The sequence below is a fragment of the Sceloporus occidentalis genome, unplaced genomic scaffold (assembly GCF_023333645.1).
Source record: "Sceloporus occidentalis isolate IW3139 unplaced genomic scaffold, rSceOcc1.0.p SCAF_9, whole genome shotgun sequence".
Classification (NCBI taxonomy): Eukaryota; Metazoa; Chordata; class Lepidosauria; order Squamata; family Phrynosomatidae; genus Sceloporus; species Sceloporus occidentalis.
Genome location: NW_028316989.1, coordinates 28082161 through 28195756, shown reverse-complemented (window position 1 = coordinate 28195756; position 113596 = coordinate 28082161). Strand labels below are relative to the sequence as shown.

Genomic DNA, 113596 nt, shown 5'->3' with positions numbered 1-113596 from the left:
GCAGGCGTGGTGTGTATTCACTTGCTCATACAATTGGCAAGACCACATACACTTGTCCCTCCGTATTCGCTAGGGTTACGGGCACAAGACTAGGAATATGGAAAAACCACACAAAAAAACCACCACGTTTTTACCTGAGCGGACATCTCTCTAGGAATCTCTAGGTCTTCCAGTGCTACTCTATGGTCAATATCAGTCAGAAACTGACCATAAAACTGCACTGGAGGAGCTAAAAAGACCTAGTAGAGTGTTCTGTCTAGGAATCTCTAGGTCTTTCAGTGCAACGTTTAGTTAGTTGACCATAGAGTTGCACTGAAGGACCTAGATATTCCTGTAGAAAACATATTAATGAAATCCGTGAATAATCAAATCCACAAATATCAAAGCTGCAAATATGGAGGGATGAGTGTAGTTTCTTCCTGAAGCGGCATTCGCTCCACAACCCAAAGCACGGAGGTTTAACGCAAGTTGCACTCCACACACAGCATTGCGTTGGGGGTTTCCTTTATAGGGTTGCCATTTGTCTCAGAAAACCTGGAAATTCCCAGATTGAAGGGAGCAAAAAAATGTCTAGGTTGGCAACAATTAATGTGCTGGTATTGTATAATCAGAATGCAAATTAATAACATGCTTAATTATATATATACAAATGATATGCCCGGATGTCAGGGACTGGAATATGGCAACCCTATTTGCTCAGTACAAATTTAATTCCTCTGTAGGCTGTGTCTAGACTGCAAAAATAATCCAGGTTGACACTGCATTAACTGCCATGGCTCAATGCTATGGAATCATGGGATTTGTAGCTTAGAATCATAGAATCATAGAGTTGGAAGAGACCACAAGGGCCATCCAGTCCAACCCCCTGCCATGCAGAAAATCAAGATCAAAGCATCCCCAACAGATGGCCATCTAGCCTCCGTTTGAAGACCTCCAAGGAGGGAGACTCCACTACACTCCGAGGAAGGAGTGTGTTCCACTGTTGAACAGCCCTTACTGTCAGGAAGTTCTTCCTAATGTTGAGGTGGAATCCCTTTTCCTGCAGCTTGCATCCATTGTTCCGGGTCCTAGTCTCTGGAGCAGCAGAAAACAAGCTTGCTCCCTCCTCAATATGACATCCCTTCAAATATTTAAACAGGGCTATCATATCACCACTTAACCTTCTCTTCTCCAGGCTAAACATCCCCAGCTCCCTAAGTCGTTCCTCTTAGGGCATGGTTTCCAGACCCTTCACCATTTTAGTTGCCCTCCTTTGGACACAAGGCTCCAGTTTCTCCATGTCCTTTTTTAATTGTGGTGCCCAGAACTGGACACAATATTCCAGGTGGGGCCTGACCAGAGCAGAATATAGTGGCACTATGACTTCCCTTGATCTAGACACTATACTTCTATTGATGCAGCCTAAAATCACATTGGCCTTGTTAGCTGCCGCATCACACTGTTGACTCATGTTCAACTTGTGGTCTACTTGGACTCCCAGATCCCTTTCACACATAGTTTCATTCAGCCAGGTGTCCCCCATAATCCTATATCTGTGCATTTCATTTTTTCGCCCTCAGTGCAGTACCTTACATTTCTCCGTGTTGAAGTTCATTTTGTTAGCTGTGGCCCAGCTTCCTAGTCTATTCAGGTCAGAATATGAGCTATTTCATATTCACTGTCTGACAAGTCTGGTGCCACAACTACAAATCCCTGGATTTCATGGCATTGAACCATGGCAGTTAAAGCTGTGTCAAACTGTATTAATTCTGCAATGCAGATGTGGCCATAGCTCAATGCTTGGGAATTCTGGGATTCATAGTTTAGTGGACATTTAACCTTCTTTGTCATAGAGCAAACTACAAATCCCAGGCGTGAAACTGGATTATTTTTGAAGTGCAGATGCAGCCCAAGCCGTTGAATCAGGCTGGAGTTGGTTGTTTTTCTCCATATGGCATCTACTTGGGGTGTGCACCATCAGTCTCCTCCATCCCAAGAAAATATAATTAAATTAAATTATATTTTAATTACAATATAATTAAAACCCCAATATTGTGCAACAGTCCAAATCACATCAGATGGTGCACTGGAAACAGCAGCACTTTAGTACCTGAAACATAGAGGCTGAATCTGCATTGCAGAAATAATCCAGTTTCACATCTGGGATTTGTAGTTTGTGGAGCTCTCTCGACAGAGAAGGCTAAATGCCTCACAAAACTATAAATCTCAGAATTGCATTGTATCAAACCATGGCAGTCAAAACGGTGTCAAACTGGATTATTTCCGTAGTGCAGATGCAGCCAGAAGAGGAGAGCAATTTGGCACGCAAAATGGAGTTTGTTTTTATTTTTCCTTCTGGATCATCCGATTGCAAAAGCGCTGCATTCAAGGATCGCAAATCTTTCACGGTGCAAGAAATGGAGGATGGGAGATGCATGAGAAAACAGCGAAGAATACCAAAAATTTGGATATCAAATATCAGAACCCAGGAGTTAAACATTGTCTCTGGGTTAAATACGCCAGAGACGGCTTTCTATAAGGATGATGCTTATATATATTCCAAGAGAAAAACGGTACCTAACCCCAACCTAGTACTCTGATACAGGTACTCTGTCGGGGCGTCTGTGTAAATGTGTATAAAGCCTATACACACCGACACACACACACGTATATAAAATATTCAGTGTGAAATCGCACAAGACCCAAAACGTGGAATTGTCGAGGAGCAAAACGAGGGAAAGGGAGGTTTCTCCGTAAAATTAACTTACCTAGCACCAAAAACACATCCGAAAAAACACAAAAATAGCACACTCTAGTTCTAAAACGACTATCTCCTAAAATAGAGTATATAGTAAAACAGATTATCTTACAGCATAACGTGGTATTTGATAAAACAGATAAATATATTTGCACCGCATAGGCTTTTTTCTTTTTGTTCTTTTTAAATAGTGTATCTTTTATCTATCGAGAAGGAAAAGCAAAAAGTACAGAAGTTGAGCAGAACGACACTGAAGAGCATGAAGACTCAGGAGCCCAGAAGACAGAATAAAGGTAATATAGATGACATTAAGAATCAGAACAAGAGAAAAATGTGTAACAGGCCATTACAAGTCCTTTAAATTAGTAATAAAATAAGGAGTCGCTTGATCAAGTTTAAGAAAGCGGTAAACAAAGAGATTTTTTTTTGCATTTACATGCAGATGTCTAAAATTTTTTTGTATTTCTTTTTAAATCTATGCACAAAAAGTCATCGTATTTTTTATTATTTATTTATTGCTTGACATTCAGTTATGGCTAGAATATATATATATAGATATATACGTATATATTTTTAACCTTTATTTTTTTTGTACTTTGGAAACAAGGATATCGTTTAAAAAGTGCCATAAAATTGGACAGCACTGACAACAGTTTTGCAAATAAACCACCTAACACTGCAAGTTCTTCTTACATTATTATTATTATTATTATATATGTATTTTCTTCTTCAAAAGCCTTGTCTGGGGTTTGTCGTATATCGTTTAAATATATTTAAAGTTGGGAAAAAATACACTGTTGACGCGAAAGCCTCCTGTCGGCTCAAACATCCATACAAAAACACGTCTCCGAAAAAAGGAGCAGGCGGACAATACAGTTACATAGAAAGAAGCAGCCAGTTAATGTCCTAAGAAGTCAAAAGGGTTTCCACTGCGGTGTCTGCGCCTTCTCTTTTGTACAAGTTTTATTTTACTTTTTTTCTTCTTCGAGTCAAAATAGAAAACATTTTGGAGTTAGGAAAAATATATATACAGTACCTCTGCGTTTTGTGAAAGAAACTTCACTGTATTGCTTATGAATTTTCTGCATTTCGATACGAGGCTAAGAAACGGTTTGCAAGGTCCTGTACATTTATGCATCTTTAGAAAAAGGCCTGGAGGGATGATGAGAAAAGCATCTTTGCAAAGTAAAACATATTGCCCAAACAACAATATAAGGACGTTGCAAAAAGCATGCAATGGGCTGCACAGAAAGTTGTGTGTGTGTTGCATATTCCTAAAAGGCAATGAGATGAGTGGCAAAGAGACGTAAGCGGTGGAGAAAAATATTAATATTGCAAGCAATGACTGTTAATTTGAAGGTTCAAAAAATGCCTTAATGCACAGGAACGAAGCATTTCATATTTGGATTCGGTTGATTTATTGCTCTGAAGGTATTATGCCCTGCTAATAAAAGAATGTGAAAGTGTGTATCTATACATGACAGAACGGTCAGTGATATCTTCATTTATTCCTAGAGCTCCCTGACTCTTTAAAATGAATGAATGAAAGGAGAGAGAAAGCTAATTCCAACTGAGCAAATTTGCACGTTTGAAACATGACATCCGCACATTATTGCGTTATGTAAAAATAGCGAGATGTCATCTGACAAATGTTGATCATAGAATAATAGTGGGGAAAGGGTGGGGTTTTTTGCCCCCTAAAAAAACCCCTTCTGGGTACGTTCAATTTCAAAAGAGAACCAATCTGTAAACAGATCGCAATATAGTAATGAATGCTTTATGCATGTTTCTGGTTATTATTTCTATCAATAAATATCTTGCAATGCTGTGCTATTAGGAGGAGGAAAAAACAGAACTGGTAGATTTAAATAAAGTGTGTGTGTTGTGTATGGAGGAGGATTCAGTGGTAGAGCGGAGATGGTGAAATAATATATATATTTCTTCTCTTTGGCTAACATTTAAACATCCTTGCCTAATTTGTTTCTATTACTTTTAGCTCACTCCCTGGTTTTGCTTTGTTTTAAATAATGTAGAAGAGGGCACAAACATCCCCTCTCCAAGACAGCGCTACTTACACACTTTGCAAATATCTTACATTTCCCTTCAATGCACAATTTGGCACAGAGTTGGCACACAGCTAGTTGCAACCCATGTCTGTCCAGATAGGAACTGCACCAGGGATTGTTACTATATGTTTGCTTTAAAAATGTTATTTTTGGTTCAAATTTTCAGTATTAAAGTGAAGCATATGCCTAAATAGGAGGTGATGGAAATTGTACAGTGGACCCTCAGTATCCACTCAGGTTTAACCCCAATGGATCCCAATGTATACCAATGGTATCCAGTGGATACCCTATGGATACCAATGGTTACCCAATGGATACCACATAGTTACCCAATGGATACCCAATGGAGACTCCTATGGATACCCAATGGATATCAATAGATACTAATAGATATGACTAGATACCAAATGGATACCCAATGGATGTCAATAGATACCCAATGGATACCAATGACTACCCAAGGGATACCCAATGGACACCCAAATCCATAGATGCTCAAGTCCCATTATATACAACGGTTGAATAAAATGGCATCCCTTATATAAAACATATAACAAAGGTTTGGCATTTTGGCATCTTTTACAAAATATTTTCAAGCCCTAGTGGGTTGAATCCATGGACGCAGAAACTGCGGATACAGAGAGTCGACTGTATAATCTCTTCTGGGAAATATATTCTTCTAACTGCATTCCAAATTATTTGGCGCTCACTGTCATATGAGGTTCTATTTAACATGTTTTGAAGCAATGCTTCCCAACCTTTGGTCCTCTAGACTTCAACTCCCAGAAGCCCCAGCCAACTCAGCCAACTGTCAGGAATTCTGGGAACTGAAGTCCAAAACATCTGGAAGACCAAAGGCTGGGAATCGCTGCAAAGTGAATTTCCTCAACAAAACATTCAGTGCTGATTTGTTACGCTACCAAATTCTGAATTACATACAAAAATACAACATGAAACTGAATTTAGGTTGCCACCCGATAAAGATTTCCAGAACTGTTGTTTGCTGTTGTTTTTGTAAATTATAGATATTTAGAAAATATATAGAGTGAGCTGGCTTTGGAAAAATCTAATTCCAGCTTCCCAAAAACTGTGAAAGATTCTGCCTTGGATGTTTCCATTAGGCAAAACTAAGATGGTTTTGCTATATAGACCCCCCACCCCACAATACATATATATGCATGCTCTATATAGCAAAACCACCTTAGTTTTGCCTAACGGAAACATATATATATTTGCTCTATATAGCAAAAACTGAGGGTTCTGTGAATTAAAACGTGATCAAGGATATTTATCGTTTTAAAATATGAACTTAAAGCGATTTGCTTCGTGGGGGAAAATTAACCGTCCTCTAACACATTAACCAAAATTTACCCAGCAGCTTTGGCAAAGTTTTATTATTATTACTGTTGTTATTATTATTATTATTACGGGTTTGTGCCCATCCTTAACAGGGTCGAGCCGTATTAGGATCGGGAAACCCAGACAACTGAGCATTGATTTAAGACAAAGCTGTCTCTGCCCAATTCAGTTGTGCAACGGAGGGATAGGACAACACTGTATTTTAAGAGACTGCAATTCTCCTCCCAGAAGAGTACTGGCCACCCTGTCAAAGAGTTTTAGAAGATCCCTGAGCGCATCAATTCCAGACTTTTGGTCGACCCCAACTTCGAAAGCGATTGGGCGTCTACATTATTGATAACAAGATGGATTGTCGTTCACAGTTAAGTCAATCATAAGGTGCTTATATACCCTTTGCTTTTGCTTTGTGTTTTGTTCTTCCCCGAATTCGCACAAAGAACTGTCAGAAAGTAAAATTAAATTAAAAATAGAAATACGTGTTGCGAATGGCAGGGCATTGGATGACAAAATGGTTAATGGGGTTTGCTTTTAGTTTTGGCAGTGGCGTTAGGATTATTATCTGGCTGCCCCTTGACAACAACAAGTGATTCAGTCGACATTCCCATAGCGAAAGAAAGAAAGAAAGAAGGCCAAAAGGAAGAAAGAAAAAAAGAAAACCTGTACAACAAATACATATATATAGATATATTTTTTTCCCTGAGGGATCAAGGTTAAAACCCGCAAGTGCTCTATGTACATATTGCACTATAGAGGAATGAAGTTATGTGTGCAAAAAGCAACAATAATGACCAAAGCTCACTAATAAATCTTCTTTTTTCTTTTAACACAAAGGAAAAATAAACCACTAAGCTATGTTTCCTCAACGCTTTATGGAATGTCGGTAACACAAATAGCTTTCTTGTCGTCGAAAACTTGAATAAACACAAAGGGAAAAACCCGCCACCAAAACCCACATCTCTAGTATTATGGCACATTCAATGAAATCAAAAGTTTTCCAAAAGACAAGTAGACAAATCCCGTCGACAAAAAACATTAACAATAATAATAATACTACAAAGTTGCTTCGTCTGTTTTTTTGTCTCGTTTTCTTTTTTAGAAAAAAAAGAGAATTACATTGCTTTCTTTTGTCGTTTCACATTACAAAAAAACCTCTCTCTTTTTTCGTTTGTTCGTTGGTTGGTTGGTTTCGTCTTTTGCACAAATCACATTTTATTGCAGGAATTATTTCAAGTGTCGTCAAATATTTATAGAAGGGTTAAAAAAATAGACGTCTCTCTTAAGTGGTCCAGACAAGGCTTTATATAGATGATTAGTATTATTTTTCCTTCCACCTTCTATGTTTTTCTTTTGACTTAAATATCTTCCAATGCATTTCCTTTATTCCATGGACACTTTGTGGCCTATCGACAACAACCGCATGTGCGCAAGCATCCCACACATACAACACACAAACGTTTCGACCTCAACATCCACATCATGACTGTGCTATAAAAGCTCTGTAAAAGAACAACCAAACTGAGAACGGTATCTAACATCATGTTGTTATCTATCTATCTATCTATCTATCTATCTATCTATCTATCTAAAGAAAGATCATGCTAGAGAAGTACATCCCATAGATCATCCTCTGAGAAGCCTGAAGGAATCCATCTGTGAAACATGTCCAGCAAAACGGGGTGACAGATGATACCCAAAACCATTTCAACCAAACCATTCTTTTGGGTTAGTCTAACAGTCTTGGAATTTCCCCGAAATCCTGGGAAATGGGGAAATTGGACCACCGAATGGACCGCCAACACAATACATTGCATTAAAACAAAACCCTCTGCAGGAATCATCCATCAGGAGGACACTAAATGATCTTTCTTTTGCTATTGCTGTTGTGATACTCAGATTGTTAGTACCTTCAACTGGATGATGAGGATGATCATGATCATGATGGGCACATCTATATGGGTCAAATGAACCAGTTCCCCACCGTTCTCTCTGCCACCAAAGCCCCAATTTGACTATGGATTGTCTTGGCCAGTTCTGCATCATGTTGTTCCTGTTGTTGTTGTGTGCCTTTAAGTCATTTCCAACTTTTGGCGACCCTAAGGCAACCCTATCATGGGGTCTTCTTGGAAAGGTTTGCTCAGAGGAGGTTTGCCATGGCCAATCCTCTGAGGCCAAGAGCGTGTCATTTGTCCAATATCGCCCAGTGGGTTTCATGGCCAAACTGGGAATCAAACCTTGGTCTCTAGATTTCTAGCCCAACAAGCCACTATGAGATGTATGGCGACTGCAAGGCAAACCTATCATGGGGCTTTTTTTGGCAAGGTTTGCTCAGAGGAGGTTTGCCATTGACATCCTCTGAAGCTGAGAGCATATGATTTCCCCATGGTCACCCAGTGGGTTTCATAGCTGAGCTGGAAATCGAACCCTGGTCTCCAGAGTTGTTGTCCAAGACTTAAACCACTATGCCATGCCATCCTTTGCCTTAAATTGCATTAAAAAGGCTTACCTTTTGCTCTGGATTTTCCAGGAAAACCCAGAATACCCCGCAGCAATGCCAGCCAACTGTCTACACATGCGACCCACTGTACTACCCAGAGTTGAGTTGCTCCTTCTGAAGTAACAACGAGGTGCCCGGCCATACGATGGACTTTGGATGCCACGTTTTCTAGCTTAGATGGAGCAACTCGTGCCAGTGGGATGTATGTATAGACAACTACCTGGCATCACTGCGGAGTCCGGAGGAAAAGGGGAATTTCGGATACCCCAAGGAGCAACCTGGAGCACTCTGGCCGATGCAGACTTGCCCAAGGATGAAGGTAGTTTTAATGCAATGTATTATGATTTATTGCATTTCATACAAACATAGCTGCAAGTAGTCAGTTAGTAGCAGCCTGCCTGCTGAACCACCTCAAAACCTTAAAAATATTTCTGGGGCCTCTGCTAACAGTTACAAATATTCCATGTCACTTCAACTGATTATACAAATAGAAATTAGAAAGACATTGGGAATCACCCACTTTAAATACCTGCATTCATTCTAAATAGCCTGCAAGTTTTTCAGATTTTGGAACTGATTCCTAGCTTTTGGGTCAGATGGGTTTCTTCCTTCCTTTGACAAGTTTAACATATTGGCAAGTTCACATTCAAGTCTTCCTGCCTATCCTCTCTTAAAGACAATTCCAACTGTTTTATCTAATAGCAGTAATTTGCTAATACAGATAGAGTCTCCCTTATCTGGAATTCCGAAATATTCCAAAAAACCAAAACGATTTTTCCTGGGTGACAGAGCTGCACCTTTGCTTTCCGAAGGTTCAATGTATGCAAACTTTGTTTCGTGCACAAAAATGATTAAACACATTGCATACAATTACCTTCAGGCTATGCATATTAGGTGCATATGAAACATAACTGAATTCTGTACATATAGGGCTACATAATGGTTTATTGCTTAGTCCAAAGACCACTAGACAAAACATCCACACTTTTGTGCAATTGCAAGATTAGAATTAAAATTAACTGAATAAAACATATGCCTAAGCTTAAGATGTATATATATTGCAAATAAAGGCATTCCAGCCTCCAAAAATACCCAAAATCTGAAACGCCTCGATCCCCAAGCATTTCAGAAAAGGGAGACTCAAACTAACTGAGATGAAGAACACGTTTGTATATTAGTTTAGGTGCAAATGACTGGGTTTCAAGGAAGTTGTAAGTAACTAGCAGCCTCTGTTACTTTTGCTCAAAAATATAAAATGCGCCTAACTTTTAGACATAAAGTGCTTGACTTTCAAGACAGGAGAATTTTAAAAGTAGGAGCCAGGTTGAAGATGCGACCGGAGATGACGCAGCTAGCGTTCTTCCCAACAAGGGATAATATATTCAATAAATAAGTATATTTTGCATGAAAAAAATGATCCCAAACTCTTTAAGTAACAAGGCTGAGAGTTGATACCAAAACATAACAATCCTATGGACCCGCCGCAAGCAAGTCATGTTTGTTCTTCTCTTAAATCAGCTTCATACCTTTTGTCTCCATGCAATGGCAGGCTTTAAATAGGTTTTGGCAAGGTAGATACTGGCATTTTAGTTCAGTTGAACTTTAACTAGTTCTGCAGCTTTAGAAAACTCTTGGTTTGTTCAACAGCCCAGTTTTAAGCACAGAGGAGACCCATAGAGAAAGGACATTTGCTACCAGTGACTCCATTAAAACCAACACAACACCTGGGGAGGGAGAGTCCACACATTTAAGCATGACCTTCTTGCTTTGAAACAGATTATAATCTGTGAATTACAGATATTGGGGTGAAAGAATCTAAATGGGGACCCTTTCATAATTCCATTCATGAGAAGTAATCCAAACTTGGTGTGCCACTATGCGTTTTCTTGAGTCCTTGTTCTGGGAGTAAGGTGCGATGATGATGATGATGATGATGATGATGATGATGATGATGATACGGGGACGGTGCCAATATGATATTTCCAGAATTGCCCATTCCATATGTCCTTTAATATTCTGTTGGGTCATTGTTGTTGTTGCGTGCCTTCAAGTCGTTTCCGATTTATGGAAACCTTAAATCATGGGTTTTCCTGGGCAACATTTGTTCAGAGGTGGTTTGCCATTGCTTTCCTCTGAGGCTGAGAGTGTGTAACTGAAATCCAAAACACACAAAACATTTTGGATAAAGGATATTCAACCTGGAGTATCATTCCAAAAGAAGGATAACTAGGCACTTTCTTTTCCATTGTTGGCACTGGACACATGGGTCCTCTTTATAGAAAGCTACTGTAGACTATGTTGCTTGCATTAGATGCCAAGGAACCGTCGTCCTCTCCAGCTTCTTTAATAGCAACTAAACATGCGGATTACTAGGATATGCTACAATGCAGTCAAACCTCCAACAAGCTGCAGATACTCTAGAAATTTTAGTCCAAAAAGGCACCAAAAAACCCTGGGTCGACTTATCTATGAGTCAGTGTAAGTAATGTACCTTAACTCCTATTGACCATCCCTTTCTCTGAGTGAAATGGCAAAAGGTGAGAACTTAATCCATCCTAAAAGAACCTAGAAGAAGCACCGACCCTTTCTAGTCTCTCCTTCCTGGTGCGGCTTCTGACCTTTTTGAATGGCATTATTTGGCATTGTTTTCCTTTGCTTTGTCCTTTACATCCCTTGTTAACATGTCTTTACTATCAACTTATCCATGGGCATATTTCCTGAACATGTTCTATTATTATAATTATTACTATTACTATTATCATTATTATTTTATTTTCTTATATCCTGCCTTTCTCCCAATATGGCAAGAGGGACATTTCAACCTTCTGTCTAGGAGCAATTCCAAAATGCCCTCCATTTCAAACAGGACTAAGAACCATGGATTTATAGCCATAGGAGTGTTTTCAGCTTTTCTTTGGTCATGCTGTACACTTTTCTTGAATGTCCTACATTTTACAGCTCCTTGTCCTCCTTTGCGCTTGCTGTATCTGGTCACCCTATCCATGGGTCATATCAAAATCCTTAACTATGTGCCCCAAAACCTGCCCTTGACCTATACGTGAAATTGACTTATGCATGAGTATATTGTTGTTGTTGGGTACCTTCAAGTCACGTTCGACTTATGGCAAAGCTAAGGCAGACCTATTGTTGAGTTTTTCTGAGGCTGAGAGTCTATGACTTGCTCAAGGCGATCCATTGAGTTTCTATGGCTGAGTGGGGGATCGAACACGGATCTCCAGAGCTGTAGTCAAATGCTCAAACCATGTTGACACTCGCAAGTATATGTATAGTATTGCTTTCTCAGATATTATATGTACAGTCGCCCCTTGGAAGTCATGGGGGATCCGTTACAAAAAACCTTGCCAGTTCCAAACTTGCATATATTTAAGCCCCATAGGCTTGAATGGGGCATGTGCATGCAAGGCGCACGCCACAGGCACGCGTCCCATTGGCGTTAATGGCGGTTGCCCCTCTGCGGATTTTAAAGTCTGTGGATTTCAAGTCCGCAGACTTGAAGGGGCGACTGTAGTAAACAGATAATATTTTTGGAACATTATAAGCCCGATAAAGCTATGTTTATAAGCTTGATAAAGTTAAGTCTCGACAGCTTGATAGTTTGCCTTTTGATGCAAACTCCCGGCATTGAGACAAGAAGCAGCATCCATCCATATGTATGTTTTCAATTTTAATCATCAGGGAAGCTGAAGGTTGTTGTCTTTTAATATACGCTTTTTAAAAAAAGAGTCGTTTGAATAACTGAGGTGTGACTTGTCGCACCAACTTACATTACTAGTTATCCTGAAATGAACCTTTTTAATCACTTCAGTCTTTGAAGCGTTTCCATCAAAGGAATATTTGGAGCCGGGGTTGAAAGTGATCTTCAGAATAATTAAGGGTTCTCGGCTGTCAACAAATTAAACACGTAGCATCTCTTAACTTTCAGCGGTGGGATTTGCGGCAAACACAAAATGATCCAAGAGCAAGGGAATCAATAATAAATAGGGATAAAACTAGGGTGGAATAGACTTGGAACGATTTTTCTGACATGTTTAGATTTGTACAGAATTGCTATATTTTAAAGGGAAAATCCAAGAGATGGTTGGAATCTTACCATGGAAAAAGTCCATACTAAACTTATATAAAACACCATAAAGATTTTATTGGGGGAGGGGGGGGGAGACAATAAGGATAGCATTCCAGAACTCCAATATTATGAATTATACTGTAATCTGCCTCAATCCAACCAGAGAGAACGGGTATTAATAATAATAATAATAATTATTATTATGAATGTCTGTCCTTGGGTTATTTTTTTCCTCCTCCAGAACAAACCTTGCCAAGAAAACCCCATGATAAGTTTGCCTTAGGATCACCATAATTTGGAAATGACTTGAAGGAACACAACACAACACAACAATAATGTTAGGAAGTATATTTTTAAAAAAGAAACAGGACTTACTAGAAACATCATACATCAGATGACACTATAATTTGCCAATAATGGCAATGGCTTGGAAATGTCAATGCTAGGATGTCATACATGGCCTAATTCAAAGCAATGTTGTCGGGTCTCACTGCCACTTAAGATGGTAAAGTACATGGCAATAAATACGAGGCTATTTATGGGAAACGACACTCACATTATACAGTAAAATGTTTTGTTCTTGTTTTTTTGCAACGGCTAAAATGGCCCAAACCCAAATAGCATGCTTTCAGGCGACAATTATATTTCCAGTTAAGGTGAGCCTGTCCTATTCCTTGGAAAAGGGGAAAGAATGGAACCTTGAAAGGGAAAACCAAACACAATTTGGGACCGTTGTGAAATTCATTTTTTAAAGGGTCAGATTTCTCATTGGAAGAGTTTTGTATCCAAGATGGCCACAATCGACCTCTTGGATAGCTTCTAGGGTATGGTTTTAGCAATATACGCTTACAGCATTCAACTGAAGATGAGGGTTTTAAAGCATCCTTTGTAGCACAGTCTCAATTCAAGTTGCTTTAATTTGAAGCAGAGAAGGAACATGCTTAAAGTGATATATTTGGTTTTTATGGAGTAGGAAGCCACCGGTAAAACAATAAAACATACAGGAGTACCCACACTCCAGAAAAGAGTTATTCCAGATTAGGTATGAAAAAGATTTAGGCACTCCTAACTGTGCAATGAATTTAAGCCAATGGGCCCATCACCACCAGAAAACGCACATGGTTTGCACACATCCAGTTCATTTCAATGGAGACCGCAGAAGATAACTCCCCCATGTATATTATATCTGTTTCGTTCAATACATGATTTATGACATACACACAGACACACAAACGCACACACACTCACTCACTCAATGTAAACAAATATTAGGGCCAATATTTTCCAAAATACCGGAAATGTCCGAATTTGGTTGTCTGAATCCATGTTTACTCACCTAAGTAAGTGGGCTGACTTTAAACGGGGCAACCGAAAATCAACTCATTTCCATTAAGTGACTAAACATTAAGCGTCCTTTCTCCCTATGTCGGCAATCAGTGTTAATTCGACACAGGGATTTTGTTCTCCTTCTTCTTTCTACAATAAAACTTGTCCATATATATATACATATACATATACATATATATATATAAACACAGCACTAAACATTTAGGATTGCATCTCCTCACTCCTTCCCTTTACCCTCCGTTATGTAAAACCACCGAAGGTATTTCAGGATCCGACCAGCCTCTCTCTTTCAAAAATAAATGTGGAAAAACAGCAGCATAAACACTTTTGCAGTGTCCCTAAATACCTTTCCAAACCACCCTCCGTTAAAAACTTGAATTTCTGGTGCACATGCAGCACGACAATGAACACGCGAGCATATAATTTAAAAGGAAAACGGAAAAACGAAAAACAAAACTAAAAAAAGGTGCAAAATGAAAGTGCCTTATCAATTCAACAATAAAAGCTATACCAGTAACTACATTTTTATATTAATTAAAACAAATATATAAACAAATATCTCTTTTGCTATATATAGACTTCATGCCCATTTTTTTTTACCCTGTAATAGATTATAATGCTATTGTTGCTATTGCTATGGACCCTTTCCGTGCCGCTCCGCCAACCGGCAATCCAACGGCAGGGTGAAAAAGAAATTGTCCTTCATGAAACAATGAACAACTTGTGCAAAACTGATGCTGAAGCCTCCGCAATGCACACCAGTCGCTGGTTTCTATAGCTGGAGAGTCCGTCCTTTTCTTACCAAGAAAAACATTGTCCTGTGAAAAGTCTTGTGGGCAGTGAGTTACGAGGAAAAGGAAAACCTCCTGATTCTTAGGACCCTCATTTTCTGTGTAAACAGAGGTCAAAAGATTGAGAAGTCAAGACAAGGGTTGGGGGGAAAGGGGTCCGTATCGGTAGGCATCGTGGGAACCGCCACGCACGAGAAAACAAGTCCGACTCTTGTTTCAAATTTCCCCGTTTTTCTGTTTTGCCTGACCCCGATCACCAGAAGATGTGCAGTGTGTCGGCCCGCCGCTAGGTCTACGCAGGGCTGTGATAAAGTGTCTCGGTTACTCGTAATTTTATTTATTTATTTTCCTTTCCCCATTTTTAATGTTCGTACCTTCAGACATTCCAGAAGTGCTTAGAGGGGATACGTTTACCCATCCATTTGGATCGCTGGCTCAAATTCTGAAGTAAATAACTCCTTGTACAACGGAGGAAAATGGAGTCGCACAATGTCTGGGTATATTGCTCTAAACGCCATGAGTTTTTCTGTATGTCGTCCACACAGTGCTCTTAATGTAGACACTTTGCATATTAGCTGTAGGAGAGAGAGAAAAAACAAACAAGAATGAATGAGATTTAAGAGTATGCTTTTATTTTGTCTTTAATCCTCTATGGCCAGCCCTCTGTATCCAGGGATCCTTTATCCATGGATTCAAGCATCCATGGCTTGAAAAAGTCTTCTACAGTCAGCCCTCTGTATCAATGGATTCTGTATTTATGCATTCAAGCATCCATGGCTTGAAAATATTCAAAAAATACATAAATTCCAAAAAGCAAATAATCATGTACAGGCAGCCCTCTGCATTCATGGTTTCTTTATCCATGGATTCAAGCATTCATAGCTTGAAAAAAACCCTCGTACAGTCAGCCCTCTGTATCGATGGATTCTTTATTCATGGATTCAAGCATCCACGGCTTGAAAATATTCAAAAAATATATACATTTCAAAAAGTAAAAATGAATCATATTTATTTTATCTTTAATCACGTGCAGCCAGCCCTCTGTATCCACATATTCTTTATCCATCGATTCAAGCATTCACGGCTTTATTTTGCCATTTTATATAAGGAACACCATTTTGCTATGCCATTGTGTTTAATGGGACTCGAGCCTCCAAGCATTTACACCAGAACTTAAGTAAGCAAGTGAAACACGATTTAAGCGAAGTTTCCAACTCCAAACCTACTTTAGCATTTAGCAATGAATGGCAGATTCTACTGCTTTTACCTTTGTTAAGATTCCATCTTCTCGGTGGTTCTTCTGCAACACATGCTGAAGGGCTAACTGAATCTTCTGTTGCAGCTTTTCTATTTTTACCTTTTCCTGAAGCCATGATCGGTCTACAAGGAGAAGAGTACAACATTAATGTTCTTCTTTTATCATATTGCCATCACTTTTCCTTTTAAAAAATTTTGTCTGCATGGCACATGCCAATTTAGTTATACAATCAATTGTAACATTAATTCATAAAGTGCAACTACTGCATCCAGAAAAGTATAACATCAAATTCAGCTACTTCATGAGGAATGAAAACAAACTTTTTAAAACTTTTTATACCTTACCTGCAGAAAGTAAAACAAAAGCTGAAAATAATGCAATCTCATCTTCGGTAAGGTGCATAGAACATAAACTCTTTCCAAATTCAAAAACAAAACTAATGAAATCTTCACAACCTGCCAAAAGACAAAAACCAAGCATCATCCAGGGTGTTGTGTTTTAAAAGCATGCAACGATATCTTATTTTCAGAGAAATCAGGTGGGAAAATGCCTTGCCAGGAGTTGTCTCTTTATGCTAAGGGTTTTAAGCATAATGACAATGATATTGCCCAGCTTCTAAACAAGGCTATTGTGGTGGTTTATATAACCAAAATGCAGTAATAGTTGCACACACCTTGATAACATAGGTACTCATGTATAAGTCAACTTCGTGTGAGTCAAGAGCAGGTTTGCGGGTCAAAATTATGGATTTTGATATGGCCCATGGATAAGTCGAGAGTAAACCTTAGGGGCATGTAACCAAGGATGTAAAGGATGAAATAAAGGAAAATGATGCCAAAGAATTTACAAAATGTGCACAACCTAAAGGTTAGATGTGGAAAAAGGTGTAAAGGCTTTGACCTTCTACAAGGACTGAATTTATGGTACATTACTGACATATATGTCAGACGTATTTAAACCCATTTAAGTCGCAGAGTTAGCGCAGTGCATTTAGTGGAAAAAAAATAAATCCATTGGGTCATTTGCCTACAAATCCATTTACAGTAAGCAATCAATTTTGAGTAAATAGTGGCTGCTTTCTTAAATACGTTTTCTAATTAAGTACTTCATTTCCTTACCTAATGACTTGAATACATCAGGGCCAGCATATTTGCCATCGAAGTATACTGTGTTGTTTTGAGAGTCAAAGGCACGGCACATTCGGATAAATACAACCTCTAAAGACCCTAAAGACAAAGAAGAAAAGGTTTAGCAGTTGAGAATAGGGAACTGTATAGTTGGTTTGTGGGTCATAAGGCAATTTTTCTACATCTCTTTGGAAAATACACAAGTATATATTTTACATCTACAGGTCGAGTCTCCTTTATCTGGAATTCTGAAATCAGAAATATTCCAAAAACTCAAACTTATTTTCATGGGGGAATTGGACACTTTTGCTTTCTGGGGGTTCAACGTACACAATCTTTGTTTCATGCACAAAACTATTTATAAACATTGGATGATTCATGAAGAATCGTGCAAAAATAAAGCTGTCCTTGTTTGGTTTTGCACCATTCTTTTGGAATCACTCTGTATTGTATAAGTTTGTGTTTGCCATTTTATATAAGAGGCACCATTTTACTGTGCCATGGTATATAATGGGACTTCAGCATCCATGGGTTTTGGTACCCATGGAGGATCCTGGAACTAAATCATGGCAGATACCAAATGGAGCATCCATGGTTTTGGTATCCTTGCAGGGTCCTGAACCAAACCTTGGCAGATACTAAATGGAGCATCGATAGGTTTTGGTATCCATGGAGGGTCCTGAACCAAACCATGGCAGATACCAAATGGAGCATCCATAGGTTTTGGTATCCTTGGAGGATCCTGGAACCAAACCATGGCAGAAACCAATGGCCCACTGTATATAGTCAAAGAGCAACAGATTAGATTTTCCTGGTATGAAATTCAAGGAAATGGCTACCGCTGAAGCTGGAGCGAAGCTTCGCATTCATAACACATAACCTTTGCACCAAAAAAAATTCACTTCAAAATAATTTTAATTTTATCAAGATTGGGTTATCATCTGACCATGTTTTTGGCATTATTTCGATGTCACTAATTTGGGAACAAATATGTATCGAGATCAAAAACATGTCCAGTCTGGACCGTGACTTGTGTCTATTCGAATAAAAGGTGTAATCCTTTGCCTCTCCATATTTAAAATGTCAGGCATCTTGAATCTGCATTACGTCCATCAAATCGAAAGAATTCTTTTGGTAGTTCCCCCTGTTTACCTTTTATTTTCTTGTCAGGTTTTCTGTCTTTCGATGGGTCTATCACCCCATCCCAATCTCCCATAAATACCATGAAGTGATAGCTGGCATCTTTTATGTCATTCACTAATGTTTTGAAAATAATATTAGTTATTAAAAGGTGAAAGGCTTTTGGGTGGACTTAAACACTTAGAGAATTGTGAAATGTATTTGAACAGAATAGACTGTACAAGAATATTTAAAGTCGTGAAGAAAAATGAAAGAAAGGGAGGTACAATATATGTTAAGACACAAGTAAATAATGAGAACAGTTTGTCTTGTTTCTTATAAATACGCGATGTACCATTTTTTATTATTATTTTCCAAAAAATCAATAAAAAATATTTAAAAACACATAACCTTTGCAAAAAGTCTCTCTGGACACTTACGCACCTGCTTTTAAAAGCACAATTTGATCGTTTTGACACAGTTCCATGAAGCCATCAATGCGTTTGGCAAACTCCACCACGTACTGTATCGCTTCGGTTATTTTCACCGCACATAACTGCCACATAACTTCCCTCTGCTGTTGAAAGAGAAAGAAAATTAACATTAGGTTGCTATTCCAGCTTTGCAAAAATAAATAAATAAATAAATAATAAAATTAACTTCCTGAAAGAAGAATTTAAACAAGCAAAACAAGACCCTTTCCCCATTTGTGTGTGTGTAATGAATGGACAACACAGGAACAAGGATAAACCTGTTGTATATTTAGCCAGATTATTTCAGCTCTGATAGAGTTATGTTGCATTGCAATCTGTCTTCCACTGATATACTGATTTTTGCAAAAACTGCAAGAATGCAAGAAACGAATCACAGGATATCATTTTCTTTGTTGTCGCCTTTTAACAATACTGAACAGTATAGGCATTAAAGATGATTAAAAGACTATGTTTTCCTCCAAAACAATGCTTTTGGCTCCAATTGTGGGCAAACTCCAAAAAGGGGTTTCTTTAGGACTCAAACTTTGAACTTGTATGCCTAAGTGAAATTTGCAATTCATTTGAACAGAAAGTAGAACAGAAAAGTAAAACAGACTCTCAAGTTACTCATCCGTATCAAATCCTAGCAGCTCTTCCAGGTAAAAAAATACAGCACACTTTATATTTATTGCAACTCTCTGACAGCCAGAGGGAGCCAAAGGCATTGCTGTGATTAGCTGCCTGTCACTCTGAGCATTTGAACACTGCTAAAAACAATGCAACGCTTAGGAGTATTTCATGCAAATGCGCACTTAACTTGTGGCTTTGCATGTTGAATCAAATTTTAAAAAAAACCTTGGCAAGCAGTGAAGACATTCCTGTTTTCGCCAGGTATTTGGCTTACATCAGTTGCCTTCCCACCGTTCTGCTTTGGTTTGTTCTTGCTGCTGTTTCCTTACGGTCTCTGTTTTATTGTTTTTATTATTGCAATTGCACCGGGAGCAATCTTTTTAAAATGGCATAAGCTGCAGGATGGAACTGAAGTTCTTGAGGAATAGTAATAGTTTATATCCCGCTCCTCCAGAAGATCAAAGCGGCTAACAGTAAAACATGCATAAAATACAACAATCGCTTCCATAATTGTATCCCAACCTTCCCAACCTAAGGGTTGTCATTACTTTTCCTTTTAAAAATCATGTAGGCATGGCGCATGCCAACTTAGTTATATGACCAAATGTAACGTTGATTTATAAAGTGCATTCAAATCAAAACGTTTGCTCACATACCTTTAAAATCAAGTAGACCGTGGATGCATCTACAATGCAGAATTAATGCAGTTTGACACTCATTTAACTGCCAAGACCCAATGCTAAGGAAATCCTGGGCTTTGTGGTTTTGTGAAATATTTTGCCCTCTTTCTCAGAGTGATCTGAGGCCACAGCAAACTACAAATCCCAGGATTTGTAGTTAAAGTTAAAGCGGTATCAAACTGCATTAATTCTGCAGTGTGGCGGCAGCCAAAGAGACAATGAACAAAACTATTATGTTCAGTTAAAGAAATTAGCTACCCTTGTTAGATAACCAAAATCATATGACATTAAATGAAAGCAGAACTTTGGAAAGGTAATGGTTGTGGCAGCAAAACTCTGTGAAAGGAGAGAGCTAAATATCTTGCAAAACTACAAATCCCAGAATCCCGCAGCATTGAAGCATGGTAGTTAAAGCAGTGCATTAATTCTGCAGTACAGATGCAACTAATGGCTTAATTCCAGTTCTTCATCCCAATTTAAGCAGACCTACCGAATCAATGGAAACTTGGCAATTCAACACTGACGCCATTTCCAGTGAATCAATAGGTCCGCGTTAGTCGAGACTAACAACCGGACTATATGCCACGATTGCACATCCTATATGCACATCCGCGCAAATACCTTGCTCTGGTAGTTCTCAATTTCTTCTTGCAGGAACGTTTGCCATGTTATCTGTTGGAGCTCCTCGCTCAAGTACTGGCAGGTTTCCATGTGCGATTTAGAAATGTTCTGTGCAAGATGTTCTAAAGCCGAGAGTGAACAAGAAACGGCATGCATTAAAAAAAGGTTACCTGCAGCTACTTTCGTACGTGTTCAGTCTAGCCAGCCATTAAACTACACATGTTTCCTTCTGTCCATCTGTGCAATATTAAAAACGGGGCTCCAACATCCATTTCTGCTTCTTTTTATTTCCAAAATGCGTTATACTTCTCATTGCATGTCACTGTGAGTGAGCGGTTACTGGATAAGTGGCCTTGGATAAATATCTCTCTCTCAAATTCAACAAATCAACGTACAAATCAGCTTATTCTAAGTGAGAAGACCGATCCATCTTGATCAAAACTATGGATGCTGTCTTGGCCTTGTTTTCCAGGGTCACAGGGAGAGAGGTCTTTTTCTTTTTAAAGCAAATGCAACCAGAATCTGTCCCTCCAGATTTGAAAATTTGACTTTTGCAGATTTGATTATTTGCCATTTGGAATCGTATTTTCTCCTTAGGAATCTCTCGGCCCTCCAGCGCAACTCTGCCAGAAATTGACCAGAAGTTGAGTTGGAGAACCGAGAGGTTCCTAGAGAAAACACATGATTCTACAATCAATTTCTGGTAGACGTTGACCACAGAGTTGCACTGGAGGACCTAGATATTCCTAGAGAGGTGTTCCCTTAACTAAAAAGAATATTTTTTTAATTTTCACTTTTTTCCACATTCATGGGGGGTCCTTCACCCCGAACCCCAGAAAATGTGGAGGAATCACTGCACCAAGACTTAGGAATTTGCTATAACTATCCCAGGATTTATACATAAGTATATCCAGCATGTCTGATGTTCCACCCTTTGGTGAAAAGGGCATAATAAATCAATGTTGTTGATATTATCATTATTATTACTGTCAATAATAATAATAATAATAATACTATTATCAGACAATGGATCATTAATTAAATAGGCACCCTGAGACCTTACCGTTCAACAACAGAACAATACATATTAACATGGAAATGACTCCTCCCAAACTAGAGTCACACAGTATATATCCCATTCACTTCCACTGCCAGCATTCTCTGAAGATGCCAGCCACAGATGCTGGTGAAACATCAGAAAGAAACTCTGCTAGAACATGGCCACATAGCCCTCAAAAACCCACAAAAAAAAAAATAAATCATGGATGCCAGCCATGAAAGCCTTTGACTTCACAATAATAATACAGTATTAATATTAATTCTATGGGATGAAGTCAGTAAGAGCAGCCTACGCAGTTACAGCCATACCCAAAACCCAAAGTCTGTGTGTCGTTTCAGGGACCCAAAGCCAAAAGATGTTGCATTTAAGACGTAGAAAAGCTATTACAGAAACAACACAGATTTTCCCGTCGACTTTCACCATTACCTAATTCTGCCATGGAGACTGTCGGAGATGTCTCTCCATTGGTAAAAGAGCAATATGGGAAGAAGCCCGAAGCCGGCGTGTAGTCGCAGATCGGTTCTGGTTTGATGCCGTTGATATCGAGCCCCGACTGGTCCGGAGACGGCTGGATGTCCAAGTAGAAGCTGCTGACGGCGGAGTCCGCTTTGCTACCGTCGGGGGTATGTCCGTCAATGTAATTGCTGAGGTCGTCGTGAAGCTCCGTCAGCCCGTTGGTGGTGATGCTGTATGTCGGCGTCAACGGCTCCGCCTCGCCAGGCTGTTGTTGGTGATCCCGCTGCTGTTGCTGCAGTCGGTGCTTCTGCACTTCTGCGTACAAGCTGTCCCTCTGCTTTTTGGACATTCGGCCAAACTTTACAGCTGAAATATAGTCACATGAGATAAGATTTTTTTATTCTCATAGGTTGAGAATAAAACCTATTCTCATTGCATAGGCTGCACCAGTTTGGGGTGCATCTACACTGTAGAAATAACACAGTTTGAGACCACTTTAAGTGGAATCCTGAGATTTGTAGCTTGGTGAGGGACCAGCACTCTTTGGCAGAGAATGGTAAAGACCTTGCAAAACTACAAATCTCAGGATTCCACTTAATGTGGTGTCAAACTGCATTATTTCTACAGTGTAGATGCATGGTAAGATGGATCAGGCATGAAAATCTTCACAACTTCCATCAACTGTAGTACTAAAGTGCTATGTTAGGAGGACGGACATAACACAAGCCTCTCTGGGTAGAGGAGCTTTCAAGGCAAATTGCAACAACATCGCAATACACTTTTGCTTGACCCTTCAAGTCAGAGGACTGGGGTTCTTCCCTTTGGTTAGCATTAGTAAAATCAGATATTTTGCACCGGGGAAAAGAAGCATTTAAGAAGGTGGCTTATCCAGGAACAGTCATCAAAAGGCCAAATTTTAAGATGATTCTTTTTCAGAAATAGAATTAGATTTCCGTTAAATGAAATGCAACAGAAGGCATATTTAATTTACACAATTGAGGTCCTGTCTGCACTGGCCAAATAAAACATCCTCTCGCCACGGAGTCTGGATGAAGCAGGACCCAATCTTTACTAAAATACAACAGGGTGTATGTTTATGGTGGCATTTTGTCACACTGTGTGGGAAATGTGGTGCATGACCATGTACGCACGCCGGCGGTAAGCAACCCTGAAAGCCACTAGGTGGGTCAATGACTTATGAGGTGCAGGATATTTAAAGAGTAAGATTTTAAGGATGGGATGAACCAGCCCAAAGCTAAGGAGTATCGCACATCCAAGACAGCGGAGCCGAACCAGTAAAGCTCACCATCTCGCGACATCCCCACAGCAAGGCATTTCTGCAACCGACAATGTTGGCACCGATTTCGACTCGTTCGATCGATGAGACAGTTCTTCTGACGGGGACAAGAGTACGTGGCGTTGCTTTGCTGACTCCTCCTGAAAAAACCCTGCAAAGTAATGACAAAATGTAATATTACTACAGAGAAAAAAAATGTCACTGCACCCCTACTGCAAGCGTTTTGCACTGCAAGTGTTTGCAAGTTTTCTTGTTTATATGGTTTATATGGTTCATGTGGGTTCAAACAATATGCAACTTATTTTGTTCTCCAATAGAGAGCCTTGTGCATGGCTTATCTAGCACCATACATTTAATAACCTATATTACAGTATACCTTTTTGTTTGGTTGGTTGGTTTTGACATTACAATATTATTCATCACTGCCAGCTTCCAAAGGGACCACATGCTTAAATGTAAAAGGAATCCTCCGAAGGAGATGTACCATTGAGGATTTATTATTTTTCTAAAATAAATTTTATTATGGAATATGCAGACATTGGCTAAAGATACAGGTTGTTGTTGTTGTTGTTGTTAGTAATACTATCCCATTCTTTCCCCAGAACTATATTCAAAGAACAGTACATTTAAAAACATAGAAAAGCGGTACATTAAAATGGGATTAAATGATTACAATATTAAAATAGATGGCTTATTAAATGAATAAAATACAGTACAACATGATAAAACTGTTTAAAACTGTTTAAAATGACACAACAGGTCATGCCTCCTTTGTCCAAAACACTTGGAACTGGAACTATTTTGGATTTCAAATTTATTAATTTTTTTGGCTGCATCTGCACTGCAGAAGTAATCCACTTTGACACCACTTTAACTGCTATGACTCAAAGCTAGGGAATCATGGAAAATGTAGTTTTGTGAGACATTTAGTCCTCTCTGTCAGAAAACACTGGTGCCACAACTATAATTCCCAGAATTCCCTAGCATTGATCCATGGCAGTTAAAGTGGTATCAAACGGCACTAATTCTGCAGTGCAGATGCAGCCATAGAGTAATACAGAGTCAGAATGCTTCAGAAACCTTTGCTCTGTCATCCCACAAGTGTCTTAACATCTCCAATCAAAACAACCTTTTTTGTGTGTATTGTGTTTTGCTTTTTTTGTTTGTTTTAAAAGCTAAATTCAGAGAGTTTTGCAAAATGCAGAATAAGCGCAGGGGAGCGCAACCCTCCGATCCCTAATTGGCAATTACTAGAATATTGCAAAATGTAATGATACATGGAAACGTGCAAGTGTTCGCCATAAATCATAGGATTATGAATAAGTCTTTGTTGTCGCAGGCTGGTGTGCATCCTTTTTTTTTTCCCGGAGTCTCTGCCATTAGGATGCAACAAGGCAGCTGTCAGCTGTTTTCTTGTAATTAAACAGCCAATGAGCAGTTAATTAAGACATATGTGTATACAGAAGTGGAAGTGGGCATGTTAATGAACTGTAGGAATCAATTCATTAAACGAAAATTGTCAAAAGACCCAATGCTTGCGGAGCAGCTCACGTCTCTGCCGGGCTTGAAAAGCAACGGAGAGCGGAAAGAGAAAACAAATCCAACCACAAAACGCGGATGGACGTTTTCCCCGCTTCCCTTGAGGAGGTAAATTAAACAGGTTCCTTTATTCTGATAAGTGCATTCACATTATTATTATTATTATTATTTAATATTTTATTGAGTTTATAAACAAAAAATATATACAATAAAACAATCATAACAAATCATACAGATGTTTTCATTCACACATCTACTAGGGTTGTTGTGTTGGAGGGAGGGATGAGGGGTTTTATTCTGTATTTTAATGCATTTTGTATTTGTACAGTGCACCCTTTTTATACGCGGGGGATCCGTTCCGGACCCCCCCATGTAAAAAAAAACCTGTGTATGTTCGAGCCCCATTGAAAGTAATGGGGCTCGTGCATGGTGCAGCGGCATAGCGGCACACGCCATGGGCGCACGCCCCATTAAGCTTAATGGGACGCACCGCCGCTTGCGCCCCACACGCTCCCGCAGGCTCCCTCACAGCTTTCAGAGTATGCTGAAAGCCACGTATAGTGTGCCCATGTATGGCACGGGCGCACTGTATTTCACTTTTATTGTAAGCTGCCTTGATCCAACTGGAGAGGTAGGATATAAATAAAATTTATTATTATTATTATTATTATTATTATTATTATTATTACCAGTCTATTACAAACATATAACATACATATAACTTTCTCACCAACATAAATTCCCTTCAGCATTCACTACTTCCATCCCTTCAGTCTCTTGGCGCTTTCTCTCTATTTAAGTTTATGACAATTTCGTTATTTTCTCAATATTTCTGTTCTTCTATGCTGGTCTCCATAAAGAATTTTTTCCTGTTTGTATTGATCTTTCTTCTTACAACATTATAAAGCTTAAGTGCCAAATTTTATCAGTTTTACTGTTAATACACAAGATCACAACATGATAATATGACTCCATTTCTGACTCAACTATAGCAATCCCGACAGACAATAAGTATTTCCCGCTGATTTCCATTCCTTTGCATATATCATTCTTGCAACAGTTATTAAATAAAATAATAGTCTATCATTCTACCAAGAAAATAGGATTAAATGGTCCCAAAACAGAGGCCATCCAATGGAATTACAACAATGGGAGATAAGATGGAACAAAAGATTAAGATACACAGCATGTCAAGATCTAAGGGAAAACGCCCATAAAGTATATTTCAAGATGGTACCTAACCCCCGAAAAGCTAACCAAGATCACATCCAAAAGCTAACCAAGATGCACTTGGGCTGCATCTACACTGCAGAAATAAAGCAGTTTGACACTGTTTAAACTTCCATGGCATAATGCTGTGGAATTCTGGGATATCTGGGAGTCTAAGCAGACCACAAATTGAACATGAGTCAACAGTGCGATGCAGCAGCTAACAAGGCCAATGCGATTTTAGGCTGCATCAATAGAAGTATAGTGTCTAGATCAAGGGAAGTAATAGTGCCACTGTATTCTGCTTTGGTCAGGCCCCACCTGGAATACTGTGTCCAGTTCTGGGCAAAACAATTCAAACAGGACATTGAGAAACTGGAGTGTGTCCAAAGGAGGGTGACTAAAATGGCGAAGGGTCTGGAAACCATGAAGCCCTATGAGGAAAGACTCAGGGAGCTGGGGATGTTTAGCCTGGAGAAGAGAAGGCTAAGAGGTGATATGATAGCCCTCTTTAAATACTTGAAGGGATGTCATATTGAGGAGGGAGCAAGCTTGTTTTCTGCTGCTCCAGAGACTAGGACCTGGAGGAATGGATGCAAGCTGCAGGAAAAGAGATTCCAGCTCAACATTAGGAGGAACTCCCTGACAGCAAGGGCTGTTCAACAGTGGAACACACTCCTTCCTCGGAGAGTAGTGGAGTCTCCTTCCTTGGAGGTCTTTAAACAGAGACTGGATGGCCATCTGTCAGGTATGCTTTAATTGAGAGTTCCTGCATGGCAGAATGGGGTTGGACTGGGTGGCCCTTGGGATCTCTTCCAACTCTACGATTCTATGATCTCACAAAAATACAAATTTCAGAATGCCGTATCATTGAGTTATGGCAGTCACACTGCACTGAAAGTGCGAGAACGGCATTTTCTGCTTGAGATCTCTATTAAAAACTGCCACTCCTCCAGGTCTAAAAGTAGCCCAAGGACTGTGTGCAGCACTGTGCTAGAAATAAGTTGTAAAGGTGTGTTGGAGAGATTCATTTGAAACCAAGGCCAGAGCACCGGGAGCCGAAATACATCAAGGACGCAATATTTCAATTCAAGCAGAGGGTGAAAAGTAAATATATCCCATAAATAAGTACTGCTAGGGGTAGAAAGGTTTCCATAATTCCAGACTCAAAGAAGACACAGTTATTTTCTCTATATAATAGATCCATTTACAAGGGGACAACACCCCAATATTGCAGAGTGCGAAAAACTCCTTCAAAGGTTACTGAAATCTTTGTGGCTTCTTGGCCCACATGAAATAAATGCCAAACCTAATTTGTCATGGATGGAATAAGCGTGCTAAAATATTCGTGATTTCTGTTTGCTTGGATCACATCTGGGACTAGAATGGATTTAATAAAACCTGGATGTACCAAGGAATTTGAGGTGTGTCACAGAGAGTAGCAACATCCCAGGTGGGAAGAGGATGGGCTGGTCTCCCTTAGCTTTCGTTTTTGGGATGAACAGAACTCTTGGCTTTCATTGCTGAAAGTTTTCTCCGCATCCCTCTGCAACTCTTCATCAATGATTTAGATCACTGGTTCCCAGTCTTCTGTCCTCCATTTGTTTTGGACTTCAGATTGCAGAAGCCCCAGCCAACATGTCCAATAGTCAAGTTGGGGACTGAACTGCGAAACATTCAGAGGACCAAAGGTTGGGGGCCACTCCTTTAGATGATGATGGGGAGGGGGTAATCCTTATCAAGTTTGCTAATGGCCCAAATCTGGGAGGCATGGGTAACACAGCAGCCTGATCTACTCCTGTGGGACCATTGGCCTGACTGGGGGTGTTTCAGGTAGCCTGGGGTGACAACCCAAGTTACCTCACTGGAGTGATACCAACGCAATTGATGCCACCACCTCAGCCCCAATTCAATATGGCAACCCTAGTGTCCATTCAATCAATATTTGGGGGAATAGGGTCATAGAATCATAGTGTTGGAAGAGAGTGCTACTCCTGGAAACTGAAGATCCTGGAAAGGACCTGGTCTACCCACCCATGGGTCTGGAGGATACTACCTAGAGGCCACAACCTTCTCCAGGTGATGCCTGGACCTTGTTTAGAGTTGCAAACAAGGCAGGTAGGTTGAAACGGCCTGGGGCCTCTGGGTGCCTTGGTCCACTAGCCATTAGTGACAAGTAGACCAAAACCTTTCCCTTCCACAGCAGCCCCATCTATTCCTGAGGGACCATTGGCCTGACTGGGGATGTTCCAGGTAGCCTGGGGATGACAACATGAGTTATTGCATTGGAGTGACACCAACCCTATTGACATCATGGCCCCTGCTCCAATTCAATATGGCAACCCCAGTGTCCATTCAACCAATATTTGGGGGAACAGGGTCACAGAATCACAGAATTGAAAGAGACCCCAAAGGCCATCCAACCCCATTCTGCCATGCATCAGACACCATCACAGCACCTCTGAAAGATGCATCCAGCCTTTGTTTTAAAACTCCCAATAAGGAGATTCCACCACGCTCCGAGGCAGCGCCTTCCACTATTGAACAGCTTTTACAATAAAGAAGTTCTTCCTAACGTTAGGTGGAATCTCTTTTCCTGCAGTTTGAATCCATTGCTCCATATCCTGGTCTTTGGGGCAGCAGAGAAGAAGCATCCTCTGTCCTCAGTAGGACATCCCTTCAAATATTTAAACATGGCTTTCATGTCACCTCTTAACCTTCTCTTCCCCAGGAAAAACATACTCAGCTCCTTGGACACTTGTGCTTCCAGAAGGGAATTGAGGTGTAAAATGCCAACATATTTCTCTTTTCTTCATCCCTGGGTTTCACAGAATCATAGAATTGGAAGGGACCCCAAGCGTCATGCAGTCCAACCCCTTCTGCCATGCAAAAAACACACCATCCAAGCCCTTCCTGGGATAGATGGCCATCCAGCCTCAGTTTAAAAACCTCCAAAGGAGGAGACGCCACCATTCTCCAAGGTAGTGTATGTATGTATGTATGTATGTATGAAGTTTTAAGAATGAATACAAAATAGACAAACACCATTTAAGGAACAAAATGCAGCTAAATAGTTTAAAACCTATTGATGGTACCAATTGCATTTGTCCATAACTGTACAAGCAGGGTGCAAAATCAATTTTTTCCATCTAGAACAGACAGTGTTTTCCCTAACCATATGCATGCATATGCGTCTGGAGGAAGAATACAGTGTACATATGTATGTTTAAAAAGCTTACCTTGCAGCCCTCGCAGGTAATGACACCATAATGGATTCCTGATGATTTGTCTCCACAGATCTTGCATGGAATAATTTCAATTTGAGCTGCAACAGAAGCACACCACCCGGTTAATTATATTTTCTTTTAAACACCTTATATAAAAAGCATTCCCCGATCAGCATTTGTACAGTGAAAACTAATAACCTGCTCAACACTTTGCTGCATTAACTATTCATTGCTGAACGGTGAGGGTTTTCTCCCCCGGGGCCTTGTACTAATTTATGGCTGCTTGTTATATAATAGCTTTCAGGTTATTAAAATGGGTCATTTGAGAAGGTGCTAAAAAAACTCACAACGTTGCCAGGTATAGCCTTTCAAAACCAAGAGGCGTTGGATGCAAGAGCGCCTACTAGGGCCAAACAAGAAGGGAACCATAGTTCAAGATGAAGCATATAGAAGAAACCCAAAGATATCTAAGGCAGCTTATAAGAAATCCATATAGCAAGCACCTCAACATATCTATGGCGGCTTATAAGAAATCAAAGAAAAAATACTGCCCCATGCCACCCCAATAAAATAATGTCATAAAACCATCACCAGAATACAATGAAAAAGAAGTCCAGATAAAATATCAGCAAAGCTAAATTCTACAGCAGATCATGGAGCACAGCAATGTCTTCTTCACCATGGCTTTGGTATACAAGTCATTATGAGTTTGCACCATGTTTTGCAAAAAAACCCAATGTCACCTTATTCTCAGCTGAGATCAAATCAACCCCACTCTTGATAGAATAAAATAAAAAACATTGTAAATTTCGTGCCGGCATGGTGCATTGCTTTGAGCATTGGACAAGGGCAATGGTTCCCAAACTTTGGTCCTCTGGGTATTTTGGACTTCAATTCCCAGAAGCCCCAGACAGCTTGGCCAACAGTCTGGCATTTTCGGAGCTGAAGTCCAAACCATCTGGAGGACCAAAGTTTGGGAACCACTGGCCTAGGGGATCTACACTGCAGAAATAATGCACTTTGACACCACTTTAACTACCACAGCTCCATCCTACACAATCCTGGGATGTGTAGTTTGGTGAGGCAACCCTATCATGGAGTTTTCTTGACAAGATTTGTTCAGAGGGGTTTGCCTTTGGAATCCTCTGAGGCTGAGAGAGTGTGACTTGCCCAAGGTCTCCCAAAGGGTTCCCATGGCCAAGCAGGGATTCAAACCCTGATCTCCAGCATGTTCTCAATGCTCAGGCCACTATTCCATGCTGGCTTTTCTGCTTGTAGGTACAAGTCCTCTTTTTAAAACAACCTCCTCCTTCCATCAAAAGTCTCTGCATCTCCCCTTTGCAGGTCTGATGACTGCAAAAGTGTTTGCAAGGTATGTTCTTTTAACCATTGATGGGGGAAATCAAAAGTGATTGCTTTCATCTTTGCCATGCAAATAAGCCCTTGTTCATATGCAAACAAGATGCCGTGAGAAACTCATTGTCTGCTGGGAGGGAAAATAAAGATTTCCAGCTTTTGTTTGGCTATTATTGAGTAGAGTTATGCACCCGGTCTACCCAACTGAGCTTTTCCAGAAATGAACACAGGGAGCAGAATTGCTTAATCATTTCGTTTGCTGTCATTCTAACAACAACATTTTCCAAATTATGCAAAAGAGGACCATTTGCTTCCAGGGAAAATAATGAGGCCTTGACTTTAAATTAGTCAAGATTATCGTTTCAGTTTGCAAGGTGGGGCGAGGTTTGTTTCTGATTCACACAGCTAAAGACGCTTTCTTAAAATTGTGTTCACGGAGGCACACTCATGATGACATTTCAGGGAATCCTTAGATATTGAGGACTCTCTGTTGAAGTTTCTTGTGGGTAAGGAAAAAACTGGCACCGTCAGCCACTCACTTTCCTATTTTTCCTTTACTAGAACGAAAGGTGAAAATGAGACTGTGTGGTTATGCCTCTATAGTGTGATGCAGCAGCTAAAAAAGCCAATGCGATCCTAGGCTGCATCAATAGAAGTATAGTGTCTAGATCAAGGGAAGCAATAGTGCCACTCTATTCTGCTCTGGTCAGGCCCCACCTGGAATACTGTGTTCAGTTCTGGGCATCACAATTTAAAAAGGATACTGAGAAACTGGAGCATGTCCAAAGGAGGGTGACCAAAATGGTGAAGGGTCTGGAAATCATGAAGCCCTATGAGGAAAGGAAGCAGGGTATGTTTAGCCTGGAGAAGAGAAAGTTAAGAGATGATATGAGAGCCCTGTTTAAATATTTGAAGGAGTGTCATATTGAGGAGGGAGCAAGCTTGTTTTCTGCTGCTCCAGAGAATAGGACCCAGAGCAATGGATACAAAGTACAAGAGAAGAGATTCCTCCTAAAGATTAGGAGGAATGTCCTGTTTGTAAGAGTTGTCTGATGGTGGAAGATGCTGCCTCAGAGAATGGTGGAGTCTCCTTCTTTGAAGGCTTTTCAACAGAGGCTGGATGGCCATCTTTTGGGAGTGCTTGGATTGTGTCTTCTTGCATGGCAGAATGGGGTTGTACTGGATGCCCTTTGTGGTCCCTTCCACCCTATGATTCTATCCCTCTGTAGCTAGTAAAGTAATACTAAATTGCTCCTGGTAGGGACAATGCAATGTGGAGGGAGCCGTTTCATCCTTATCATTAATGCAGGGCAAGGAGATGGGATTATTCAGCAATGGCAGCTTGTTGCAGCTTTTTTCAAGAATGGATGCAATAGGCAGGTGGAGGCTTTGGTAAAAATGGTGCTTGACCTATGTACAACTCTATGAACCAGACCTTTTGTAAAAGTGCTTCACTATCAGACCCATTTAGGGTTAGTGGTTAAACTGTGGCAGGTTCAGAGGAATCCAACAAGGTACAGCCTGTGGTCCTGGGCACACAGTCTTAGTATACAAATGTGAGAAAGTCCGTGGCAACTTCTGGTGGGATCTGAAAAGCCGGAATTGCCATTGAAATCAGAGCTGCACGATCTTTTGACGCTTTCTCTCCAGCCAAAAGAGGGAAAGAACCGATAAATCCAACCGAAAGTTGCAGAGCTCAGTCTCCTTAGTGCAAAACCAGGGCTCTGCCTTGATAGGATTGTGACGTTTTCTTTTGCTTTCGTTCCAGGGCACAACAACAGCACTGAGCACGTGCTTGGCAACTCCGGTCAGCCAGCCAGTAAGGAACAAGCCACCGTCTCATGAAATGCTGCAAGACTTGGCTCCAATCCTGGAAAGCACTTAATCATGCACTTCAACTATGCACCTAATTTTATTTACGCTTTCAGCTAATCATATGCTTAAACGGAGGCACTAGGCAGATTGTTATGTAACATGCGCTGGCCGTGCAAGAAAGCAGTGGTGGAATGAGGAACCAAATACCAAAGCACAACATGATTTGCATCAGGGCCTTCCAGATGCTTCTGGAATTGTTTTGCAATTTCCAGGATCCTTTACCATTGGCTTTGTTGGCTAGGGATGATGGGAGTTGTAGGACCATCTCGAAGGCCATACTTGCTCATTCCTGAACTGCATTAAAAAGCCACCATAATTATTTATATGTACTGTATGTGATATATATATATATATATCTCATAGGGTCACCATGATCTGGCATTGACTAGAAGAAACAGTCAGTCCTCTATATCCAGATTGTTTTATCCATGGATTCAAGCATTCACAACTTGAAAACATTTTTAAAATAGATAAACTCCATATAGCAAACTTTGACTGCTGTTAATTCTATGGACAATTTTAAATCAATGGATTGTTTAATAGGTTGTTTTAACTTGTTATATGTTTAATTGTGTTTTTAATGGGGGGAGGGAAGATTGGGTTATCTATATGGTGCATTGTTGGGATTTTACATTGTAAGCCACTCTGGTTGTCTTTGTAACAAATAAAAGTTGTTACTGTTGTTATTATTATTATGATTATTATTATTGATTTTGCCATTTTATATAAGGGAGACCATTTTGCTATGCCATTGTATTTGATGGGACTTGAGCATCTGTGGATTTTGCTATCCATCGGAGGTCCTGGGACCAAACCTCACTGGATAACAAGGGCCCACTGCATATTACAACAACAACACATTTGAGTCCTACCCAAATCCTTGAAACAGCATATAACAGATACATATGTTGTTTCAAGGATGTGGGTAGGACTCAAATGTTGTTGTTGTAATATATCTCCAAGTCAATGTCACCTCATGGCAACCCTATGATCGCATTTTCTGTAACAAGATTGTCATTGCCTTCCTCTAGGGCAGTGGTTCCCAATCTCTGGCCTTCCTGGACTTCAGCTCCCAGTATCCAAGACTACTGGCCAAGATTGCTGAGGTTCCAGGGAGCTATAACCATAGAATTATACAATCAGAGAGTTTGAAGAGACCCCAAGGGCCATCCGGTCCAACCCTCTTCTGTCATACAGGAAATCTCAATCAAAACATCCCCTCTGCTTAAAGACCTCCAAGGAAGGAGCCTCCAAAACACTCCGAGGGAGTTTGTTCCACTGTTGAACAGCCCTTATTGTCAGGAAGTTCCTCCTAATGTTGGGCTGGAATCTCTTTTCTTGGAGCTTGCATCCATTGCTCCATTGTGTCCTAGTCTCTGGAGCAGCAGAAAACAAGCTTGCTCCCTCCTCAATATGACATCCCTTCAAGTATTTAAACAGGGCTATCATATCACCTCTTAACCATCTCTTCTCCAGGCTGAACATCCCCAGCTCCCTAAATCGTTCCTCATAGGGTTTCATGGTTTCCAGGCCCTTCTCCTTTTGGAGCTGAAGTCCAAAACACCTGGAGAACCAGAGTTTGGGAATCACTGCTCTAGGGCAATGGTTCCCAACCTGTGCTCCTCCATTTGTTTTGGATTTCATATCCCAGAAGCCCCAGGCTACTTGGCTCACAATCAGGAATTATGGAAGCTGAGGTCCAAAGCATCTAGAAGCCCCAAACTTTGGAACCACTGCTCTAGGGCCAAGAAAGTATAAATTGCTAAACATCAAGGAATCCAAACCCTGGTTATGCCAGGCTGGATCTCCTCAGCCGGACTCCTGACTTACATCCTAACCTAAAGCCTCCTTTGAATAGCAGGATACAAATCCCAGGATTCCATAGTATGCAGCTACAGCACTTAATATGGTGTCTATGCATCACTTTTACAGTGCAGATGCATCCTAAGCCTATTGATTAAAGATGCAGCCCTCCATAGTCAGTGACCCTCATACATATGTAGCAGCAGAAACGACAATGGCCCATGTAATGTTCCCTTGGAAGCAATGCAACCAGCTGAATGAAGCAAGGAATTATTTGACTGTACAACAGCCTAATCCCAGTGCATTTTCAGCTCCATTACCTAAATAATTTGCTTTCCAGGCCACCCTAAAGTGATTCATGATGATTCAAGTATGATTCCCTTAAATCATCTGATGCTCACGACAACGTTTTGGTCTTGGGAAGCTCTTAGACACTAGATTCTCCATGTGGAAAGGGGCATCTCTGCAAAGACGCAAACAATTTCTGGTGCAACTGTCTTCTATCCATGCATAAATATTGTGGGTGTTTATGAGGCAGCATGATTCAGTTCCTGTGTTAGGGCTGAGAAAGGTAGATAATGCATAAAGTTGACCAGAAGAGAATGATTTCTCGCTAATATGGAGAAAGAGGAGTCCTGGCATTTAAGAAACCTTTTCCCTCGCGGCAAGGTTGTCCATGCGGCTGGTGGCGCATTAACTTCTGGGCTTACGAGGTATTTTCACAGACCGATTGTTCTCCAGCAGCAGAGGCAAACATCTGTTCAAACAGCTTTGGAAAGAATAAGTCCCCAGTCAGAAACACATGTATTAATAATAGCATTTTCTGGCCATTTGCCATTCAGGCAAGGCGAAAAAAATGCATCTCTAAGAATGAAGTATAATGCAGAGCTAGGGGTAGCCATGTTTGCCATAAATAACGTCAAAAATCCACAAAACTTTATTGGCCAACCAAAAATGCACAAAATACAAGTTGCAAGCTTTCGAAGCATCACTGCCTTCTCCATCAGTATTTCAAAGTATGAAATATAAAACTTATCTGGTGTATGTTTGCCGTGTAGCAAAGTCCAGTCACATCCAAAATCTACAAAACAGGGATACTTTTTAAGGTCAACCAAAAATGCACAAAATATACGTTGCAAGCTTTCGAAGCTCCACTGGCTTCTTCATCCGTCATGAGCCTTATCTGGAATTCCTAAATCCAAAATATTCCAAAGACCAAAGCCTTTTTCCTGGGTGGCTAAGAGACTGACACCTTTGCTTTCTGATGTTTCGCACACCCAGATTTTGTTTTGGGCACAAAAATATTTCAAATATTACATAGAAAATGACCTTCAAGCTATGTTTATAAGGTCTATATGAAACACAAAATGAATTCTGTGTTCCTTTTCCAAGATATCTCATGATGGATATGCAAATACTATTCCAAAATCTGTAAAAAGAAAATAAAATCCAAAACCCAAGACCCTTCTAGTCCCCAGCATTTTAGAGAAGGGAGATTCAACCCTGTGCCATCAATTTTTGCATCATGATAAGTGTCAATAGAGAGGTTAAAGTGGCAGATGTTGATTCCAGAAGGGATATAACACCAGCAGTAATTAGTTGCTTTTTTCTCTGTTGCTTTATTTAGACCAGCGGTTCAAAACCTTTGGCCCTCCAGATGTTTTAGACTTTAACTCTTGTCATCTCTGACCGTTTGCCATGCCGGCTGGGGCTTTGGGGAACCGAAAATGACATTTCTGTTTTTTCAAGGACAAAAGGACTCGGCTCAGGGTTGACAGTGCCATAACCGGACGCTTTTGCAGTCTTCCTTTTAAAAGCAATGACATTCTTTGCTTGAAAGACCTTCTGTATCAAGAAGGTTTCAGCTCCATCGGAAGAGAAAAGTGGTCAGAGCACCAATGATCGAAGAATGGGTGTATCCAGGGGAAGCCATGTTGGCCATATAGCAAAGTACAGCATCATCTACAATCCATAAAACAGGGATACCTTTACTGGGCCAGCCAAAATGCACATTATATATGTTGCAAGATTTCTAGGCTCCACTGGCTTCTTCCTTTGATAATCTATGGTTTTGATGTTGAAAATGATACAAGAGAAAGAAAGAATAAAATATTTTGATGGTATTAATCACAGCCCTGCATTTGGCCCAGATGTAGTAGTTGTAGACCTCTGTTCTGATGGAATGGAAGGGTCTTCATGCAAGTGGGGTCTTCCTCCTTCTGGCCATGTGGATACTGGGCAATTCAGTCCAGGAAACAAGGTGTAAATTCCATTAGCAAGACAAAAAGCCACTGCCTTTGAAACCCAGTTTGTCTCCAATCTTTGTTTGAAAGACCTGATATATCAAGAGGGTTTCATTGGAGATCAGCTCCATCGGAAGACAGAAGTGGTCAGAGCACCAATGACAGAAGAATGGATGTATGCAGGGGTAGACAGAGAGGCAGGGTATAAATAAAGTTCATTATTATTATTATTATTATTATTTGTTTTATTCCCCACTCAGCCATGAAACCCACTGGTTGACATTGGGCAAGTCACACTCTCTCAGCCTCAAGGGAAGGCAATGGCAAACCTCCTCTGAACAAATATTGTCAAGAAAACCCCATAATTGTGTCGCCTTAGGGTTGCTGTAAGTTGGAAAGGTCTTGAAGGCACACAACAACAACAACAACAGCAACAACAACAACAGCCAGTGTGGTGCAGAGGTTTGACCACTGGACCATGACTCTGGAGATCTGGGTATGATTCCCGGCATTTGGCCATGGAAACCCACTGGGTGACCTTGGGCGAGTCACACATTCTCAGAAATACCCCATGATAGGGTCACCTTAAGTTGGAAATGACTTGAAGGCACATGACAACAACCCACATCCCCTTGACATCCATAGGAAGGGCTGTTGTACCATCTATAGAAACCTCCTGGGTGTGCGGTTTGCCATTTCGGAGCCTGGTTTTATGCCAGAGAAGGCTCTCCATCCCCAATTCTTCTTTGCAGATTCTCAAAAGCACCAATCCATTCATAGCTGCTAGCAAGATGCATTTCAGATACTTTTCACCTGATACTATAAGCGCTCCATTCCATCTCCATCTTTGATATTACCACTTGCCGGATCTAATCTTTCCAGAACTAATACAAGTGTCAGGCAGCTTATCCAGAGGATGAGACAGGTATGCACTAGCTGAGTGATAACAATCTTCACACTGTCAAGAGCATTGCACGAAAACGGTACAGAGATTCCCACTGAATCAAAACGGCAGGAAGGCGGAAAGGGGGAATTCTGCCCAAGACCATTAGATGTCACTGCAGCCAACAGAGTCCAGGCAGGAAAGGAGAAACTTGATTTTGGGGCAAGCAGATTTATTGCTTTCGCACATCAACACAAACTTGACCCTTGTAAAGAGTTGAAAGACCTGTATCGACTCCTCGAGTCCTTTCAAAAGTTAGAGAAAACAATTGGCATTTTTTCCCAGATGCTATTACAATCTGCCCCACTCCCCCAATTGGAGAACTGGTCCTTGGTATCTGCTGGGGTTTAAATCCAGGACCATATGTGGATGCTCTAGTCCTATTAAATGCAATGATAAAGTAAAATGGTGCTCCTGTTATAAAACGGCAAAGGTTTGCTTTTTGGAATTTGTGTATGTGTTGTGCACATTCAAGTTGTTTCTGATGTATGGCGACCCTATCATTGGCAAGATTACTTATCAAATACATCAGATGAATCTTTTGGGTGCTGCCAAAAACTGATACTGTAATTGTATTTTCATCAACTAGACTGTGCTAAACTTTCTGTTTCTTACGTATCTGAAATCTCTCTTTTCGATCATATAACTTCTTATATGATACTCTTTGTGGGTCTTAGCTTGTTATTTGTTTGTATATAGTTGGACCTCCACATTTTGCAGCTTTGACCTTTGTCGATTTGATAATCTACAGTTTTGATGAATGGGCTCTCTTTAGGAATCTCTCGGTCCTCCAACGTAACTTTGCTGGAAGTTGACCACAGAATTGTGCTAGAGTTCCTAGAGAAAACACTAAGATGCCAACCACAGATGCTGGCAAAATGTCAGGAATAAATGCTTCTAGAACATGGCCACATAGCCCGAAAAACCCACAAAAAACTATGGATGCTGGCCGTGAAAGCCTTTGACTTCACTTCTCTAGGCATCTGTAGGTCCTCCAGCGTGATTCTATGGTCAACTCCTGGCAGATGTTGACTACAGAGTTGCACTGGAGGACCTGGAGGTCCCTAGAGAGGTATTCTTAGGTAAAAAGAATAGTGCTTTTTTATTTGCAGTTTTCCTGCGTTCACAAGGGTCCTTCACTTCTAACCAAGGCAAATGTGGAGGGACCACTGTAATTTTTGATCTTATCCTCTTATTTTTGTTACATCATTGGTGTGTCACCCAGTGAAGTCCGCACCCACCACACCTCCATTGTGATGCCCCTGCTTTTTCTTTTGCTCTGCTCCCCATTTGCTTCATTTCCCCACTTTCTGCCCTACAAGAATCCAGCTGGATTCCAGTCTGGGAAAAGAATGGGATAGAAATTCATAGAATCATAGAGTTGGAAGAGACCACAAAGGCCATCCAGTCCAACCCCATTCTCCCTTGCAGGAACACACAGTTGGATTCCAGTCTGGGTCCCAGTTCTGGGAAAAGAGTGGGATATGAATAAATATGGAGATGATGATGATGATGATGATGATGATGATGATGATGATTAATTTATTATTATTAATTTTATTTTTATACCACTATTCCTTGGAGATCATAGCGGTGTACAGAAAATATAAAAACAAGTGTAAAACAACAAAGCCCCTCCAACCCCCCAATTATACAGTATAAAACAGTTAAAACATCATAAAACCCCCAGTACAAATAGCTGGCAGTACAATAAGAATACGAGTGACAAGATAAAATGCCTAAAACATCAGTAAAAAGGGGGAAATAAAAAAAAAGTCATGGGGGAAAAGCCTGGCGGAAGAGGAAGGTCTTCAAGGTCCTCTTAAAAGCTTCAAGGGAGGTGGCTGTGCAGAGCTTGTCAGGCAAGGTGTTCCAGAGTTGTGGGGCTAAGATGGAAAATGCCCTCTGAGTTGCATTATAGCGTGCATCTGGAATTCTTAGGAGATGTTTCCCGCCCGACCTGAGGGTGCGGGGCAGATTGTATAAGGAGAGGCGGTCCTCCAAATACCCTGGGCCCAAGCCATTTAGGGCTTTATAGGTTATAACCAACACCTTGTATTGCGCTCGGAAGCAAATGGGCAGCCAATGGAGATCTTTCAAAACAGGTGTTATATGACTGGCCCTGGGACATCCAGTGACCAGTCTGGCTGCCATATTCTGCACTAATTGAAGCTTCCGGGTTTGGTACAAGGGTTGCCCCATGTAGAGCGCATTACAGAAATCCAACCGAGAGGTTACCAGAGCGTGTACCATGGTTTCAAGGTCCCCCCGGCCCAGGAAGGGTCGCAGCTGGCGTATCAGCCGAAGCTGATAGCAGGTGCTCCTGACCGTCGCATCCACCTGACATGTAAAGTGAAGCAACGAGTCCAGAAGCACCCCCAGACTGCGAATTGAGTCCTTCACGGGGAGCGTGACCCCATTCAGGACAGGTGGAAAAATTTCCTTCCCCGGGCCAGGAGAGCCTATCACCAGTACTTCCGTTTTCTCTGGATTCAAATTGAGTCTGTTTTCTCTCATCCAGCCCATTACCGACTCCAAGCAGGCATTAAGAGGAGAGATGCCATCCCTAGTCACTGCATCAGTCGGAGACACAGAGAAGACTATTTGGGTGTCATCAGCGTACTGATAACACCGCGCCCCGTGTCTCCGGATGATCTCTCCCAGGGGCTTCATGTAAATGTTGAATAGCATGGGGGACAAAATCGCTCCTTGAGGGACCCCAGATGTAAGGGCCCTCTTATCGGAGCGACAGTCCCCCAGCTCCACCATCTGGAATCTACCCGAGAGGTAGGAACGGAACCACTGCAAAGCAGTGCCCCCAATACCCAACTCCCTCAGGCGATCCAGAAGGATACCATGGTCAATGGTATCGAAGGCTGCTGAGATGTCCAAAAGCACTAACAGGGACACGCTACCCCTGTCCATGCCCAGACGGAGATCATCGACTAAGGCGACCATGGCAGTCTCAACTCCATAGCCCACCCGGAAGCCAGTTTGAAATGGGTCCAGAAAAAAGAGTTGGATATGAATAAATATGGTGATGATCATGATGATGATGATGGTCACCAGGTGCTCCATCCAACAGCTTCAGCACGACTCAGTGAATCATCCCATCCATCCCTTAAAGCCAAAAGCTCTTCAAGTAAGGATTTCATCTTACACTTAAGACGGATGCCTTAAGGCTTTGGGAATTCCTGAAAATACGAACGCTCTGACAGGGTTGCCCAGAAGCAAAACCAGAGATAATATTTTTTAAATTTGATCGTCCATAACGTTTTATGGAGCTGGTCACATCATATGTTCCAGACAAAGTTAATGTGCTCATAATCATTTTTTAAAAACCTCTGCTGATTTCCAGTGTCAAAGTGCTTTTTTCTCTCCCATCATTCTCTTGCAGCGCACTTAAACTACTGAAGGGGATTTTTTCCTTTCTTTTTCTCCATTTTTCTCAGCTAACTGCAGGTTGCAGCCAGTAAAGTTAAGCTCCAGCCATTAAAACTGAAGGGAATGTTCAAATCGGAGGAAGCTGAGATGACATCTTGAATCGGATCAGCTCTTAAGTGGAAATGCAGAAGTCTGAGAGAGAGTCAAGTTGTGAAACTGAACCTCTAATGAACCATGAGCTTCTGCCAATGAAACAAAGCGGGGGCCACTCCTGAAAGTGAACATGATGCAGAGAAGATGTAAGAGAGAGAAATGAGATGCTCCAATCCCAGGATCATAGAGTTGGAAGAGACCCCAAGGGTCATCCAATCCAACCCCATGTCTTGCAGGAATATACAACCAGTAGCAAACCATAGCTGGGAAATACTCCATCCAAAACACAACTTTGCCATCCTACTACACATTTAGTTTCCTGCAATGGAAAGAAGGACTGATACAAGTGCAAATCCAAGGAAAGCAGGTCCATTAAAACCTGTTAGGCATGACTGATAAATCCATCTGCCATATTGTGACTAGCCGCTACCACTACAATATACTAATAATATAATATTATAATATAATACAATATAATAATAGCCGCTACCACTACAATATTGGGAGGAAGGCTCCCGGTTTTACTTGTATGTTCAAGTTGCAAGTAAACAACAACAACAAAAAGAAAGAGAACGCAGAAACGAAACAGAAGAGCAAAGCATTAACTTCGACAAATTAAAAAAGAATAAGTTAACAACTTAAAAGGTGCAGGACAAGTTAATACTACCAAATGAATTTTGGTCTATGTGTTTGGCTTGTTGATCTAGTTTTATAATTTTTTCATAAACCTTTGCTTTTGTCCTAATGTGGCTCACAATACTAGAGAAAGAAAATGGACACACACTCATCCTCCACATGTGTGGCTTTGATTTTTGCAGATTTGAGTATTCACAGATTTTATTAGTATGATCTCTCTAGGAATATCTAGGTCCTCCAGTGCAGCTCTATGGTCAACTTTAACCAAAAGTCGCACTGAAGGACCCTAGAGATTCCTAGAGAGAACACCCCGCTAGGTGTTTGTAGTTCCTCCAGCACAACTCTATGGTCAATGTCTGGCGGATGTTAACCACAGAGTTGCACTGGAGGACCTAGAGATTCCTAGAGAGGTGTTCTCTCAGGTAAAAAAATAGTGTTTTTGTTATCTGTGGTTTTTCCACCTTCGCAGGGGTCCTGTGCCCCTATCCCCAGTGAATATGGAGGGACAAGTGTAATAATATCCAGTCTAGAGAGCAGTAAAAGTGAATACAGAATAAATTCAATTAAATTCAACTCACACCTCAGCATCATAGAAAGATACCTATATTGATGCCTTCTTAGGATGCAAATATATTTCAACCATTTGTTAAATTTATAAATCAGTTGACATCTACTACTGCTAATAATAATAATAATAATAATAATAATAATAATTTATTTTCTTATATCCCACCTTTCTCCCAATATAGGGACTCAGTAACAACAACAACACTTCATTATTATTATTATTATTATTATTATTAAGCTTTATTTACACAGCGCTGTACATTTACACAGCACTGTACATACAATTAAAATAGATAAAATAAATCTACCTACAGCGCACATTCTACACAAAAATAAATAAATAATACATATTAATTCATGTTAAGATTGAATAAAATAGGGCAGACGACCGTTGAAAATAACATCAGATAACAATCATGCAATGCCTGGGAACGCTCCCCTGAACAGTATAGTCTTCAACTCAGTTTTGAAGCTGGTTAAACACAATGCAATATTGTATTGAACAACAACAGCAATACAATATTGTGCAGGCATAGCCTTAGAAACGTTTAACAACTGGTCATTGCAAACAGGGTTTGAGATGTTAGGTAAACTCGCACTGCATCCCTTTCCAAGTGAGCTAAAGTTAACTTATTTAATACTAACTAAATCTGTTTTAATGCCCGTCTCCAAAATGACAGTGGTCTTGTAATCTGCTTTAGATAAAGAAGTGCCAAGATTAGCGATTACATAAACCCATCGCCAAGCACCGAAACAATAATCAGCTCAACCTTTTTTTCTTTATTTGTGCGCAAAGGCTATTAAAATCAGCTGACTCTTCAAAATCCAATTTAACGTCGCTAAAAAAACCTTTGCGCAGAAGACGCCCGTTTCAAGATTGGGCAAAGGAGAGGTTTGCAAAGAGAACCGCTTTTGTTTCTTCACCCGTTTAGCCTTCAGCCAAGAATTTAATAAAAAACATGGAGAGGAGGGGAAAGAAATACTTAAAAAGAGTAAGCAGGATATTTATCGCTGACGAAATAATACAAGCAAAATCCTCCCCTGTAAAAGCAGGAACAATCATAATAAAAAAGAGCGTAAGTAACTTTTCCATTAAGGGTAAATATTCACTGAGAAGAGGCTTAGGGGAAAAAGCAAACTAGTTTTCATGTTGCCTGGAGGAAGGAAGGGGCTCTTGCAACAAAACAAGGTCTACCTCAAACTAGTTTTGTTTACTCTGTAATATTTCGTATATAGAGAGGAAGTTTGGGAGTTTGGAGATAGTTTGGAGCCTGAGCCCTGGTTGGAATTTGAAATCTAGTCATTTATAGTTTTATGTTGCAATGATTTGAGTAATGGGAGATCAAGGTTTGAATCCCTGATCAGCCATGGAAACCCACTGGGTGAGTATTTACTGGTCTATGACTGTAATAAACAATATCTATCTATCTATCTATCTATCTATCTATCTATCTATCTATCTATCTATCTATCTATCTATCACCGGGTGATCTTGGGCAAGTTCCACTCTCTCAGCCTCAGAGGGAGGCAATGAAAAGCCTCCTCTGAATATCTTGCCAATAAATCCATATGACGGCGTCTCTGCAAGTTTGAGTTTGCACGCTTGACTAGGACTCTGGGAGACCAAGGTTCGAATCCTTGCACAGATACGGAAACATAGTGGGAGACCCTGGACACATCGCACTCTCTCGGGCTGAAAAGAAGCAATGACAAACGTCCTCTGAATAACTCTTGCCAAGAAAACTCTAGGATATCTTTCCCATATAAGACCAAGTTGACTTCCAAGGCACATACATATTGAGTCTCTCTTATCTAAAATGCTTCGGACCATAATAATAATAATAATAATAATAATAATAATTATTATTATTATTATTATTATTATTATTCATATTTCCCGCCTCTCCCTGCGGATCGAGGTGGGATTACAACAGGAATAAAGCAAAGGGTCACTATCTCAGCCACCCATGGAGACACTTTTGGATTTTGGAGTATTCTGGATTTCAGAATTCTGGAATGTGTATATGATGGACATTAAACATAAATTAATATTGTGTTTAGATTTGGGTCCCATCTCCAGGATCACTCGTTTTGTATATGCAAAGGTTGCAAAACCTGGAAAAAAATGCAAAATCCAAAACACTTCTGGTCCCAAGCATTTCAGATCATGGATACGCAACCTGTATAACGGATATGCAACCTCCCATGGGTATATGTCGGAGGGAAATAGGGACAGAGGAATCATCTTGAGGTTGCCGAGTGAAAAACTGTACATCGGGACATGCCCAGTTCCAAGGGGATTTCTAATGTAGCTGAAAAACAACTTTTCTCAGGTAAGAGAAGATAGTTGCTCTTTATCTTTCGGTGAGCTCTGTCCAAAAACTGGCTCCCTGAGATTTTTTGGACACCGCATGGCAATACCTTCAATGGAAAAATATGCTACCGATACCTAAACATCTGCCATAATTCCATTTCAGAAGCAACCTTAATACCTGGAAGAGTTGAAATTGAGCCCAGGCTGTTTTAGGCAAAGCAACTAATTGAGTTGCAAGCTACACACTTAAAATGTCACAGCAGGGAAGCCCATTCTTCTGGGCCTTTTTGCGTCATTGCGGCTGCTTGCTAAATATTAATGCACGCTTCCCCTTCATTAAATGCTAGGCTGAACCAATAAGCGTTCCGTAGTTGCTTTCTTCTTGCAGTTGATAACTTCCCGACCATCAAAATGTTAATCTATCCCCCTCAACTAAAGTAGGATTTATGGAGTTCAATTTCCAGCCTGCTCTTCCCAAGAGAACAAGGAGGCTAATAAAATAAAATGAAACCACACGCAGCAAGATCACGATCGGCTGCTGCAAATTTCCCCCTGTATCTGTTCAACTCGGCTTGCGTTGAACATCAGTCCAAAGAGGAAAGCCTTAGAACTCTTCGAGGAAGAATTCAGAGCTTGACTTCCACAGATCTCTAAAGGAAACAGTTCTACTAATGTGGGGCAACCAGCAAAAATATATATATCTTTTGCTGTATCCGATCTCCACAGGAGCTTGGTGCACGGATGAAACAGCCAGAGAGGCAGGTAGGTTTGATCTTACCCTCCATGATCGCGCATAGCAGTCAAGGAGAGACGACTTTAATTATCTGGAACAAAAGGCTCACAGTTCTAGATTCGATTCCAGCTATCACAGAACTTCATAGGTGAGAGTCGATCTAGACTGTTGTTGTTGTTATCCACCCTCGAGTCGATCTCGACCTATGGCAACCCTGTGGATAAGACATCTCCAAGACTCCCTATGCTCCACTGCTTTGCTTAAGTCTTGTAGATTCATGTTTGTGATCTCCTTAATAGAGTCCATCCATCTAGCATGCGGCCTTCCTCTCTTTTTGTTTCCCTCCACCTTTCCTAGCATTATTGTTTTTTCCAGTGAGTCTTCCCTTCTCATGATGTGGCCAAAGTATGACAGCTTCAGTTTGGACATCTTGGCTTCCAGAGAGATTTCTGGCTTGATCTGCTCTAGGATCTATTTGTTTGACTTCTCAGCTGTCCATGGGATCCCCAATACTTTTCTCCAGCCCAACATAATCTCAAATGAATTGATTTTCCTCCTGTCTCCTTTCTTAACTGTCTAGCTCTCACATCCATACATAGTAATAGGGAATACCATACCTTGTATGATTCCAACTTTTGTGCTGAGTTTTAGGTTTGTCTCTAGTTCTTTCATAGCTGCCCTCTCCATTCTTAATCTTCTTCTGATTTCCCAGCTGCAGCCCCCATTTCTATCAATGTTTGATCCAAGGTATGAAAACTCTTTTACTGTTTCTATTTTCTCATTGTATAGGTTGAACTTGTGAAGGTCCTAGGTGGAAAACCATTATTTTGGTTTCCTTTATGTTCAACAGTAAGCCTGCCTTTGCAATTTCCTCCTTGATCTTCCTTAGAAGATAATAATAATAATAATAATAATAAGAAGTTTTATTTGTTTTCCCGCCTCTCTTGATGGATCGAAGCGGGATTACAGACAAATTATGCAGTTCAGTAACAATAATTCTAGTAACAGTATTTAAAATCACAATATAAAAACCATGTACTATCTAAAAACAGTTAATATAATATAAAATCTCATTAACATCCTGAGGTATACTCCTATTTGAGAGATAGAATTTTTCACTGGATCTATAAAAGATCAGGAGGGTATGCTTGCCAGAAGAGGTATGTTTTCAGCGCCTTCTTAAAGTTGTTCCAAGTCTGTGATGTTTTCAGTTAGCATTATGGTGTCCCCTGACTATCTTAGACTGTTGATATTCCTTCCTCCTATTTTCACTCCTCCTTCTTCTGTGTCCAATCCTGCTTTTCGTATCATATGTTCTGCATACAAGTCTCACTATCTGAATCTGTGTCCTGGGGGTATGACGCAACAAATGGTGTAATAAAATGGTGCCCCTTATATAAAATTGCCAGGTTCCATCACAATCAGGAAGCACAGGGGCACAGCTCCTCTGATGCCAGCGCATGGCTCTTGGTGTGCCTGAAACCTTCTGTATCCCCTCCTCACTGGATAGCACTAATTCACATGGCACAAATTCTGATGGCTCCGGGAAGACGTGACCCCTTGTCACGGCAACAACTTTTTAGGGATTATATCTGGCATGAGATAAGAATGCAATAGAGAAGCGGGCACTCCTTAGCCTCAGCTACAGAGTTGGCAAGAGCAGCAACAGCTGTCGAAAACCAGGTGTGAGCTTGGCAAGCAGGCAAGGCAGCTATGATAATCCACTGCCTGCTTTGGGGCACCCCTCAGCCATCTTCTGCCCTCCTGCCCAGCTGGCCAACCTTTCTAAGGAAGCAGAGACTCTTCTTTGCTACCTTGTCTGCCTGCCACATTTGCAGATGGTATTCAACAGCTGGCGTGGCTGGCACCAACTCTGTTGCTCTCAGCCCCAACCTGTCAGCCACATGTTTACTCAAAGCCATGCTCTTTTATCAATGCTGGGATTAATGCAAACCAGGGGTGGAAATCATGCAGTTCTCCAGATGTGGTGGAAATGCAACACCGAGCATTCCTCAACATGCATTTAATGATCATTCTGTGTCTGTCATTATTACTGAATATAATTTCTGTAGCACAGAGAGTGTTGAAAAACGATCCACTTCAGGTGGCAAATATGCTAGGCAGCTACATGATGGGAGGCAAAATGAGTGCAAATGAAAGAATTCTTCCTACCCAGCAATGAAACTTTCATTTAGGGATGGATGAAAACCATTAAAAAAACCAACCAAAACAAAATGAGGGTGAGATTATTGATTTAAACCCTTCGTTTGTTTAAACCACTTTTTTGTATTAATGTGTAGGACTAAACCAAGCTAGGACTCAATCAGAAAACTAAGTAGCAACATGCAGTCTGGGTATTATGGTCATCAGCTTAAATAATAATTGTTACTTTTAAAAATCGCTCTTTTAAAACAAATTGTTTGGGTTGAACTTATGCTAATGGAATGCTTTGCTTCCAAATGGCATTTCTTGCCCTATGAAATAAAGTGATACTAGTGTAACAATGAACAACTGCCGACAGAGACGCAACCACTAAGCTAAGTTGCAAACTGATCTTTATGAAATTACTAATACCTCCTCCACCCGCTAATATGTTAGTATTCCACCAACCTTCACTAGCCTAGATTAGTCATTCCAGGCATGACAATGACCTGAAAAGCAACACACAGAGGCATGGCTTCTGTTCCAATGTGCAAAACCTTTCCCAAGTAGTTGGCCTAACTCACCCCCAAAAAACTAGATGAGGGATTATTTACAGGCTTGCATCACTCTTGATAAACCCAGAGGAGGGTCCATTAGACTTTCCAATGCAGGGGTATAAAAAAGTAGCTCACATTATCCCGCCTATGCAAGGGTTTCATGTTCCTTCTCTCCAATCTGAGTAAGGCCATTATAGAATCATAGAATCCTACCGTTGGAAGAGACCCAAGGACTATCCAGTCCAACCCCATTTTTCCATGCAGGAATACATAATCAAAGCACTCCCAATGGATGCCCATCCAGCCTCTGTTTAAAGACCTCCAAAGATGGAGACCCTACCAACCTCCAAAGCAGCATCTTCCACTGATGAACAGCTCTTGCCATCACCAAGTTCCTCTTAATGTTAAGGTGGAATCTCTTTTCTTGGAGCTTGCATCCATTGCTCTGTGTCGTAGCCTTTGGAACAGCAGAAAACAAGCTTGCTCCCTCCTCAATATGAGATCCCTTCAAATATTTAAACAGGGCTATCATATCACCTCTTAACCTTCTCTTCTCCAGACTAAACATACCCAGCTCCCTAATCTGCTTCTCATAAGGTTTCGTGGTTTCTGGACCTTCCACCATTTTGGTCACCTTCCTCTGGACCCACTCCAGTTTTTCAATATCCTTTTTGAATTGTGGTGCCCAAAAATGGACACAATATTCCAGGTGAGGTCTAACCAAAGCAGAATAGAGAGGTATTGTTACTTCCCTTGATTGAGACGCTACACTCCAAAATTGATGCTGCCTAGGATTATCAATGTTAGATTTTAAGCATGCCTGGATTTAGAATTGAATCAGTTGGGCTCCAATTGGTGAATGTAATGTTTATACCCAGCCCCTGGAGCAAGAGTTTAGTGGATCCTGGGCATAAGAAGCCACACTTCCCCTTGCACCTTCCATCCATCTCCAAAAATCCTAAGTATTTGCGCTACTTGTAAATAGATTTGTACTTTACAAAACTTTAAAAAGACCGAGAATAAAAATTTCGGTATAAATTGCAGCTCACAAGGAACACTTAAAAACCTGTAATTATTTATACTGTGTAGATTTGGGAAACCTATAATTACTCCTTAAGCTCTTGCCAATGTCTAGCCTATTTCATAATTGCCAAATACTAATTCAACTGAAAAGGAATGAGCCACCGTGTTAAAATCTGAATCCCGATCTGGCAAAAAGTGGGGGTCCCCAATATGTGTGAAAAGAGGCCTCCCTCATATGAAATCCCCCCAAAGGTCACACTGAAGGCAATGGCCAGTTTCACTGTACAGAGTCCAGTTGTTGTTCCTGTGTGCCTTCAAGTCATTTTTGACTTATGGTGACCTTAAAGTGAACCTATCATGGGGTTTTCTTGGCAAGATTTGTTCAGAAGAGGTTTGCCCTTGCAATGCCAGGTCCATGGGGACAGAGCAGGGTTTAGGAAAAGAAAAATAAGGGGCTATACAGACCACCCCAAATGCAGCCACCCTATTACTGGCTGGATTGGTACCACAGCAAATGCATGCCGTGGCACTGATCCAGCCTCCGTACAGCACAAAAAGGAGCCAGAAAAATGGCTTCTTTTTGTACCCTAGAAGGGGTGCCACAGCCACTGCTGTGTGGCATGATGACACCCTTGGTGCTGCGCCGTTTGGACGCAGTGCCAGAGGTGTGGCATCATGGCATGCACCGTGTGGACCGGCACGCACCAAAATGGCACCTTGGCAGCAGGGTCATGGCGTCCAGCATGCGGATGCTGTGCCGTGGCTCCGCCCACAGGCTGGCGCTTTTCGCCAGTCTGTACAGGGCCTAAGTTCCTTATTAAGTTTAATAAGTTTCCTTTCCTATTGCGTGATATTTAAAGTGGCTTACAGAAAGGCAAGACAAACACCAAATGCACCAAATGCAGCAAAACAAATGGGAATTAAGCAATGCGTTCTACCAGTAAAAACAAAAACAAAAGAGCAATAAAACTGAAGCAGTTGAAACATCAGAAATGACACGGCCAAAACTTTTCAACAAAATCAGTCCTGAAACCTGTTGCCTTTGTGTGTCTGACTACTAAGTCTGTGTGGAACAGGTAGTTGAACCTCTGCAACTAGTTTGGAAGGCAAGTCAAGTTTCTGTGCTCCCATGCCAAGAAGGGTTTGGCTTTGCAAATACTTCATGCTTTCCCCTCAAAAAAAAAAGAAAAAGAAAAAGAAAAAAAAGACCAAAAAAGTTAACAAGGCAGGAAATACATCTTCATGTTTTTTAGCTCAGCAGCTGCAGAATTCCCAAGTGGTCAGCACAACAGGCATCAATCCACAAGCCTCATTTGAGCCGCTGACTCCTCTACGAAAGAACTCTGATTTTGCATTCCTGCTATTTTTGCAAACAGACTTAATCCTTATTGCATGTATGATGTGCACCAGACAGAAAGAAATTCTCTCTTTAAAAAAATCTCTAAGTTTTGGGCTTCACTGAAAAGACATGAGCAGAAGATGCAATTGGGACTGTATATACTCATGTATAAGTCTAGAAATTTTAGTCAAAAAATTGACCCCCCCCCCCAAAACCTAGGTCAACTTATCCATGGGCCAATGTCAATACTATACTTTAACTCTTATTAAAAATGAGTGAAAGGCAAAAGTACAATCTGTCCTGGAAGCACTGACCTCCCTATACTCTCTCTTGCATCCAGCCTTTTGGAGGTTCTTTGACATTGTTTTCCTTTCCTTCAACCTTTCCATCCTTTGTTACACGCCCCTAGGTTTTACCCTGGACTTATCCAAGGGTCCTACCAATATCCCTAATTTTGCCCTTAAAACCTGCCCTTGACTTACACACGAGGCTGACTTATAGTCGAGTATATACGGTATTCAGGTTTCCAAATAAAGGGAAGGCAATAGGAAGGATTACTTGTTGGCTGTTGTTGTTGTTGTTTGTAAGTGGTGGGAGTGTTATGTAAGAAAGGTAATAAAACAAGAGATCACAACATGATTCCAGCAGTATATAGTGCCTGTCATCTACTATAAAAATGAATCAGGCTGGGTGGATTCTGGGCAGATCTGAGAAGAGTCAATTGTTTCTTTGGGTTTGTTCGGGATTGGTTATATAAGAGGGCACCAGAAGTTACCCGGCTGCAAGCAATTATAGGATGCCAGCCTTGTAATTGGTGGGTGGACATCCATCGACATTGGTACAACTCTTTCCCAACTGCAGTCCAGCTCATGAGATATGACAGTCTCGTCCGTCAAATTATGTAAAAAGGCCATTGCGCCACAGATACCAGCCTCCCGGGACGCTTGGCAAATGGGACAAGAAGGCATTTGGCACAAGGTTGCTTTCAAGTGTTATATACAAGGGAGGCAACCATTCCATGCAAGTCTACTGACCGTATGCAATTAAGCCAGGATTAGCATGGGCCTAATGAGCCCCTGCCCTGATGGGATGATGCAAAATTAATATAGGACACGGTTTTTCAGAGCCCAATGTGGACCTTCCCAGAAACGTACAAGGAATTGTTAAGAGAGACCTAAATAAACATGGTCCTACCCATCCGAAAAAAGTATTTTGATCACCTGTAGTGAACATTGTGGGTGGAACAACTGACCGTCTCTGATGACCAAAGATGCTTTGCTTTGCCACCGTAAACAAACCTATCAGTAAAGTACAATAGCATCCAAAATCCACAAAACAGTGATACCTTGACTGGACCAACCCAAATACACCAAAGGCATAATGCAAGCTTTGGAAGCTCTAATGGCTTCTTCATCTGACCAAGATGTTAAAAATCATACCAGAGAATGAAAAATATGACAAGATTAGAGTCACAGGAAATACATTTGGGCAAGATGTTGTTGTTCTCAGTTATGATGGTCTGGAGGGAAATCCATGAAGGCCATTCCTTCTGGGTTCGAGGAGACAAAAAATCTTAAAGTCCAAGAAATTAAAAAAAAATGAACCTCATCAGAAACCCAAAAAGATGCTTCCTTTGAGACCCAGGCTGCCTCAGACTCTAACATTGTCATATTTTATATTTCCCCTGTATGATTTTTAACACCTCTTGCCTGATGAAGAAGCCACTGGAGCTTCAAAAGTAAGAGTCCATATATATTGTAGAAATAATGTAGTTTGACACTTGGAATTTATAGTTTGGTGATGCACCAGCACTCTTTGGCAGAGAAGGCTAAAAACCTTGCAAATGCCAGGATCCCATAGGATGGGGCTACAGCAGTTCAAGTGCATGATTTCTACAGTGTAGATGCACCACTCCTGTTCATTGCCAAGCCTAGAGAGCTAAAGAAGGAAGCTGCACAGAATCCTCTATTCTGAGACTAATTTATTCCTAGGCAAGGCGTAGTGGTTTGAGTGTCGGACTAGGACTCTGGGAGAGCGGGGCTCGAATCCCGGCTCAGCCATGGAAACCCAAACTTAGGCAAGTCACACTCTCTCAGCCTCAGGGGAAGGCTATCGGCAAACCTCCTCTGAACAAGTCTTGCCAAGAAAGCCCTATGATACATTCATGTTAGGGTCACCATAAGTCAGAAATGACTTGAGGGCACACAATAACAACAACAACAACAAGGCAAACCTACCTAAGTGTTATTTATAAAACACAAGAGAGGAGATTTGTTTCTCTCGAAAACGTATTTCAATGTTCTATTTAAAAATAAAAATAAAGGCAACTTCAAGTTGATGCGACAGCATTTTCAAAAGCAACACTGATCGCGCAAACACAACATCAGTCGGAATTGGTAATTCCACGCATTAATGATGCCACGCCAAAGTTGCACAAGGCAAAATGGAAGTGGGGGGGAGAGAAAGACAAACACACAAGAAAAGTGGAAGAACTTGACACGTTATTTTGAAGGCCTTGGCTCAGCTCTGGCTTCCTGCGACATCCTCAGCGAACCGCATTTCCATCTGAACGCCGCTTTCTCCCTGCAAACATAGTAGCCGAATGCGGGCAGACAATGCCCTTCTTGGCACGGAGCCACGGGGAGAGAATGAACCTGGCTGCCCTGTTCCTAGTAGGAACATAATCCTTCCTCTGTTCTGCAAATATCTGAGCATGGAGGGCAAACGAGGACATGTCTTACAAGAGGCCAGCAGCCATTTGCGGGGCTGGAAAGCAGATACGGCAGCGGCAGCGGCTGAGCTCTCCTCAAGCCTGCAAGGGAAAAATAATGTGCCTCATTTTTGCACATTCAGAAAAAGGTGCTGCCTTGTGTTCAATTGCAAATGGAGAAGGCCAGGGTCTTTTCCATTTCCCAAAGAATCCCATGACTCTTCTGCAAAAGTACCAAACACACTGGGGAGGAAGGAATTGCCAATCCTTCACATCCTCATATGCTTCATCTGCACTGCAGAGATAATCCAGTTTGACATCACTTTGAATTGCCATGGCTCAGTGCTGTATGGAACAGTGCTGCAATCGTGCTATAATTCTGAATGGGTGACTCATTTGTTCATTCATTTACTCATTGAAATTTTAATGGTTTGTATTTTAATATATTACATTTTAATTTATAACTGTTTTAATGCTTAAAGCTGGGCTTGCGTGTAGGGTTGCCATAAGTCAGGAGCTCCAAACCGGGACAAATGTAGGACAAATGTAGGACAACATTTTCAAATGTAGGACACATTTTAAAAAATGGAGGACGTGCGAAAAAATTGAGGGTTTTTTTAAAATGTTAATATAAATGCATGTTTTTTAGGCATGATCAAAATGGAGGACATTTTGGCATTATTCTTAGACAGATGGCAGAAATGTATTTGCCCTCGGGTTCAACTGTACTTCTCAGAAGTGTGTACTTGGGCAAGGGACCGGTTTTTCTTCACTGCGCATGAGTTTGTAAAAATCACAGCAAGTTACATTGGCCGTGCCTCAGAGGCTTGTTGATATCAATATCACCACCATCATCATCATCATCATCACTATAATTGTCCAAGAAAGGCAGACTTGTTAGCATTCAAAGCGCCATAAATACACAGAAAATGCACTTGCATATATTTAATAATAAAAAATAATGGGGAAAAAATAAAAAACAAGGCAGGGGTGTATATATTTCATAATAAAAAATAATAAAATAAAATAAAACAAGCAATAATAAAAATTAATGAAATAAAATAAAACAAGCAATAATAAAAATTAATGAAATGAAATAAAAAGCAATAATAAAAATTAATGAAATGAAATAAAAAGCAATAATAAAAATTAATGAAATAAAATGAAACAAGCAATAATAAAAACTAATGAAATAAAATAAAAAGCAATAATAAAAATTAATGAAATAAAATGAAACAAGCAATAATAAAAATTAATGAAATAAAATAAAACAAGCAATAAAAATTAATGAAATAAAATGAAACAAGCAATAATAAAAATTAATGAAATAAAATAAAAACAAGCAATAATAAAAATTAATGAAATAAAATAAAACAAGCAATAAAAATTAATGAAATAAAATGAAACAAGCAATAATAAAAATTAATGAAATAAAATAAAACAAGCAATAATAAAAATTAATGAAATGAAATAAAAAGCAATAATAAAAATTAATGAAATGAAATAAAAAGCAATAATAAAAATTAATGAAATAAAATGAAACAAGCAATAATAAAAACTAATGAAATAAAATAAAAAGCAATAATAAAAATTAATGAAATAAAATGAAACAAGCAATAATAAAAATTAATGAAATAAAATAAAACAAGCAATAAAAATTAATGAAATAAAATGAAACAAGCAATAATAAAAATTAATGAAATAAAATAAAACAAGCAATAAAAATTAATGAAATAAAATGAAACAAGCAATAATAAAAATTAATGAAATAAAATAAAAACAAGCAATAATATAAATTAAAAAAACAAAAAAAAAAGCAATAATAAAAATTAATAAAATAAAATAAGTATTTTATATTTTTAAAAATAATTTAAAAAACCCAAAAAACCAAGGCAGACCTAATGGCCACTGACTCAGCTTTCCTCCTCCTCCTCCTCCTCTGGCCCAATTCTGCCCTGGCCTTCAGGCACCCTTCCTCCGGCTCATTCCTCCTCCTCCTCCTCTCCCCCCTCCTCTTCCTTAGGATGGCTGGCGTGCGCACGCGCGTGGAGGAAAGCAGTGCAGGTGCGCGCGCAGAGGGAAGCAGGGCAGGCGCGCACGCTGCTGCTGGCCCCTGCTGAGGCCTGGGTGGCGTGCGCCGAGGAGCCCATCCTCGGCCAGCCGGCCAATGGCCGGCTGGCCAAAGCAAGGGACGAGCTCCTGTTTTGGAGCCCCGTGCGTGCGCGTGGGTGGGCAAGCCCTGACGCGGTGGCAGCGGCGCTTCTGCCGCCGAGGAGGAGGAGGAGGAGAAGGCGGAGCCGGAGGAGGAGGTGGGTTGCGCAGTGGTTCAATGCCTGTACTGCAGCCATTCACTCAAAACCACAAGGTTGCGAGTTCAAGACCAGCAAAAGGGCCCAAGCTCGACTCAGGCTTGCATCCTTCCGAGGTCGCTAAAATGAGTACCCAGACTGTTGGGGGCAAATTAGCTTACTTGCTAATTAGCTTACTTGCTGTTCACCGCTATGATCTTTGGAATAGCGGTATATAAATAAAACAAATTATTAATTATTATTATTGGCGCTGCCCAGCCCACCACGAAGAGGAGGAGGAGGTGGGTTGGCGCCGCAGCCAGCCTCATTAGCGGCAGCGGCTATGGCCGCAGGAGGAGCAGACCCCGAACCGGGAACAAGGCATGGGGGGCCCCCAAACCGGACCGTGACCGGGAGGGGCCCCCCAAAAGCGTGATTGTCACGGGGGCCGCCGGGTTATGGCATCCCTACTTGCGTGGTGGAGCACGGATTTGAACCCTGGTCTCCAGAGTCACAGAAGATTATCTCACTATCGGTTATAGCACAAACCAATCGGTATAGGTCTGATTTGGCAACAGTCCTGACCACAGGACACAGTGCGCAAACCGCTCTTATCCTGCGTTAAAACCACCACTTTTCATTCACAGATAGAACCCACAAATGTCCACAATTACACAATAATACCACATCCAGCGACCAACGCTATCACTGGACGTGCCATCACTGCACGATCTCACAAACTTGTCGGCATGAGACTTCACCGCTCCCTCCATTCTAGCGACATCAAAGTCACTAGATTCCAAATTCCAAAGTCAAATTCCAGGGCAGAATTACCAATTGAACCAGGAGATTGTTATCAATCTTCAGCAAAGCCAATAGTTATCTAGAACACCAGAGACTCATCATATTCCTGATCTCTGTAGCTAGAACTGAAATTGCGAGACGCTGGAAGACAGGGAATTTGTTACTTGAAAACTGGTGGGAAAAGGTCTGGGACACATAGGGGGAATACAGACTGGCATATGGGCGGAGTCACAGTGGAGCGTCCACATGCTGGACGCCATGACCCCCAACCTCATGGCACCATTTTGGCACCAATCTACACGATGCAGCACCTAAAGGGCATCATCACGCCACGCCATGGCAGATATGGCACCCTCTGGAGGGTGCAAGAAGGAGCTGCATTTTGCTGCTCCTTTGTGCATCCTTCGAAGGCTAGATTAGGACTGTGGCGTGCGGTTGCCGCGGCCCCGATCTGGGGTGAAAAGGGGCACCGTCTCGCTGCCCCTTTGGGCTAATCTGCATAGCCCCATTGTTATCAGAAAAGCTTTCCAAATCCTTCAAGAACAGATCTGGACCAAAAAAGGCACACAAAACATTTACTGAGAATAGGCCTGTTTTTATTGATTATGTGAATAACAATATGTATCTCATTTTGTTCCACCTTCACACCAAGCTGGTCTTTGGAAGGACATCTTGGACACTGACCACCTGACTATAGCAAAATGATCTATGATTTCCCTTTCCGGATCTTTTCACAACTTCGAAAGAATGTATTATTGGGTGGAAATTCGTTCGGCTCATTCCTATAGTTTATAAGTTTGTTATTTGATAAAACTTAATTTTTTTTTTTTAAAAAGGAAGAACTTGAACCAGGAGATGCTTTTGCTTGTGAGGAAAAGCATTCTCCGCTAATTTCTGTGCATTGCGCTGGTGGAAGAGGACGGCTGCACCTAAAACAAATGTCTTTAATGTGCAGTGAACACTTCGGCCTCATGCCTGCCAACCGCGATCATTATCAAATTATGTGGTGGCCTGTGAACAAAGCAGAATTGCGACTGACCTTCTGCCAGAAACTATTTCTGTTCTGATTCCTAAAGAAAAGCTCCTTTTCCCTCTTCTTTTTTTGGCTTCAAACAACGAATTCAGCATTTGGACCGGCATATTTCCTCCCCCCCCCCCCAACACAAAAAATATAATTTTTTAAGGAGCTTATCTGACACACACAAAAAGAAAATCACTCTTTTAAAGATGTGGTTTTGCTACTCTGCTGGGTAGATTCGTATTCACACTTCTTTCTGATTTTTCTGTGGCGCATATTTCTACTTACAATTTTAAGAAACAAGGCCAAGTTAGGTCAAATGGCGGATGCACCATTTGTGTGCGCCTGCGGAAATGCTGAGAAGACCTGGAAATGGGGTACCTTTTTGTATAGGTTTCCCCCTTAAAACTGTATGGCTGCCCTTCAGAGAAAAGAATTTGGGGTCTACCCACTTTATTTATTTATGTATCCATGGTTTCCTTATCTACGCATTCAAGCATCCACAGGCTGAAAATATTAAAAATATATACTGTATATATTCATGTATAAGTCTAGAAATTTTAGTCAAAAATGGACAGGAGTCATTTATCCAAGGATCAATGTAAGTGATGTACTTTAAATCTTATATACATATATAAGGAACCATTCCCTAGTCAAAGACAAGAGCATAATCTGTCCTGGAAGCACCAGCCTTTAGAGTGAGCAAAAACAATTATTCCTACTGGAATTTTGCAAGCTCTTTGGCATTGTTGTCTTTTGCTTCATCCTTTAGACTCTTTGTTACATGCTCCTATGTTTTATACTTGACTTATCCATGGTTTTTGCACCCAGAAATCTGGCCATGAGAAGTCGAGGATATACGGTATAAATTCCAAAGAGAAAATATTGATTTTGCTATTTTATATATGGAGCACCATTTTACTAGGCCATTGTATTTAATGGGATTTGAGCATCCGTGGATTCTGGAATCAAATCCCGGTGGACACCAAGATGGTATCATAGTACATATTCACTTTATTTATAGGCTGCCTTTCTCACAGGTTGGCTTCCATAACAGAGAAGGGGCTTCTTCGCTTTGCTCTTGAGTCCTATTGAGACCCATAGAACTTTATGGACCCATTTCATGGATTAGATGAAGAGTTCTCTTGTCAAGGCCCTAAATCCAATGGCGAACCCCAATCCAAGGAGGTCCACGGAATCAACGGCTGAATGGAAAACCTATCTGGAGAAAGGAACTACTAACCAGAAGGCAGCCCTTGCCTCTTTTGTGGGATCCATATCTCCCGCACTCCCCTATTGATGCCCCTGCTTGCAAGAACAGTCGATTAAGAAGCACAGCAGTCATACTAAATTCCCAAATTGTTCTGTGATGAATGGAGGATGCAAAGCCACAGCAGCAGCTACTATACTTGGCAAAACCTCTCCCTCCCAAAAAAGGATTGGTTACATCCATCTTAACATTAAAACAAAACCGTTCTGCTTTGGGATGACATCTCTGAGAAGAACAGGTTCCCCCAGAAAAAAAAAAACGCCTGAGGTCTTGGCCCGCTTTTGCTGGGAGGGAATGTGGTTAAAATGGGAAGCTTTAAATTTTTATCTTTTTGTTTTTCTGGAGAAGGCTAATCGAGTGGATTCAATTTGCATGCTAAACAGAAAGGGACTCTGGAAAGAGGATTTGAAGAAGGCAGCGCTATTCTTTCCAAGAGCGGGCCTTTCCAAGATTGAAATAACAGGAGGTCGGCCAGATTCTTGCTCCAGAGGAAAAAAGGGATGGGAGTTTGCTGAAACTTTTCATTTCTCCCACCAAGATCTCTTTATAAAGAAGGAAGGCTTGACCCACATTTGGAAGCGCTCCGGCTCATCCGACACAAACTAGGTCTTCAAAATTGCAGCCCGCTTCTTCCTTGCCTACAATTAGGGTGGCGCGAACTATGTGCTGATTTCAAATCCTTCTGGAATGATCATGTTGGATGGAGTGAATCACTTTGGAAGGGGAAAATACACCTCCCTGAAGACGCATTTCATTGCCTTTTGGCATCCTGCCATTGCCTTTCCTGAGCATCCTTGTTTTCTTCTTCACTGCCTGCACTTTTCTGGACCACCTTTGTTTTCACTGATCTCTGTGGTTTTTGGGGCCCCTGTGGTTCTGCTTACAGGCACCTCATGACAGCATCACATTAAACATAATATGCTGCTACCTATAAAATCATGTCAGTTGCTGTCACAGCCAAAATAAAGAAAGCAGTGAAGGCAAATGAAGGAAAAGATTGATAAGGGCAACCGAGAAGAAAATTAAGGCCTCCTAGAGTGCATCTACACTGTAGAAATAATGCACTTTGATCCCACTCATCTCAGCCAGCCATGAAAAAAGTTTTGTTTTTTAGAGTATTTCAGATTTTGGAGTTCCAGAGAAGGGAGACTTGACCTGCACTTCTCTGAGAGCACACAGAAGCCATGTGGGTTGTTATTGTTGTCTTCCTCCAAGACAACCTCTCAAGGAGTTTTCTTGGCAGGTTTCTTCAGAGGAGGGCTGCCATTGCCATCCTCTGAGGCTGCCTTGCTGAGCAATGCTTTCAAAAGCAACAAGAAGAGGTTGAAGGGACCAAGAGGTTGGGTCAAGCCAATTTCTCAAGCTGGAAAACTGCAGGAACTCTTCCAGCTGTGCCTTCAGATGATGCATCTCCATGCAAATCATGTTGCATAAGGGCTTTGGCATGCCACCCCACTTTCGCCATGTGCTACGGAAAGTGCTGATGAAACCAACCTCGCCGCATGCCGATGTACAAGGACCGGCTTTGGGAAGGCATAAACACCAGGTGCCCACGCACCAGCCCAAGCTCAGAAAACGTGATTCTCCATGGCCTGGCTTGGGAGGCGGTGGCATCGCAGCTCCACCCGGGGATCAGGCGTTCCTTTTCCTTGGCTTCAAATGACAACAGATAAAAAGTCTCTGTTGCATAATTCCTGAAAGTTGTTGTGGCACATTGGCTGCAAGGCAAGGCGGGGATGATCCAGAAGTTCCCGGTTCTGAGGTTACACCTTCGCCCAGGTGAACTTCCAAGATGCTCTTCTTAATTTGTAGAATCATAAAATCGTAGGGTTGGAAGAGACCACAAGGGCCATCCAGTCCAACCCCATTCTGCCATGCAGGTACTCACAATCAAAGCATCCCCTGGGACAGATGGCCATCCAGACTCTGTTTAAAGACCTCCAAGAAAGGAGACTCCACCACCCTACAAGGCAACAGTGTCTTCCACTTCATTGGGAAGTTCTTCCTAACATTCAGTTGGAATCTCTTTTCCTGTAGTTTGCATCTATTGCTTTGTGTACTATTCTCTGGAGCAGCAGAAAGCAAGCTCCCTTCATCCTCAGTGTGACATACCTCCAAATTCTTAGAATCACAGAATCATAGAGTTGGAAAGGTCACAAGGGCCAGCCAGTCCAACCTCCTTCTGCCATGCAGGAAGTCTCAATCAAAGCACTCCCGACAGATGGCCACCCAGGCTCTGATAAAGACCTCCAAAGAAGGAGACTCCACCATAATCTCTGAGGAAGGAGTGTGTTTGACTGTTGCACAGGACGTTCCTCCTAATGTTGAAGTGGAATCTCTTTTCCTGCAGTTTGCATCCATTTCTCCATTGTGTCCTATTCTCTGGAGCAACAGAAAACAAGCTTGCTCCATCTTGAATGTGACACCCTTCAAATACTTAAACAGGGTTCTCATACCACCTCTTAACCATCTCTTTTCCAGGCTAAACAAATCTTTTCTCATAAGGATTCATGGTTTCCAGGCCTTTCACCATTTTGCTCAGGCTGCATCTACACTGCAGTTTGGCACTGCTTTGACTGCCATGTCTCAATTCTATGGAATTTTGGAATTGGGTTTTTTAAAATGGTTTATGGGCAAGTTACACTTTCTCATCCTCAGACAGAGTGACCAGATGTGACCAGACTCAAATGTCTGGGACTATTTCGTTTTTTAAAGCACCAGTTTGCACAACTTGCAACGCATCTAACTCAACTTGTCTTGCAAAGGTTGCAGAGGTTGTCCAATTTTTGTTCTTTCTTTTCACAGTCCCAGGCAGGCAGGGTGACCAGACGCCTTCCTTTTCCACCTTCTGTCCAGGAGGAATTGCAACATGTCCTCCATTTGGAGCAGTGATTCCCAAACTTGGGACCGCCAGATATTTAGGACTTTAGCTCCCAGAATTCCTAGCTACTGGCCAGGCTGGCTGAGGTTTCTGGGAAATGAAGTCTAAAACACCCGGAGGACCAAAGTTTGGGAACCACTGATTTGGAGCATGGCTAAGAAGCATGGATTTACGTGTTTTGAGCTTTGATTTGGTCATGTCCTCCATTTTTCCTGGAATGTCCTAGAAAAGGAGGACATCTGGTCACCCTGCCTGCCTGGGAATGTGAAAAGAAAGAGGAAAAAATTGGGCAACCTCTGCATCCTTTGCAAAACGCATTCATCTCGGTGCATCGCAGGTTGTGCAGAATGGCGCTTTTTTTAAAAAAAAGATAATGGTCCCAGACATTTGCTTATTGGTTTCACAACCAACACAGGAAATCTGTATTTCTGGTTAAAATATATATATACTATGCTTGAGAAGAACTGAGTCAGCAAAAATATAAAGAGCATGTCTGACTTTGCATAGAGCAAAACAGAAAAAGAAAGAAGAAGCCAGGCTGTGTGGGCTTTTGTGGCATAGGAGCCAGACATATTTGGGGCTGCGTCTTGCTTAATATATAAGGTGGAAGGCTAAGGAAGAATGCATTCAGTGCAAAGGAGCTACTTCAGTCACTTTAAAAAAAGAATACCACATGGACATCCAGCAGCCACCTGAAATCTCCAGAGGCTTTTAAAGCTGCGTATTTATTCATCTCTGCCCCGGAGGATGACGTAGCTGACAAACCTATAGATTTATTCTGGGCTGGTCTATTCATTGGGAGCAATGAAGGAACTGTGGTCTTGGCAGCAGAGACTGGCCCCGGGTGTGACAACATGGCCAAAGCTTTCTTTTCATATCCCAATCCAAGCTGAAGCCCTACAGGTCAGAGCTACATGGATCAATGGACCCTAGGTTCCTCTTAGGGACTGGGTTGCCAGAGTCAAAGCTGGAGAGGTCTCCTCCAGTCCTCCTTTTATTGATTATATTGACTGATTTCAGAAGGGATTGCTTGTCACAAGACCAGAAATACCAAGCTCTGTGCATTTGTGCATGTCTTCACGTCACCTGTTGGCTTACGGTGGCCCCATGAATTTCATAGGGTTTTCTTAGGCAAGGGATACTCAGGTGGTTTTGCCAGTTCCTTCCTCTGAAATAGAGCCTAGTGCTTATTGGTGGTCTTCCATCCAAGGACTAAGCAGGGCTGATCCTGCTTAGTTTCCAAGATCAGACATGATCTGGTGCCATGTGTATATGTATGCCTTTGAGTCACCTGCCAACTTATGGTGACCCCAAATCCTTGGGTTTTTATAAGCAAGGTATCATCACAGATCATTTTACCAGTTCCTTCCTCTGAAATACAGACTATAGTACCTGGTATTCATCGGTGGCCTCCCATCCATGGACTAACCAGGCCTGACCCTGCTTAGTTTCCAAGATCGGACAGGATTTGATGCCATGTATGTGTGCTCCTTTAAGTTGCCTGTTGACTTATATGGCAACCCCATGAATTTTGTAGGGTTTTCTTAGGCAAGGAATCCTCAGAGATGGTTTTGCCAGTTCCTTTCTCCAAAACAGAGCCTACAGCACCTGGTATTCTTTGCTGGTCTCCCATCCAAGGACTAACCACGGCTGAGCATGCTTAACTTCCAAGATCAGACAGAATCTGCTGCTTTGTGTGTGTGCCTTCAAGTTGCAATACTTTAACCAATTATTTGCAATACTTTCACCAACTCTTTGCAGGGATCCGTTGGATACGTGAGGCAGCGAAAGCAAAAAGTGAGCTTATCTCCAAACTGTGTCAAGGAAGGAACATTCAGAAGCCAAGACTTTCTAACACTACAAAGATACTATTCTATTTATATCGTCCTCAGAAAATACCCAGTAGGAGGACTGCGGAGGCGGTGGAAGAGAAAAGAATTGTGGCAGATGAGACGTAGCCAAAAAAGCAAGATGGATCTTTTGTGATCCAAACTCCTGCAGATCTCAGGACCAGGAGGAGCCACAAGGCTGCTTTTGACTTCCCATGATCTACATAAACTACTTTTCTTTAGACTACAACTCCCAAGATCCCCAAAAGCCATGCTGGCTGGAGGATCGTGGGGAAAAATAACTTTTTCCAAACTCTGCTGCTCCTCTGCTCCTTATTCAACACACAGCCAGTGTCTGAATAAAAAATGGGAGTTGATATGCAACTGCATCCCAAAATAAACTTTGTTTGTTTTGAGTGCTTTCAAGTCTAATTTGACTTATTTCAACTCTATCCAAGGGGTGGGAGGTTGGCCAGATTTATTCTGTAAAGGTTTGCCATCATTACCTTCCTCTGAGGCTGAGAGACTGCGACTTGCCCAAGGTCACCCAATGGGTTTACATGGCCAAGCGGGGAATCGAATCCTGATCTCCAGAATCGGAGTCGAACACTGAAACTACTATGCCACTGGCTCTCATAAATAAAAGCTAAAGGAACACTAATATAAATATAAATTCATGCTTCTTAGTCATGCTCAAAATGGAGGACGTTTTGGAATTCCTCCTAGACAAGAAGGCTGAAATGTAGGACATGTCCAGGGAAAGGAGGACACCTGGTCACCCGGCAGGCAACTCCCAAAAGGGCTGCATTTTGGAGAAGCAGAACAGAATGTGCCAGGAAAAGAAAAATCCAGCCACCTTCCCTAGATAATCCCATCTGCTTCCCCAAACCTTCCTCTGTCATTATCAAACCTACGTCGGAACGGCAGGTATTTCCAGACAGGTGTGCTCATTAATGTGCTGAAATAAAAAACAGCAACAAAACGTCACACACCCCTCCGCCGAGGGCCTGATCCCGTGGTGTTGCGCGCATACAAAACTCTCATTGACGTAAGCCCAGCCTCCGTGGGTGGAGTGCCCTCCCATCGACATATTTTTGCAGGATATTTTCTTCCCTCTCCCTCGACATTGAAGCCATGCAAGTTAAAACAGGCAGGACAAGGTGGCAGGTAACCATGTTTTGCCCCAAGGATGGCAAAGCCTCCAAAAACACCTGCGATTTCACCTGGACCTTCGCCCTTTCTGCTCCTCAGAGTTCTTCAAAAGCAGAGGGAATCAGAGGAGACCCACTGAATCAATGGGTTTTACCTACGGTTCGATTTCATTGAACATCTGTGCTGTATAAATACAGTCAGCCCTCTGTATCCTTTTTTATCCATCACTGTTGGCTTGAAAATATTTTTTAAAAATATAAATTCCAAAAAGCAAAACTTGATTATATAAGAGATGCATCATTGCATTTTAATGGGATTTGAGCATCCACGGATTTTGGTATCCACGACGGTCCTGGAACCAAATCCCGACGGATACCAAGGGTCCAATATATGATCTTAAAGCCCTGCAAATTGGCTCATTCCTCAGATTTTAAAATCATTTTGTGCATGAAACAGAGTTTGCATACATTGACCCATCAGAAAGCAAATGTTTCAGAGCTCTCTCGGAGATGGGATCCAGATCTAAACACAAAATAAATTTTATTTTTCATATACACTTCACTCTCTCAGCTGCCCATGTGCACCATCATTTTGCATTTTGGAGTATTTGGGCACTTTACATTGACCCATGGATAAGTCAACGCAGGTTTTTGGGTGGATGTTTCTACTAAATGTCTAGGCCAATCCATGAGTCTATACAGTAACTGGGCTTTACTGGTTTCAAGCCATTAATCAAAATGTTTCCTGCACTGCAGAGAGTGAGACATTGAAAATCACTCCAACCTAAAACTCTTCTGGGTTCACATTCTCTGAGTCACTTTGCCTGCCCTTTTTCTTTGGATGCCTAAACTCCATCTCTGAATGCACAACTTCACGTTTTAGGTGAGGGGCATTTTGTTTTTGTTGTTCCCAAGTCCGGATATTATATACAGATTCGCTCATATGATTGTTGTTAAGTATGCCTTCATGTCATTTCCAGCTTATGACGACACTAACATGGGGTTTTCTTGGCAAGATTTGTCCAGAGGAGGTTTGCCATTGTCTTCCCCTGAGGCTGAGAGAGGGTCACCCAATGCGTTTCCATGGCTGAGTCGGGATTCGAACCCTAGTATCCAGAGTCATAGTTCAACACTCAATTGCAGTCCAACATTCAATCATAAAACTACAAAACTGTAGTTCTGTGAGACAGTTAGCCTTCTCTGTCAGAGCGCTCTGGTGTCACAACAAACTACAGTTCCCAGAATCCCATAGCACTAAGCCCTGGCAATTAAAGTGATGTCAAACTGGATTATTTCTGCAGTGCAGATGCCAGCCCATAAATTGGAAATGAAGGCACACAACAACAACATTGATCAGTTACACAGAATACCTGTATTTGGGCTCTGACTGATAAACAATAAATATATATTAGGACTCCAAATGATTTAGGAGTCCTGAAAGGGAAAAGATTCTAGATTCTCAAGAATTTAAGCCTTTAAAAAACTGATATAATTTTCTTCAGAAGTTTTCTTTCTCCAAAGCATAGCATGTGAGCAAGGTCTCCCTCATCAATAGGCAAGTGGCATTTTCTTCTTTGTCTTATACGTACTGTACATGATGGCACAGTTTATCCTTTTGGAAACCAGAAAGCGCCATTTGATATAAGACTTGTGGCTTGCAGGCAATCCTTAAGTTATGTAGCTAATTTCAAAGTTTAATGTATTTCTGATGCTTTATTCCCTCCCCCCCAAAAAAAACCAGGCGTATGAAAATGTGCATCTATACCTCCGTTCTTTGCCTTCATCTTCAGAGCAGCTATAAATAATTACAATCCCCTCCAAAAAACACGATGACAGCGCCAACGATAAATAAAATATTCTAGACACACTTCTGCATCCCTTGTGCATTTTCGGCTTGGAATTCAAAAACCGCTTTCCCCCGCTCTTGCTTCTAGTCTTATTCTTTCTGAACATCTCAATAGAAAGACCTATTATTTTCCGGCAGCCAGAGGTCAGTGCAAGACAAGAGGTTTGGGATTTGAACAGTGAATGGCGGGGGTGGCGAGGGCAAGAACCATGATTTCCATACATCTGTTTGTTAGGGAGACCCAAGAAGGCCAAAAGCAAATGAAGCTGAGCATCACAGGGTTCAAAGACAAAACTGGGAGAGACTGATCACTGCTGCTAACAAACCTTCCTCCAAAAGCTCTAGAAATGAACTGAAAACACCAAAGAGCCCTGACTCAGAATGAAGATAACCTAACCCCTGACAATAATACCTTTGCAGTCCATACCAGGGAACAGTTTTTCCCGTTGCATATCACTGCAGCGAGGAAGATCTAGACCTAAAGAGCAGGGTTAACAAGCCCAGCCTAAAAGCCAAAGAACCACATCCATTGTGCATTGTGGACCTTAACAACCACAACAATGGCACCAAGTGCCTTCCTCCTCATCTTCATTTCAGAATTATTCTGTTTAATCCCAGTTTTCCTCCTCTGCCAGTATCATTCTCCTTTATTACAATCAGTTCTCCATATCCACTGATTTTTCATCTGTGGATCTAAGCATCCACTGTTTGAAAATACAGCCAGTCCTCCTTATCCACGGATTTTTCATCCACGGATTCAAGCACCCCACAGCATGAAAATATTCCAAAAATGTATAACTTCCAAACAGCAAACCTTGATTTTCCATTTTATATAAGGGACACCATTTTGCTATGCCATTGTATTGAATGGGACTTGAACATCTACAGATTTTGTTCTCCACGAAGGATCCTGGAACCAAATGCCAGTGGATAACAAAGGCTCACTGTATTTTAAAAATATGTATAAATCCCTAAAAGCAAACCTTGATTTTGCCATTTTATACAAGAGATGCAAGGGTTAGGCATCCATAATAGGTTGAATGAATGGCTCATACTTTTTTTTGTGTGTGTTAAATATTAGTTTGTGGGAAAGTACATTTATTTGCATCTACTTTTGCTGCACTCCTGTGTCCCTAACCCTATTGAATGGGGAGGGCTAACTGTACAATTGAAGCATAAAATATATTAAGTACAAAAATTGTGTGTGTGTGTGTGTGTATCAATATCAGTGGAGGAAAGCATGGTAGCAAGCTGCTAGTATCCATTTGAATAAAAGGGCATTTAACTGAGTTGGATCTGTTCTATTGGTAGCTGTTGCGGAGCTCCATGGCCAACAACAGGCCAAAGTGGCAGAAGAGCTGGGCATGCAAGAGTTTGCTATCACTAATGAAATTCCATAAATCCCTTTCCATTGATGATCTGGAGCACAAACTACCAAGACAGAACCCCCATTGAAAGGAAATACCCAACAGTCCTACCAGGCATTGCAATGGAGCCTGTGCATCCTAGTGGATTATGTATCCGCACTGCAAAAAATAAAGCAGGTTGACACCACTTTAACTGCCATGACTCTATCCTACAGAATCCTGAGATTTGTAGTTTGGCGAGCATCAGAGCTCTTTGACAGACTAGGCTGAAAACCTTACCAAACTGAAAATACCATGTTTCCAGAGCATGGGGCCTTGACAGTTAAAATGGTGTCAAACTACTCTATTTCTGCAGTGTGGAAAAGCAGTTAGAGGTATTCTGTTTTGACTCCCAGAATAACATCCCCAAATAAGCCACCTCACCATGGTGCATGGTAGGGTGAACCATGTATTCCATTTCACAGAGTCGGTGCAAGTTCACAAGCCCCGGATCGCATCACCATATGTTCTATCTTGCACAGGTCAGTACAATGACCGCAGTCCTCCCAGATATAACTTCTTTGGAAAGCAATTCCCAGGTGAAAAAGCTTTAACCCTATCTGGGGAAAGGACTTGTACCAGGATGCTCCAAAGCCTCTTCATTGATGCCTTTACAAATGAGAGTTGCATAAGAGCCATGACAAAACCATGCCTTCTCTTTAAGCTAATTACATCTTTCCTATGCAGCAAAACAATGCGCAGGGACAAAGTAAGTCTAACAGAATGCAAGCTGCGCTTTGCATTATATGAAACAAGCAATGTCCACACATCATCTGTGTCCCATTCTTTAAAAACATTTCCACCCGATTGCTTATCTTTAAGGCTCCCAGTAACGAAGCAAAACGCAAACTACGTATTTTAGCACAGACACAACATCACAAAACACAGTGCGACATCAAGGTAAGGAAAACACATTCCTGCACAATTCACTATCAAGACTTTGGGTTCAGTCCCTCCAATGTTTTGGTTGTTTTTAAACTGCACGCATGAATTTGCAAAATGACTTCATTGTGTGGCAAAAGGGGCTAATTGAAAACATTCCACAGAAAGTTTTAGATTTCTTGCTCAGGCACAAAAACTAAAATAAAATCTGCAAACTTTCCCCGGCGTTCCTTCAAAACCAAGTCTATTAAGGACAGGCACCAAGGAGGATGTGAAAATGTCTGATTTTTCCAAGGTCAGCTCAGTTCTCTCTTTTTAAATACGGATGTATTTCGGACACTGCGCCATTTCGGACTCTCCCAGCTTTCTGTAGCAGCGGAACCAAGACTTTGTGCATGCCTTCTGCCAGAGGGAAGTGATTCCGTTTCGAAAGTTTGGACAATATCTATCCGATCTATGGTCTCTGTGCAACTTCAGTCAGTGTTTCCCTGCAAGAGTAAAAGCAAACCTCTTTCCACCTGACTTTGGCCAGAAAAGCACAGATTGTTTTCGGATCCTACAAACCTTGGACAGGTGCCTTGAGTGCGCTAGACCCTGAACTATAACATCTTGTAAGAACTGCAAGACAGTATCTTGCATCCAGGAAAGCAAAAGCAAAACAAAAATTGTAGCAACCCTTCAAGATGAGGAGGGATTGGGTAGAAAAGAGAGAGTCAGGGATACATTACTGTTGCTACACTGTAGTAAAATACTGAATTTGGGGGAATACCATTCTGACTTTTTCAACAGGATTCAGGCCTGAGTTGTCTATCCAAGACTTTTACTTTCAGTCGACACACCAAGACATCTCTGACTTTCGCTTCACAAAGATTTCAGTGTCATCTCCAAAGATTTCTGCTCCATTGCTTTGCTCTCAAAGAGATCTCCCAAACCAGATTTTATTTTTTTGCATCCTAGATCCAAAATACTTTGCAATTTTATTTTATTTTGGGTTTTTGGACCCTGGATCCCAAATGCTTTGCAATTATCATTATTATTATTTTTGATTTTTGGACCCTGGATTCAAAATGCTTTGCAATTATTATTAGTAGTATTTTGAATTTTTGGATCCTGGATCCCAAATGCTTTGCAGCTTCTTTTTGGATTCTTGGATCCAATATGCTTCGCAAAATCTGACGAACACTGAGATCCATATTCCACTGAAGGTCAAAAAAATGTAGCATGCCATATTATAACAGTGACATGCCTTCCTATCTCTCTCTCTTTCTCCTCTCAGAAACAATGTATGTTCCAAGAGCTTATTTTCAAAAAGAACAGGCTCAAAGGGGTGTTTTGTTGCTGCTGTTTAAAGAAGGGTTATGTTTCCAAACCTACCCAGCTGCCTCATTAAACATTTCCTTGAATCCTTCTTACACTGGATCCGGAGACATAAACGCAACCTCCAGGCAAAGGAGAAAAACTTCTGCCGTAAAATAAAATGATAAAGTGTCCTGTCCAAGAAAGAGGAGCAAGGAAGGGAGATTGGAAGTTAAAGTTTGCAAAGGTCTGCTGTGCAAAGTCCAGAGCTCTGTGGCCTCCGGTCTACAACTGGGTTAGCGGGACATAAGCAAACAGTCCCCATAAGGTGCCAGGGAGATGTGCCAAGGTCTGGTGCCAAGGGGGAAATGTAGGCTCACTAAGGACAGGTCACTTGCAGAAAGTCAATTCAAGACTATGGGGTTTTGCATCCCCTAAATCCAGCCCCAAACCCAGGCTGCTGAAAAGGAAGGGGTCTCCTCCATTTTGGAGGTCAATTGGGGACTTTAAGTGCCTGCCTTCACCATCATATAGGACCATAGAGTTGGAAGAGACCCCAAGAGCCATCCAGCCTGACCCCATTCTGCCATGCAGGAATTCACCATCAAAGCACCTCCTGTGACAGATGAGCATCCAGACTCTGTTTACAAAGATCCCATTAGAAATGAGAGTTGCATAAGAACAATAAGGAAACTATTCCTTCTCTTTAAGTGCAATTAAACAAGGAGCAGAGAGACAAAATAAAAGTGTATATAAGTACCTCCAGCAGAATAGGGAAAAGTGACTTTTTGCTGGTGCTGGTGGGGACTGCAACTCCCAGTGGCCTTTAGGGGATACTGGGCATTGCAGTCCGCAAAGGCAATGGTTGCAATGGGATGCATTCACAAACATTAATTAATGCATGGTTGCAACCTCTCCAAAAGACTTTCTTCAAGCATGCAGCAAGAGACAGAGGCAAGGGTTCAAAGGCAAAACCTTGGGATCCGAACCAAGCCCCAAGGAAGAAGGGGTTTCCTCGCGAGTAAAGCACCCCCCCCCCCAGGTTTACACTGCAAAGTTAAGAGAAGGACTGGGGAAAGGAAGCATGGGCTTTGTTGTCCTTGCTGTCACAGAAAACCAAAGGCTAAGAGGGCATGCATCTACACTGTAAACATCATCATCAGAATGCCAGTGTGGCACCCCCTTTGGCTCCATCCTGAGCAGCCCAAGGGCAAGAGCCCAGCCCTGGCCTGGAGAAGAAGGAGGGAGGAAAAGCCAAAAAGAAAGTGAGAAAGAGAAGGGGGGACCCCAAACTCACCTTTCATCGCTGCGACCACCAAACACATCATTCGTCGGGGAGGATGGCAGCGGAGAGGAAGGAAGGAAGGAAGGAAAGAAAGGAGGAAATGAAAGAAGAAGGAAGGAGGGAAAGGAAAGGAAAAGGAGAAGGAAGGAAGGAAGAATGGAAGCAGAAGGGGAAGGAAGGAAGGAAGGAAAAGGATGGATGGAAGGAAGGACAAGGGAAAAGAAAGAAGGAAGAAATTGGGACCTGGAGAGCTGGCAAGTGAGTGCGCAATGCGCCCAGTGCGCTTTGCCTTCCTCCCTGGCCTTCCTCCCTTTCCTCCTGGGGCTTCCCACCAGCTTTTCTCCTCCGTTCCCTTTGCTTTCTCCTTCTTCTCTTCTCTTCCTTTGGGCTGAGCAGCCTTTCCAGCCGGCCCTGCTGCCGATTCCTCCCAGCGGCGGCTGCTGCTCCTGCAGCAACAACAACAGACAGACCCAGCAGCAGCAGCAGCAGCCTCTTTCTCTTTCTCCTCCTCCTGCTCTTCTTCTTCTTCTTCTCCTTCTTCTTCCTCCTCCTCCTGCTCTTCCTCTTGGCAGCCCAGCTGAGCCTCCATGTGACCCAGGGAGCCCCGCCGCTTTTGCATGCGCCGCCCAGGAGGAAGGATGGCAAAGAAGGAGGGAAGGAGGCAGAGGAGGAGGAGAAGGAAAGGAAAGGAAAAGGAGGAGGGAGAGGCAAGCCAGGCTGCTGCATCCCCCTCCATCCAGGGGCAAAGGATCACTGGTCCAGGGGGGCCCTGACTTCTGCAAAGAGTAATGCAAGGGCTGGATGCACCACTTGAGCTGCCCTGCCTCCATCCTATAGAACCCTGGGATGTCTAGTTTGGCTAAGCATCAGAGAGGAATGATGCACTTTGGACACCACTTTAGGAATGAGGCACTTATGACACCTTGGATCCTTGCTATAGATCCCTGAGAGATGTAGTTTGGCCAGGCACCAGAGAGGAATGATGCAGTTTGGCCACCACTCTAGCTGCCTTGGATCCATGGTGCAGGATGTGTAGTTTGGCCGAGCACCAGAGATGTGCGCAAGGAAGCAGCCATTGCTTCCTCTTGGGTAGAAAGAAGCAGGCAGGGCGCATCTAGAAATGATGCACTTTGACAACATATTAACTGCCCTGGCTCCATCCTATAGACCCCTGGGATGTGTAGTTTGGCCAGGCACCAGAGAGGCATGCAAAGAAGCCACCACCGCTTCCTTGCTGGAGGAAGGGACCAGTCCAGGAGTGCATCCGCACTGCAGAAATAATCCAGTTTGACACCACTTGGAATGCGGCTCAATGCAATGAGCATTGTAATGTTGTGGCACCAGGCCTCTCTGCAAACTAAATATCCCAGAAAACTACAATTCCCAGAATTCAGCAGCATTGAGGGAAAACATTTAGGCAATTATTCTTTTGAACGACTTTCACAGGCATTTTTCCTGCCTCGGCCTTCGGGTTCATTTGAGGACAGCCCAGGGCAGACCTGCCTTTGAATTGAAGTTATTTATTTTAAAAGTGCTTTTTATCAACACAAAACAACAACTGCACCTTAAGACACCAAGAAAGGCATCCACAAACACAAAAGATAAAATAAGCCGTTACATTTTGCATCTTTCATTGTGGCTTATGATAACTTCCCATCCAGTTTGGTCGGCGTTTCCTATTAACATTTTGCTGCTCCTTAATTTTCCTTCATCGGTCTATCTCTATAAATTGTTACCCATGCTGCTTCATATAAATTTTGGTATAAATGATAACCCTTAATGACCCCTAGATGAACTCTGTCCACCATTGCCAGCAAGGCACAAGGACATGTACCACACCCCTGAGGGGTACCCACATCATCATATCTAGAGAGTCGCATAAGAGGATTATCATAGGACCAGGAAGAGCAAATATTTGCCTTGCCTGAGGCTCTTGCCTCCCCAGGGTCTGTTGTCCGAGCAGCTTAAGACCACTAAGACAATCAGACAGGGACATCCAGGTGAAAAGCAAGTAATTAAACACCTTTGTTCTCACCATCAAGCACCTTTGCCAGAAGCAAGATTTTGCCTATAAATACTCCCAGATTTGCTTGTTCACTGGGCCAGTCTGGATTTCAGGGGGAAGCTCTGTCCCCTTGAATCCTGGCTCCTGGCTCCTGATTCTTGGCCAGTCATTCCATGGCTGAGCCTCATGCCATCCTCATCATATTCCATTTGGATTCCTGGAGGGAGTCTACATTCTGGTACGTATCACCTCAGTGATGCCTACAATCCTATTCCATGCTAACCTATGCTTTTCCTGAGCCTTGTATGTGTGTGTGTATGCTAGTGAATCGTATGTGCTTTCCCCTTATAAATAAATTGGTTATTAATTCTAGAAGTCTGTCTCAGCTCTATTTGTTGGGAGGCCCTGGTCTACTCCGTATACATATCGGGAGACGATCTCGGTGGGCTCTTGTAGCCAGCCCCCCTCTTGCAATATTTGGACTAATAACAACATAATAAAATTCCCCTACGGACCCTTGGCTACAATTTGGTGGAGAATGCGGGCATAGAACTCTCCCCCGAAATCTGGACTTTCCAAACTGATCACTTGGGCTGTCTAGATCTCGGAACGTAGGGAGAACAGGGATCCCAAAAGGAGCCGCTGACAGGAATAAATAGGAAGGTGTGTGAGTGTGTTCTTGTGCGCTTGGCCATAAGGGCAAAAGGGCTATCTTGGGTTGGCTGTTCCCATTTCATTTCTTTGGCTGGATGTTCTGCTCATTGGCTCTGGTACGCCATCCAGTGGTGGGCCCCAGTCACCCCTGGGCGTGTTTGTCGGAGTAGGCTCCCGACGCCCTATTTTTGTTTTCTCTATCCGTGGGTTGGAAAAAGTTACTAGGCATCCTGAAAACTTTCCCACTACAGAACCCAAGCTTACAGTTAAAAGTTGGTGCAAGGAACCACTACAGCCAAATCCAGGCATTTTGGCTGCAGTGCAAAAAGGAGTCCCAAGGCAAACCTCCAGGTTGAGGCATCCCTCACATGGAAGAGCCTGTTTTAAAATGGTGAGCCAAGGAACCTTTAAGGTCTTGGCATGTTTGTTTTGAAGCCAGTGGGTCTTAACTCCTAGCTTCCCCCAGGTGTGTACCTCTTAAAGGTCACAGCCCATCCAGCTAAGTGGTTTTAAAACCCAGAGCTTTCTTTTTAGTGTGCCTTTTAAGGGACACCCCATCTGGCTGCATTGGTTTTAACCCCAGCCTGTCACCACTAAAGCTACAGTATTGTGGGTTGGGAACAAACAGATCCCTTTCCATTGTGTTATCCCAAAACAGCCAGAGGAAAAAAAGGTCCCATAAAACATAACCCAAAAAATCACAGTCACAAATCCCCCTTGAACGGGTGAGGTAGGCAAAGGAGGGAGACGTCCTGGTCCGAAAGCCTAAAACCCGGGGTCAAGGGAGGAACAGGCAGCTCCAAGGAGTGCCATTTGTGGGAGCCTCATGGAGGTTCCAGGGAAGGAAAACTCAGGCAGGAGTCTAGCTGGGGGCCAAAGTTTGGGTTGTTAGCCAGGCCACGCCGGAGTGGAGCTACAGCATCCGAACTCCCCAGTGAAAGTAGCAAAAAGGCAAGAGAAGGCCCTAGCTCAAAAGAGAGAGAACAAAAAGAAAAGTAGGGTGAATGCCCCAAGAGAATGCTTTTCAGGTCCACCTAGAAACCCCACTCAGCCTGCTCCCACTCCCCAAAGGGAGATGGCAACATCAGATGGTGCAAATCTTCCCAGCGTACAGCCCCCAGAAACCCCCCAAAGACCCCATTCCCCTCATTCCCAAGAGACAGACACCAGCAGTTGTCCTGCAAACCTCTGGCAGACAACCCCTCATTGCCCACATAAAAAGGACAATGTCCCTCTTCCTTCTAGAAACACTTCTGCTGCAGTTCGGACTACAGTCCACAAGCAAAAAGATCACAGCCAGGCCCCACATGGGCACCCAGGGGCCAGAAGAGTCAAAACCCCAGAAAGTAGGACATGGACTCCCTCCCAAAATCCCAAGACTTGGAAACCTTTCCAGACAGGCATGCCAGGGAAAGGGAACCCTAGAGGTCATCCATCTCATCCCCGTGGTTCAAGTTGGAATGGCACTGGGAGATGTATTCCCCCAAAGAGACACAAGCCCAGCTCCTTGGAAGAAACAGCAGGAATGGGTGACACTGTTTCAGCCCAGTTCCTTGACCAAGAGGTGAGCCACACTGTCTCAGCCTCTGCTACCCCATCCCCAACCACATGGCAAGGAAGAAAGGCCCCAGAAAATAGCTTTCAAAAAGGTATCTTAGAGACTGCCCTTTGAGGAACATAGCACTCTGCAGGCACTCCAGGCATGCGCAGAGAACTTTTGTCAATGTTGAGATTTTAGAAAACAGGGAGTTTTCTTTTTCTCTGCTATAAAGTCTAGTTTGCCTAATGCCACAGCCTCATGGAAAAATTGACTGCTAGAAGCCAAGAAAACCAAATCATGGGCAAAGGAAGCTGCAAAGCCCATCACCCTGGTTAGCTTAGGACTCAAATTCAGTTAATGGCAAATTGCCTTTGTTTCCCCTTTTGTGACTTCTACCACTCTGGTGTGAGTGGAGGGTTTGTCAACAAGGAAAAGGTGGTTTATCTGTGTAAAATTTGCAACACCATGTATGAGAAGGCTTGGAGGGAAAAGACTTCCCTCCCCCTCTTCTTTTCCTGCTTTGCAAATTAGAGATTGAGAAATGCCTCATTGTTTTCTGTTTGCTTACACTCTGCATGTGCTCAGATGCAATGCAGAACAAAAAGGTCAGAGCTGCAGGCTCAGGTTGTTTGCAGCACCCCCTGTTCCACGGAACTAGTTTGGATTTTGAAATCCATTGAGGGTATGGTTTCAAGCCCATTCCCCCTTGTGTTTGTTCATTATAGGTCACTTTTTGAGTTTCTTGGTATAGTTTGGTATAGTTATTCTGTGTATTTGAAGGTTTTAGATAATACTGGGTTTGTAGCAGATCTATATTCTTGTTGTGTTGGTGTTCTTTTGGCAAGAACACACAATCTGTCTTTTCTTTAGTATAGGTTTATGCTGTTAGGATTTTGTCTTTTGGATAAAGGCATGTAGTCTATCATATTGTGCCCCTCCAGTTCTTAGGAACACATGGTTTGGACCCAGAGTGTATCTCTGCTGCCATGTGCTCGGGGCTGCATAGGTTTTAAGCTGTAGTTTCCTGTTTCAGTTTTTTGCTCTCTTTACATGCTCAGAGGCCTCCTGCCGCCCAACACCCCCATCTTCTCTTTTGTTATTCTTGCATTGTTCGAGAGATCTACTCTTTTGTCTTGTCTTCAGTAATCAGTACTGTGTATAAAGTTTTTGTAGACCTTCTGCTCAGCCAAAAGTTTTTCTTTTGCTCTTGTAAGTCTGATCTGGTCATCTTCCATGAGTCTTGTCCTACATCCTCCTTCCCGAGAGTAGGACTCAACAGAGTTACACTGTCTCAGCCCCAAACCAAAGTTTTGGTCTTTTCCTCAGGTGTTTTTAGCTGATTTGGTGTGCCTTTCTTCCGCTCCCCCTCTTCTAGTGAGTACAACATGCTCTTAGACTTTAATTTGGATGTTACTTGGGTAGACTATAGATCTCTTCTGTAATTATGTAAAGGGACAGGGCTTTCTAGTTTTTTTCTCTTGACCCAAATTTGGGCTACTTTTGTTGTTTTGGTTGTGATAAGAGAACATAGCATTTTGTGAAAAAAATCTGGTACTTAGGTTCTGGGAAAACTAGACTTTCCATAGTCAGGCTGCTTGATCAGGAAAAGGGAGCCCCATTTGTCTCCCTTGCCTTAATTTACATAGATTTGGCTGGCACAACAGGGTCAAACATTGTAAAGTTGTTCTTGTTTGTTTGTTTGTTTGCCGACTGCCTGGGATTCAGGAGTCTGAAGGCAACTTCCTCTTTGTCTAAAGTCTGTATTATGGGTAGGGATTTTTCTGTTAAGTAGTTATAAAGAGCCTCAGGTCAGCATAGTCTATCTGTGAAAAATATCTTAACTGCTGACTCTCAACCAAGGTATTTCCATACATGAATTGGTATTTGTGCTTGTTTAATTGTTTGTTTGAGATTTAGGAGTGTGAAGAAACTCCCTCCACTCTGTCTATTTTCAGAGCCTTGGAATTCATAGATGAGCCTCACTGGCAGAGCAGTCTACCTTTCATGTCCTCCACAATTTATGTAGGACCGCACATCCACTGTTTAAATTGAAGTGTGTTCATACCATTTTGTCTCACAAGCGCCCCCTGTTGCTTCTGTTTTTCTCTTTACATGCTCAGAGACTGCACTCTAAGCATGCTCAGGAATCCTCTTCTTTCCTCCTAGGAATTGAGAAGGATAGATTTCTTCATAGTCGCTCTGTTCTTTGCTGTGAGTGTTGCCAATGATGCCACACAGCACCTCCTAAAGGTTTTACTTTGCTCTCTGCACATGATCAGAGGCTAGGATCATGCTGCAAATATACCCAGTTTTGTTCTGCTTATGCTCAGAGAACTGAGTGATTTCTTCCACAAGGCGGTGGCGTATTTTTATGTGTGTCGTTTTGTTTTCATTTTGTTTTGCAACTTTGAGACTGAGTGAAAGGCACACTCTCTCAGCCCAGAATTAGCTGTGCCTTCTCATTTTTGTTATTGTATTGTTTTATTTTTGCTGTTAGCCCTATGCATTTACGGCAACACCTTTGTTTTGGATTCCACATTTTGACTATCAGAATTTTGGTCTTTGGATTGGTCTTTTAAGGCTGCTTCCTATACAGTATTTTGTTACCAGCAGGCCTAGTGGTCAAATCGCCTGACTGTGTGATCGTGTTTTCATTTTGAGTTATTTTCCAGTCAAAGTACTTTCCAATGATACAGTTGTTGTTTTTGCTTTTCTTTTGCCTTTTCATTTTTGCTGGTCAGCAAGCCCAATGGTTAGAGGTTTTTGCCAAAGTTAAAACTTTCTCCACAGCTGCTCCAGTTTATTTTCACTGTTTTAAAAGTAATGTTTCTAAAATGCACCCATGGCTAGACTCCTCTGTTCAAATGGTGCAAGTATACCCAAGCACTGGGATCCAGAAAGGAATAATTTGGCTATTTTGGATGTAGTTTTGCTAGAAGTTGGACTAAATTTCCACATCCTCACAGCAGCCTTGGTCAAGTCTGGAAATTGACCACAACCAAACAATGCAGTGCCCTCAGTCCATTGCCTTACAAATCCCTTGGTTTTCTGTTATTAATGTTGTGTGTTTCTATACTCTGCATGTGTATGCCAGTCCTATCCCTGGACTCTACGTACTATCTGTCTGCCTATTTAAGTGCCGGACAGTGGCCTCACTGAACTTCTCTGCCACTGCTTTAAATGTTGACCTCTTCCGCAGCCTTTACCTATCAGGATTGGCTCCAGCGGGGAGCCAGGTAAAAATTCCTATCTTTTTCAGTAATTCCCATGGCACATAGACATAATTTGGAGGTCCTATCCTTTTCTTACAAAACTGTCTTATAACAAAGCCAGCCTGGTCTCTGCGGGAGACCAGGGGGGGGAGGAGAGAAGAAACTGTCCTCTTCATCCTCCAAGGCAAGTAAAAACCATATCTCTTTTCCACTTCTATTTTAAAGCTGACCTGCTCTGTCGGGAGCAAGGGGGGGGAGTCTGTCTTCCTTCACCCCCACTGCATGTAAAATTCTATCCTGTCCTTGCTCTGTTCTCCTATATCCTCATGGGGAAGGTAAGCCTCCTACATTCATTCCCAAAAGCCGGACCAGACCCCACAGATGTCATCCCATCGATGCCATGATACAGGACTCTCCAAGCTGTTTTCCAGCCTTCCTGATGTCCCCCGCTCCAGGGTTGAGACTCTTTTCCCTGCATCCTTCCTGTGATGTCCTCCATCCCCTGCTGCCATGGACATCCTCCAAAGGCTCATTCAAGACACAACCGGTGTCCTCACACCTCTGCTCCTGTTCCAGATGGTCCTCCATGGCCCTACCTACATCCAGATGCCTTTCTTATTGCTGTCTGTCCCGATGACAAGCTCCACAGACCTATCGCTGTTAGCTTTCATCACTGTTTTCCAAAAGCTCATTGCCTGCATTCAAGTGTTCCACATGTGGAACTACTCGCCACTGGACTTAAACTGCCATCTCATGGACATTAGCCCACTTCACTATGGCAAATGCACGCATACAAGAACTATGGCTCATCCTCTCGCCAGATAGACATTGGCTGCAAAGAAACTGTTTACAAGACAGCTATACCTTATGCCTGCATTCTCATATCCATACTGAGCCATCTGGCTCCCGCTGGACAAAACCTAACATGGACTCTGTCTTCCCATATACAAACCACCAACTGTTTGGACTCATGTCACATTCATTTGCTCTTTTCAGTCATTAGACTCATTTCTATTGGTTGTTGCTTTTTCATACTGCATATTGACTGCTCATTGCTTTTCTCTTGGCCTATTGAAGGCTTTTTCTGTTGCTTATGTTTCATGTGCCCCTTTTTCACCCCCACTTTTGACTTTGTATAATCTTTGGTATGTATGGTGTATGATTGGGTTCCAGACAATCAAAGGCTTCCCATGTGCATCACCAGTGTGATACTTCCCTTAATAGGATGCCCTCTCCAATATTCTCACACCAAAATTTCTATGGCAAAGATTAATTCGGAAAATACTCATGCTCACCCACCTGTGAGTCCTCGTAATTTCCGAGGGGGGGGAATGTTACCCATGCTGCTTCATATAAATTTTGGTATAAATGATAACCCTTAATGACCCCTAGATGAACTCTGTCCACCATTGCCAGCAAGGCACAAGGACATGTACCACACCCCTGAGGGGTACCCACATCATCATATCTAGAGAGTCGCATAAGAGGATTATCATAGGACCAGGAAGAGCAAATATTTGCCTTGCCTGAGGCTCTTGCCTCCCCAGGGTCTGTTGTCCGAGCAGCTTAAGACCACTAAGACAATCAGACAGGGACATCCAGGTGAAAAGCAAGTAATTAAACACCTTTGTTCTCACCATCAAGCACCTTTGCCAGAAGCAAGATTTTGCCTATAAATACTCCCAGATTTGCTTGTTCACTGGGCCAGTCTGGATTTCAGGGGGAAGCTCTGTCCCCTTGAATCCTGGCTCCTGGCTCCTGATTCTTGGCCAGTCATTCCATGGCTGAGCCTCATGCCATCCTCATCATATTCCATTTGGATTCCTGGAGGGAGTCTACATTCTGGTACGTATCACCTCAGTGATGCCTACAATCCTATTCCATGCTAACCTATGCTTTTCCTGAGCCTTGTATGTGTGTGTGTATGCTAGTGAATCGTATGTGCTTTCCCCTTATAAATAAATTGGTTATTAATTCTAGAAGTCTGTCTCAGCTCTATTTGTTGGGAGGCCCTGGTCTACTCCGTATACATATCGGGAGACGATCTCGGTGGGCTCTTGTAGCCAGCCCCCCTCTTGCAATATTTGGACTAATAACAACATAATAAAATTCCCCTACGGACCCTTGGCTACAAAATAACGTCATTTTATTTTAAAGCTTTTATTTGTTTACTTATTGTTTGCTGTTTCCGTTTTAGTTTTTCCTTTCTCAACTTCTCCCAGCCTTTTCTTTCATTGCTACTATGGGTCTCTTAATCTATTGCTCTTTCTTCACATTGTTCCTTTTAAACTTGTCTGCTTTTCTCTCCATAGTGTGAACTGAATTGAATTGGTTCAGGGAGAGGCTGCCCCTGAGCATGTGCAGAGTGTCTATCCATCCCAGTTATGCAAGTCCAGCTTCTGCCATTGGAAAGACAGGGAGCCAAGCATCCAAATCAGGGGCTGTTTCTTACTCCAGAGGGACTTCTCTGAGCCTTTTGCAAAAGGCATTCCCATCGTATTTCACTATTGTGTTTTGTTGCGTTTTTGCAAGCAGCGTGAGAGACAAAAGCAATAATTATTACATTTAGGCTGAATGAACAGCAGATGTTCTGGACCCAGAGACTGTGTTTTAGTGTTTTGGCAAGGGTTTCCATAATGGCGCAGAAATGAAAAGCAGAGACCAAAGAGAAGCTAAGCTGAGAAAAAAAATGGCATTTTTCTACTTTTGCATTAGGAAGGTGGTAACAAATCAAAGATTTTTTGCAATGTTTCCAGGAGAAGGAAAGGATTTGGACAAATAGGTGGGCAAATGGTGCTTCTTTACAAAGTGGGAATCCTATGGACCTCTGGATGTTGTTGGAGCAACTTCTATTATTATTATTAAGCTTTATTTATAAGAAGAACTTATCACTGGGTTTGTTTTAGCAAGGTTTCTTCAGAGGAGGTTTGCCATTGCCTTCCCTTGAGGCTGAGAGAGTGTGACTCACCCAAGGTCACCCAGTGGGTTTCAGGCTTGAGCTGGGATTCGAACTCGGGTCTCCAGAGTTGCAGTCCAACACTAAAACTATGATGGCTCTCCTAATGACAAATCCCAGGATCTTACATGATGGATCCTTGACAGTTAAGTGGCGTCAAACTGCTTTATTTCTGCAGTGTGGATGAGCAATTAAATTAAACTAAACTGGTTAATAACTCTGGAGAAGAAGCAGAGAAGGGCAGTTTTTGGCTCAACTGGCAATGGCGAGAAAGAGGCCCTTGCAAGATGGAACAATGTGGCACCAAAACGCCATCGTGCGAAATCATTTTTACGTGATCTGCACTCAGAGCACACAAAGAACCTATAATTAGAATCATAGACCCGCATTAATGAGAGATTGAGACAGCAGCGGGTTAGAAGGCATAAGATTGGAGGAGATGCTGTGGATAGATACTGCTGTTACTGCAATGCTATGAGAGGATTATTGCGTCTTCCCATAAGCAGCGCTTCAGAGATGCAACACAACTGCTTCCCCTCCCTCTTCCCTGATCTTCCATCCCATATAATTTCAAAGATGTGTGTGTAAGAGAGAATTTAATCTCATATACTTGTGTACACATGTTGAGTCTCCCTTCTCTGAATTGCTTGGGACCAGAGTTGTTTTGGATTTTGGAATATTTGCATGCACATCCTGAGATATACTGGAGATGGGGCCCAAGTCTAAACACAACATTCACTTATGTTTCATGCACATCTTGCAAAGAGCCAGCATGGCACAGTGGTTTGAGCGTTGAATGATGACTCTGAATAGCAAGTGTTCAAATCCTCACTCAGCCATGCAAACCCACTGGGAAAGTCACATTCTCTCAGCCTCAGAGGGAGGCAAAGGCTTTGCCCCATCTTGCTATCCAGACATAAGGGTTTGTTGGGTCGCTCAACTCCATCATGGAAACCGAATCAAATGATCATCTCTGAAAGACTGAGGCAATAGGGACGGGTGCGATACAAGTTTGCACAGCTAGAGTTTGGAACCAGCTTCTGTTAACAGTCTTCCCCATTATAATAGGACCATGGTTATTTTAACATATGCAAAAGCCTGACGTGGCTGCTTTCCAAAATGCAGAAACTCAGATGCACCAAGAGGACTAACTTCCAGCAAAGCAAGCAAGTGGGCTTAATGCATTGCTAATGCGGGGGTTCGATCGCCGTCCGCTTCTCCGTACGACGCGGCAAGTCATGTCAGGCCGACAGCGGGAACCATGTCACAGTCCATTAAGTTGCCTTTGATTGTCAGACGTTTAACCTTAAGGTACGGAACTGTAAATTATTACTGATCTGTATTTGCTTCCTAGCGCGGAGGAAAGGAAAGTGGTAATCGGGGGTGACATCTGATGCGGCAGAGGCTGGTTGTGGTGGGAAGTCATTGACACACACACAAAGGTCCGTGAACCAACCTTGTTTGCAAGAGAGGAGGTCCACCAGTATTTTAAGTCAACAACATGGTCACTGGTCTAGAGCTGCAATAATGCATAGCCCCCATTTTAAATACCAACCTTGGGTTTAAAATGTGGCCTCAAGGCTGAATGAACAGCAGGATTCTACACAAAACTTTAGCAATAGCAATAGCATGAACATTTCTATACCGCTTTGCTCCTTCAGTCCTGTCCATCCTCTGCAGAAGCAGAGCCAACTACAGTTGGACCTCCACATTGGTGGCTTTGACTTTTAGAAATAGCATTTGATAGACTATTGCAAAGCCTTTGACTGCATAGATCATGGAAGGCTATGGAATGCCTTTAAAGACATGATGGGAATGCCAACACATCTGACAGTCCTGATGAGGAATTTGCAGTCAGGACAAGAGGCTACTGTCAGGACAGAATATGGAGAAACAGCATGGTTTGTAAGAAAAGTAAGGCTTGGACAAAGAAGGAGGAGGAATGAAAATAGGAGGAAGGAATATTTACAATCTAAGATATGCAGATGACACTATACGACTAGCAGAAAACATCCCAGACCTGGAACACCTAGTAAAAAAGATCAAGGAAGAAAGTGTTGAACAGGCTTCGTGTTGAACATAAAGAAAACAAAAATAATGACCACCAAGGACCTTCACAAGATCAACCTAGACAATGAAGAAACAGAAATAGTAAAAGAGTTCTCATACCTGGGATCAAACATTGATAGAAATGGGGACTACTGTCAGACAATCAGAATGGGAGGGTGGCTATGAAAGAACAAGAAAAGATCCTAAAATGCAAACTGAGCACAACAGTTAGAATCATACTAGCCACTATATTCCCTATGACCATGTGAGAGCTGGACAGAAGAATGACGATAAGAAGAAAATCCATTCATTTGAGATTATGTGGGGCTGGAGAAGAGTGCTGAAGATCCCATGGACAGCAGCCAAAAGGACAAACAAATGGGTCCTAGAGCAGATCAAGCTGGAAACCTCCCTATAAGCCAAGATGACCAAACTGAGGCTGTTGTACTTTGGTCACATCATGAAAAGGAAGGGCTCATTGGAAAAGACAATAATGCTGGGAAAGGTGGAGGGAAGGAGGAAGAGAGGAAGGCTACAGGCCAGATGGATGGACTCTGTTAAGGAGGTCATGGGTTTTATGGGGTTGCAGGAATTTAGCAGAGCAGTGGAGGACAGAGGGGGGGCGGGTCTTGGAGATGTCTCATCCAGAGGGTCGCCATGAGTCAAGAGTGACTCAAAGGCAGTTAACAACAAGAAAAACAGTTTATCAGTGAACTCAGTACTCTTTAAGTGGTTTACAATTTGCAATCCAGTTGCCCCCAACAAGCTGGGGACTCATTTCAGTGACCTGCGAAAAGATGGAAGGCTGAGTCAACCTTGGAGCCCTGCCTGGGATCGAACTCACAACCTTGTGGTGGCAGGACCTGCATTTAACCTCTGTGCCACCATGGCTCCTGTAGGCTCAGGCAAAAGCAAACTGCTGCAGCCTCTGCTAGCTTGTCTCTTCTCCCTTGAGAATAGCATTTGCCCAATTGATAACCGATGTGGCTTGGCCCCATGTGTCCCAGTTCTCATCTGCAAACTGTTGGAGGGTACAAAGTATAGGTTTCCAGTACATGAACATGATGGGCTATACAGTGCACCCTCCACATTTGCTTGGGTTGGGGGCTCAGAACCCCCATGAAAGTGCCCTGGCTCAGTGCTAGGGAATCCTGGGAACTGTAGTTTGTTGTGGCAGCAGAGAGAAGGCTAAATGATACTCCTGTGTAGTTTCTACAACAGCCTTTCTCAACTGTGAGTAGCTGTCTTAGACTACAATTCCCATTGGCCACTCTGACTGAGGATTGGGAGGGAGATGTAGTCCAAAAAAGATCCCAGACTGCACATGCTCTTAAAGGATGTGATTGTGGAGGAATCTTAAGTTAATGGTTTGTTTTTGCCGGAGTGAGGTATACACATACACACACACTCAACTCTGCTGAGAACTTGTTAGCATCGCCTTCCCATCCCTGGTGAGAATCTTCCCAAGTTATGTGTCACGCAGAGACTTCGTTCTGGATTATTTCAGTTCCGTTGGCAATCATTCCTGACAGGGCTACTCAATGGCTTGTCAGAGAAGAGAGAAACATTATGACATCCTTGCTCCACATCACTTTCCATGCCAGGAAAGATAAGGGTCAGATTGAAAAGAAGGGAGTCATGGAAGAGGCTCCGATATAATGAAGATTCTCCGTTCTCTCAAGTGGTTCGGGTCCCAGAAAAGAAGAGGTCAATGCCTAACAAAAGCATGGATTCACATACCAGCCGTGACACCATGTTCATCATGATAACAGTCAACTTCTGAGGATACCTTGTTGTTGTTGTTGTTGTTGTGTGCCTTCAAGTCCTTTATGGCAACCCTAAGGTGAACCTATCATAGGGTTTTCTTGGCAAGGTTCTTCAGAGGGGGTTTGCCATGGCCATCCTCTGAGGCTGAGAGACTGGTTTGCCCAAGGTTGCCCAGGGGGTTTCCATGGCCAAGCTGGAATTCAAACCCTGGTCTCCCAGTGTCCTAGTGTCAATGCTCAAACCACTACACCAGGCTGGCCCTCAAGACATACACATGGATCCCTGTGGGAAAAGCTGACAAATTGGAGAGCTGGGCCAAACTTAACAAAAATTGAATCTCAACAGGGATAACTGTAAAGTACTGTACCTATGCAGGAAAAATGAAATGCACATATATAGGATGGGTGACACCTGGCTTGACAACGGCACATGTGAAAGGAGGATGAAGAGGAGGAGGAGAGGGCTGAAGAAAAAGAAGAGGAGGAGGAGGCGAGGAGGAACAAGGGGGATAAGAAGGAGAGATGAAGGAGGAGAGAAGGAGGAAGAGGAGGAAGAGGAGGGAAGAAGAAGGAGGAGAAGAGAAAGAGGTGAGGAGAAGGAGGAGAGGAAGAGGGGGGAGGAGGAGGGAAAGAAGAAAGAGAGTAATAGGAAATGACTGAAGAAGAGGAGGAGGAGAAGGGGGAGGAGGAGGAAAAGAGAAGAAGGAGTAGAGTAGGAGGGGAGAGAAAAAAGAGAAGAGAAAGAAGAGGAAGAGAAGGAGGGGTGAAAGAGGAGAAGAGAATGGGAGGAGAAGAGGAGGAGGAGGAGGAGGAGAGGAAGTGAAGATAAGGAGAAGAAGGAGAAGGGAGAAGAAGAAGAGTAGGAGGGGGAAAGGAAGCAGCTAGAGGAGGACAATGAGCAAAAGGACAGTGAGGAAGCAAGGCCTTTGCGGGTGGAGTTCATCTGGCTGAATAATGCCCAGCATTTGGATTTGTTACATAATGCAATGAGAGGGTTGAGGAAGCCTCCCAGGAGGAGGGTGTGTGTCCGTCCTCCAAAGTCTTTCTCCAATTATGAGGGTGGAGCTGCATTATGAAGATTGATGCATAGCCAGAACAAGAAGTAGGCCTGTTCTCTGCTGGGCAAGACAGGTGTTTAGTGCCTCCAAAGGCTAAATGCCATTTTCACACCAAATGACGCAGACGAAATGATGACTTTAAAGAATAAAAATGCTAGGAGAGGTAGGAATGTGAAGCGCATGGACTCCTCTTCCCAATCTGCATCTCTTCAAGCCCAAATCCATGGAACCTGGATTTTCATCAGAGCAAGATTTCATCCTGGGTTCCCAGTAAAATTAGCCAGAGGACCATTCATGTTCCATTCATTCCCAGCATTGATGCATATTAAGTATGTTCTAAGGAGTTTATCACACAAAGGAGACTGAGACTTTATCCCATGAATATCCCAGAAAAATCATGTAATTACGCAAAACGATTTCACACGGCGTCGGGGGGAAACTGCCATTAAAGTGGTCACAAAGAAGAATTAACACACATCTTTTTACTTTCAGGATTTTGGTGACAATGCATTTCCGATATCACTTTATTTGTGCAATTGCATGTGAAAATCATTCACACCATTTTCGTTTCCTTTGTGGGATGCTTTAAATCTCTCTTTAATGCCAAAATCAGCCCCAGTGTGATAAACTCCTAAATCTTAGATTTTGGCCCCAAAATTTTGGCCAGATAGTGTGCCATGCTGATGTAGCCAATGCAGTTTTAAGAAGTCCTTGGTGGTGAAAGCTGCTGAAATGCATTTAAAAATCAGTAATACAAACACACACAAATACACATGCTGCCAAAAAAAAAAAAAAAAAATCTCTCTAGTTAGCTCATAGTAGTGCGAGAGGTAATAAAAGGAAGCAGGAAACAAGACGGCAACCACACATTTGAAACGGCGCATACAATGACACAAATAAGCCCTTCTCGACACCATGGTTTCCTTTCAGCATTAGAAAGACGTAGTTCTTGCCGACAGCAAATTGGAGAGGTAGGGTTGAGAAAGATTCCTTCCAAAAACTTTGGCGGCCAGAGTTTTGGATATATGTCATGACATTTACTTGGTTTCAAGCCCTGCTTTTCAGTTCAGAAAATGGTACTGCAAAAAGAAAAAATGTGTGGTTTTCTGCACAAGAGTAGATTTTTTTAGTTTTGGTACAATATATTCCAAACTCCAAATCATGAGCCAGCATGGTATAGTGGTTTGAGTGTAGGATTATGACTCTGGAGACCAGGGTTTGAATCCTCGCTGGGCCATGGAAACCCACTGGGTGACCTTGGGCAAGTCACACTCTCTCAGCCTCAGAGGATGGCAGGTTTCTGAAGACAGTCACCAAGAAAACCCTGGGATAAGGTTGCTGTTAAGTCAGAAATGATTCAAAGGTGAACAAGACAGAGACTAAATCCCAAATTCTAAAACATTTGGAAAAACCCTTGGAAGGTTTATGAGAATCCATAAGTGCTGGGAGAAAGTGAGACCCTTTTTGCAGCAAGAAATGGGGTCGATGCAATTGTTGTTGTCTGTGAGAATAAAATTCACACAAGCCGCATCTACACTGTAGCAATAATGCAGTTTGACACCACTTTAACTGCTGTGGCTCCATCCTAGATAAACTATGGGACTTTTAGTTTTGTGCGACACTAGCATTCTTTGGAGGCCAAAGATGTTGCAAAACTACAGATCCCAGGATTTCCATTTCAGCGATTACAGCAGCAGTCCCCAAACTCTGGTCCTCCAGGTTTTTGGGACTCCAGTTCCCAGAAGCCACAACCATCTTGACCAATAGTCTGGGAGCCGAAGTCCAAAACACCTGGAAGGGCTGAGTTTGGGAATCACTGAATTACAGTGATGCCCAACTGCATTATTTCTACAGCGCAAATGCACCCCAAGATTTGCATTGATCCTGTCAATAGAAAACTTTGGACTAGTCAGATCCAAAGAATATGGCTTTGCTTAATCGGCAACCTAGGCCTTTCCATCTCTTTCTTGAGCTGAAGGAAGAGACTCCAGAAATACTTTGTGGATGAAGAGACACTCCAGACTTTGTTCCATGTATCCAGACTGGAGTCCCAGACGTTTGGTCTTTCTCCTTTGGTACACAGCTTGCTGAAATTATCCCTATGTGCACCAGTACTTTACAGCTGCGGTGTAGCATGATGAAACAGATAAATATGCAATATATATTTAATCACGGGTTCTTCTTCTCCCCCCCCCCCCCCCAAATATATTGCAAACCAAGGGTTCCAGTTTTGTATGCGGTTACACGTCATGCCGTCGGCTCTGGTGGTGTTTACTGAACACGTCTTCCTGAGTTTACATAAGCACAGGCATCTATTTTGGGGCGGGCAAAACAGAACCAAACCCCGACATATTAAGTTGCCTTCTGGAGTAACTATTCCAAGGTGTCCCCTTTCATTTGCAAGAACTGTTTGTCTGGGCCTTCTCGGCATGCAACCGACGGAAAATCTTATGCCGGCGTTTTATGGCCAGTTCTTGAAAGGTATCCACTTTGCTTCCCTGCTACTTTTCATTTTATGGGTTAGCCGCTTAGTGCCAACAGACGTGGATGGTGAAGACCACAAATGCTAGAAAGGTTGTGAGACTTTTTTTCCAGAGTAGTGTTCTCTGCCCGAGATTTGGAGTCACAAAAACTGAGAAATACACAGCGGCGACAAGTCCTCGCTCAGTGCTTCTTGGAGAGGTTTCTGAAAAGAGATGCTTGAGAACTAAGAAAGAACCTTTGAGAGAACTGGGGAGAAAGAAACATCCTACAGTTTGCCTGACCAAGTCGTCTCCAGCCTCATACAGTCAACCCTCCATATCCACGGATCCAACCATCCATGGCTTGGAAATATTCCAAAAAAGTATAAATTCCAAAAAGCAAACTTTGGTTTTGCCATTTTATATAAGGGACACCATTTTACAATGCCTTAGGATTTAATGGGATGTAAGCATCCAGGAAATTTGGTATCCGCAGAGGTCCTGGAACCAAATCTCAGCTTCTCCTGCACTTTGGAAACAATCCAGTTTGGCACCACTTTAACTGCCTTGGCTCAGGGCTATGGAATTCTGGGATTTGTAGTTTTGTTGTAGTGCCAGAGCTCTCTGAAAGAGAAGTCCAAATGTCTCACAAAACTAGCAAGAGCCAACTCTTATTTAGCTGCAATGGAGTAACACATCCTCCAACTGTTTTCAGGGACAGTTGTTTGTTGTTGCATGCCTTCAAGTTGATTCTGATTTAGGGCAAACCTTAAGGTGAACCTATCATAGGATTTTCTTGGCAAGTTTCTTCAAAGGGAGTTTGCCATTACCTTCCTCTGAGGCTGAGAGAGTGTGACTAGCCCAAGGCCACCCAGTAAATTTCTATGGCCAAGTCTGGATTCAAACCCTGTTCTCTCAAAAGTCACAATCCAATGCTCAAACCACTACACCATGCTGGCTGTGCTTATGATATTGTAATATTTATTCTCCCAGTTGTTTATGTCACAACTATTGCCATTGCATTCAGTGATATATGGGAATTAAAATTTATGAGTAACATTAGTACAAAAAAACATTACTAGGGATTCTGTATGGTGTGGTATGGAAGGAGGTCAATGAATTACCACAATGGCCGATGCCAACCCTTGCGTTGCCACTTGTTGCATTTCTTCTGTCCTGTAAGTGTAGTCACTGAACTAACTTCAGATATGATTATCTGAGAACAAGACCTGGTATTGCCAATGGCAAACCCACAATGCTTTGAGCTTGTCTCTGTTCAGCAATGTCTTACAGAAGGGCCTCATTAAATTGCATATAGCATTGAATGAAACAAAGAATTAGACAATTCAACCAATGCATTTTTAAGAGTGCCAGTAGGAAGTGGGGGAGAAAGAGCAAAGATTCAAGGGATGCTTGTGAAAAATTCTGCTTTTGCAAAGATCTCCAGATTGCAAATCTGTTTGTGTGCGTATGCATGCATTCTGAGGCATGCATATGCAAATTCTGAGGCTTTGTATTTTTCATGCAAGGTGGGGGGAAATGGCATAATGTCTATTGTTTTGCATAATTTGTTCTGGTTTTGCTGGTTAAGGGGAGGAAGGTACTGCAGAAAACCAATGGAAACCTTGTTCAGCAACTTTTCTAGATTCTACCTGCCCACGTCAACTTTGAAGTGTAATGTCAGAGTCATAAGGACTAATGCCTTTATTAAAATGAAAAGAGAGATACACAGGAAGGTGGTTTTGCATGCAAAAAACCGACAACATGCCTTGCACTTTTGCTGTCTGTCTGCAGATTGGGGCATGCATGCATGCATGCAACCCTGCGGACATTGTTCTCTGGTGGGCCAAGATTAAATGATAGTTCCAAGCTTTTACATGGGAACGCCAAACTGACAAAGCTCCACAGCAAGGTCACTTGTGGAAACAAACATCAATTAAATTACAAAACTGGGAGATAAAACTCCTGAGAGTCCTTTGGGAAGCCATTCTTCTAGATATAGATCAAACAGTCTGGAAGAGGAGGGGGGAAACTCAACTGGCAACTGAAATTCAAGGTTTCTTGCTACCTCTCCAGATCTGTTTTATAAACCGAATTAACCCCATAAGAGCTGACCATATATTGTAGAGCAAAAGAGAAGTGGCTAATACCTGGAGAAGAGCCCTATGTTTAAAATCTGGCGTTTGATCAAGGATGTTCTCATTCTGCTCACCATTTCTCTTAATCTGTTAAAACCAATTAAATTTGGTCATTTCCACAGGGCAGACTTCACGTTAAAGTAAAGTGAAAGATGGAAAAGTATTGCAAAAAGACGGGAAAATATAGCACAAAACCAATTAAATTTGGTTATTTCCACAGTGCGTACTTCACGTAAAGTGAAAGATAGAAATGTATTGCAGAAAGGTTTTCTGAAACACATGCAATGGCTAAGATCCAACATGGGAGTGTTGTGTTGTGTAAATCACCACTACAGGAGTTGGGCATGGATTGTGCTACAAACACTTGTGTTGAATGACGCGCCACTTTGCCCTTCTCTTTGGCCGACTTTAAGACAGAAGCACAAGAACAATGAAAGCAGCAGGAGCAACAACAACAACAACAACAACAACAACACTGCCTAGGGATGCACTAAACTGGTGCAAGTGTACAGCCAAGACCTATGCTGTGGTTTGTTGTTGTTGTGTGCATTAAAGTCATTCTGACTTATGGTAATCCTAAAGCAATCCTATCATGGGGTCTTCTTGGGAAGATGTCTTCAAAGATTTGCCATTGCCTTCCTCTAAGGCTGAGAGCATGCAACTTGCCTAAGTGGCCTTCCTTGTTGAGCTGGGAATTGAACACTGGTCTCCAGAGTTGTAATCCACTTATGCGGTGTAAATTTTGCTCGGTGTGGCGTAGTGGTTTGAATGTTGGACTATGACACTGGAGACCAGGGTTCAATTCCCACTCAGCCATGAAACCCACTGAGTGACCTTGACCAAGTCATACTCTCTCAGCCTCAGAGGAAGCCAATGGCAAAGCTCCTCTGGACAAATCTTGCCCCATGATAGGGTTGATTTAGAGTGGCCATGTTGGGAATGATTTAAAGGCACACAACAACAACAACCAAGATTTGGAGTAAATCCGGGCAAACTCCCTTGTCTCCGTAGGGTGGAGAGCAAACATTACAGGCTGAGACCCACATACCAGTATCCCAACCAGGAACACACCATGGTTCTTTGGCCTGGAAGCAAATTATGGAGGATAAGCAGGTATTGCACACACACCCAGACTTTCTGCAAAACAATAAAACACATCGCTCCTCCATGCACCTGGAAAGGTCACCCACCAAAAAGGCAGGGCAGGGATGAAGCCACAAGTGCAGATAGGGAACACAAGCACATTCCCTACAGTCCCATAGATGGTTTCAGAGCATCACAATTCCACAGGCGGGTGGTTTCAGAGCATCGCAAATGTGGGTTCCCAGACAATGATGACGTACTTTGTGAGGGTGTCGCTGGCTAGGACAGAACCACAAGATCTTTTACCAGGACAAAAGGAGGAGGGATTGAGGACACCTTGTCCTCCGAGTCCCGATACCTTTCAAGTCCTGGAGGAGGAACGTTGACATCTGCATACAAATTGGCCCCAGCCCTCCACGAAACAGATCTGTCTTAATGACAGGTTGTATGAAAAAGGGTGCTACCGACTGACGTTCAGAAAATGTTTGCAGCATTTCAAGCACCCCGCAGAGCATCCAAGCCTCTCACTGCTCGGTTTCTGCCCCAAGGACATTATACGAAGTCAGACTTTACTCTGGGGACCAGATAACTATCTCTCATCATTACCTTTTTCAAAATGACTAGCACTTTGGGTTTTAGCAAGTCCAGAGACAGCTTGACGCTTGGGCAATGCTTTCTGGCTACAATCTTAGATGGGCAGAGAAGCTGCCGACCGGGGTATTTTTGCAGCCCTTGACTATTGCAAAATATTATTTTGTTGCTCTTGTTAACTGCTTTCAAGTCAACTTCAATCTATGGCAACCTCATGAATGAAAGACCTCCTGTCTTCAACTGTGCTGCTCATCTCTTGCAGCTTCTCTGATTAAATCTACAGATGCCTAGAGAAGTGACTGAATCTATCCATTTGGGATACACTCTTCCTCTTTTCTTATTGCCCTCCACTTTACCAAGCATCCTTATCTCTTCTTGTTGAGTCCTTTCTTCTCATAATGTGGCCAAAATAAGACAACCTCAATTCAGCCATCTTGGCTTCTAGGGAGAGTTTGGGTTCATTTTGCTCCAAGACTCCTTTATTTCTTTTTTTAGCAGTCTACAGATTTGCAGAATGACTCGTATACTTTTGCATAATTTCAGATTATGAATCTGCCCTTTTTCTGTCTGAAAAAAGCCAGAGGAAGAGAGGGAAAGAGGCTGAATTGCCCACTCATGCTGAGTAAAAAACCTTCTTTGGAGGTTTTTAAACAGAGACTGGATGGCCATCTCTTGGGGGTTGCTTTGATTGTGTCTTCCTGCATGGTAGAATAGGGTTGGACTGGATGGCCCTTGAAGTCTCTTCCAAGTCTATGATTACTATGATTCTGTAAGAAAGGACAGAACTGCTCTTGGTTGAAGAGTAGTGTTCTTTCTAGGAATCTCTAGAGCAGTGGTTCTCAAACTTCCTGATGCCGCAACCCTTTAATACAGTTCCTCATGTTGTGGTGACCCCCAACCATAAAATTATTTTCGTTGCTACTTCATAACTGTAATTTTGCTACTGTTATGAATCTGTTTTCCGATGGTCTTAGGTGACCCCTGTGAAAGGGTTGTTTGACCCCCAAAGGGTTCACATCCCACAGGTTGAGAATCGCTGCTCTAGATCCTTCAACACAACTGTATGGCCAACATCCGTTGGAATTTGACCACAGAATTGTGCCAGAGGACTTACAAATGCCTAGAGAAGTGTTCTCTGTAAGAATCTCTAGGTCCTTCAGTGCAACTCTATGGTCAACATCTGCTGGAAGTTGAGCACAGAACTGTGCTGGAGATCCTACAAATGCCTAGAGAACAGTTCTCTCTAGGAAACTCTAAGTCCTCTAGTGTGACCTCTGGCAGAAGTCGGTCATGGAGTCACCCTGGAGGACCTAGAGATTCCTAAAGAATATGTATTAAACAAATCCGTGAAGAACCAAATCCGCAAAAGCCACAGCTGCAAATGTTGGAGGCCAACTGACACATACACTTCAGTGTGGCTTATGTGGATGGCTGTCTTTGTTTTGGACAGGGCTCAGGTAGAAGCTCTGTAGCCCTCTGCTCCCCAGCTGAAACCTCCACCCTCCAGGGCCATATCATAAACTTTATTGGAATATATATATATATATATATATATATATATAGCCAATGGCCTTTATAATACATAGAAAATATATAGCAACACCCTCCAGGGCCTGCTAGGCTGAGCAGTGGGGAAAAGGGGGAAGTGGGTGGCCATTCAGAGGATGGATATGAGGCTGGTCTGGGCTCCAAGGGGAAAGGAAGGGAAGGGAACGGAGGATGCACTCCATTTGTGTGAGCTGTGTTTGCTGCCCATTAGAAGACCGGCCATGTCATGAGATTACAAGCCGCTGTACTTCAGACAGACTGGGGGTGGGCAGTGGGGATATGATTAAGAGTTGAGTTTTTGGAAGAGAGGGCTGGAGGGAAATTCAGAAGGCAGAGGGATTCAGCTGCCCCAAAGGGAGGAATCCTACCGAACCTGCCGGCTGAATCTGCAAGTTGAACTGCTAGGTAGGTTGCGGGTGGAAAGTGACTTGAGAGAAAGTGGAGAAAGAGGAAGAGAGAGCGTGAGAAAGAGCATGAAACGACTCGCATGCAGATGACAAAGCGGGGCTTTCCCTGCAGAAGCCTGACATTTTCTTATCAATGAGAGTCAAAGCTGGAGGCGTCTCTGTCTACTCTTCTAAAAGATCTTTTCACATAAGGCACAGATCATGGGTCTACTGCTGTATTAGATTTATTTTTTATTAAAGCCTTTTGGGGCCAAATGTCATTGTCATCATCATCATCATCTTCATCTTCATCTTAATATTTTCATTTTAAATGCCCATGAGCACCATTTTAACAGTCTCAGCCTTGCCTGTTGCTTTAATCTGGTGATTTGTTTAACAGGCTTTCGTCCTATTTAAAATGGCTGGCATCATTTCGGTATTTAGGCCGTCATAAACTGACTTTGTTATTCCCCATCACCATGTACAGATGTGAAAGCCGAACAGTGAAGAAAGTGGCTAAGAAGAAAATAAATTAAATGGAGATGTGGGGCTGGAGAAGAGTGCTTGAGGAAACCATGGATGGCCAAAAAGACAACAAATGGATCCTTGAACAGATCAAGCCTGACATCTCCCTGGAAGCCAAGATGACCAAACTGAGGCTGTCGTACTTTGGACACATCATGAGAAGGAAGGACTATTGGAAAAGACAATAATGCCTGGAAAGGTAAAAGACAGAAAGAAGAGAAGAAGATTATATTCTAGATGGATAGACTTAACCAAGGAAGACACAGCCCTGAGTCTGCAAGACCTGAGCAGAGCTGTTGAAGATAGGCGGCTTTAAAGGGTTTCATTCACAGGGTTGCCATGAGTTGAGTTCACAACCGCAAGGCAGTTAACAACAACAAACTGACTTCCAATCACATAAAGGTGAATTGCAATGTTGCATAAGGCTCTAAGTCCTTCCTGTGACAGCTTCTGTTGGAAAACCTCCAAAAGAAGGAGGCTCTGAAACACTCTGAGGAAGCATCTTCCACTGTCCAACAGCTCATACCATCAGGAAATTCTTCCTCATGTTTAGACAGAATTTCTTCTCCTGTAGTTTGAACCCACTGCTCCATATCCTGTTCTCTGGAGCAGCAGAAAACAAGCTTGCTCCATCTTCAGTGTGACTTCCCTTCAAATATTGACACATGGCTTTTATGTCACCTCTTAACCTTCTCTTCCTCAGGCTAAATGCACCCAGCTCCTTGGTCATTTATGAGCCCAAAGAGACAGGCCAAAATAAAACTGCTTTGGGTCACTTTGGAGGTATGCTATTTAAATGACACATGCATCTTAAGAGGCTGAAGCTGCGCCAAAGCTGTGCACCAGTCCTTAGGACTGGAACGTGGCTTTGGCGTGGCTTCTGGCCTCTTGGATGCATGCAACATTTAAATAGCATACCTCCAAAGCAGCTTTATTTTGGCCTGTCTGTTCGGGCCCTATGTTTCCAGGCTGTAAACATACCCAGCTACGTAAGCAGAATGGGGTTGGATTGGATGGCCCTTAGGGTCTCTTCCAGCTCTAGGATTCTATGATTCTATTTTTGTAAGCTTGAACCAGCCCCAGAAGAACTGGACTTGATGGAAGAAACATGGGCCATGTTAACAGTGGCGAGACCAGGGGGAAAACCCATAAACAAACCACCAAAGAATTTGCACTCACATCTGGGCCCACCATGCAATGAAAGTGATTGAGGACCAGCCGCGTCTCCCTCCTTTCAAACACCCCGCCTGAGCCACCTAAATCTGAAAGTGACAAATTCCCTCCTTTGCTTTGTGGAACAATAAATATCCCCCTGACACCCCGAGGGCTGAGATTTTTATGGACCATTAAACTTGTCAGCTGGTGGACGGCTGTCATTAACTAGGGTTTGCACAGCTGGGAGAGAAATATTAAGGCAGGTGGTTGGCTCACAATAACCTCCCTGCTGCATCTCATTGATGGTGTCAACATGCATCTTGTGGTGGCATCAAGGAGGGCAGCCAATCCACTTCTGGATTTTAGTTCAAACTTTAAAGGCACTACTGTTCCAAAACAGGCTCCTTTCAATCAGTACGCCAAGGGATCTTGTTAGCACCTATCTGAAAGAAGTTGGGTCACATGAGCTTCTATAGACTTGAGCCTACTTCCTCTGATGCATGTTTGTATATGGCTATGTCTTTGAATTTAGATACTTTTGAAGTTTGAATCTTGAGTAGCTCAGTGACCTGGTTCATGGAAGCCAACAGTCACCATTGGTAGATGATCAGATGGAAGGACAAGATCCTCCACCAGAGATGCATAGGACAGATCTCTGCAAGAGGAGTTATGCTATAGTGCAGAGGTCCCCAAACTGTGCTCTTTAAGGCATTTTGGACTTCAGCCCCCAGAATCCCAGACCACTGGTCAACATGGCTGAGGTTTCTGGGAGATGAAGTCCAAAATCTCTTAAAGGGCACAGTTTGAGGGCCACTGCTATAATGGCATGTGTAGATGACACCACACCGCTAGCAGAAAGCAACAAAGACTTGGAACAATTGCTAAAGAAAATCAAATAAAAAAAGTGTGAAGGCAGGCTTAATGGTGAACATCAAGAAAACAAAAAATAATGACCATGGGGGATAAATTCCTAATGACCATGGACTATAAACTCAATCTAGAAAACGACTAAATTGAAATAGTCAAAGATTTCCTGCAGCTGGCCATAATCATGCTTAACCATGGTTTACTGTTATGTGTGAAATGGGCTTAAGAGAGAGAGACTACTGCTCTTTGGAATTTAATGTGGTTTCATCATTTTGCTTGCTTCTCTTTTTATTTGGACTTTTTTCCCAATTGTGAGTTTAATTTTTATTGTGTTTCTTTTTTTTAAATGCACATTACTGGTTGTGTCTTCCTTAACTGGAATTCTGAACTCCAAAATACTCCAAAAATCCAAAACTGTCTACAAGGGTGGCTGGGATAGTGACCCCTTTGCTTTCTGATGGTTTAGTGTACACTAATTTTATTTCATGCACAAAATCAATAAAAATATTGTGCATAAAATTATCCTCAGGCTATGTTTGTATGGAGTATATAAAACATAAATGAATTTTGTGTTTAGACTTAGGTCCCATCCTCAAGGTACAGTATCTCATAGTGTATATGCAAATATTCCAAAATCCAAAACGCTTTCTGTTCCAAAGCATTTTGGATAAGGGCGACTGAACCTGTACTTTGGATTAGAAAAGCAACTAATAAATATCATTTCAAACAACAACAACACTGGAACAGAACATGATGTTATATTTGCATGTGCACACAACACCATGTGCAATTGCAAGCACTCCCATGCCTTGGGGCTTTATCTGGCTCCCTTGCACTTCAACGTATCTTGTTACAACAATCTTAAAACATGTTGTTTCGGCTTTAAGCTAAAAAGAACAAAGAGCAAACAGACTAAGCTTCTTCTTTTTTTAATGTCGCGAAGGAAAGAGAGAAAGATGGAGGTGGAGATGCCCAGAGAATGAAAGATGTTACTAGCCGGGACAGGAAATCCATTTCCTCTGCAAAAAATTCCTCCAGCAACTCTTCCACAGAGATATCTGGTTTAATAACAGCAACAAGGGGAGATAAGGAATCTCTTTCTCTAGAGATGCTGCAGAAAAGAAAGAAAGATGGAAAGCAGGAGGATTCTATCTTGAAGACCATCTGAGCACTTCTCTGCATCCCAGCCAGCCACAGACTTTGTCAGCGTGGAGATTGCCTCGCCGATTAAGGACAAAGAAATAAACTGATGGCAAGTTGCAGATTAGGCTGCTACAAGTTTAATTCACTGATAGTTTAGATGTCTAGGAATCTCACTGCAGACCATCAGAGTCCCACTGGAGGACTCTTCCAGTGCAAAGGGCCTTGAGTCCTCCAAATCAGAAACTGGCAAGAAGCTGACCACCTTTGCAGAGACAGGGCTAGGGATGCCAGACTGACCACTGGAAAAGCCTCCTGTATGTTGCTTACTTGGCCATGAAAATCCAATGGGTGACCTTGGTAAAGTTACACTCTCTCAGCCTCAGAAGATGGCAATGGCAAACCCCCTCTGAAGAACTGTGCCAAGATAACCCTATGATAAACCCCAGAAACGACTTGAAAGCACACAACACACCTTGCTTTGCAACAAGCAACCCCTGCTGAAATTCCCTCTGAAATCATACAATCATAGGACTTTATCACATACCGGAAAACTGGAAGTTTAAACAGGGTTTATCCCGTGAAAATCAGGCAATTACTATTAAATCACAATTAAGATTTTCAAACACAGCATGATAAAAGAGGCATTATCCTGGGAATAACTAGGGTATAAACAGACAGTAAACAGCAAGAAAGCATTTTCGAGACTTTCCCATGAATGATTTGTTGCTGTTGCCTAGTTATTCACAGGTTAATGGCACTTTAGTCACTTTTCACTGCTGCGTGAAAAGCTTTATCACAATTGTGCAATATTCTTGGGATATTCCGAGATATAATTGCAACGTCGTTTGAAGAGCTTAATTGCAAATGCGCAATTTTCATGGGATAATTCTCATTTATACTTCCTATTGTCTCGTATGATAAAGCCCATAGAGTTGGAAAAAGGCACAAGAGCCATCTAACTGCAGCCCTTTGCCATGGAGAAAGACACAGCTATAGCACTCCTGAAAGATGCCCATTCAACCTCCATTGCATGGCCTCCAAAAAAGGAGAGTCCACCACCTCTGCAACAACCCCACTGTCAACCAGTTCTTACTATCAAGAATCATAGAGCGGGGAGAGACCCCAAGGGTCACCCAGTCTAACCCCATTCTGACATGCAGGAATACACAATCAAAACCCTCCCAACTCTGCTTAAAAACTTCCAAAGAAGGAGACTCCACCACTCTCCAAGGCAGCATCTTCCACTATTGAACAGCTCTTTCCATCAAGAAGTTCTTCCTGATGTTTGGGTGAAATCTCTTTAGGTGGAATTTCACCCTTAGTTTCTAGCAGCACATAGAGTCATAGAATCATAGAAACAAAGAGCCGAAAGGGACCCCAAGGTTCATGCAGTCCAACCCCATTCTGCCATGCAGGAAGACACAAAGCCCTCCCTATGACAGATTGCTGCCTAGCCTTTATTTTAAAACCTCCAAACAAGGAGACTCCACCATCCTCCAAGGGAGCATCTTCCACTGTTCAACAGCTCTTACCATCAGAAGTTCTTCCTAATGTTTAGGTGGAATCTCTTTTTCTGGAGTTTGCACCCATTGCCCTTTGGTCGTTGCAGCAAAACGGAGCCATGGCAGTTAAAGTGGTGTTCAACTGAGTTATTTCTACAGTGTAGATGCACCCTGAGTGTTGAAGGAGGCAAGGGGAGAGAGCAAACTAAACAGGGCATGGGAATTGAGTGCCTTGCAGAAGAGCTGGCAAACATGAGTAGTGTCGCTTTCATCATCGGAAAAAATTGTTACAATTTCTGCTTGTTTGGGGTGCTGTTGTGATCCAGCTCTGGTAATAGAAGGTGGCATATAGCTTGTGTGTGTGTGTGTGTGTGTGTGTGTGTGTGTGTGTGTTTGGAGAGATTTACATTCTAAATTTGTCACAGGCTGCAAAGAATCAAACAAAGCAATAAATATCGTGTAGCAAGATAGGAACTGAATACATGTGTGCGCGCACACACACACATAATAATTAACAGAAGACAAAAATAACAAGGTCTTTGATTCATGATTCAAAAGCACAAGGAGCGAGAAAGAGGGGGGAAATCCCACTTGTTTCTTGGAGAATTAAGCTGAGAAGTGTCTCTGCATCTCTGCTTTGCCACTTCCTTTGCTGATTAAAAATCAAACACGAAAAGCTCAAATGTGTGGCCGAGACACAACAAATCAAGAAGCACTTCAGGGGTTGTGAAATGGTCATGTAGGTCTGGAGTTTTACGGCTGCGACCGAATTAACTCCCTGCATTCATTTGCATGTGGAAAAGGCATTATTTTTAGCCGGCATGGAGAACATTCATATACTACTAGAATTCACATTATGAACAACATTGTGTACAAACGCGTACGTCGGACGCATCATTTGCTGTTGCATCCTGTCCTTCAAAAACCATCTTAGGCAGCGGTGGCGGCTGCAATTTATCTTATTACGCATGATGTGTCTTCTTTACGCTGATGTAATTTTAAGGTCTGAGCGGCGGAAGCCTTAAAAACAACTAAAAAGTTAAAATAAAACAGTTTAAAAAGTTATGAAATCCAAGTTTACGTTGTGTGTCATCTCACCCAGGGCACTGCCAAGACAACTTGTGTTTGAGAGGCGAAATCGAAATTATTCGCTTTTCAATTACATGCAAATTAATTCAGAGCACAAACTACAGAAAAGGGTTTTTTGGGGTTTTGGTTCGGTTTAGCTTTTTTTTTTTAGTTGCTGCATCACACTGTCGGCTCATGTTTAGCTTTTAGTCTATAAAGACTCCTTTATTCCCTTTACATGTACAGTCGGACCTCCACATTTGCAGCTCTAACTTTTGCGGTTTTGATTAATACGTTCTCTCTAGGAATCTGTCGCACAACTCTGCCAGAAGTTGACCATAGAGTTGCGTTGGAGACCCTAGAAGTTCCTAGAGAAAACACTACTCTAAGCATTTGTAGGTCCTCCAGCATGATTCAATAGCCAACCTCTGGCAGACGTTGACCATAGAGTTGCACTGGAGGACCTGGAGATTCCTAGAGAGGTGGTCTCTTGGGGGCTGTACATACCGCCTTGAAGGAACAGCATGCAGCTGCACCTTCTTCAGCCAGATTCTGGCCATGGCAACCAAATGCCGCAGCCCCAATGTTGCCTCTGGAGGGCGCAAAAAAGGCTCCTTTTTGTGCCCTCCAAAGGGTGGCATAGCGGCTGTATGGCACCCCTTCAGCGCTGCATCATTTGGATGCAGTGCCAGAGGTGCATCATGATGCTGTGCACCATCTGGAGCGGCGCACGGCGTCAGGGCACCCTTGGGGGGTGGAGTCAGGCATGTGTCATCAAGACCTTGCGCCCCGACTCTGTCCCCAGGCTGGATTTTTAGGCCAGTCTGGATAGCCTCTTAGGTAAAAAGAATAGTGCTTTTTAAATTTACATTTTTCCCACATTCATCCCGAATCCCAGCGAATGTAGAGGGGCAAATGCATTATCTTTTGGCAATCAGTTTAAATAATTGGGTTTTTCCCCCACTCATCTTGGCTTTAAAATGGGCCACCATTAAAAACCAGAGACTTTAGCCTTGTGTGTTAAAGACTGAAGGAGGCAAGGCAAGTGTGAGCGATGGCCGGATAATCTAAGGAAAACAAATAGCCATGTGTCGCCGTAACGGCTGCTTGAGAAATTTGGACTTTTAGAAACAGCTGGCAAGGAACAGGTGTTCCTTCCCTCTCAACCAAGGGGTGGAATGAATATATATATATATATATATATATATATATATATATACCCAGTAGTTTATTAAAAACAGAAAAGTTTAAACCAAGGGGAGGCAGAGAGGGAGAGAAGGAGAGATTGCAATATACTGGGGTTGTTGCTCAAGGATTGTTTTACCAGGGCAAACAGTCCTTCAAGGACAAGCAAGAAAAAAAAACTTGGCTGCTATTTGAGGCAACTTCATTATAAAATCATTTTTAATAAGCAATCTTAACAAAAGGAGGGAGGCCTCTTGCAGAAGAGCCCCGAGGGAGCTCCAGGCTGCCCGGTTAAGTTATTAGGCAGAAACACACAAGGGACCAAACACCGATTTCACTGGCCTCGGGGGACAGGATTCAGTTTTTCCTCCCATTCTCTAGGGGCATTTGTTGCTAATAGAGCAGGTCCTTAACTTTCGTTTTGGGAAAGTTCAGACTTTTCTGAGAAAAGTGTATGCATGTGTGTGTGTGTGTGCGCGCACGCGTTGGATTCATTTAACAAAAAATATATTAGAAGCTGCATTGACTGCACATTCGGAAGGATAAGCAGAGATGCAGCTCTGAAAATTATGGGCATCTGGCTCTAAAATGTTGGTAATTCTGCACATTGATTCTGCGTATTTCTTTCTGCAGAAACTCAGTGGGAGAAGAGAGCTTCTGGAATGGAAATAGTAGTTATTCTATGCATTTTCCTTCCGCTGAAATCTCTACAGGAGAAGAAACCTTGTGGACTGGAAAACACTCGTAATGATATTCATTTCTTCCAGGGGGAAGTCAACAGAAAAGGAAATCCAATCACATTTTCCCCTTAAAATAATCCACTTGTGGTTCACATTCAGGAATAAAGCGGTTCAAAATGGACCCGCTCCAGCTGGCCAAAGGGCAAATTTAAATCAACCGCATCTGGTTCAAACATGCACAGAATCGATTTATCCAAAAAGATGTGGAAAACATCAGTGGGTTAAATGGGTCTCGTGCATGGCCCCTCTCTCTGAATTGCTTCAGCAAATTGATTTAAGTGGGAACCAGGGTCATTTGAGCCAGTTCAAACCAATTTGTGATCCAGTTTAAAAGGTAGTGGGAATCAGCCCATAGATCCCAGCCAATGCAAACTCACTGAATCAATGGGGTTTACCTATACATTGACTCACCGCCCAAGATTTGATGCAATGGGTTTGTTGTGGCTGGAGCTAACCTTTACTCATGACACTTTAGAAAGCCCACTAGCTGGTCAAAATGAAAAGCAACTTACAGCCACTTCACAATCAAACTTTAATGGGCAATGTGGCATGTCCTTGATTAAGACATAATTTAAACACTTTGGCGCACGTTGTGAAAACGAAATTGTGCATTGCGCTGTCGGAGAAACTACTACCGGGATGCCTAAGCAATAGCTACACTGCACCCAACAAGTTTTTAGCACCCAGACAGTTTCCGTTGATAAGGTTCTCCGCAACGGACACATCATGTCAGTGAAAAACCCAGTTCGGCAGAAACCTTGCAGGTATTTTACTCAGAACGATAAGAAGAAATCTTGCTGACAGTGGTGGAAGTGCAAACAGTACAAGGATATGAATCCACCGGAGGTGGGAAAAAAACCCTCTTTTTTCTTTGAAATGTGAACTCGAGAGTTTGCTATTGCCCCTTTCAAATTTTTATCTGGACTCATGAGGACCAGAAGATTGCACTGGGCTGCTGAAGCAAATGGCCAGTTAACAGCAAATGGTTCCCTTATTTCCATGCAAAATCTCTCTGGGTGGTAAAGATGCTCTGGATGGTAAAGGGGAATCGGCCCTTTAATTACAATTCCTGTCTTAATTTCCAAACAAATATGCATATTTGGGAGCAACTGTGGCTGGCACTTAATGCATTAATGATATCACCAGGGGCTGTCCCTAGGTGTTCCAGGTTTCAGCTACGAAATCTCAGGGCTTGGGATGATTCAAAACCAGCAACCTAAATCACAGCTCTGCCTGCATTTTGGTTTTCTTTTGCAAGCTCCTTGGTCCCATTCGGAGCAACCTCAGTTGTTCAAGCATGCTGGCATCCTCCTCCCAGATTTTTGTTTTTGTGGCAGGAAGACAAATGTAAAACAAACCCATCACATCCAATACAATTGCCCCATGCACAAGAAAGGAGACCATAGCAGAAAGCAAGGCCTTACTTACATGTGTGAGTCTTCTTAGTGACCGAAATACCTAGGAGGAAGAGAGAATAAGACTCACCGTTAGCAAATATACAAGAACAGTCCTGATGGCTTTATTCTTGAAAAGCTAAACCCGCTAGCACCTTTCAGAGTAGTTAAAGCATCGGTCAGTTGTATAACCTACTTCTTCAGGTGCCAGAAGGGGAAATGGGGAAAATGAGAATGTGATGACTATGAAATCTTGCAACCACAGTCTGGAAAGAATGGCTGCCTAACAACAAGATGAGGTTGAGTTTCCCTTATCTGAAATGCTTGGGACCAGAAGTATACATTCATATACATTTTATATACTTAGCCTGAAGGTAATTTTATGCACTATGTTTTAAATCAATTTGTGCATGAAACCAAGTCTGTGTACACTGAACCACCAGAAAGCAAAAGTGTCACTATCTCAGCCACTCATGCAGACAATTTTGGAGCATTTCGGATTTCAGAATTCCAGATAACGGAGACTCAACCTGTTGTGCAAAAGTCACAGCAGCAAATGTGGAGGGCTGACTGTAATTTAGTTTGCTCTGACAGGTCTATTGTAGTTGGGAGTAACCAAGAGGATCCACGCCATACCTCCAAAGAGAGAAACCTGCATTGTATGGCTGTATTATACTTATGTATAATACATACACAGCATATATTATACTATGCTGTGAGCATAGGCACTCCATTAACACACACCCAAAGCAGCCCATCTAATCAGGCTTTTAATCTATATAGTCTTGCTATTTCAGATCAATGTCAACAAATCAGGCTTCAACTGACATCAACCGATCGGGCTTCAAAGCCAAGCTGGGGAAAAAAGAAAAAGAAAAGGAAAAGAGGAAATGTCATGAAAATACCAAAAGATAATAACACAGCCATGGTTATCACAAATGACTGCTTCAGTATCATTGCTATCGTGGAGTCGATCACTTGGGCATTTGCTTCTGATATTATTACTAAAGGCAAATAATCAGAGGCTGATTATATTCTTAGAGGTCTGAATAATCTGTTTCGGGCTGCTCTAAAATTGATTTTATACCGTGGCGTTCGCTTCCATTCTTAAACTAGTGCAATTGTGACGGGACAAGCAAGGCAGGTGTGATAAAGTCCTGAGACTTTATATCCACCTATATCATTTCCAAAAGACACCCAGAACAAAACCCAAAGTTATACAGAAGTATTTGGCAAAGAGTCCTTCCCATACAAAGATATGTGCAAGAGGATGGATTTCTAAGGGCAGCGCAGTGTGCCAAAATTACAGTTGTAAGAAGTTGCCCTCCTTGGTTGGCCTAAACCAACACTGATGCTGCAAATGAGCTGAAGCCGTGTCCTTGCTTAGGAGAAAAAGGCTCATCAGTCCATATTACGGAAAGTGCTCCAAGTCATTTTGGTGACTTTATTGGGGAGGGGGAGAAAATAGAAATATTAATGGACAGTAATGCTTAGAGTTCACACCAAGGGAGATTAAATTATGCCAAGGGTTGGAAGGATGATGGGCAATACAGATAGATTCCAGACATCAAAAGATTAAGGAGAGGAGAACTTTCTGAAAGAATTGTGCTCAGTTACATTGAGTCCTTGCTATCTGCTGGGCTTTTGTCCCAAGACCCCCATGGATGTTCAAGTCCCATTAAATACAATGCCATTGTAAAATGGTGCCCCTTACATAAAATGGTAAAATCAAGCTTTGCTTAAAATAAGGTGGAAAAAGAGGATATGCTTGGTATGCACTTAAAAGTGGTGAAGATGTCTGCTTGTCATAGTACGTATTTTCTCTCGGTCCCATATCTTGTTTTCCAAACTGGTCATTGGAAGGTAAACACAAGCTTAATATTCAAGACTGAATTCTGAAACAGGCACCTCGAAGTAAACCTGTTGGAGTTTAAAAACATGCCTTACAATCCCCTTAACCTCTAGTCTGATCCCAAGAGAAGAGAGACTTTTAACTCTCTTGCACACCATTGTAAACTGCTTAGGGAGTGCTTAAGTGCACTGATAAGCAGTGTAGAAATGTACTTGCTATTGTTGTTGCTATTAAAGCTACATTGCTGAAGCCACCAAAGTGCGTATGAAATATAGCTTCCTAATGTATTCCTTGCAAAATCAGGAACGGCCTCTTCTTCCAGACACATTTTGGTCCCAAACTCCTCAACTCTTTCCTGCGAGTGATCATCATTTTACGTGAGCCGCCACGGTGACAGTAAAATATTGCAGGACAAGTTTCACGGATGCCCTCTGAACAAACTGTGGACATTTTCTACCCGGTGACATTCAAAGAACAGAGGCTCCTTCAACGGGAAACGCTTTGCTCCCTAAAGGAACAATTCATTTAGCTTGCACCGGATATGGACACATGGAGCTACTTGGCTGCAAAATGGGCAAAAGCCCCTAAGGAGGCTCAAGCCGCCCAGCCAGAGGGGCCTGCAGTTTGATTCATTGCTTGGAGCCTTGCTTTCCCCTTTCTCCTTGGTTCGACTGTAGACAAAAGCAAACAGTCTTGATAAATGGAGAATAAGAAAACAGATCTTATTTTTCGGAGTCTGATTCCGTTTGCAAACAAGGCCGTTTTTCCACCTGGATCCAACCTGTCAAGGCTGAATATTGCCCAGTGTTGGCTGGTGGCTCTCCTATCTGTGGCATGGTGAATCCGCTTCTGGTTTAAGTCCAAAGTTTTTTGTGGGTTTTTCGGGCTGAGTGGCTATGTTCAAGGAGAGTTTTATTCCTGATGTTTCGCTGGCATCTGTGGCTGGTGTCTTCAGAGAATGCCAGACATAAATGCCGTGAAACGTCAGGAATAAACTCTCCTAGAACATGGCCGCATAGCCTAAAAATCCACAAAAAACTATGGATGCCGGCCACGAAAGCCTTCGACTTCACATTTAAATCCAAACTTTAAGCTATCCAAGGTGCTCCAAACTCTGATGCTCCAAAATAGGTTCAGAACCATGGATGGATCTATATCTATATCTATTTTGTTGTGTGCTGGAAGCCACCATTTCTTCCATGTTAGGAGAAAGCAGGTATATGAGTATTACTTTATTTAATTTCTATGCCACTTTTCTCCCAGGAAGGAACCTAAGGTGGCTCACAAATAAAACCATCCAAAATGTTTACAACAAGAGCCTAAAAAGCAATTACCAAAATCCATGGATGTTCAAGTCTCATGAAATACAATGCCATTGTATGGTGTTGTCCCTTTCATAAAACAGTAAAATCAAGCTTTGCTTTTTGGATTTTAAAAATATATTTTCTAGCCACAGATGGTTGAATCCATGGACTACGGAACGTTGGATTATGATGCTGGAGACCAGGGTTCAAATCCTCATTCAACCATTGAAACCCACTGGCCCTCCAGTTGGCATGGATTCTTTACCCACAGATTCAACCATCCATGGCTTGAATATTATATATATATATTTCAAATACTATATAAATATAAATTCAAACCACTACACCGCAGGATACAGAAATGGTTAGGACTTAGAGTGGATAAAGACCACAAGAGAGACTGGTTTGATGGGAACTGTGAACATGGAAAGTGTTCAAGGGAAAGGAAAAGGGGTATTTTCTGGGAGTTGCAGTTTCCCCAAAGTAACATTTCCAGGCCCTCTTGCACTTCTTCCTTTTGCAAGCTGGACACAGTGGGGTGGCTAAATGCAAAATGGCTTTGCCCATTGACAACCCTTTCGCAGGATACTGTTGAAGATTTTGTTCTCTCTGAAAAAGCACAGGAACAGGCATTCTTTGTCCACCCCAGAAAGTTAAAATTGGCTGAGCCAGGGACAACCTCAGGACCTCTTGTTCTCGGAAGACAAAAGGCTTTGAGGAAGAGCGTTAGACTTTTTCCCATTCCAGCGGGAGGCTTGTCAAAACCTTGCTCAGTTGCATTGACGGCAGCTGCAAAAGAGCAAGGAGTCACTAGGAAGCAAAGAAGCAATAAAAGAGGATGGAGGTGGGATGCAAAATTGCAAATTACATTCTGCTCTTACAGTTATGCGGTTTTGAGATCAAGACGCTATGTACTGTAGTTACAAAGACAAGTTACATAATTAGAATAATAAAATCATAGCATCACATAGTTGGAAGAGACCCTCTACCAACACCATCCAAGCACCCCTGACAGATGGCCATCCAGCCTCTGTTTTAAAACCTGCAAAGAAGTAGACTCTACCATATTCCAAGGCAATGTCTTGCACTATTCAACAGCTCTGACCATCAGGAAGTCCTTCCTAATATATAGGTGGAATCTCTTTCCCTGTAGTTTGAATCCATTGCTCCGGGAGCAGCAGAAAACAAGCCTTCTCCATCCTCAATATGACATCCCTTCAAATATTTAAACACGACCATCGTGTCCTTCTCTTAAGCATCTCTTCCCCAGGCTAAACATGCCCAGCTCTCCTGTTAAACAACAGGACATTGCTGATTGGCACCTAGAGGTCACCGCTGAGATTGGAAGGAAAATCCGGAGACTCATCAAAATGGAGAAAGCAAAATGGAAAGACCCTAGTAGACGCCAAGGCCCCTTTAGAGGTACACTGACTCCAGCACCTTGGCAGCTCCAAATGTGACAGAGATAGACCAGATGTCCTCTGGAAACTAGCTCCTGTTAAGAGTATACATCCTGAACACTGCACATTATGCATATGGCTTACACTGATCACATGCTGCACATACTGATTGTCACTATTACTAAAAACTGCATACTGCACACTATGCAGACTGCACATACCATGTACACTGCATACACCGATCACATGCTGCACATACTGAAAACTGTGCATACTGCACACTGTATATACTATGCACACTACATGCTATGCACATTTTACACATTGATCATTGCACATACTTGTCACCCCACATATTGTCCATACCATACATTGCACATATCAAACATGGCACACACTGCACATACTGCCAACACTTATCACTGCACATACTGCACACACTACACACACTACGCATACGGATCATTGCACATACTGAAAACTGTGCATATTTCTCACTGCACATAGTTATCATTGCACATACTCATCACTGCACACACTGCACACTGATCATTGCACATACCTTGACCTGCACCTAGAAGACACAACCAAATCTACTGTTTACAGTCAAGCTCTCCAGCACAACCCCACCAGAGAGAAACTGAAAACTCTGGATTTGAAAACTTTCTCAGATTTGCAAGGCAAGACTGGGACAAACTGACTATAAAACAGGCTGGGTCAACCCAATCTAAATCATCATATGATTTTATGCCACCACTCGGATAACCCACCATAGTGGAATATCCCACAATTTTCCACAACAGAATGACTAAAACCCTGTTGGTCTCTTATGCACACGTAACGTTTCCCTACAGAAGCAGCTGGACATTTTTTTATCTGAGGCAGAATACCACAAAGTTGTGGAAGTGGCAACCAGGGCCCTTGAGCATGGTTATACTCATTGGGCTGTGTATTATGCATTCAGTTGTGCATGTAATGCAAGAGTTGTGTAGCACAATACATAACTCTGCATGTGCAGATCTACACAACACAGCCTAGGTGGGAGATCTTGGCCCATGACCTCTCCAAAGAGTTTCCACCTAACATTAGGAACAACTACTTTGTTTATTTGAAGAGTTGTTGGAGTATGGAATGGACTCTGCAGAAGTGGAGAAGCCTCAGAAGGGCTCCCCATTTTTGTTGTTGTTGCTGTTGTTGTTTAGAATTTCACCATTGAACATAACTGCATAGTACAATGACACCATAGTTGTTTAAGCATCTCTCCACTTGATACATTACGATAGATACAATGCTCCCCATTGTTGGAGATCTTGAAAGAGAAATTGTATGGGCAGCTTTCAGGACTCAGGTGTGCTTTTGTTGTGTCTTCCTGCATAGAAAGGGGCGATACTAGATGACCCTTGGGGTCTCTTAAGATACTATTTTTCTGCAGAATATGGATGTGATCCATCACAACATTGTGCTGCAGGGGCCTTGCTGAACAAGCAACAGAAGAACTCTTGTCCATTTGGAAGTCTTTTTATACACACACACACACACAGAAACCTCTTCTATGATTCTGAACAGACTTGGTATTTTGATATTTTTGTCTTCTATGCATCTGTCAATTTGTTTCTTGTTCAACAGAGTATTCCCTTTTTTAAAAAGGGGGAGGGTGGCGTGGAGGAATTACTAAACCCTTTCCACAGCAGTGTTCGACTTTGTAGATTATCTCCCTTTTTAAAAAATGTCAGAAACCTGTCAAGTTGTAACTTTGCTTTGGCTCTTTCTCCCAGGGAAGAGCTTACGGTTTTGGCCATCGTCTGCAAATGGATTGTCGGGAAGACAAAGCGGAGATGGAAATTCAGTGTGTGTGTGTGTGTGTGTGTGTGTGTGTGTGTGTTAGAGAAAGATGGGCTTTAAATAAAAATCTAGGCAAAAAAATAATAATAGATTAGTGTGTTTTGCACAAACAGCTCTTCTTTGGAATTTTTTTAGGAGAAGTCCCTGGGCAGCGCAATGCAAAAGGCACCAAAGAAACTCAAAGGCTGATAAAACATGGATAAATTTGGAGCTTAAACATGTTCCATTCATGAAGTTTCACAAGGCCGACAGGTGAATTTTCACAAGGCTGTTTTAAAATTTTAGGGTGTCCCAACAGTGCAATACTGTATAAGCAGAAAGCATGGGAGTCATTACCACTGCAAAGTTTACTCTGGCTCCCCGTGAATTAAAAACCAAGTACCAATGATGATGGTGGTGGTGATGATGATGATGATTTAAAGCACAGTGAATAGAAGGTTCCCTTGCCTTTTGAAGCTTTTTATGTTTTTAAGGGATATGTGTGTATTAAAATGCCTCTTGTAGCAGAAGGGAAAGTCTTTACAGTGGGCCTTTGGTATCCGCTGGGCTTTGGTTCCAAGACCCCCAAAATCAACACCAAAATTTACAGATCATCAAGACCTTTAACATACAACCGCATAGTAAAATGGCGTCCCTTATACAAAATGGCAAAATCAAGGTTTGCTTTGTGGAACTCTGTGTGTGTGTGTGTGTGTGTGTGTGTGTGTGTGTGTGTGAATATTTTCAAGCAATGGATGATTGAGTTCATACATTAAAAAAAACTCCATGGATATGGAAGGCCAACTGTATTGCAAATAAGACACCGGAATCCTATATCACCTTTTACTTAATACAACTTTATGTATACTTAGCTACTGTAAGTGGCAGAGGCGCTGAGAAACAACTGGGAAGGAAGGAAGGAAGGAAGGAAGGAAGGAAGGAAGGAAGGAAGGAAGGAAAATACACAGACATCTCTGGAGAATCTTTACACATCTGAGTCATGGCCGAATGCTCAAACCAGTGTAGACAAAACATAAATGAATGTCATGTTGAGACTTGGGTCCCACCTCCAAAATCTCTTGGCATGCAGACGCAAATATTAAAAAAATCTGAAAAACTCCAGAATGCTAAACATTTCTGGTCCCAAGCCTTTTGAATGAAGGAGACTCAGCTTGTGAAAACAAGACCTCTGTTAGACATGTCACCCGTCAGGAGGAAAAAAGGAAGAAAAATCACAGACGAAGTGAATCAATATTTACCGGGACCAAAAACAACCATGAGGCTGTTAAGTGTTGACCAAATAGTTTCCCAAGCGTTGGCAAAAGAGCGTTCCTTGCAGACTTGAGCATCTCTAGAAGAGAATGGAGATGGAGAAGGAAGGAAGGAAGAGAGGCAGGGAGGGAAATGCTGAAGAAGTTCAAAGCCCAGACGTCTTTTTGGCACTGTCTTTGCACTCCGGTGCTTTCTTTTTCTCGGCTGACTGTTTACACACCGCAGAAATGGATTAAGGTGGATGGGAGTCCAGCCAAGTGAAAGCTGTTTAAGTCAATGAAGGCGTGCAAGGCCAAGAGTGAGGCGGGAGGAGGAGAGAGAAGGAAATCCTTCTTGCTTCCAAGTTGGGGGAGATTTTCCAGCAACAGAGCCAAGAAGCGAGGAGAGAAAGGAACCCTTAAGAAAGATGTCATTCCTAAGTAAGACTGCACCCTGGACGTCTCAGGATAACTTCTCGGTTTTATTTTTTAAGGGCCAATAGAGCCAGCATGGTGTAGTAGTGGAGACCAGGGTTCAATTCCTAGTTGAGTAACCTTGGCCAAGTTGCACTCTCACAGCCTCAAGGGATGGCAATGGCAAACCTCCTCTGAACAAATCTTGCCAAGAAAACCCCATGCTAGGGTCACCATAAGTCGGAAAGGAGTTGATGGCACGTAACAACAAAAACAGTCAGCTCTCCATATCTACAGATTCTTTTATCCATGGATACATGGTCTGCAAATATTCTGAAAATATATACTATATATACTCATGTATAAGTCTAGAAATTTAGGTGAAAAAATTGACCCATCGACTTATCCACAGGTCAATGTAAGTACTATATTTTAACTCAGTTTAATCTGCCCTGGAAGCACTGACTCCCTTTTATTCTCTCATCCATCCAGCCTTTAGTATGAGCACAAATAGTTATGCCTGCTGGAACTTTGTGAAGTTGTTTGGCATTGTTTTCCTTTGCTTCATCCACATTAGATCCTTTGTTACATGCCCATAGGTTTTACCCTTGACTTATCCATGGGTCATATCAAAATCCATGACTGTGGCCCCAAAACCTGCCGTCGACTTATATATGTGGTCAACTTATAGTCGAGTATATGTGGTAAATTCCAAAATGCAAACTCTGATTGTGCTACTTTATATAAGTGACCCCATTTTACCATGCCATTGTATTTAATGGGACTTGGGCATCCATGGATTTTGGTATCCACGGGGGGTCCTGGAATTGAATGCCAGCAAATACCAAGGGCCCACTGTGATTATTTGAGAGCCAGTATAGTGGTTTGAGCATTGAACCATGACTCTGGAAATCAGGATCTGAATCCTCGCTCAGCCATGAAACCCAGTGGGTGACCCTGGGCAAGTCCCACTCTCTCAGCCTCAGAGGATGACATTGGCAAACCCCCTTGGAGGAAACTTGTCAAGAAAACCCCATGATAGGTTCACCTTAGGGTTGGCATAAGTCAGAATCAACATGAAGGCATACAGCAACAACAATTATCAACACTGGAGACCAGGGTTCAATTCCCCGCTCTGCCATGGAAACCCACTGGGTGACCCTGGGCAAGTCACACTTCCTCAGCCTTCTCAGGTGAAGGCAATGGCAAACCTCCTTTGA

At 42.3% G+C, this 113596-nt stretch overlaps 1 protein-coding gene across 2 annotated transcripts; it reads right to left on the bottom strand.

Annotated features, from left to right (window-relative positions):
• Positions 1–11464: 11464 nt before the first annotated feature.
• RORA (RAR related orphan receptor A) lies at positions 11465–104391 on the bottom strand. 2 transcript variants are annotated; one of them, XM_089538333.1, is made up of 10 exons: positions 104370–104391; positions 29587–29672; positions 23609–23750; positions 22273–22668; positions 20787–20908; positions 18827–18959; positions 17255–17362; positions 16481–16591; positions 16146–16258; positions 11465–15453 (listed from the first exon to the last, which is right to left on the bottom strand). In XM_089538333.1, exons 3-10 carry the CDS (start codon positions 23619–23621, stop codon positions 15289–15291), a joined length of 1161 nt encoding a protein of 386 aa, XP_089394459.1. In that variant the 5' UTR covers positions 23622–23750; positions 29587–29672; positions 104370–104391; the 3' UTR covers positions 11465–15288. The 2 variants fall into 2 exon arrangements, with proteins under 2 accessions (XP_089394459.1, XP_089394458.1); XM_089538332.1 differs by lacking the exon at positions 104370–104391 and adding an exon at positions 71321–71532.
• Positions 104392–113596: the final 9205 nt, after the last annotated feature.

What these genes read in the sequence shown, in the direction of transcription:
- RORA (XM_089538332.1), bottom strand. Translation starts at nt 71,351, where the DNA reads ATGATGTGTTTGGTGGTCGCAGCGATGAAAG. An exon ending in AATTGTGCTTTTAAAAGCAG is followed by an intron (nt 17,363 to 18,826) that starts GTGCGTAAGTGT and finishes CTTTGTCTTTAG; the next exon opens with GGTCTTTAGAGGTTGTATTT. An exon ending in AAGATGGAATCTTAACAAAG is followed by an intron (nt 15,454 to 16,145) that starts GTAAAAGCAGTA and finishes TCTCTCCTACAG; the next exon opens with CTAATATGCAAAGTGTCTAC.